Consider the following 140,863-nt stretch of genomic DNA (forward strand, 5'->3'; position numbering starts at 1 on the left):
ACTCCTACATTGTGGAGAGAGGCTTGGGAAAATGGCAGAGTAGGAGGACCCTAAGCTCACTTTCTCCCATGGTGCCAATTAGATACCAGTCACATCTGAGTAAATAAACCGGAGAACGATCTGAAGACTGGCAGAACAATTGCCACAACTAAATGTAGAGAAGAAGCTGCATCAGAGAGTTTAGAAAGGCCAGAAAGAGTGGTTGGGAGCTGCCTGCAGGAGGGAAGGACCTGCAGGGGTGGAGATGGGAAAGCACCCACATGCAGAAAATGAATCCCCGTAACATCTGGCCTTGAAAAACCAAAGGGGCTAAATTTTGTGAGTTTGTCTATCCAGTAGGATTTGGAGCCTGGAGCTTCATAAGTCAGCTGACATAGTCCTGGGTGAGCCGGGAGGGTGATAACCAGGTCCTGCCCATAAAGAGACAACACCCTGAGGAGAAGCAACATGGAAACTACAGTTTGTACAACATGAGAGATGTTGATACTGATTTTGGAGCAAGGTGGGGAGCTTCTCTAGGAACAAAGGAGCTGGCAGACACCATTTTCCTCCCCTACCTCCCAGCATAAACACAGAGCCATCTGTGGGAGGTAGCACTGCACAGACACTAGCTAGGAACCTGCAAGCAGTGTGCCCCACCCATGAGTTCTTCTGAGGACTTGCCCACTCCAAGTCTGCTGGCCTTGGCCCTGGGTTTGACACAAATTTGTTAACACTGTATATGCCCCACCAAGCTAATGCCTCCACATCACACCCCTGGTGGCCACCTTGCTTCAGGGGATCCTGCATAGGACCAGAAGTTCAGCACAATTTTTTCTAGTGTGCTGCATGCACCTGGCTCAGCCACTTGGTGTACAGACACTGCACACATACCTGCCACAGTGGCCCTGACTGCCAACACTGCTGCTACACACTGCACCCCTGGCAGCCACCAGGCTGTGGGGGACCTGACCTAGGACTAGCAGCTCAGTGCAAATTTTTGTTGCACTGCCACTCTGCCCCTGGGCCCTTCTGCTGTCACACTCCCTCAGAGCTGGCCTGCCTGGGTCTCACTAACAACACAGAAAGCAAGCACAGGGCACAGCGGCAGATGTCTGGACTGAAAGGAAAAGTGACTCAGACACAATAGTGGACACAAGTAACACACATTCAGACTCCCCTGAAGTTCCAGGTTCTGGTGAACAGGGAACACTACACTGAAGCGCACTATAGGAACTCTTCTTTATAAAGCCTCTACTTTCAAGAGCAGAATATGTAGCTGACATTCTTAATGCAGAGAAACAGATACAAAGAGGTAGACAAAATCAGGAGACAGACAACTGTGTCCCAAATGGAAGAATAGGATAAAATCATACCAGGAGATCTAAGCAAAACAGAAATAAGTAATATGCCTTATACAGGATTTAAAGTAATGATCATAAAGATACTCACTGGACTTCAGAAAAGGGAGGAGAATATCAGTGAGATCCTTGACAAAGTGATAAAAAATATCATCTAAGAGATGAAGAACTCAATAAATGAGATTAAAGATACAATAGATGGAATAAATTGTGGGCTACAAGAAGAAGGGGAACATATCAGTGACCTGGAGGATAGAGAAATGGAAAGCAAACAAGCTGGAAAGGTGAGAGACAAACAAATATTGCATAATGAGAATAGCCATAGAGAACTCAGTGACTCCATGAAGGGTAATAACATTTGCATTGAATGGTTCCCAAAAGGAGAAGAGAGAGAAGGCAGGGAAGAAAGTGTATTTGAAGGAATAATAGCTGAAAACTTTCCAAATCTGGGGAGAGAAATAGAGATTCAGATTCAGAAGGAACAGAGATCCCCAAATAAATACAACCCAAGGAGGTCCACACCAAGACACGGAGTAATTAAAATGTCAAAAATTAGTGGTAAAGAATTTTAAAGGTTGCAAGAGAAAAGAAGACAGTTACATAAAAGGGAAACCCCATAGGTCTATCAGCCGATTTTTCAGCAGAAACTTTGCAGGCCAGAAGAGAGTGGCATGATGTATTCAAAGTGCAGAAAGGAAAATATCAGCAACCAAGAATACTTTATCCAGCAAGGCTATCATTCAAAATAGAAGGAAAGATAAAGAGTTTCCCAGACAAACAAAACTTAAAACAATTCATGACCACTAAACCAACTCTACAAGAATGTTAAGGGGGACTCTGTGAGTGGAAAACAAAAAACATAAGTAAAAGTAAGAAAAATAGGGAGCACAAAGGTAACAATGGGGGTTGTCTGGGTGGCTCAGTTGGTTAAATGTCTGCCTTTGGCTCAGGTCATGATCTCAGGGTCCTTGGGATCAAGCCCCAAGTCAGTCTTCCTGTTCATTGGGGAGTCTGCTTGTCCCTCTTCCTCTGGCCCTCCACCCACTTGTGCTTTCTCTCTCACCCTCTCAAATAAATGAAAAATAAAATATTTTTAAAAAGTAACAGCAACAACAAAATAAATATGTCTGTAAAAATATGTCAAGAGAAGCACAAAATGAAAGGATTAAAATATGATGCCAAATATGTGAAATGTGGAGGGTAGAGGAGAAAAGAATGAGCTCAAAATTAAGCAACCATCAGCTTACTATAGACTGCTATATGCACTTATATGCATCATATGCACTATGATGTTATATATAAACTGAAGGGTAACCACAAACCAAAAAATGGTAATAGATATGCACAAAATAAAGAGTAAAGAATCCAAGTATATCACTAAAGAATACCAGCAAACCATGAAAGAGAAAGAGATGAAAGGATCAGAGAAAAACTGATCCCAAACAACCACAAAACAAGTAGCAAAATGGCAATAATACATATCTATCAATAATTACTTTGATTGTAAAGGGACCAAATGCTCCAATCAGAAGACATAGGGTGACAATGGATTAAAAAACAAGACTCATCTATTTGATGCCTACAAGAGACTCATTTCAGACCTAAAGACACCTGCAGATTGAAAGTGAGGGGATGAAGAAATATTTATCATACAAATGGATGTCAAAAGAAAGCTGGAGTAGCAATACTTAACATTGACCAAAACAGACTTTAAAACAAAGGCTGTAAAAAAAGGCAAAGAAGGACACACATAACAATAAAGGGGACAATCCAACAAGAAAATATAATAACTGTAAATATATATGCATCCAACATGGGAGCATCCAAATACATAAAACCGTTACTAACAAACATAAAGGAACTAATCAATAATAATACGATAATAGTAGAGGACATAAACACCCCACTTACATCAATGGGCAGATCATCCACACAGAAAATCAACGAGGAAACAGTGTCTTTGAATGACATGCTGGACCATATGGCTTTAACAGATATATTCAGAGCATTCCATCCTAAAACAGCAGAATACACACTCTTTTCAGGTGCACATGGAACATATTCCAGAATAGATCACATATTAGGCTGCAAAACAAACTAACAAATTCAAAAAGATCAAAGTCATACCATACATCCTTTCTGACCACAACACTATGAAATCACCCACAAGAAAAAATCTGGAAAGGCCATAAATATATGGAGGTTAAATAACATGCTACTAAACAATGAATGGGTGAACCAGGAAATCAAAGAGGAAATCAAAAAGTACATGGAAACAAATGAAAATGAAAACACAATGGTCCAAAACCTTTGTGACACAGCAAAAGCCATTCTAAGAGGTAAGTTTATAGCAATACAGGTTTAACTCAGGAAGCAAGAAAAATCTCAAACAACCTAACCTTACACATACAAGAGCTAGAAAAAGAACAACAACAACAAAAAAAGCCCAAACCATCAGACGGAAGGAAATAAAGATTAGAGCAGAAATAAATGATATAGAAACTAAAACAACAACAACAACAACAAAAACAATAGAACAGATTAATGAAATCAGGAGCTGGTTCTTTGAAAAGATCACAAAATTGATAAACCTCTAGCCAGACTCATAAAGAGAGAGAGGGAACTCAAACAAAATCACCAATGAAAGAGGAGAAATAACAGCCAACACTACAGAAATACAAAATATTGTAATAGAATATTATGAAAAATTATATACCAAAAAATTGGACAACATAGAAGAAATGGATATAAATTCCTAGAAACCTATAATCTACCTAAACTGAAGCAGGAAGAAATAGAAAATTTGAACAGACTGATTACCAGTAATGATATTGAATCAGTAATCAAAAAACTCCCAAAAAACAAAAATCCAAGACCAGATGGTTTCACAGGTGAATTCTACCAAACATGTAAAGAAGAGTTGATACCTATTCTACTCGAACTAACTACAAAAAGTAGAAGAAGAAGGAAAACTTCCAAATTTATTTTATGAGGCAAGTATCACCCTGACACCAAAACCAGATAAAGGTGCCACAAAAAAAAAAAAAAAAAGAGAACTACAGGTCAATATCTCTGATGAACATAGATGTGAAAATCCTCAACAAAATACTAGCAAACAGAATCCAACAATATGTTTAAAAAAATCATTCACCAGGATACAAGTGTGGTTCAATATTTGCAAATTAACCAAGGTGCTACATCACATCAATTAAAGAAGAGATAAAAACTACATGATCATCTTAACATCTGCAGAAAAAAACATTTGACAAAATACAACATCATTCATGATAAAAGCCCTCAACAAAGTAGGTTTAGAGGGGGTATAGCTCAAAATAAGGCCTCATATGAAAAAACAACAGTGAACATCATATTCAATGGGGAAAAACTGAAGAGATTTCCCCTAAGGTCAGAAATAAGACAAGGATGTCCACTTTTGTTGAACATAGTACCAGAAGTGCTAGCCCAGCAATCAGACAACAAAAAGAAATAAAGTGCATCCAAATTGGTAAGGAAGAAGCAAAACTTTCACTTTGCAAAAGACATGATGCTATATACAGAAAACCCGAAGGACTCCACCAAAAAACTCCTAGAATTGGTAAATGAATTCAGTAAATTCACAAGATACAAAATCAATATGCAGAAATCTGTTGCATCTCTATACACTAATAATGAAGCACCAGAAATTAAGAAAACAATACCATTTGCAATTGCACCAAAAATAGCCAGATACCTGGGAATAAACCTAGCCAAAGAAGTGAAAGACTTGCGCTCTGAAAATAATAAAACATTGATGAAAGAAAATGAAAATGACAAAAAGAAATGGAAAGATATTCCATAGTCCAGGATTAGAACAAATATTATTTAAATGTCTATACTACCCAAAGCAATCTACACATTTACTGCAATCCCTATCAATATACCAACAGCATTTTTCACAGAACTAGAACAAAAAATCCTAAAATCTATGTGGAACCACAAAAGACCCTAAGGAAGCAAAGCAACTTAGAAAAAGAAAAGCAAAGCTGGAGGCACCACAATTCCAGACTTCAAGTTATATTACAAGGGTATAGTCATCAAAACAGTATGGTACTGGCATAATTGACACATAGGTCAATAAAAGAGAATAGAAAACCCAGAAATAAACCCACAGTTATATGGTTAATTAATCTTCAACAAAGGAGGAAAGAATATGCAATGGGAAAAAGACGGTCTCTTCAACAAATGGTGTTGGGAAAACTGGACAGCTACATGCAAAAGAAGGATAAAGGACCACTTTCTCACAGCATACACAAAAATAAATTCAAAATAGATTAAAGACCTAAATATGAGACCTGAAACTACAAAAATCCTAGAAGAGAACAGACAGTAATTTCTGACATTGGCCATAGCAACTTTTTTCTAGAAAGGTCTCCTGAGGCAAGGGAAATAAAAACAAAAATAAACTATTGGGACTACATCAAAATAAAAAGCTTCTGCACAGCAAAGGAAAAAGTCAACAAAACTAAAAGGTAACCTACAGAATGGGAAAAGATATTTGAAAATGACATATCCAATAAAGGATTAGTGTCCAGGGGCACCTGGGTGGCTCAGTTGTTAAGCGTCTGCCTTTGGCTCAGTGTGTGATCCCAACGTTCTGGGATCGAGCCCCACATCAGGCTCCCTGCTCAGCGGGAAGCCTGCTTCTCCCTCTCCCACTAGCCCTGCTTGTGTTCCCTCTCTCACCGCCTCTCCCTCTCTCTCTCTCTGTCAAATAAATAAATAAATAACATCTTTAAAAAAAAAAAAGGATTAGTGTCCAAAATATATAAAGAACTTATACATCTCGACACCCAAAAAACAATCTAATTTAAAAATAGGCAGAAGACATGAACAGACATTTCTCCAAAGAAGATACCCAAATGGCCAACAGACACATGAAGATGCTCAATATCATTCATCATCAGGAAAATGTGAATCAAAACTACAATGAGGTATCATCTCACATGTGTCAGAATGGACTCAAGAGACAGGTGTTGGCGAGCATGTGAAGAAAAAGGAACCCACTTGCACTGTTGGTGGGAATGTGAAGTGGTGTAGCCACTATGGAAAACAAATATGGAAGTTCTTTAAAAAGTTAAAAATGAACTGCCCTATAGTCTAGTAATTGCACTACTGGGTATTTACTCAAAAAGTACAAAAACACTAATTTGAAGGTATACATGCATCTCTATGTTTATAGCAGCATTATTTACAATAGCCAAAGTATGGAAGCATTCCAAGTGTCCATTGATAAATGAATGGATAGAGAAGATGTGTGTGCATGTGTGTGTGTGTGTGTGTATTTGCGAGGACATGGATGGAGCTAGAGTATTATGCTAAGTGAAATAAGTCAGTTAGAGCAAGACAAATACCATATAAATTCACTTATATGTGGAATTTAAGTAACAAAATAAATGAACAAAGGGGAAAAAAAAGAGAAGCAAACCAAGAAACAGACTCTTAATTGTAGAGAACAAACTGATGGTTACCAGAGGAAATGTGGGTGGGGGAATGAGTAAAATAGGTGATAGGGATCAAGGAGTGCACTTATGATGAGCACTGAGTGATATATGGAATTATTGACTCACTATATTGTGAGTGAGTCACTCACTATATTGTCACCTGAAATTAATATTACACTGGGGCGCCTGGGTGGCTCAGTCGCTAAGCGTCTGCCTTCGGCTCAGGGCATGATCCCGGCGTTCTGGGATCGAGCCCCACATCAGGCTCCTCCACTATGAGCCTGCTTCTTCTTCTCCCACTCCCCCTGCTTGTGTTCCCTCTCTCACTGGCTATCTCTGTCAAATAAATAAATAAAATCTTAAAAAAAAAAAACTATACTGGAATTAAAATTTAAAAATAACAACAACAAAAACAGCAAAAAAACCTCCTACATTGTGAACATCACTCTAATGACTTCATTATTTTAATAGCTGCATAATATTTAATTAAATTTATAATGTATTTAGTCATTATCTGATTATTTGATTCTTTCCACATTTTTGCATTATAAAAATATTATTATGGATATTCTTGTGTATAGATTGTTGTGTTCCTGCTTGATTATGTTTCAGGGATTTATTTCTAAAAGCTGAATTATTATGTTAAAGCATACAATTTTTTTAATACAATTTGCCAGAATACCCTTTAGAAAATTGGACTTTTCTTGTACCTTTTTTGGCTTAACTCTAAAGCAATTTTGGCAAATCAAAAAAAAAAGTAATTTTTGTTGGGACTACATTAAATTTATTGGTTAATTTAGGACTAATCGACATTTTTACCATATTGAGGTGGTTTCATCTGGGGATGTGTTATATTTCACTTCAAAACAAGTCTCCTTTGATGTCCTTCACGAGCAGTTTATAGTTTGCCTTTTGTAAGCCCTATACATTTCTTTTTCATTTTATCCTTAGGTATTTGACATTTTATTACCATTATGATTAGGGTATTTTATTTAACATTGTATGTTATATCTGACTATATTTGTTGGTTTTAATATTTATTTACTTATTTTAGAAAGAGAGAGAGCACAAGCGGGAGGGGCAGAGGGAGAGGGAAAGAAAAATCTCAAGCAGACTTCCCACTGATCATGAATCCATACATGGGGCTCCATCCCGCGACCCTTGAGATCATGACGTGAGCTGAAATCGAGTTCGATGGCTAACTGACTGCAGCACGCAGGCACCCCTGACTATATCTGAGATGTAGGAAAACTATGGAACTTTTAATACTTAATTTCTAACTGGCTACATTATTGAACTCATTGATTCTAAGGGTTTTTTTTTTTTTCCTGTTGATTTTCTCAGGCTATTCAAGTGAACAATCATATCATTTTGTAACATTTGATAAATTTGCTTCCTCTTTCCAATATTGTTAAACCATTACATAGTTTTCTTATTTAATTGTGTTAGCCGGCATTTCCTGGACAGTCTTACACAATCTTTGTGATCATAGACTCTTTTCGTTATTCCTGACTTTGGTGGGAATATCTGTAGGGTTACAACATGAGGCATGATATTGTTCAGTTATTTTAAGCGGTGCATCTTATGTTAAAAAGTTACTCTCTATTCCTATTTTTTAAAGCTTTATTGAGAATAGATGCTAAATTTTATTAAATGCCTCTTCAGTATCTCTTCTGATGCTTTTCTTTTGAAGAAGAATGGTAATACATATCCTAATATCAAACCATTCCATTCTTTGAACAAATCCTGCTTAGTCATTATAGTTTAGTCTTTTGAGAAATATTTTAGGTGGTTTCGTTAATATTTTATTTAGGAAATTGATGTGTCCTTTGGTTTTTGTGCTCTCTGTAAAATTTTGGTATCAGAGTTTTGTTAGCTATCAATATAAAAAAAAATTGGAAGCATTCCCTCTTTCTCTATGTTCTGGAATAATTTAAATAGCCCAGAATTATTTGTTCCCTGCATGTTTGGATGTGTGTACCCACAAAATTACTTGGCTCCAGTGTCTTTTGAAGGGACAATTATTTAATAAATTTCTTTATTTATTCCATGAATTTTTTTAAAAGATTTTATTTATTTATTCGACAGAGATAGAGACAGCCAGTGAGGGAGGGAACACAAGCAGGGGGAGTGGGAGAGGAAGAAGCAGGCTCCCAGTGGAGGAGCCTGACTTGGGGCTCGATCCCAGTTCGCCGGATCACGCCCTGAGCCGAAGGCAGACGTTTAACCGCTGTGCCACCCAGGCGCCCCTATTCCATGAATTTTGACCTAGTAAATATTTCTACCTCTTCTAGGGTTGATATATTTTGTGTTTATTTTCCTAAAACATTGCTTATTTACTTTCTAGTTATTTACATAGAATTATAGGATGAATTCTCTTATAATTTTTTTACATTTTTTAATCAATTATTATAAATTCCTTCTGTTCTCTTTTTTCTTAAATAAATTATATAATTGGTATTATATACACCTGGTGCATAGGATGTGTTCTTTAGTAATAATATACCTATTATTATTACTACTTTATTAAATAGTATATTTATTATTTTTTTACTTTTTCTTATTTTTTGGCAAAAAAATAAAACATGAAGTTGAAGTTCTCTCTATTTCTTGTTCCATGATACTTTTTCTCCTTCCTTTCATAGAGGCAACCATCATAGAGGCAAAGTTCATCATGAACTTGATGTGACTCTACACTTTTAAATCTTACAAATCTACAAACTCATGAACAATATAAAGTATTATTTTATGTTTTTAAAGCACTTATTGAATTAGTCATAATACTACCATACTGATAGATACTTCTGCATATTTTATATTCAATTTTCAAAAAGCTTGCTAATGGACCTATAGATAGAGTGATATATTTGTACAACTTGATATGGAGAGATCATTTGTTTTTAGCTGCTGTATGATATTTTGTCATGTGACTAAACCAGATTTTATTTAATCCCTTCCCTTATTAATATTTCCATCCTCTTATTTTTTAGTCATCAGTTATAATTTGCTCTTTGTTAAACTGAGATATAATTGACACAAAACACTGTATTAGTTTTAGAAATAAAACATAATAATTTGATATAGGTATATTCTGTGAAATGATTAAACTAAATTTAATTAACATCCATCACTACACTTAGTTACAATTTTTTTCTCTTGATGAGAACTTTTAAAATTTATTCTTCAGCAACTTTCAAATATAAAATATAATATTGTTAGCTATAGACACCATGCTACATTACATCCTCAGGACTTATTTATCTTGTTGGTATAATTTACTTTAAGTGTATCTTTTGTTGGTATCATATTTCTGGAGTTTTCCTTTAAATATTGCCTGACCAATTCTGACTTTCAATAATTAATTGAAATCTGTTTGTAATATTTTGAGTACTACATACTTGGTTTTCTATTTTCTATTTGCCATGCTTCTCTATACTTTCTTGTTAGTTTTTTTCATTGGTTTTTTTTTTGTTTGTTTGTTAGTTTTGTTTTTTTGTTTTTTTTTGTTTTTTGCTTTCTTTTGATTTTATTGAATTTTCTTAATTCTTTATTTTCCTCTTGTGGTTTTAGAATTATACATCTATTTATATTCTTTTAGTGGTTAACCTTAGCTTTGTAACATATAAACTCAATTTAGCTAAATTTAGCAGTTTAAAATTAATGATTGTCTATATCTTCCTACCAAACAGTGCAAAAGCCTTAGAATGATTTAACTCCACGCTCTGACTTTCCAGGTAATTTTTGTCTAGATTTTTGGCCAAGCTTGATTTTTAATTACAACAATTTAGTGATTAATTTTGTATTTACTCATAATAACATCACAAACATTAAAAATGAGCAAACCTACTATGCAGTAGGCACCGAGTACATAAATGGGAAAATTTTTTTTACCATAAAGATAATAAAGCAATCTAAGGGAAATTAATGTTCAGAGTATTTAAAAAAATAAAAGAGGTGGTAGCAATCATTAGGCAAGAACAGGAGAGAGTGAGAAAGAATCAATTAACATAGTCATTGAAATAAAGTAACTCAGCAGATAGGTTGAATGACAGACCAGATCCTGCTGAAGAAAGAACTCATAAAGTGGAAAATAGATCTGAGGAAGTCAAGTCACTCAAAACACAATACAGAGAGATAGATACAATATAGGATAGAGAAGTTAGGAACATGATGGATGTAATCACCAATTTCAATAAATGTTTTTAAAAAATTCCAGACAGAGAGCACATAGAGAATGGGAGAAAGACTATGGTAGAGATAATAACTAAAAATTTTCCAGAACTGAAAAAAGACATGAAAAGGAACATATCAAATCCTTAGCAGGTGCATAAAACAACCCCACATTTATTCAAACAGTAGTGAAATTAAGAAAATTTACAACAAAGAGAGGATCAAAGCTCCAGAGGAAAACAGTGCAACTTATTTTTCATGGGACCTCCTTTTAGGCTCAAGCCTTCCTTTTCCTTGGTTTGGGGTTTGCCTGCTTAGCCTGCCACATTTACCAGAAGTCAATATAACTTTGTAAACATTTTGTAATTTTAGTTTTAATTATGCTTAGGTTCATGTATTTTTATAGATTTAAAATGTTAATTTTCCATTAGTTGTAGTTTATTTTCATACTTTTTAAAAAGGTAATTTTTAATCTTGTTGTCTTATTGTCAGAAAAGATCTGGGTGTTTTTTTTTTTTTTTTCTGCTTTTCTGCGGCTCTCTCTTTGGCATAAACTATAGTAATAAGTGAGGCCTGATTGTGATAACCACAACTAGTCTACCTCTTGTTTGTTCAACCAATGACAGAAGTCAATGGAATATTCTTCGGCCTTCTAAGACTTGTCTGTCTTCTGTTAATAGAATCCTCCAGGCTTATTAACTAGTTTATTCTTGCCTGAAATACAGAGGCAACTAAACTAAAAAAAAATATATAACATCAGGCAACATCGTGTCTGCCTACAGAGTGTCTGTACGTTTCAGAAATGTTGTCTATCTTTTGGATACTCAAGGTTTTATCACTAGCATCAAAGAGAATTGGGACTTGTAACCTGACTCTACTCGTGCAACAATGTTTAACCATCTAACTTTATAGTCAAACTTCTAGAGGGCAGTGTGGTTGAATCGCTCTTCACACCTGAAAAGGGAGAACAGTGTCAGCTGGGCATAGGATGAGATGTATAGGCTATCAATGACCGAATGGATCACCAGGCCCTACCTGAAATACCAGCCTGTAATCCTTCTTCCCCAGGCCTTTTACCAGTGTGTGTGCATGCACACACAGACATGCTTCCAAATATATCCCAAAATATCCAATGTTAATAATACTATGTGATTTTTGTTGACTTTACAGATGAGAAAGCAACTTTGCCCCATAGCCACTAAAGGCTCTTCATTAATTAAATTAAATTGCATTTACATCCCTATCTGGTTTTCCTTCAGTTTGAATGGCTTATTAGAATAGACTCTACACTTTAGACATTGTCCGTGGAAACCCTGTGTTCTATCAATGAAAATACTGAGAGATAATAATAGCAAGAAACTTAATTGTATCTCTTGTTCTAGTTTCCTAAAAGAAAACCAATTCTATCAATTTAATTAATTCTCTTTCTGTTTCTTTTACCTTAATCATCTATATAGTTTGTGTTCCTTCTTGGTATTTCCATTGTAGCTTATGCATTTAAAATGGAGATAATATATTTTAAAATGTTATATAATAGCATAGATTGTAAAACTACAAATATGTAATCTATTTCAAATGCCAGAATATATAATATACATAATGTATAATAAATATATAATAAATATTAAAATGTAAATCTTTCTTTTATATTCCCATGAATGTAACTTTCTAGTTATTTAGAAATATCCATCTGTCAGAGATGGCGAATAGGAAAAGAAAAGAAAGTAGATGATATTCAACCATTGGCTACCAAAAATGGGATTTTATGACAGTATTCTTAGAAGCCAAGCATTGTGGAGAGAGCAAAATAAGTCTCTAATTTTTCTACTCTTAAAATATCAAGAGCCAGGACAGGCTGGCCTGAGCATCAAATTGCCATGGGTAGAGAGAATTCAGAAGACATATGTCCTTTGCATTTAGGAAAGTGAAACATCCCACCTTCTGGAGTAAGAGATTGTGGGAAGAAAAGGAAAAAAAGAGATTAGAAGAGTTAAATGGTCAGAATTGGTTTCCCAGGCATTCTCCCATAGAGCACGCCCCACCACCATATCCCCCAACTCCAAGTACTTTTCCCTCTATTTCTGATTTAGAACTCCAGAAAGAGATGACCTCATAGAGTTTTAACCTATATCAAGAAAAAACAGGGGTGCCTGGGTGGCTCAGTTGGTTGGGTGTTTGACTCTTGATTTAGGTTCAGGTCATGATCTCAGGGTTGTAGGATCCAGCCCCGAGATGGGCTCCATGCTCAGTGGGGAGTCTACTTGAGATTCTCTCTCTCCCTCACTCTCTCCCTCTCAAATAAATAAATAAATAAACAAATCTTAAAAAATAAAATAAAAGATGGAAAAGCTTGGTTTGCTTATGAGGCCTGAGTTAGCCCTCTGAAGACTCCGTCCTCTCCCTCAGTGTATAGAAGAGATCTAGAAATTCATATCCCCCATGGTGTGAGAGGTAGTAGGTAAGGAAAGTAATCGAGTTGAACCATTGGACCTGTATGGTATTGCTGTGGCAAGGGGTAAGGAGACTTATAAAAAGGATCCCAGTGCTGGGGAGCTGAACCCAGGCGGCTGAAACCGAGAGGAGTATACTGCATAGATTTCGTAGGGAACCAGGGTGAACATTAACCCAACCATCTAAGAGAAAGAAAACATACCTTCATTAATAATACCTGCAAAAGGGAGGGCAGAAATTGGTCACAACCAGAAGCCTTATCACAGAGGACCCAGAAATCAAAACAGGACTAATTTATGGATTATGGATCCTATTTGTGGATCTTAGACTCTCTCTCCCTAGTCTCTCTGAGACTTGAAACCCCTCCCTGATGTGCTTAGATGCTATCCTAGAGGAAAGCCAGGGGGATGAAAAGCAAGTGGAAAGAGGAGCCCCAGAATCCCCAAAGAGACTGAGTTATCTTGGAGAGACTATTTGGTCCCCAGGAGTCTGAGATACCATTAAATATTGAATCTGAGTTTTTCTTGGCCCTGCTAGATGAAAGGCTGGGGAATAGATCAATTTTAGAAATTAAAGAAATTACTTTTTTTTATTTGAAAAATATAATGTTCAATCATCAACTCTGCCAAATCATTTTCTAAATTTCAGTTTATCTTCCCTCTTAGACAGTGAGCACACCGTGAGCAGACCTGGTTTTTTTGTTTGTTTGATTGCTTGCTTGCTTGCTCACTTGTTTTAATTCTCAGGGTCAATAGGCACTCACCCCATGTTGAGTGAGTAAGTGAATGAATGAGTATCCAACGCAGAAAGGCCTGAGAGATAAAAAGTACATATTTTGTTGGTTAAGACTGCGATAGACAGGCATGAAAAATACAATGAAGAGAGACATCTTGTTGAGAAGTGAAGTTCTGGGTGAAGAGGTGAATAGTTGGAATCTACAAATACAGAAGATTAAGCCTTACAAGGTCACTGTGTTGAATTCTATTGAACCTTTAATCTCAAATACCATTAAAAGCAATACGAGCAAAAAAGAATGCTGGAATCTTCACTGCTGCCTGACTCACTATTTATACTTTTTATTTGATCTTCAATAAAGCTCTCTTTGTTCTTATACATGAGTAATGGGTTCAAGGTTTTTATTAGTCTTCTCGCTACAGCAGGGTGCAGTAGCTGAAATTCTTCTTCAACCTGTGGAAGTATAGATTCATTTTGCAATGAGACTGTTATCTTCAGAAAGAACATATTTCACCAACACAGTCCAAGGTCATGATAATAAGTCTTTGCTATGGTCTAAGAACAAGAGTCTGACTCCTAGTGACTGAGGAACTTGCTTATGATAATACTTACGCCAATGTGATACGGCAAAGGAATCTTTCATTACAAACAAAAAAGTTGGAACCTTTCAAACAAGAGCTGACTAAAAAGATAGAAAGAAAAAAAATAATCTAAGTACAAGTCTGCTTTGATTTATAGGATATTTAACCCTACCTTTTCTAATTCTTTTCCATTGTTCCACCAAGAAAAATAGTAAGTCTGGATGCTACTGTACAACTTTTCTCTTTACTCTATTCCTAGGGGAAGAAAGCAAAGACAGGGTCCAAAATACTCAATGGTAACCCTATTTTAGGATATGGACCCTTTGGTGAGATAAGCAAAGGGATTGGTGTTCTCTTCCTCCTCATGATATTTCTAGTTTTTTAATTGCTGCTACACTATACTCAACAGGATCAAGTGAGAGTCAAGTAGAGGCCAAGGGAAGGTAAACAGGAACTCTTGGGGCTAAATTTGTACTAAAACTTACAATTACAGTTTCAGAGTGTTGCCTTGGCATTTCTGTAAATCACTGATGCACACCAGCATGATAGACCATTTGTCAAGGTCGTTGACAGCACATCGCCTAATCGTGTCAGAGAGAACCAGATTCTAATCATGACTGAGTGCCCTCTCCTACCCTGGGAAAATTACTTAACCTTGGTTTCCTTATTGGCAAAAGGGGATAGTAAAACCTACTTTCTGGGATTATTGTAAAGATTAAATGAGGTAATGGATATTAAACACTTAACACACAGTATTTGGCACATAGTAAATACTCATCAAATGTTAGCAATTATTGCTATTACGGCAATTCCAAAGTTATGACATTGAGGTTAACGTGAACAGCTGTATAGCTAGGAGAAAATTTCATGGCCTGTGTATTTTAGACATCTGTTTTCAGTGCTATATATTTAGTATATCACTTCATCAAACACACAAAAGTATAGTTAAGATCCTGCTACATATCAGAAGGCAATTTGTAAGAGTATTTGGTACTTGTTAGACCAAGTAATATTCTGTTTTAAGTTTTGTTGTTGTTTTTTTTTTTTACATGTTCCTACTCATCCTTACAGAAATTCTCTGTGGAAGACAAGTGGTAGATAAATGGCAAGAACTGGGCCTCCAATTTCTTGCGTGAATTATAGTTTCTGTAAAAAATATAATCTGGGATATCTTCAGCTTGGGAAGTAGAATATGAAGGGAACTGACTTTTTTAAAAATAAAAGAAACAAGCAAAATGTGTTCTTTGTGCCTGACATTTTTCTATCAACATTATCTCTGTGAGTCTCAATCATATTATTGCCCGTTAGCAGCAGGTAATGTTCAATTATATCAACATAATGCTATTTATTCATAATATTGTTGAATATTTGGGTTATTTGCAGTTTAAGTCTGTTACAAACCGAATTGCTTATTGAAAAGTCTGTTGTTTAATTTGTGAATTTTCGAGTTTTACTTCTGTTGTTGATTGGTAATTTCATCCTGTTGTGGTTGGAGAAAATGATTTGTATGATATCTGTCTTTTCAATCTACTGAGACTTAATGCATGGCTAACATACAGTCTAACCCGAAAAATGCCCAGTGTGCACTTGAGAAGAATGTGAGCTGTTGTCATCAGGGAGAGTGTTCTGTGATGTCTGTTAGATCTAGGTGCTCTATGATGTTAAGACCTCTGTTTCCTTATCTTCTGTCTACTCTTGAGAGTGAAGTATTGAAGTCTCCTGCTGTCGAAGAGCTGTTTACGCCTCCCCTTAATAATGTCAGTTGTTGCTTCCTGTAGTTTGCTGTGGGTATATAAATATTTATAATTGTTATTTGTTCTTGCTGTGTTGAAACTTTTATTAATATACAGTGTTCTTCATCTCTTTTAACCTATGTTGATCTAAAGCCTATTTTGTCTAGGATTCCTATAGCCACTTTAGCTCTTTTTTGGTTACTCTTTGATGAAATATTTTTTCCATCTTTTCACTTTCAGTCTGTGTCTTTGGATTTAAAGTGAGTCTTTTGCAGGCGGCATATGATCTGATCATGCTTCATATCTCTTCCACCAACCTCTGTCTTTTGATTGGAGAGTTTAATCCATTTACTGATAAGGAGGGACTTACCTGTGTCATTTTGCTGGTTTTTTCTATAGGCCTACAGCTTTTTCATCCCTCATTTCTTGCATTACTATCTTCTTTTGTGTTTAATTTTTTTTTTGTAGTGAAACCTTTAAGTTTACTTCTCATTTCCTTTTGTATATATTCTGTAGCTATTTTCTTTGTGGTGACCATGGGAATCACAATTGACATTCTAGTTATAACACTCTAATTTGAATTTATAGCAGCTTAACTTCAGTAAAATACACAAACTCTGCTCCTTTATAGTTCTGTCACTACCTCTCCTGGTGGTGGATGTCACAAAATTACATCCTTTACATTGTGTGTCCCAAAAGCTAAACTAATAATTCTTTTGAATGCATTAGTCTTATAAATTATATATAAAACAACATGTAGAGTTTACAAACCAAAGTTAGAGTGATACTAGCTTTTAGATAATAACTTAAAAAAATACATTAGTCTCTTAAATAATGTGGAACAGGAATAGTAAAATTACAAACCACCATTACAATAATACTAGCTTTTAGAACTGCCTTTGTATTTCACTTTATATTTATATTTATTTCTGCAAATGGCTTCAATTTACTGTCTAGTTTCCTCTCATTTCACCTTACAGGATTCCTGTGAGCACTTTTTATAAGGCAGTTCTAGTTGTAATGAACTCCCTCAGCTTTAACTTACTTGGAAATGTCTTAATTTCTCCCTCACTTTCAAAGGACAGTTTTGCTGGATATAAGATCCGTGGTTGATGGTGTTTTCTTTTGATCTGTGCTCTAATTACTGGTTTTTAATTACTTTTGAGCACTTCAAATATACTGAACCCCTGGCTTCTGACCTCCAAAATTTCTGATGGAAAAATCTGCTGATCCTTGTATTGGGGACCCCTTGTACGTGATTAACTGCTTCTCTTATGCTGCTTCAAGATTATCGTTTTATCTTTGGCTTTTGGAAGTTTGATTATAATGTGTCCCGGTGTGAGTCTCTTTGAGTTCATCTTATTTGGAGATTGTTGAGCTTCTTAGATATTTATCTTCATTGTCTTTCCTCAAATTTGGGAAGTTTTTGGCCATTATTTCTTCAGATATTCTCTCTGCCCCTTTCTCTTTCTCTCCTCCTAGAACTCTCACAACGTGTAAATGGCCTGCTTGATAGTGACCCACGGGTCACTTAGGCTGTTTTTCTTTGATCTTTTTTCTTTCTGTTCTTCAGATTTGATAATTTCCACCATCCTACCTTCAAGTTTGTGGATTCTTTCCTCTGCCTGCTCAAATATGCCTCCGAATTCCTCTAGTGAATTAATCACTTTAGTTACTATACTTTTCAGCTCCAGAATTTCTTTTTGGCTCCTTTTTATGTTTTCTATCTCTTTGTTCATAATGTCCATTGTGTTCATACATCATTTTTTTACTTTCTCCACATCTTCCTGTAGTTCTTTGAACATCTTTATGACAATGATGATTTTAATGCCTTTTCTAGTAGATCTTCTATCAGATCTTTTCCAGGAACATTTTATGTTTATATATTTTTTACTTGGAATAGGCCTTACTTTCTTGTTTCTTTGTATGGCTTGTGATTTTTTGTTGAAAGCCAAACATTGGAATCTGATAATGTGGTAACCTGGAAATCAGACTTTTCCCCTTTCCCAAGGTTTCAGTTATTGGGGCAGGGGGAGAAGGAGAGACAGAATCTTAAGCAGGCCCCACACCCAGCACGGAGCCTGATGTGGGGCTCAATCCCAGGATCCTGAGATCATGACCTAAGCTGAAATCAAGAGTCAGACACTTAATTGACTGAGCTACCCAGGTTCCCCTGAATGTCATAATCTTTAATGTCTATCTCCCAAATGGGGAAAAGAGAAAAATGAAGGGGGAGGATGGGCACTGGCCACCTAAAACCCCTAAAAATCACTTTAGCTTGAGGGGAGGGTCTTGCAACAATGGGGGAGTATAACAATAATTGTCACCCTCCTGTTTGTCTGCACCTCTGTGATCAGAAGCAGCAACCAGTAATTAGAGCACAGATCCCTGATGTTGGAGGATAGGGTCCTTTTTGCCCACTCCATGTCCAGTAAGTTCCTAGCTGCTCTAAGAGCATGTGCTCAGCTGCCTGCCATGGAGCTGAGTAACTGACTGAAATTAACCTCAATTTACCATCCAAGCCTTCCTGCTGGAAGTTGCAAGTCTCCAATGGACTACAGAGTTTTAAGTTAATTATATTAGACAGATTCTGCCAGTGTAATTGCTGCCCAGTGGGGAGACAATTTCTGGTGCTTCCTACTCCTTCAGCTTCCCAGAATCCTTTCTACTTCCCAGTATTTATTTACCTCCATGCTTCAGTCTGGATATTTTCTTCTGGTCTCTTTTTCAGCTCACCAATTCTCTCTTGAACTGTGTCAAATATCCATTTAAACTTATCTACTGGGCTCTCAAGTTCAATTGTATTTTTCAGTTCTAGAAATTCCATTTGATTTTTAAAATTCCCAGTGATGAAATTCTCATCTTATGATACATTACTTTGGTTATATTAATTATTTTTTTTTAAGATTTTATTTATTTATTCGACAGGATAGAGACAGCCAGCTAGAGAGGGAATACAAGCAGGGGGAGTGGGAGAGGAAGAGGCAGGCTCATAGCGGAGGAGCCTGATGTGGGGCTCGATCCCATAACGCCGGGATCACGCCCTGAGCCGAAGGCAGACGCTTAACCGCTGTGCCACCCAGGTGCCCCAGGTTATATTAATTATTAATTTTTCAAGCCCATGTCTGCTTTCTCTGATCTGGGCTACCTACTTCTGTTGTATATTGTTTCTCTTGGTCTTATTTCTTAATACATTTTTTTTTTTTTTAAGAATCAAACGCTAGACATTTTGTATGAAAATTATAGTGACTCTGGATGTTATGTTCCTTCATAGAGAATTCAGCCTATCTTTGAAGGCAACAGAGACACAAATTAGCTCAATTCAATCTGACACCGAACTCAATTTTGGTAAGACTCGGTCTACATCTAATTTGTTTTCATTCTTAGAATACAGTTTTCCAGATCTCCTAACAGAGAGCCTGAAGTGTTTCTTGTGGATTCTCCTCCTCCATATGCCATGAACTTTACTTTTGATCTTCTTGCCCTTTGTCATGTTGCCAAAATCTCCGATCTGCTTTTTATTCACATTATGCTATGCCTCTTAGCCTTTTGCCTTGTTCAGCTCATTTGGTAAATACCCGGAGGGGAAAAACTTGTGAATATTGGTTCCATTTATCTCAGCCTCCCTCCTTTATGAAATCTCAGCAATCCCAAACTCAAATTTATCTTCCTTTAATGCCATACAATTGATAAAGCTCTGCTGGATTCTCTGCTTCTTAGCAGGTACTTTGTTCTTGTTGTTTAATGCCAAAATGTGGCAGATAACCCAAGGATAAAGGGGAGATGGACAAAGTTTGGTTTGCCTCAAAAAGCATTCTTCTCTGGAACATGATTATTTGAGTTCTGGTTGCCTTAGAAGACCTCTGATATTTGGGGTGAGGAGGATATAAATATTTCAGATTTTTCCAGTTGCTCTCAGTGGGAACATTGTTGGTCTGCTACAAGCTACTGCATCGTAGCCCAAAGTGGAAATTCTGAACTATCATTGAGTATTTACTCTTCGCCAGGTACTCTGATGGATCCTTACCTATGTTATCTTACATTTTTTCAGCAGTTCTTTGAAATGCTGAAATTCAGAGGGACTAAGTAACTGACTTAAAATTTTTAAGAGGTAGAACCAGGAAATCTACCTCCACAGCTCTAAACCTCTACTCTCTCTGTCATGCTAGGCTTAAAGGGAGACATAATAGCCTGTCTGGTAATGGTTAAAGATTAATGGTCATTTGGTCCAAAATAACATAAAATTGGATATCTGAGATCCTGTATAATAATTTTTAATGGAGAAACTGAGACACCTGACAAATTAGAGAGATCAATAAATCACACCCTTCAAATTTTGAAGGAAATAATTCAGACTTCTGGCTTAAAGGACCAGAAGATACTCAAAAGAAAAATTCCAGAAAGAGAGAAGGATTAAAATAGGTGAGAGGCAAAAGGAATTTAAAAAAAAAATGCATGTTGGGAGGGATGGTTCAAGTGTTTTAAATGTGAAGCTGGACACCAAGTTCATGGAAAGCAAAGGTATATATTGTATAAAATAGGTGAATGGTGACTTAAAGTGTTGAAGTTAATAGTTCATGAGCTGCAAAGTGTGGAAATAATACATTATTTCAGACTTCAAAAATTCAAAAATGCATAAATCCCGTTACATCAACTCTTCCTTCTTCTTCTGTAGTGATAAAAAAGTGAGAAAAGAACTGGTCTTATTTGGAGTCATGATTTTTATACTAAGTTCCTCATATACATGGTATCTCACAGCATCCTTTTGAGGTGAGCAAGAAAATAACGGCCCTGAAATTTCTTACCACTGTTTGCTGCAGAGAAAAACTTAAAATAAGACAAATCTGGGTGGGTTTAAGATGATAAAAATAGAAAAAAGGGCGAATAATATACACATATAGCTAGCAAGTATAACTGGCCCATAGAAGATGCAGCCAGCCTGTTTGTTTACCTACAAGCTGGTCTTAGAGGCAAAGGGGGAGAACTGGGAGAAGAGAAGAGCAAGCCCTGTTTGGAATTAGAGATTTGCGCAAGGACTCTGGAGAAGAAAGCAGGTGGAAACTGGGCTGCGCTTGGCTCCAGATTTATGAAAGCAGCAAGCCAAAGAAGGCTATCCAAAGCGGCACACCCATTGGGTAAGCTATAAATAAGCACTAGAGTCAGCTGAAGGACCTTAGGGGTTTCAAATCAGCCAGAATTACCCAGGCCCAAAGCATTTTGTACCTATCCTATAAGATTCCACCCACTTTCGCTTGGCTTAGGAACGGAGCTCCAGGGCCCAAAAGTTGGGGAGCCTGCAGAGGCAGAAAGCCAGCCTGGGACCTCAGCTCAGATGTCTTGTGCAGGGCCAAGAATCTAGTGAGCCTGCAGGTTCTCTAATTCTCAGAGTGTGATACAAAAAACCACCAGGCTTTGGCCGTTCTGGCGCAGGAGTGAAGGGTCAGCAATGGTTTCCCTGGCAGCTCTGTGTGCCGCTGCTGCTTACCTAGAACCAGTCCCAGTTTTAAGCTTCTTCGCTACACTCATATGCCTATCTTTAAAGGGCTTTTCTAAAATAGGAAGATGGCAAGAATTTAAACTCCTGTTTCTCTGTAGTGCCCGGAGGAACCTGAGCCAGGACCACCTGATCCTAAGGGAAAGAACAGAGGAAGGAAATTAACATTTGTTGAGTAACGACTATGGTAAGACACCTTTCTTTTGTCTTCTTAATCCTCCCAACAGCCATTTGTGGTACATCTGAATTTTCCTGGTGGAGAAAGGCTTGAGCTCCTCAGGAGAAAGAAGGTGTCGTACCTGCACATTCATATGTCCTCTGAGGGCATCTGGCAAGGCATCTTGACTAACTGTTATGTTTTCTATAATGTGAACATACCACAGTATCATAGCTATGCAGTCATATGTCATATCGCCTGTTCACTTGCTCCAGTATTACTTAATCTTCAGTACCAACTCAACCATCACTTAATGTCTATTTAGGGACAGCTTTGATTCCAGCTAGGTAATGTAGGCAGACCTTAGTAATAACCTGGATAAGCTGGAGTTGGTGTCAGAGAGGGAGGCATTTGGGGTAACTCCTAGGTTTCCTACTGGGGAAAGAGGAGGAGCATGAAGAGATTAGGTGAGTTTAGTTTTGGACATATTGAGTTTAAGGTTCCTTGATGAATGAAAGAATGTCAGCAAGAAGAGAGCTATTTTTTTTTCTTTCAGGGCTTACTATATGCTAAGCCCTGTGTTAAAGGGTTTTCATACATTCTCATTTAATTCTCATAAATATATGTTGGTAGGGGCCATGATTTGCCCTATTGGGAAGATAAGTAAGCTGAGACTTTGCCCAACGTGTCAGTAGGTGACAAAGCTTAAGCTTTAGACGCTAGACTCATTGTTAAACAAGTGGTAGTTAACCCATGAAAATCTATGAGATCTTATAGTAACAACCTGTTAAATGGAAAGGATGGGGAGGATGAAAGAACCATGGAGAAATAGCAATATATAAGAAGTAGGCCAGAGAAAAGGAATATTCTATGAAGACCAAGAGGAAGTGCTCAGAGCAATAGAGGACCAGGAGAAGAAATTTCAAAAAAAGAATGTTCAGTACTGTCAATAACAGCTGAGGCATTTAGCGAAATAAGGTCTAAGAGTATTCATTGCTTTTGCCAATGTGCTGATTACAGATGTCTTTAGCTGAAGCTGGTCTGGTAGTGTATGCAAAGTTAGTGTCTAGTGGTTTGAGGAGCAAATAGCCCCTATGAAACTGCAGTGGGTCCCAAATGAATATGTTGGGCCTCCCAGTCTATAATGGGATGGACACATTACCAGCATACTACTTGGAAATGTGTTTTTAGTTCTACTTTATTTCATTCTTGAAAAACTTCAATATAATTCAATAGGGCTATTGGATGGAGGTGGGGGTCAGTGGAGAGCAGTCACCAATGCATGGGAGGAATGTTCCTAAAACCCCGCTTATGATTACAAGAACCAGAATTGAAAGGGCAAAAGAGAGTTTCTTTCAAGTCTGGCATACAGTCTCCTTCTCAGAAATACTACAATATGGCAACCCTGCAGAGTCTATCTTGCATTTCTCTCTTTTCCCCTGTTTCATCATTAATGAATGTATGTTAGATTGTCAACCATGAGCAGGAAAGCATTTCTACCCCCAAAGCATATTATTTGCATGAGGGTGGTATTGTCTTGTTTATGTGTCATGGAACCTGTGACCTGTCACATGTGATTATCATGTCAGCTTATTAACATGTCAGGGAGTGCAACTCCTGGTTTCCACCTCAGAGGGGAAGCTGCTTAGGGTGGGGGACATTCTGCTAGCCAGATGAGGCAGAGTTCTGCCAGCTTCCAGTGCCAGGGAAACCCTGGACAGTAATCAATACCAAACCTAACTATGAATAGGACCACCCAAGGGCACATGGCTGGAAACCAAACCTCCTTCCTACCTTGGTCTGATCTCTTGGCAAGTTTCCTTGCTAGTCCCAGCTTTGCTCCCACTTACTTGTGGAGGAATCCAAAAACAGGAGTTATTTTTTAAAAGGGTAGGGCAGAAAGAAGGATTGGAAAGGCACTCTCAGATGCTGGAAGGATCATGAGGAAGAGGGTTCTGGTTAGTTACATCACCCAGAGCTTCAGATTTTTAATAAATATTGATTGATGGATGGAAGTCAAAGTGAAAGCCAAGGAAAGATCTACACATGTTCAGAGATTTTGAGTTAGAAATGCTCTCTTTCCAGCTCTTCCCAAAAGGAAATCACATGGGGAATGCAAAGTAGTGATTAAGGAACTAAACAGGCCACAGCGTTCTCTGGGGCCTTCTAAGTTCCCAGGCCAGACCTGCTGCCTGCTTGCTGAGATGAGCACATGCTCCCAGCCACAGCTTCCCTTCTCCTGACATCTTTCTGCCAGATGGTCCTTCTTGAATTCTAGAGGTGCTTGGCCCTCCTGGTTCCTGCAACCTGAGCCGAGAGAACTTTGATCCACCAATTTCCCCCTCCCTCCACCCCTCTAGGGAGCAAGGCCTGGCGCCTGGACAGCAAGGAGAAGCTAGGCGATGACCTTGGGCACTCTAAGAAGGCCTCCCCTGCCCGCCTCTGTGTGCTTGAAGTAGAGCATGAGTGCTAGTGCTGAGGGTCCCGGAGAGCCTTCTCTCGCCTGGCCAGCTAGCAGGCACAAACCCATGTTTTTCACCATTTACTGGGTGAACAGAGCTCCCCAGTGGATCTTGAATCTCCCTGTAGGGTTATCCCCAGTAGCTTTTAATTCTAATCCAGCAAATCCAGAATCTCAGCAAATTACAAACGTTGTGTAAACATAATCAGGGTGTGGATCCAATCCACTAGTAATTGTTAATAGAAAGAAAAAAGGAAAAGAAAAAAAACTAAAAAGGTCTAAAAAAGAAAAAAAATCAATTCTGCAGGGCCTATGCCTCCGGGATTTGCTTTCTTGGGGACCCTCCCAGCGCGTTCCTCCAGCCCACCCTGCCGCCCCGCTCCCGGCGGTGATTTTGTCTGAGGCCTGGGGACTCTGGGACTTGGCCGCTGCAGCTGAGGCCTACGGGGTGCCTGCCTGCCAGAGTGCCGAAGGGCCTTGCGAGCCTTCCTTCCGCTCTTCCGCGGCCTCCGCAGGATTCCAGAAAAAGCGCTCCGGGTCGGCGAAAGGGGGCCCTGCCGCCTGCCTCCAAACTCTGTCCCAACACTGGCGTCTCCCTTTCCCTGGACGCCCTGTTAGTCTGACCCTGAGTTCCAGTTTGGGGCTTGGAAGACATTCTGCCCGCCCCTCTCGCCATGGTCCTCAAAGGACACCCCAATTCCAGGAGCAGGACTCCCAGCCTAGGGCCTCTGGAGCGGCGGCGGGAGCTGCGCTGCCAGGGCTGAACCAGCCCCGCAGAGTCGAGGTATTTGAACTCAGTCCCAGCGGCGTTTTGGGGAAGTGTGCATAGAAAATTTTATATAATATAATCTATATACACACATATACATATTTGGTCGACAAATGTTAAGCAAATGTGTCTGATGTTTTTGTTGAAACCGTTAGCATCCTAGTTAGTATTGGTAGGACTGGTTGACATCATTACACGAATGACAAGTGGATAATGTTAAGGGAGTGCCTGATCCCACCCGAGAACACGGCACAATGTAAGCGGAGACGTCCGATTGCGTCTCCGAGGAGAGCCCATCTCTGATCTCTCTTCCCTGTCGCTACCTACTGGTCACTAACCAGACGGACTGACGGCACCCCAGGGACAAGATCCCAAAGGCGATCTTCCTCGACTGACTGGAATCGCTGGTTCTCCAGGGGAAGCAGCATGTCCTGGGGGTGTCAGAAGCCCCTGGCCTCTTACCCAGACCTTTGTCGCGAAGGGCAGTTCGGTCAGTGTCCGGACGAAAAGAAACGTTAGATTCAACTGTAAATGAGGGTAGAGAATGAGGGAGAGGCTAGGGTCTGGTCCAGGTCTGAGCAGGCTCGGGGAGATTGGAGGAGGCTGACCCGGCTGCGGGGACAAACCCAGCGGTGCCTCGCTCGGCGTGCAGGGAAGGGAGGGCCCCTCGGCCCTTTTACCCCAGCTCATCCAGCAGGACGTCTGGGGAAGACCTCTCTGTGCGGTGAAGTCGCGTCCATTCGAGCGAGCGGGTGGCACTGCCACGTGTGGCGCTCAGCTGGGGCTCGCGGAGGCTGCGGTGTTGGAAATCCCCGCGGAAGGCATCCGTTTCAGAGCTCGCACTCGGTGCGGGCTCACCCGGGTGCGCCTCCGCCTCTCACCAGCATCCCGCTAGCCCTGCCGCGCGGCTCGCACCGGCCCAGACGCGGACAGATGTTTACTGCTTAGAGCCCCGACCGCGGGGGAGACGGAGCGACCCGCGCGGCACACCGCGCGGCGCTGGCGGGGCTTTGGGCTCCCGGTCGGGGGTGCTAGCGGGCAGGGGGGGGGGAGGGCGAGGGGATGGAAATAGGGGGGGAGTGGGTGGACTAATGATGAAAAAGTCTCCTCCATCCCGGCTCCTTAATTAAATGCATGGAAAGAACCGAGGCGAGCACATCTGGTTTCAATCTGCAGCCCTTTGATGGCATCAAATGTTCTTTTCCCAGATCAGGGCTGGGAGTTCTGGGCTAACTATGGCCGTTTGGAGCCCAGAAACCATTTACACACACTCGGACCCTTCTTTCTCTCCAGTCGAGCCTCTCGGCTATAGAAGGGGAAAAAAGGAAAAAAGTCTAATAATCAAGCCAGTGGGAAAGTATGTATATGTGTGTATATATGTTTGAAGAACATAAAATGCCACAAATAAGCACTTAATATTTTACTTACTCGTCATATAGTAACTCATTTCTAATGAGACTATTAAAGCTGTTACCAAATTCCAGCAGGTCATGAAAAAAATCCCTCAGCACCTCTCTGTTCCTTGTCAAGTTAGGGCTCAGCAGACGGACGGCAGAGCATTGTCCGTAGACTGGGGGGTTCCTCTATCCTTCCCTGTCCTTCCTCCTACGCCCCCTCCCCCGCCCGCCCAGGTACCCGGGTAAGACCCTGAACTGCGCAGGACCCTAGCCCGGCCACTCGCTCCAGGAATGCCCCTGCCTCCTGCGCATCTGGGCAACGCGACCCTCCAGGCTTAGCGTTGTCGCCTGGGGAAGCGACCTTGGCCGCACCGAAGAGGTTACGAAATTGGCCAGGGTGGGGGGAGGAGGGAGCAATTATGCTACACTCCTCGAGTCCTTTCCTCCAGCTAAATAAATATGTAAATTTCCTACTGCCCTGGCCCCGGGATTCCTAGCGGCTCGAGACTCGAATCGATTCGGCGCCTTCTAGATCTCCCCTACCCTGCCTTTGGTTCGCAGAAGAAGCGTGGGAGAGCCTCCCATTATTATCGCTCCTGTTATTTTATTACATTATTTAATAGGCTGTCTCTACGGAGCAAAACGTAGCCTTAATTTGCTTGCTCTCTCCTTCGTTCTCTCTCAGACACTCCCCCACCCCCACCCCCCAAAACTGTTAGAACTGAAGGAAACGCTTAAAAAAAAAAAGGCGGAGAGAGAAGAAAATTTGATTGAGATAGTTGTGGATTTTTTCCAACAAGTTTCCCCGCAGCTGTTATCAAAACATGCAAATGAGATTTTCCAACAGGATCTTAAACAAATCTGGAGGAGTTAATGCCCAAGCAAAATAATCAGCCCGTTTGAAGTGACTGTGGGTTTCAGTTTGTCTTTTCTCCCCGTGATACTATTGCAGGGGAATGATAATTAGACCTTTACTTTAAAAATCCAAAGGGGCTCTCTTTAGCTCTCTCTTCCCTCCCTTTTTGCTCCCTCCTCCCTCTCTCGCTCCCTCCCTCTCTCTTTCTCTCTGGCTCAGATGTTGGCAAAGGGGGTTTTCTTAATCAGACTGTTTTTTGGTCCGAGGGAAAGGAGGAAGAAGGAGATTGTGATGGAGAAAGGGGGTCTGTAAAACGTCAGGCACCGCACAAAGGCTTTGCCACGTAATTACAGGCTCCTATTAAGTCGAGATCTGCCCTCCCAGGGGTCTCCAATTTTCTTGTATTCCCTACAAAGCCTCCTCTGCATGCCAGTTTGTGCCTTTTGAAGTGCCAGAGAGCTTCTTGATCCAACTGAGAAGGAAAAAGGAGCTCAGCAAGAAGAGGGGGAGAGAGAGAAGGGAAAGGGGGGAAACCCACCACCACCCTCCTTCGGACTCTTGAAGCCCTTTTTTTTCCTTCTTACGAAAAGTAAAGTGAGAATCCTGCTCTCCAATACATCTGCAAGACATCACCCTCTCCTCCTGAAACTTTAGTCACTCCTGAGAATCCACAGGAGTGCGGAGAGGGGGAACACGTTTTCTTGAAGATGTTTTAAAGCTGGAACAAGCCTTCTTCTGTTGGTGCTTGAACTCTTGCCTGGGAATAACTTTTTTAACCTTGAAAAAAAAGAAACCACTTTGATTCTTCTCTCCCACCCCTTCTTCTCTCTTCTTCTGTTTGCCTAACTCCCCCGCCCTGCTGGCCTCCCCTTTCCTTTCTCCCCCTTATTATTATTTTTAGTGTGTGCGTGTGGACGCTTTTGGAGAGCTAGAAGGAATTTTTTTTCTCCTGACTTGAACATAGGGTGACTTTTTAATTTTATTTTTTGGTGTGGATTATCTCCTTGGACCGCGCCGGACTTGGCCTCAGGAAAGCAACCGAGGCTGTCGAAGGCTGTTGGTGCAGAACGCTCTGCTCTGCAGAAGGGGGTCCCCCGCCCTCTTTCCAATTTTTTTTTTTGTCCTTCCCCTCCTTCTCTCTCTCTCCCTCTCTCTCTTTCCACTCCCCCCTCTCTCTTCCCCACTCGGCTCCTCTCCCCCCTCGCGCCCACAGCGTTTGGTGTTGATTCGAGCGGGAAGAGGGGGGTGGGTGGGATCGGAGGGGGAGACCATGACCTCCAGCTACGGGCACGTTCTGGAGCGGCAACCGGCGCTGGGCGGCCGCTTGGACAGCCCGGGCAACCTCGACACCCTGCAGGCGAAAAAGAACTTCTCCGTCAGTCACCTGCTAGACCTGGAGGAAGCGGGGGACATGGTGGCGGCGCAGGCGGACGAGAGCGTGGGCGAGGCCGGCCGAAGCCTACTGGAGTCGCCGGGACTCACCAGCGGCAGCGACACCCCACAGCAGGACAGTGAGTGAGGGACGCATGCCTGCGGGAGTGTGTGTCCGGGACCGGGGGCCAGGGTCCCGGCTGGGCGCCTGGAGCCCGCCCGGACCAGGGGTAGAAAGTCGGGGGCGAGGAGAGGTGGTGGCAGTGGCCGGAGGAAGGGCCAGTCACAGACAGGGAAGGAAGGATGATGAAAGGAGGGATCTGCCGAGGGCGCAGCCCGGGCGGGAGCCGCAGGGAGGCCCCGAGGCCCTGAGGTCGGGGTTGGGGACTCTGCCCGCCGCGGGCTCTCGCCGAAGCCGACTGGGCTGCCCCTCAGTCCCGGGAGAGCACGGCTGCCAGGGCTTCCTGCATGCGGGGCAATCGGGCTGGCTGGGAAAGGGTCCCGGGGGGTGTAAAGTCGGGGAGCCTGCCTTGTTTGGGAAGGCAGCGGATTAACGATGCCGAGTTGGGTCGGGAGGGCTTCTCCCGGGTCGCGAGTGTGGGTTCGGGGGCAGGCGGGGCGGAGAGGCGGAGGGCACAGCACAGCAGCTAGACCGCGCGGCTCCCGCCGCACACCGTGCGCGGGCTCGGAAGGCCGGGGCGTGCGGGAGGCGCCGCGCTGGAGCTCCCAGCCCCAGCAGCCGAGCTGCTTTCTGTCCTCTGCTGTTGCCGCCCTCCACCTGCGGATGGGTTTGAGACCCCCGGCAGAATCAAAGGCCTGTGCCTCGGGAAGACTCGCGCGAAGCAAAGGGAGTGTCCTTTGGGGTGAAACCCGAGCTCCCGCCCCGCTCCGTCCCGCAAGAGAGAGATGCGCAGGGAAGCGCGGGCTCCAATGCCGAGCCTGGTGTCACGTTGGACTAGCTCTCCCTATTGGCCCTAGGACCTACAGAAAAGTCCACGCAGTCTCCCTTTCCCATCCTCTCCGACTGATATCGCGCCCCCATGGAAATCTCTTTTAGGCGTCGTTAACCGTGCCTAAAAGGAGACTCAAGTGTATCCACACGTTCTGGAGTCTGTAACAGACCTGTCACCTGAATCGTCCCAGGTGACACGGGGCTTGATACTTCCTCCTTGAGATTTCAAGAGTCCTCACTTGGCTGGAAGTTTTTTAAATGAGCCAAATTCTTTTCCATTTCATTATTTGTAGACTGTTATTTTGTCTTCAAATGTGGAACCTGTGGAAAGAGGAGACCCCACCGGCATGCCATCACTAAAAAAAAAAAAAAATGCTGATATCAGACTCTCGGGAAATAGATAGACAAAGCAAACAGGACCCAGAAACAGCTGGAAGCACTGCCCTGGCAAAGCTGTGGGAACCCAGCATACCTCAACGAAACAGGCGGCAAGGAGAGCCCCTCTCTGGGGCAGGCCGCCTGCCCCTTGCCCAGCTTCCGTGGTCCAGGCCTAGAATCCCCTCAGGGATTTTTTAGCCAAAATGAAACTGGTGTCAATCCACTTTAGGTATTCCCAGAGGCAGAGGGCCATGGGGAATTTAGACTGAGGGTAATCTGGCCTGGCCTGTCACTAGAGAAAGGCAGCCAGCTCTGAGGAATGAAGACCTGGTGTCCCCAAGTCCTGGGTAATGTCTGGGTACCTACGCAGAGGCCTCCTCGTTGAAGATATTGGTGCTTGGAGGGGGTGGGGGAGAGGGGGAATGTTCGTGCTGCACCCGCCACCGTTCCCAGCATAAGTTAATTGTGTAGACACTTTGAACTCCAGGAAAATGCACGGCAAAATAATGTGATTGTTTTAAACGTTTCACTAGGGAAAATTTAAATATGCAAAGCATAGGGAGAATAGCGTTCCGAATCTCTAAGTGCCTATCACCCAGCCTCACTGATGGCTGCACCTTCTGCCCGTCGTTTTGCCGCGGTTAATTATTAATCGCAACATTTATCACTGTTCAGAGAACTGGAGGCTGGACCCACAACAGAAAACAGGGTCGTAAAGAAACTGCTTCGTAAAAGACCAGGGTGGGGCGGGAGAGACCAGCCAGTGTTGCTTTAAGCCTAGAACAAGCAGAGGGATGTGAAAAGCAGGCCCAAGGCCGGTGGCCACAGCAAGCCCGGCCCGCGCCGGCCCGCATGGGCGCGGGATACTACAGGGCTGGAGGGATGCCAACCATTCCTGCCCTTTGGCTCCGAGGAGACGCCTCGAGAAGGGAGCTCCGGTTCGTGGTGGCCTTCTAGTGTGAATGGAAGGAGACTGGGCTGTGGAGGCCGACTAGGCTTCACCCCCGAATCTGAGGCGGAGGTGGCCCGCAGTGGCGGAGAGGCGGTCTGGGGTTGTCTACTGTGAGACCCAGGCCTGGCCTGGCTAAGGTTGCACCGTGCACATGGAGTCCACTGTGGTGCTCGAGGACACAAAAAGAGCAGGGGTCGAAATTGAGGACCGTGTGTCCCGAGGGAAGGGATGACGAAACCTCCAGGTACCTGCCCGATGCATTCTTGAGCACACATATCTCCAAGTTTCAAGGAGTAAGGAGGTCTGGTGGGGAGTGGGCCCGGAAAGGAAAGTGAGGTTAGGATACCCGCCAGGAAGAGGATGCTTAAGGAAGGATGGTCGACAGACAGTTCAGAAAGAGGTAGCAGAAATGCAGACCGAGGTGATGGGGACAAAGTGACGGACGCTTGGGTTTCTGAAAGTAGCAGAGAAACACAATAGGCCTTGCTTTCTTGAGATGGCTGGGGCCTATTCTTCTAACAAATAGTTGTTGCTTTTAGAAACAATGTTTCCTCAACCTCCTCACTCATCTCTGAGATGAGAATAGGGAGGTCTGGTAAGTGGGGCAATAGTGTCCAGGAAGACCCTTGTCCTTAGTCCTTGGGTCCCCCAACAACGGTTGCCAAGGAAGCTGTTGTGAGCTACTTGAGTGAGGACCAGTGGGCCCTACTAGGCTTCCAGTCTGCAGGGGACAGTGAGGCTCAGACTGAATCAGCGACAGGAGGAGTTTTCAGTCTTCAGAGCTAACCTGGGGCTCCAAGCCCAAAAGGGACAGAGAACCACACCAAGAATCAGGTGCCCCTTGCAGCCTGCTGGGGGTCTACCCCAGAAGGAGAAACTGTAACCTCATTTGGAAGAGATGGGAAACACGTAAAAAACATGGTTTACTCTTCCAGCTATATAGAAACACATCCTCCCTAACTTTTCTTTCCAGTTGAAATTGGTAAAACAGGTTCCATCTACACTAATACTGCGAATTTTCCAGTTACCACCTGGGTGGACCTTAGCATGGTCCGAAGCAAGAGCTTCTCACTGATCTCCCTCACTCCTCACCACAATTCTGTTTCCCCCTTGGTTAATGTTCATTCCACTTTCCTCTCTGTAGAATGATCCCTTTTCCCTTTTACTGATTTTCCCAGCCCAGTAAGTGTCTCAAAATTCTGGATTCAGATGCCTTAAGTGTTTAAAAGAAACGGTTCTCTAACAGTTAGGAATCCGGTGGCTAATGGGGAAGTGTGGAGGGTGAAGGGGGTAGAACAGGGGAAGCCAGGGAAAGAAAAGAGGAACAGGTCATGAAAATAGGCAGACCTGCTCCTAGGACGAAGGTGCATCCCGCTGTCATTTCTTAATCTGAACTTCTGCAAACTCTTAAAAAAAAAAAAAAGCGCCTCCCTTCCACGTTCCCAACCTCTAAATTAGTGAAACCAGATTGTCCTAATAAGACCTTTTGTTGGAAACACATGTAGTCATAAAAAGGTAGACGGAAAGTCAATTAGACACGCGTGCACACACGCACACACTCCCAAGCCGGGGCTAAGTGTGCACCGGGGCGCAGCTGGGCCCCGGGCCTCGGCGGGATGCAAATGCAGAACAGGGGCGCGGGAAATCGATTTGTCACAAAGGGAGAGGTGTAAACGCGGCGCGATGGACTTGCCCGCCCCATGCTCCCGCCACCCTCTGCCGGCGGCCCGAGCTCCGCTAACTGGCCCCCGCCAGAGGTAAGCCCAGGAGAGCAGGAACATTCTCTAGGTGCTCCCAAGTTGGAATACACATCAGAATATCAATTTCCCTGGAGTTTCGGCATGTGTAACACCTAGCGCGCTAGGAATTTCTGCAGCACCAGCCTGGGGCCCTGGAGCCAGTGCTGGCAGTCTGAATTTGGGCCTCAATTATCTGGATTCGAGGGGGAGCCAACAAAATATATCATTTTAAGGGTAGCCTAGAAGTTTTTTCTCTTTATAGGAGGCAGTGAAATCCAGGATCAAGGTAGGTTACTGAGTCCCCACGGTCGCATGTCAAGTTCAGAGAAGAGGTGGTAAATCGTGTTTATCTTACAGGCAGGAGCAGGGCTCTGGATGACCTCCTCTTAATATTTTGGACAAATGGACAGTCTGGTCCCTCCCACACGCCTGGGTAGAAGGGCAGCTTGGAGTGTAAAGGTCAGGGAGCTGGGCCTGTATAGTCTGAGGTCCCAGGCCGCCAGTACTACTGGGGCTCCAGATCGCCCCACTCTAGAAGACAGTAGCCCCTGCCTCCCCCGTTCATTTCTCTGGTGGAGCCCTTTCCAAGACTCCGGAGTGCCTCTTCTGCACCTTAGGTGTCAGGGGCTTTAAGGGTCCCCCACATGCTTAGGTCAGAACACAGCAGCTTCAGGCGGGCAGCCGTGGATCACACGGGGCCCTGCAGTTCCTTCCTCTTCCCAGGGGCATCATTTTAGATTTTACAGCAGGAGAGAATAAATCATCTCCAAGCCAACAAGATGTCACACAGACCCCTCCCCTGCAAAAAAAAAAAAAAACAAAAAAAAACAAAAAAAAAACAGCAACTTCAGAACCAACGATACCTTCCAACCCCACTGGCTCCGATCTGCTCTGATCCAAGTTTTGAACGGTGCTCCCAGCCAGCAGCCACCTCCGAGACCCCTTTTCACTTTTTATGGTATCTGTAGATTTTCAACTAGAGGTCCATTTGATTTTTATTTTAAAAGATGTGTTTCTTTTACAATTCCTCTCCTATAATACCCTGTTTACCTGCTCCCTCCTTCAGCAGGGCCCGCCACCAGCTCCTGGAGAACTCAGCTCCTTCACCAGGGGCGCGGGGACTCGGGGACAGGGATGTTGCAAATCTTTGCGGCCCCTGCGGGCACGGCGATTCCCGTGTGCCTCCTGTTCCTGGGGGTGCCAGCTTTCAACGGTTCCGAGAAAATCTATTTATTTTTTATTCTTTGAGAGATGGAGTTAGAAGAAGCCATAGGAAGTACTTTTTTTTTTTTAATCTGGAGAGTAGTGTTTATAGTGAAGGAGATAAGGCTCGCGTTTTGCTTATTCTATTTTTATTTTTATTTTATTTTTTTCAGGGGGTGGAAGAGTTTCTTGGGGAAGAACTCCACCCCAAAGAAAAAGTAAAACTTGGGTGTTCAGCATCCTCTATTCAAGCCAATTCGTAAGGTCAGTCAAGAGGATTCTTGGGGTATTCCTCTGAGCTAGAGATTATACATTTACAGGAAATACTTGGATAAGGGGCTAACTTCCTGTGCCCACTTGGTGTCCAAACATTTACAGAACGACCTGTGAGTCCATGCCATTGTAATTAGGTGTTCTGCTTCGAATTCTATTTTAATTTGATACAGGGCCCCGTACTACCCCACAGGTTTGGTGTCCTTTAATTCCCTTTTCAACAATTCAAAGGGATGTCTATGTCAACAGCATTAATATTCATCCTAAAGAATTTAGATTCTTGTAAATTCAAGTAGCTTGATAAGCAGGCTAACAACACTCAATTAAAAATGATCTCAAATAGCTAAACAGTATCGACAAACAGCCACAACCTTCTTCTCTCTAAATGCTGTTTCTTATTAAATCAATAAATGCGGAGATACGTTGCCAAGGCATCTGAGGAAAGACAGTTGTTGGTGTTTGGGGGTTAGCGGGTTTGTTTTCCACCTGCAGAAGTTTTTGAGTAAGATGTCTCCACCGTGGTCCGAATATTAGTAGATTCTTGACACGGTCGTTTGTCTAATTTCTTGAGGTAGCCTTACAGAAATAGTTGTACAGAAAATTGTGAACTATCGATTTTAGGTTTAGACTAAAAAAAAATTCCTACATTTCACTTGTCCTGGAACCACTTTTCTCAAAAAAAAAAAAATAGCTGGGAAGCGGAGTACAGGGGCGGTAGTCACTTTAAAGGCAAGGTGGCAGTGGTTGGTGGAGGAAATTTTATGAAAGAAAATAAAGAAAACTTGTCAGAACAAATTAATCGCACTCCCAAGTGACTTCTCCGAAGAGTCCAAGGACAATCAGAATCATAAGGATTCTGCTGCTCTTGCAAGGTCTCAGATATAGGAATAAAGTCATGACCAGAATTCAGTCCTCCGGTATTAGATGTCCCAGCCCCTTTGCTGCAGCACAGAACAAGAGAGCTCTAATTCCCAAGAAATTTGAGGCTTATTTTTGCCGCTATTGATTTCCCCAGATTGAGCTTCAGTTGAGGAATGAATGTGAAAAATGTGTACTAATTTGAATCCCGAAGATTCCAGTTATTAGAAAGCACAAGGACAGGTCCTCCGGTTCCTATTTTGTCTGCTTGGAGCTATTTGCAAGCGATTGGAAATGTTCTTCACGGGCGGGCGAGGAGAGACTATACCGAAACTTCTTTGCAGAAGTGGCGACCGCACTGGGCCTGAATAGCAGGCTCTCCTGCAATCGCACCATTTTTGGGGGGTGGAGGAGTGAGGGCGGAGATGGAGCAAGGAAGAGTTAAAACAGAAATTCAGTGAAGAGTAAAATTTTAACTTTCAAGACAGAACTCGATAGTATCTTAGATTTTAATGTCCTCCGTCCCGGCTGGAACAAAGATGCAAACACCCTCACGCCACCTCGGCCCTCGTCCTCCGAGTTCCAAAGGCGTTGAGGAGCAACTCGGCGGGGTGCAGTGTACCCGCGAGCCTTGCCCGACGGGCCTCGGCTTGCCTTCTCCTGCCGAAAGGGGGCGCATTCCTCCTCGGCCGGGGCGGGACCTACCCTAACTTCAGAAAACCTTGGACTCTGGCAGGAGAGCGACACGCTGGAGGACCTTTCGACACGAGTAGCAAAAGATAGGAAATATCGATGTCGTGAAGACACTCCGTGGACTGCATAAATATATGCTAGACCCGCATTTTAACAGAAGCAGGGAGCTAGCGGGTAGGAGTTCTGCCTTTCTCGCCTTTGAAATGAGGGTGCTCAGGATTCCAGGGTGAACGGGAACCGCGAGGGGCGCTCTCGCAGTACTCCCTAAGGGGACTAGATGACCCTAAGTCAGTGGGTGCTAGGGATGGTGCCTGGAAAGGAGCCGGTTTGTGTCTGTGGAGGTGGGTGAGACGTCTCTGTATAGAAACTCCAGGTGCTTTGGAGAGCTAGAGCGCCGTCGAATTAGGAGCTGCTGCAGACCTGCTACAGACCCCCACTCTCATAGGACCCCAGTCTCCACACAGGGCAGACCTGGCCATCCTACAGTTAGGCCCCGGGGTTAGGGGAACCCTCTTTCTCCCAAAGGAAGGACAATAGCTACCCCAAGTCTTGGTGTGTGCCCCCACATCTAACTCCCGGCTTCCACTCATCCTCCCTTTGTGGACAAGAGTTTCGAGTAATTTACAGGACGTATGAGGAAAATTCTTAACCTCCTTCTGTAAATCTTGGGATTTTCTACTTCTCTCCTTACCACACCCTGAATCTGGAGGTCGGCAAGGCAAGGCCACAGTGGGAGCAACACACTGGCAGAGTGAATACTTTGTCTTCTTAGCAGAGATGGTGGTTAATAAATACATTCCAAGATAATCTGAGCTTGGGTGTCCACTAGAAACAGAGGTGCCAGGCCAGAGCTGCAGGGGAAATTGCACTCCCACAAACGTTTGTCTGAGAGTAAGAACATTCACCCCATTCACTTAATTTCTCATCATCAGTCATGTCATTATATTTTAAAGGACCTCACGGTGCTGGAAGGTGGTGTAGTTATAAATAAGCATAAAAACAGATGGGCTCTCTCCCTGTACTCTAAATATATATGGGGAGGCCAAATCTTTTCAAAGAGGATTCAGATATACAACTTAAAGGCCAAGGGGCCCAACTCAATCAAAATTTGAGCCAGGATATGCTAAGTTTAATCAGCTTGACTATGGGGCAAAGTGAAAGGCCTAGCCAGCACTTCAGATATATATAGACAACCCCATTTGCTCAAGTTTCCATTGTATTTATCCACACAAATTCATGCTAGTGTGCAAAGGGCTTGGAGGATTTGGCCTGGGCCTGGTGGGAGGTGGGGGAATCAATGTCCAGACTCCTGCCTTTGTCAACCATCCTTGTCTTCTTTGCATGCCCTGCGCCCCGACTGGCTGTCCAGAGATGTGTGCTGCCTAGAAAACTGGTGCCTAGAGGCCATGGAAACCTCCTAAATTCTGTTTTCTAGAATCCTCTGAAAAGAAGAGAGCTGTTGAGCTCAATGATAGATAACATAACCAAGCATTTTCATGTATTTTTCCTGTCTGATAATTCATTTTATAATAGCCCACTTAGAGACTTCTTGGGAGTAGAGTTTTGGGGAGCTGGTTACTGCTCTGTTTCTTTTTTAGGTAACTCATGAATGCATATAAGTTGAAAGTTACAGTGGAAATAGGTATTGAATCTAAACGTTTAGACCTGGGCATTGACATATTGTCATTAATTCAGGTTGGGAGATGACACTCAGGAATTATGTACATCCATTTTCCACCAGGCCTACTTCCCTAAATACCCGTCTGGATCACAGTAGTCCTATACCACCGGGATAGCCGCTAAACTGTTGCCTCGGCTCAGTGAATGCTTAAGTGATAGAATGACCTCCCCATCTTCAGTGGATCCCCTTTGGAATCCAGCTGAAGCACTGGGCCCCCTCCATTCCCCTTCCCACTTTATACCTTTTGCCTAGGAGATCTCCTCCAGGCTCACCATTTCAGCAACCATCCGCATACTGAAGACTCCCCAGGTTACAGCTTCACGGCCCCCCTTGGAACTGCAGGTCCCCAAATGAAGCTACCTACTCAACATTTCCACCTGAACATCACAGAAGTGCTTCAAACTCAAAAACAACAAAACATGGCACCAATGAGCTCCCTTTCCCCAATCTGATCCTCTTGCAGCTTTTCCTGTTTTTCCGTATCACAACATGGGGATGCAAAACTCAGAAATTTCAGACTCATCCTGACTCCTTCCTTTCCGCCTCTGTGCAGTCCATGTCCAAATCTCAACAAGTTTACCTTCCAAAATCACCTGAATCCATCTCCTCTTAAAAATCTATGATCTCTTACCTGCACTGCTGTACCAGCCTCCTAACCGGGTCTCCTTGCTTGTCCTCCTGTCTGTAGGTGGTGTACAGGGTGGATAGAATAGATCCCCAAGGAAAATTTGCTGAATGAATAAAAGGCATGCTAGTGCGTTCTTTTACAAACACGTTTTTAAAAAATCATGGTTCTCTCCTTTAGAATTCACAATTGCTTTCTAGTCTTTAAAAAAAATTTTATTAAAATTTAATTTAATTAACATATACTATATTATTAGTTTTGGTGGTAGAATTTAATGATTTATCAGTTGCATACAACACCCAATGCTCATTTCATCAAGTGCCCTCCTTAATGCCCATCAGGCAGGTACCCCCCCCCCCAGCAGCCCTCAGTTTGTTCCCTATAGTTAAGAGTCTGTTTTGACTTGCCTTCCTCTCTGTTTTCGTCTCATTTTATTATACATCAGAACCAAATTATTTGTCCTGTTTGCCTTTTTTTTTTAAATCACCTTTTATAGTCTACATTTCCATTCATGTCCCAGCAACCTGCCCATTCACACAGAAACCAGAACTGTTCTCCTACTTTTCCCTAGTATGCAACTTAGGCTAGGACATTTCCCCATGTCCTCTAGTCCCTTTTCTGCTTCTGACTTCTCATAGGAAATGTCCTTGCTCTGTACCTCTTTTTTGCAAACCCACCCATGCTACCTTTCAGGGGTCTGCTTTTTGTGACACCTTTCTTGACGGCTTCATTTTAGACAAAGCAAACCCCTTCCCTTGATGCTTTACTATAGAAATAATCAGAGCTTTTACAAGCATTGCTTAATTATTTTCTAAATATTTTGTGGTTGTTAATATAGCTTGAGGATTTTCTTAAGATTAGAGATTTGGGGGAGTGTGGTAGGGAAGAGGCATATTCCACAGCGTATATAGTAAAGCTGCAGTAAGCAAATTAAATAAATTTTCTTTTTTTCTTTTTCCTTTTCTTTCTTTCTTTCTTTCTTTCTTTCTTTCTTTCTTTCTTTCTTTCTTTCGTATAGTGTGGTTCTGCTATTTTTGCAATTTCTAGCTTGTGAGTAATTTTTTAAAAAAATACAAGCGTAATGCCAAAGTGTAATACATGCTAATTTTAGAAAATGTATTATTTTACATTAAAAAGTTTAATTGGGAAAGTAAAGTCACCCATATTTCACCACCCTGATATAGAGGCAGTTCATAGTTTGGTGTTAAAATATTTCCTTCTTAATTTTTACACAATTTTTATATCAACATTCTCCATTACTGATTTTTCTTAAATCAATTGAGGAATTTTTCACCCCATTTTCAAAGATTGAGGTGTCACCCCAAATTAAGAAAATACACAAACATGTAACCCACTTGCTCTCATCAGAAAAATTAAACACACAAACAACAAACAACAGCTCCCCAAGGATTGTGGGAGATGTGATGTCACGGCTGTTTCCCAGAGTTCTCAGGTTCCGGTGGGTCCATTCCCAGCAGTAAAGACCTTCAGGGTAAACAGTTTCTTTTTCTTTGCTGCTTGTTCTAGCTGGGAACCTTCCCTAGACATGAGCACATGTCTCCTTTTGAAATTGGAAAAGCCTGCATAATACTTAAAGGACATTCCGGGACCACAGTTGGAGAGCTACTGCTCAAAAAATTAGTTTTTACATGGTTTAGTAAGGAAGAGCTCCATAAAACTGTTGAGGAGAAAATGTCCTAAGGGACTGTACATTTTCTGTTATTGTAGATCTCTGGGTCTTGACTTGTCGTTTTAAAAGTGTTTTTTTCTTTTTTTTTTTTAATGTTTTTAAAACTCATACAATGCTTTTGTAAAAAAAAGGAGGAGGAAAACGACATTTATTTCTCTATACCTTGTAGAATGATGATCACATAGGCTAGTGAGAGCACACAGTAGTGTATTTTGACAGGAGAAGCACTTATAAAAATAAAAAAAAAATGCATTTATCCATATATGAAAATCTATGGTGCCACAGCCCTTATTTAAAGTGATAATTGCAAAGAAAATATAAATTGTTATAATGAAGTGTATTTAAAAATCGTTCCCAGGCAAGTTGATGTTAAAACATTTGCCCGATGAATGCCAATATTTTCTTTAGGGAAAATATTATCAAGTGATGTAAAATCGTGTAGAACAAAACTTTTAAATTATGAATTAGATATATCTTAGAAATTAATCTCCCTCTCATGGGAAAGGGGGAACAGAGAGAGTAATCACGATTTTCGAGGATTAAAAAACCACACTTGCCCAATAAAAGTTTCTGCAGTTCCCCACATTGCCTATTTCTGAGGGAAGAAAGAAGGAGAACCACCCAGAGAGCTCTTTGCCTATAACCAGATGTGCTGTTCAGCAGCTCTACTCAAGTTTGAGGGAAGACCACAGGATGAATCCTCAACACATTTAAGAAATAAAACGTAATTTAGTTCATTAATCATGAAACTGAAATCTGCAGTTTTGCTACACATATTTCAAAGGCTGAATCCCTTCTGACAAGAGAAACAGAACATAATATCTCTGCACACTTGACTGTTATGAGTCTGTTCTTAGTTTCCCTCAGGGAAGAAGAGATTTTTCTGGGTGTGATCATTTTTACTCAGAATATATGGAGCACTATTTAAATTTATGCCTTTTTTTTTTTTAAAGATTTCATTTATTTAATTGACAGAGAGACAGCCAGAGAGAGGGAACACAAGCAGGGGGAGTGGGAGAGGAAGAAGCAGGCTCATAGCAGAGGAGCCTGATGTGGGGCTCGATCCCAGAACGCCAGGATCACGCCCTGAGCCGAAGGCAGATGCTTAACGACTGAGCCACCCAGGAGTCCCTAAATTTATGCCTTTCTTATCCCCCTTTACCCCAACATTCTCCTTCCTCAGGGTGGTAAGGTTGTTTTTTTTCTTTTCTTTTTTTTTTTTCTTTTCTTTTTTTTTTTTTTTGCTCTGTTTTGGAGAATCAGGGCTACCTTGAACAGCCAGGAAATTCCAGCTGTATCTGGGTAGGCCTTAAAGTCAATCATTTTAACTGACTTACTGTATGTACTCAGATTGCTGGAGGATTTAATTCTTTTCCCTGATTGCTTGTATAAATTAATGTCTTACTTTGTCTTAAAGAATTAATAACATTAATAATATGAATAATAAAGTGCCATAAAATATGAAACTGCTGCACAAACTCCAAGAACATATACCAATGTTATTATGTTTTATAAAACCAGTTCTAAGAAGTAGGTGGGGGTAGCATAATTATTTTCATTTTACAGAGAAGAAAATTGGCTTGGAGAGTTTTAGGGAGCTACTGTTAAGTGACTTGAATATTTCCTTCCTGATCCCATTGTACTTATTTATTTTTTTTCATTCTATCCCATTATCTTTGATGTCAACCAAATTCTTGTGGATGTGTTATAGTCTAGTGAAACAATTTTGAGTGAGGACTAGAGAGACCAGCACGCCACTTCACAACACATTACCGTGCTCCACAAATCTCTTTTGTCTCCTTTGGTTCATAATCATTGTTATAAAGTGGACATGTAACTGCTGTTACCTGTCTTCCTCGTGGGAACGCAGCAGGCCTAAAAGGTACAGCAGTTGCAAAAATACTTGAGGAATAAAGGGCCAAATTTATTATTATACCATAGAAATCAAGCGGAGACTTTTCTAAATTATGTTATCGAGCAAAAATTTAAAGCTAAGAATGTGTTTCAATAAATTGATCCCCAGCCTTCAAAAAGCAAGAATCTTTCATTTAGATTTAAGGGCATCAGGGGTTTCAAAGCATTTTACTCTGTATTTAGAGAATTCTGTGCTAAGTTATGATTCTACTATTTCCTTACTGGTTGACTTTAGATAAATCTCTGGGTCTCAATTTCCTCACCTAAAAACCTGGCACGTTAATAGCTATTACACGGGTTTAATGAGATAATGTGAACAAAGACTGCAACCCCCTATTTCCCGTCCCACTGAAGGCATGCAAGAAAATGTTTGCTCTTTTCCTGCTCCCACTTCCGTACCATCTCTGACAAATGTCAGTTACTCCAGGCTCGGATATAAATTCAATGTGGTTTCCCAGTCGATGTTGGAAGCCATTTTAATGTCACTAAAACTAGGGATATTCCCATACTCCAAAAGTCACGCTCTTACAGAATGTCACTTACCAAGTGACTAAGGAGACGGCTGTTTTTGTTCTCCAGTCAGGAACTGATGCCTTATGATTTCTAGTGATGCGCGAAGTCACACCCTGAGTGCTTGGCAGAGCTGGGAGTCTGGCTCAGAAGTTTTCGACTGTGGTCCCCTCCTTCAGGCCACCCTTCTCCTCATTAGCATGAACCAGTAATCTGAATCTTCTTCGACTCTGAAATGGCACCGACCTTTCATATTTCCACGTGTTCATCCATCACCACGGACTGTGCAGTGACTAAAGAAGACAAATGCCCTTCTCCAGTTTGGACACTGAATTTAATGGAGAATATATGACATGGGCTTAGGACATCAGGTGTCAAGACTTCTTATCCCAGACCTCACACAGCCACTAAGTTTCCTGGAGACCAACCATGTTGAATTTTCTCTGTAGTGTAATGTCTCTGACATGGCACCGTCTTACCGTTCCTCTGAGACTTCTTTGGGGTTTATTTAATTTTTTAGACATGAATAATACTCGCCATGCTAACTGTGATCATACGTAAAGTTGCTGCTCTTGTGTCAACTTGGGTTTCCTAACCAGTTGAAGAAGATAAACGTTCTGTTCCCCAGTTTGATATGTGACCTGCTTTCCTATGTATTGCTTTGAAATCTGATAAACCTAGAAGACACACAGACTGCATTTCTATATCATAAAGCATCCGGGACTCTTTATTTTGTTGCCAAGCAATTGACAATTAGATTTCCTCGGCATTCTTTGGTAACAGATGAACATCACCTGTGGTACATGTGGAGAAAATGGGTCACTGTGGGTGAGGCGATTGGACGAGTTTGTTGCATGACTTCTGTGCTGGTCTAGAGAAGCAGTTTACCATGTGCTTTATGCAAAAGAGAGGCAAAACATCTCCTAAGTATGCCTAGTGGGTATTACTGAGATTAGGAACACAGATCTGTCCGCAGTACCAGTTCTGACATATGGAGAAGTATGTGTGTAAGTTTGCTGAAATGACTGTGTGTGCTTTACGGGATCATGTAGTCTTGAACTGCGGTGCGGAGAGCTGCATTACTGTTCTCCTTTAGAGAGCGTGGAATCCTTCCTCATGTGGGAAAACTTTCCCTTGGTCCTTGATTACTTCATTTCCTCCTTCTATGTGTCTCCTATGTGCAGGTCATTTCTGATGATTCAGAGGCAAGAGATAAAGAGAAATAACAGATCATATGATTCTTTCTCTCCTATGCTTACAGTCGAATCCTGTATATCTTACAGTGTGATGCCTGGTTTGTCTTCATCAGGATGAACTGAAATGTCTTGAAATGCAGATCCCAGGACCCCATTCATACCCAGTGAATCAGAATCTCTCAAACACGTGCATTTTTATCCCAGATGATTTTCATATACCGTCAAGTTTGCAAACGTGTATGTAGACCATGTTCTTTCATAGTGATTGGCATTGAAGGATGTATTTTTGCGTGCCATCCACGGGGTCCTGTGTGGTCCATTATTATTAAACTCTCCCCTTATAAGCATTAGTTTTGGCTTTTCAACCAGGTGTATAAAGTTTTGAAGACAAGGGGAGACAGGCAGATATTTTATATTCGGAGCACTCATGGTGCTTTTCATATTGTAAATGACCTAATAAGCAGTTATTGAGTAAAGAATCCATGAAGCATTCGCTAGGCGCCTGGCACTGTTTTAAGTGCTTCATGTGGAAAAAAAAAAAAAAAAAGGAAAAAACATTTAAGGTGATTACTGAAGGTTGTAAAAATCCTCACTATGACTAATTTTAGGTGATTGTTATCTTGGCTCTTATTCTGGAAGAAAAAAACACGTGCCAAAGAGAGAGCAATCTATCACACAGATACTATGATTTGCAATTTAACTTCAGTTTTAAGTACATTTTCAGATGAAAAATATGCCACGTTTAGGAAGTTAGAGTTCAGTATTTTGTGTGTGTCTCTCTCTTTTTCTTACAAAGTCCTTCCTTCCTATCTGATGGTTGATAAAGCAGTTTTTCTATTTATGCGATTTTGCTTACTTATTTTATACACAGTTTGAAAAGGCCAATTTTTTTTTTTTGCCAGCGTATAGAATTTTATTAAAAAACCATTCAATGAGTGGGATGGATCTCAATGTTTTCTAAACAAAACCCTGAAGCATGAGTTTATAAGGTTCTGCATAACTTCATCGACTCATACTACAGAGGAAAAACATTGTTGGATGTCACATGGTAACTGAATAGACTATTCATCATCACGAGGGAGGCACCCCCTGAGGGCCTGCAGAAACTCTTGGGGTGGAATTTTCAGATGGATAAGGTCCTGAATTACCAAGGGGAAGCCAAGTCCAGACTCCACCTTGGGTTGCGTTAGTTCTAGACAAGCAGTTCTCAAACATTAGCACACATCAGAATCACCTGGAGGGATGTAAAAACACAGATTGCTGGACTCCACTCCCAGAATTTTAATTCAGGAGCTTTTGGGTGGGGCCACCAAGTTTTCGTTTACCGTCTTTTTCAGATCCTGGCTGTGAAAAGGTTTCATTTGAAATCTCAGCGTAACTTTTCCAACTTTGCCATGTTTAAACAGAATTTTATCCCATTAGTGGGGTACTAGGCTTGGCACATACTCAAGTTACATCTGAAATTGCTCCGTTTAAGGTAGGCTCCAAAGCTTTTGTCCTAAATGGATTTTCTATTAAATATTAAGCTTTCTTCCCCCTAATGAAGTGTATTCAATTCATAGATTGTTGTCTAAAGAGTGTTGGGGGGAAGGATGGAAATAGCTTCTTTTTTTTTTTTTTAAGATTTTATTTATTTATTCGACAGAGATAGAGACAGCCAGCGAGAGAGGGAACACGAGCAGGGGGAGTGGGAGAGGAAGAAGCAGGCTCATAGCAGAGGAGCCTGATGTGGGGCTCGATCCCAGAACGCCGGGATCACGCCCTGAGCCTTAACCGCTGTGCCACCCAGGCGCCCTGGAAATAGCTTCTTAAATGACAGACCATTTAACTCATTAAACATCATTTGGAAAAGCAGGGTTAGTGGACTTTAGAAAGCTCAGAGGAAGAGAACTAGAATGGAGGGCCCTTGCAGAGATGAGAAGGGCCAAAAACCAAGGGGAAAGGCTTTTCTGGAGCCGTATCTGCAGCAGAGACCACTGCTGAGTAACAGGCCTCGAAGCCCATCTGGGATCCTTTGGTGACAACTTTGCTCTAGTGGTTTATGACATCACTGGAACCCCCTTGGTGGAATTACAACTTCATAATTCACAGTTAGCTGTTGTTTATTTTATATTTAATCATTTGCGGAGCACACTGGCAGCATACCCAGGGGAACGATGTGGTTATGCTCCTGCAAATCTTGTTGTTGCATAATTAAGTACGTCAGAAGTAATTCACCAAGTGTCATAACATCCCATATTTCAGACTTGCAGAGGCTGGCCTTGGTTGTGATTGTCCTGAAAGTTATCCCATCTGACTCACCTTCTCAATGAGTTTTCCTTTTGGAGGAACAGTTACCAAAGACAGCTGGGCTTCCGAGTTTAAATGCAGTTTTCTGAGTAGCAAGCACAATGCTTCCATAGAAAGACAATCCCGAATGTGAAACTGACTTCTATAATGTAACTGTAAAAATGCCGTTTTATTTCTATTATCCCATAAGGATATAAAATGAATCAATCAAACAACAAAGAAGGTTTCTGGGTTAGCCTAGGGAATGGGGATTAGTTCCTGTGTTTCTTTGTGTTTGGCCCTTGGCTGCTCAGAAATGAGCCCACTTATCTAGTGCCTTTGGGTGTTTCAGGGGGAGAAGGGAGAAAGGGAAGAAATTAAAATTTCCTTAATCTTTCCTAAAGGAAAGAAATTAAGATTTATGGAGCACCCAACATGACCAGGTCATGTGCTGGGTGATTTACACTACTTCTGTTGTTCAAATTCTCACAGTAACATTGAGTGGTAGATATCGTCACCCTCCAATTTACCAATAAGGCTTTGAGACTCCGAGGAGGCTTAACAACTTGCCTGAAGCCTCAAAATTGGTCTTGATGAAACCAGCACTTGTCTCAATGCCTCTGGAACTCCGTATCCCATTATCCTCTCATTTACCTTCCAGTGGCTAGAAAATTGGAAGGAGATGGTTGAGCCGAATGGTTTTTCTGCCACATTTATTCAGTGGAACACAGAACTCCAGTAACTGTAGTCCTGGACTATGTATGGGGATTGCAAATGAAAAAATGCAAATAATCCATCAGGAAATCATATCTTTGTAAAGAAAACGCCCTGATGGCCCTGGATACTTAAGTGACAGTCAAGCGGCAAAATGGAGGTTAATTATGGGGCTCAGTGAACTCGAATGAAAGAGTGAGTCGGAAGATAGTGTTAGAGAAGAAACTAGGTGAGCCAGAGAGCTTTACTGAAGGTGAAGATTGATTTTGGTCATGGTTCTGACCTTGAACATGCCAACAAGGCCCTCTACTCTATAATCTTATGAGACTGGAAGAACAGCAATGTATTTCTGAAAAGTCTGTTGAAGATTAAATCAGGTATATGCGGCTCTTCCTTACCTTTCCTCACAGGTGTACAAAGCTTCTCAACTTCGTCAGTTCTAATACCAGATGAGAATATTGAGGGAAAAAAGGTCCAAAATTTTTGCTGAAATTCCCTCCCTCTATGGGAATGAGTTGTGTTTGCTTGTTTGTTTGTTTTTTAAGTAAAGAAAAGGATTTTATTTGAAAGATTCAGACAGTCTGATTTGGTTGTTTGGGGCTGGAAATTCATTTTCCAGATGCAATGTCATAAGGGGTGATTGGGTTTTCTGGAAACGTCCAAAAGGCTGGTAAATGTATGAGACAGATGAACTATAGTGATGGTGGAGGCAGCTAGAGTGTTGCTTCTGGAAGGAAGTGGCTTAGTCTCTCAATGGTAAGGAGGAAGGGAATGTCTTGGCCCCTTTATTAGTGTAGGACCAGTGCTGGGCCAAATCGAGAACTAGATGAATTTGATCTCTGGGCAGCCTCTGCACCACCCATGCCTGGCCACCAGGGTCTGAATTTGGTGTTCCTCCTGTGTGCTCTCATGTCACACTGCACGGCTTCTTTCAGAATGCCACTGAGGTCTGGGTGCCTCTGTCTTCCTACCCACCCCTCTTCTCTAGAGTTCCCAGTGAGGACGATAAACACATAGAGAAATAAGGTGCTGAATTGTCATCATCTGGGCCTACAGGCAATAAGCCCTGGGCACTCCAAGGCCCCATCTTCTGGGATTTGCTGGTAAAACAAAGTGGGAGAGTTAGGTTTAAATCTGTAACCATTGCAGAACAAACTCCCACTCTTTCTTTCTCTCACTCACTTTCTCGTACATTCAGCGAATCTGTATTGAGTACTTGCTGTGCACCAGTCACTATTCTAGGTGCTGGGGATTCAGCAGTGAAAACCACCACTTGCTTCTCCTCACCGACCTTACTTTCTCCTGGGAAGAAAAGGCAATAAACAAGTAAATAAACAAACAACTAGGTAAATAATGAAAAGTCCTATAAAGGAAATGAACCAGCCTCATTCGGGCAGAGGTAGGAATGAAACAAACGTGTTAACTAGGTGGAGATCAGAGTAAAGACTATCAGAGCATTTTACCTACCAGGTAAAATCAGGCAGCAGAAGAGAACATGTGCGACGGCCAGTAGGCATGAAGAAACTGGGGAAGTCCGAGGAACAGAATGAAGGACAGTGTGGGGAGAGGATAGCAAGTGATGGGGGCTGGTAGGTGAGGGGTCAGGTGATAGGGACCCTGTAGACCATAGTGAGGAGTTGGGCTTTCAGCCTAAGAATGATGGCAGTGGGAAGCCATGGGACAGATTTACACCGGGGAGTCTTGTGATCTGACTCACCTAATGGAAAGAACAGTCTGCTCTATTGAGAACGTACGTAGATTGGAAGAGAAAGAAGATGTGGTTAAGAGGTTCTTGCAATGGGCCAAGTGAGGGATTATGATGTTTTGAACGGCCTTATGGTTGAGGCGCTGAGCAGCGGTGGTGGGCACCCAGCTGGGCTCGCTAGAGGGCCCAGGTGGCCATGAGCCAGCTCGCTCTGTACATGCAACGGGCCTTGCCTGGCGGACTCACCCAGGGCATGCACTTCTCTTAGCCTCGTCTTTTCTGCATTTCTGTACCCAGGTTTTCTCTCAAACTTGCAAGCCTTTCCACGGCAGGCTCCCTGGAAGCAGCTGACAAAGGACAGGGAGTGGTGGGGTGCAGTGGGGTGTGAAATGGGAGCAAGTTTTCCTTGAGTGTGTTATTTGAAAAGCTAGAGCCTGTAATTCACGTACGGCCTATAATTTTCCCAGAAAGGAAGGGTTCTGTTTTAAGTTCTGCAAAAGCAGCCCCTTTGTCATTTAGCAAAACATCAGAAGGCAGCAGCATTGCTAACAACTGCAATCCAGAGATGTGAAGGCTTGTGTAGCTGAAATGCCTCAAGAAGTGATTTGTGTTTCCTGGGTCAGAGTTCCTCCCCTTCAGTGTGTCTGCATTAATGCCACCAAAGGTCAGAAATCAGTCAGGTCTTTTCTCCAAACAATGGACTAGTAATCGCAGTTCCAATGAGCGCCATCAGAGCGCGTTACCTACCACCAGCCATTCAGCTAACAAATATTTATTGTGTTCAGCACTGTGCCAAGCACTCCGGAGGACGCCGAAGAAGCCTGGGGCGTGGGCTTTTGCCAAAAGAGCCAATCATCTAATTGGTGAGGTGAGTCTAACTAACCCTGACTCGCACATGGCTCACCTCAGAGTAATTTCAACATGTCCAATCCTGAAATCATCAATACTGCAAACTGTTCCTCCTCTTTTTCCTATTATTCAACAGTACCTCAAGCCTTGGGGGGCAGAACCAGCTCAAAGTCTCAACAGCAATGCCACCCCCTTCCTGTCTCTCATTCTACGTGCCTGTTTCTCAGGGCAGACATTTTGTGCTACGGGGGCTGGATGAGATCTTTCCTCATCGTTCCTTACAAATGGAACTTTCTCTGACCCAGAGGAGGAATTTCAAACCTGTAAGAAACCACTCGTTGGAAAACTGTCAGGAGAAATTTTGAACAGATCCATCTTGCTTTTAAAGAAGATTTTGAACCCCCAATAGTTTAAGCGCTCTGCAGCTTGTCGCACCCTGAGAGTTGAGAAATGCCTTCTGGCTCATCTTCCGGAGCGTTCTGTCTGCCAACACTTCTCATGCGATTTCAAGTAATTTGGCAAATGACAAGTTATAGTCAGCATAAACTTATAATTATGCAATTGATTAAGCAGACCAGGAAGAAAAGTTCAGAATTTGAATGGAAAAACTGGTCTTCATATAAACCGAACCTTGGAACAAGACGACAGGCCCCCGACTTCCACACTAGAACACAGAGGCAACCAGTTTAATTTCTTCACACAGGGAATTGAATCACTATTTTTCCCGAGGCTGAAATATTGGCTTTAACGGGGTTTATTTGAGGTTTTATTCGGCTTATCTCTTCTGAGCTTCCTCTAATGTCTTCATCAATGTTCTGAGAAAAAAAAAAAAGAGCAGAGAAACTTGACTCAGGATGGGCTAGTGTATACCGGATATGGTTGAAACCACCAGGCTTGCTCACCTCCTGACACCAGGGGACACACAGGACAGTGCGAGGTGGGGAAGGCCGGTCAGAGTCGGCTCAGGCGTGGGAAGTGCTGTCAAAGGGTGATTCAAGTCTGGACGAGCAGCTGACTGGGGAACAACTCAGCAGCCCTCAAAAGCCTGACTCCCAGCCAGGGGGTTTATGAAGGCAATCTGCAAGACACATTTAGAGGGAAGATGATTTGGGAATTACAGTACTTTCACTCAGACTAGGAAATTTAAAAGATATTTGTTCCAATAGATGAAGAATAAAGAGTTTGGAATCAGAAAATCTAGATTTCAGGTCTGCCTTTATTTCTGCCTATGTGAGCCTCTCTTGGCCTCCGTGATGTGTCTATACAATGAAACGGTAATGCCTGCTTATTTGTGATCGTCGTGGAGTCTTGGGGGTACAGCATGGAAGAAAGGATGCATGGTTCCAGATCTGATCAATACTACTGTAAAGCTTTGCGTAACAAGTGAGTCATACATTGCCAGGGATTCAGAGGGTGGATTTTTCACGTCTAGCAGGGACACGTGCGGAAAGAGTTCACGGAAGAGGAGGCATTCGAACAGGATTTCAGTGTACTAGAAACTTTTTTTTTAAGATTTTATTTATTTATTTGACAGAGAGAGACAGCCAGCGAGAGAGGGAACACAAGCAGGGGGAGTGGGAGAGGAAGAAGCAGGCTCCCAGCGGAGGAGCCCGATGTGGGGCTCGATCCCAGAACGCCGGGATCACGCCCTGAGCCAAGGCAGACACTTAATGACTGAGCCACCCAGGCGCCCCAGAAATTTTTTTTACAAGTCAGAGCATCGTGAGTTAAGAAGAATATAAACACTAAGCAAGCGCGTTTGAAGCGGACATGTACCTCTTCAATCCCACAAGAACCGCTCCGAGCAGAAGGGCGAGGCCTCTGAGTTTCCTTGCCAGTAGCTGACATTGCTTCACTCTGTTAGAGTTAAAAATACCAACTCTCCGCCTCCAGGCTGTCAATCTGGCACCTTTCACTAGCATTAAACTCATTTAAAAAAGATTTGAAACAACATTACAATTTAAAAAAAAAGCCTGGTAGATTTTTAGTCAAAGGTACAAACAACAAGTTACTGTTTGTGTCCCAGAGATTTTTTAAAAACATCATCTTCCAAGTAGAGAATGGCAGCTTAGAAAACATGCTGGCTTAGAGGACCAAAAGCCTAGGAGGGTGGAAGGGGGCAGCTGGCGTTTCATATCCCAGCTTTTCTTTAAAAGAACCTATGGTGGCTTTGGAGAGGAGAGAAGCAGAAGGGGAAGGAAGAGAAGTGGAGAAGAGAATTTCTCATTCAAATAATCCCATGGTTTTCAGCAAGGTCAAAAGTCTGAGAGTTCGGTGGTGCCTTGGGGAGTAGGACTAAGGAAAATGTGATTTGCCAAGGTCAGCAATTTCTGACACTCATTCAAATTCTAGCCTTAGGGGGGTAGCCGTTTGATGAGAGCAGAGGAAGAGGTGGCATGAATAGATGACATTTAACATCGGTAGGAGACAGGCGGCTGCGGCAGCTTGCTCACTCGATTCCATGGGAGGCATTTCTAGAACAAACAGAGTCACCTCTTAATTGCCTGCATATGGATTTCCCAGTTGGTGGGTTCTTTTTAGAACCTGCCGTTGACATTTTAAGGCACACGCTCTGGAGTTACTTCATTCTCAGAGAGACGACACTTTGAGAATCCAAGGTCATCTGGAAACTCAACCTAGGTGAAACTTGTTGGAAGTGTATACCACCTAGGTAAATGAAAGCAAGGAGACCATATAAAAAATTTTCCAAGCATAAATATAAGCTTTCGCACCACCTCTTGTTTTGGGGACCGGAACTAGCATCCATCAATACGTTGTAGATGGTTCTGCCTTGTTTCTTAACGTTAGTTAGAATCATCAAGACTTGATTGGCCACTTCCCCATCTCCACCCCAAATCCAAGTCCTTTAAGTTCCCCTGCTAATGACAGCCTGTTTTAAGAGTAGCACAAAATTAAACAAAAAGCATGATTTCTATGACATTAAGGGCTTTTTTAAAAAAAAGGTCACCTTGACCATTGGGGATTGTGTTTCTGTTTTTGTTTTTACAACTCAGAATATCGAGCGAAGAACAATATCAACACTGAGCAGGCGACTTTCAAACCCCGTATGTGAAAGCTGGTTCTTAAATAAGGAGAAAGTTTTGGCTTCGTACATTCACAGCGCACTGAAGTCAGATTCGGTGAACAGCTCCGCTGGAGGTACCGGCACCACACAAATTCCCTCTGCGGCGTTTTAGAGGAAATTTCTTGGGATGCTTACCAATACCCCATGACTTTCATGAATTCTTTCTGTCCTTTTCTGGTCTAAACTAAACGGGTTTTGCTCTGAGGGAGTGGTGGCACCGCCGGGGCCAAGAACATGGGCTCGTGGAGCAGCTCAGTTCCCTCCCTTGTTTGCTCTGCAGCCTCACCTTTCTTTGCTCCGAAGCGAGGATCACACTACGGGGGTGTCGTGAGCATAGTGTATTGAACGTGGTTAGCCCGGTGCCTGGCATGTAGCAAATACTCACCGAATGGAAGTTATTTTATAATAAGTACTTGGTTCTTATTTTACAATCGAGCAGACACTGCGGAGTCCTTTATCACTCAGCCATAAAAACGGTGTGGATATTTCCTTGAAATATTCGTAAACATCTGGAAACAATTTAGTCTGAGGACACTTTAGGTAACTAAAGGGACTCATTCTTAAAATGAATATATAGTCTCAGGAGACTCTGGGGTCAAAGAGCAAGTGACCAAATACTTTTACTCAACCCAGAAAGCTTTGTGGTGAGAGAAAGGGGGAAAGAAAGAGGGAGAAAGAGAAGAGGTGGGAGAGAAATGCATTTTGCTTAAAGCTAAGCATCAAAATATTCTGAGTGAGAAGCAATGTGTTTACTGTGTCATATCACAGTCAAAGCATCTAGGCTATATTTCCATGTACTTGCTGAGTGACTTCTAAGTCTGTTGTCACGCCTCTCTAAAAATTAGTATTGTTATTATTATTTTACCTATTAACCAAGAGATCTTGGGAGGTAAGACCTAGAACCCCCTACTAACTGTGAACCCAGAAAGCAGTATCAAATAACTTGAGAGAGAACTAGCACTCAAGGTACAACGTGGGTCAGGAAAATGTAATGTTATATAGTGTTAATAGACATCTCTAGAAATGGCCTATACTTTGTGGCAAAATTAAGGTGTCTTATTTTTTTTCTATTTTTCTGAAAAAAATGCTTTTATTTAACCAATCCATTTGAAAAAGCAATTTGATTTTTTAAATTTGATCTCAACAATATGTTGAGGTATGTTACCGGTATGTTTCAGGGTTCCAACTTCCAGGCCTTCAAAATGAATTTCAGATTTATGCTCAGGGTTATCTAGTCTTCAAAAATTTATTCACCCAGTAAAGTTTTATTTTAAAAAATCAGGGTACCCATATTTATTTAGTCAAGTGAGGATATTAAATAAACTTCCTACCATTTTCTGGGTATATTGTTTTAGAAAAGAAAGGACATTATAGCGCCAACATGACAAAATGACTGTAATCTCCAAATAAAACAAATGGATGCATTTAACCTAAGAAGAAACTCACCATGTTGTTCTTATCCCTCCTGCCCATTTTATTTTGGAGTCTTGAAAACTTTGTCTTTTTTCTGAGAATTGTTGGCGGGGAATCTCTGATGGTGGCATTTTTTGCTTCCGATAGTTCACTATATAATTGCTGATTTCACTAATGAAACTCATTTGATGATTTTGTGGTGACCCAAGTTCAAATAAAATTTATATTATTCTTCAGCTATCCATCTTCTGGTTCCTAGCTCCACGACAATCGAATTATCATCCTGTACATTAACAATCAACTGCATGGTTAAAACCAGATAAAAGATAATGTGAGCTAAAAGTAGACATTTGAGACATGAATTATTGATTTAAAGTTGTACTGAATCCATCAGGATATATTTTTTCCTAATCCACTGGTACCCAATCTCGTATTCCCCAATTTCTTAAGGGCAGGGAAAGAAACCTTTACTAATTTTCAATATTTCAAGGCACCTAATAATAAAATACGTTTGTACTCGCTACAAACAATGACAACAACAAAAAAAACTTTAAGATTTTTTTGATTGCATCAATTTGAATTTAGATGATTCTGTGGATCCCCGTAAAGTTCTTAGAACATAGGAGGGAGTCATCCAAGAGCTAAATGAATGCAGGAAAGAATGAAGATATTCTTGGCTGCCACAGGCTAAATTGTACCTCGGACAGACAATTTTAAATTTACTTGATGCAAATGATAAAATATAGTTTACTTGGTAGAAGAAGCTGTAAAACATGGAATCTATGGGGAGAAGACCGTCCATGGAGCTGAAAAGATCGAGAGCCTTTGTATTTTTTTGTGAAGATATGAGTGGCAATAAGACTGCACTCTGAGGGAGGTTTGTGCACTTAATCTTTACGTTTATGACCAGAAGTCTATGCCCAGAGGGACGTGGGTTTTGTTGTTGTTGTTGTTGTTGTTGTTTTGTTAGCTCTCAGTATATAGTTCCAGGGTCCTGATATTTATCAATAAAGAAGCCATTTTCCTTTCTTAGGTATTTTTCTTGCTTTAGGACACCAGGTGGCGATATGGGGTGAAGTGTGGGGAGCTTGGGGCACTGAGATTGGATCCTGTCCTATGAAAGGGGAAGCATGTGGATGGAGATCTGGAGAGCAGACTGATCTGCATGTGTTTGAGAGACGGACAAATAGATCAAAAAAGGGAAAACCTTTTAAAGATTTGGTTACCTTTTGGCTGAAAAAGATGTTGACATTCATCATCTGAATGAAACACTTTTCTCATGAGATTCCAGACAATATTCCACTTGGAAAATTCAGGAGCTACCAGAAAGTCTCTAGCTCCTGCTAGCCATGTTTTTGTTTTGTTTTGCTTTGTTTTTTTAGTTTTTTGTTATATGTAAGATGTTTCCTCCTCTCTTCCCTCCCATTTGTTCAATTGCAGAGCACCTACAATGTTCCATGCACAACACTAGAAATATTGGGTCATATAAGGTCTGGTCCCTGACCCTTATGAGCTCATAGTTTAAAAGAAGCAGACATGTGAATCCTAAATCAGCAGTATGTTTTGGGTTCTAGAATGGAGTCAGGATCAGGACAGGATAAAGAAGGGTTGCAAAGGACAGAGTTGTCATCCAGTAGCCAAGGAAGAACTTTGTGGAAGATATGAGCTTTGAACTGGATAGTGAAAGATGAATAGATGTCCAGAATAGATCAGGAGAGGGAGATTATTATAATAGTCAATTTTGCCACCATGAACAGTTCAAGTATCCATGGCGTGCATGAGAAAAGTTGGTTGGGTCTTAGCATTTATCATAATCGTACTCAAGGGGTGCCTCGGTGTCTCAGTCGGTTAAGTGTCTGCCTTTGGCTCAGGTCATGAACCCAGAACCTTGGGATGGAGACCCACATCGGGCTCCCTGCTCAGCCAGGAGCCTGCTTCTCCCCGTCCCTCTGCCCCTCTCTCTGCCCCTCCCCCTGCTCGTGCTCGTGCTCTTTCTCTTTAGCATGCTATCTTTCTCTCTCTCTCAAATAAATAAAGAAAATCTTTAAAAAATAATCATACTCAAAAGCACAATCAGTAGTTACTACTAGTAGACCAGTTTTTTAATTTGAAAATGGGAGAGAATACATGTTTGGCAACACTTGTCTTCCCCCCAAGCCCTCATACGTGAGAATTTGTGTGATGAGAGTAGTTATAATATAAACTGAGCTTCAAATATTCAAGTGTTTTTATGGATCAGGATGGATATACATGGGCTGCCTAGGTGAGGTGCAAGGGAGGTCTTAGAAGTATGATTCCAAGAAGAGTACAGATAAAATAAAATTTAGAAAACAGATGGAAATTTCAGAAAACGTAAGCGCCTAGGGAGAGAATAGCAAGTTGGTTTGATGCATCCGAACAAAGGATGGCGTGAACTGATCTGAGGCACTGCATTAGAAAAGGCTTGAGTGCAGGGAGAAGGTTTTGTCTAGGCAGACGAAATGAGTCTAGAGATGATAATGTGATAGAAAGGTGTTTGCTTGACCCAATTTGGGGATGGATAATAGCACAAATCTGGGTTTTGCATGCCTGTGGAGGAAGTAGGGTAAGCTTTCAAGTGAGAGACGAGTTTTAGTCGCCACTCTTTCTTCAGTGCCTATCCACACCTGGAAAACTGTTGTTCAAAAAGTGTTTGTTGAATGAATAGTGAAATAAAGCACATGGGTTGGGTGCCAGCGAGCAAGCAAGGACTGGGTCAAGTGTTTGTCAGCCAGCTTTGGCGTGAAATATAAAGTACTGTCCTTTAGTAACTGCTGATGGATTTAATCAGGTCAGACATGTAAATAGTGAGAACCAACTTGTTTTTATTGAGGTGTCCCTCAAATGGATTCTGACATCACTGAGAAGAAATCTCCCTCCCTTCCTTCCTTCCTTCCTTCCTTCCTTCCTTCCTTCCTTCCTTCCTTCCTTCTTCTCATCTTCCCTCTCTCCTTTCTTTTTTTCTTTTTCATGTTTTTGTTTTTATTTCAGGTACGTTGAATTATATTTTCCTCAGCCTCCTTCTTCCTCGTTCTCTCCCTTTCTTTTTCCCTCTCCTTTCTTCTATTCGTCCCCTCACCCCTCCTTTTCTCCTTTCCCCTTCCTCCTCCTCCCTCCCTTCCCTCTCCCTTCCTCCCCCTCTTGTCCCTCCCCTGTTCTTGTGTGAGTGACAAGTATAGTATTGAAAATAAATAAAGTAAAGGATCATAGTCCCAAGGGTTTAATGTAAAGTGGGAAAACTTTAACCCTTGTGCCCTGGGTGGTTCACAGAATTCCAGCAGCAGGTTTCAGGGGACTATGGGACCTTCTGTTGGGGTGGGGGGCACAGTGCCTTATTATAACACTTAAGCCTGCCTTATTGCAACATTTATTCAAGGAATATTTAATGTACAATTATGTGTACATGGTACTATATTAAGCACTCTGAACGGTATAAAGTTCTTTGTTCTTCAAGAAACTTAAGAGTTGGTTGATGGGTCTAGAATCTGGATTCTAGATTAGATATATAAACAAATATATACAATATCAAGTGGAAAGGGATACTATGAGAGAGGAACAGATTATAAGATACAGTAGTTATCTTTACCTTGGCAGTTCAGAACTGGAGTGGGATCTCTTCAGGAAACACATCTCCAGGAAATACATTTCTATACATTTCCAGGAAAGAATACGTGTTTATATTAACAATTGTCCATGATCAGTCCAAAAACTGACATGAATCCTTATGGGGTAAAAACTAATTTAACACTTTTGATTAAATGATTATTTTGCAGGCTTTAACTCAAGAGAAGCTTTAACAACCTCAGTAAGTGAGGGTTAGTAAATGCGTTGGAATATCCTTCCTTGATTCACTCTTGAGCTGCATATTGGAATGTGGCTAACTCTTTAGAATGTAGTTAAAGGATAACCTTGAGTGACTATTGACTAGAACCTTGTATTATAATAAGCATTGTAACCTTGCATTATTATTAAGTTGTTGTATTACATGTATTTGATGAAAAATGAAAACTTTTTAATTTCAGACCACTAGTATTCTCTTATTATTTAATAATCAGATTTGTCCTAGATGCAGAATCATTTTTTTTAAGATAAGAAATGATAGTCCACAATGAGTAATGAGAATTGAAATGGGTCCAGTAGAGAATCTTTGTGGAAATAAGTGAAAGAAACCCTTAACTCCCATTCCCTCCTTCTCTCTCTCTCTCTCTTTCTCTCTCTCTCTCTCTCTCTCTCACACACACACACACACACCTCTACCTCTTACATTTTTCCGCATCTGGGGCTTTTGAAATTTTTATATCATCAAGAAGGCTTACCGTCTGCAGAAAGCCCTTGACCCTGAGGTACCTTGGGAAATTTTAGGAGCTGGCCTAATCCTATATACATTCCAGGCAAATTCTGACAGCCTTATTGCTTTTCATCATTAAGCGATCCTGGAACTTGTCCTAAATAGTCGGGCATATTAACACCGGCATCTTGATTCAGTTCCAACCCAGCCTTCAATTTATTCCGCTTTGGCTCGTCACAGCATTCTTCCCCGCTCCTCCTGTGACTGGAGCCATTCCGGGAGACCGATGTGTGTGTTGTTAATATATGTAGAGTTCTCAGGAGACAGAAGCTACAGAAAAGCCAAATACCATGGTTTTGTTATTATTACTAATCACAGGGCTCTGCCTCAGAGGAATGAAGGTGAGAAGAGATGAATTAGCATTGATAAATGACTTGCAAAATAGAATATGCTGTAGAAAGGTTCTAAATATTACTATAAAGAGTGGAGACAGCATGCAAATGTGATTAAGGAGGTGGGGTCAGAGGGCAAATGCTGGAATATGGGTGCACTTAGGGTCAGTGTGACCGAATTCTGCAGTGATGTAATTTCCTGCACATACCAATCTCCGAGGCAGGCTTTCAGGAAACAGGATATTTGATATGGCAGTACTGCCTTACTTATGAAGGGACCGGGAAAGAATAACAGTTGACTTTCTTGCTGGGCTGCGATCTCCGACATCCCCCACCCCCCACCCCCACTAAACTCAACAATGACGATCGTAAATAATTTGAAAATGTGTGTTGCTGAGTAAAACTTGCTCAGCCAGACTCTTAAAAGGAAAACTTTTAGGAATAAGAAGTTCGATAGGATGGGTAGTGTCATGGAGGATGGGTAATAGGGCCGATGGGTCAATTTATTACTTGCAATCTCTTAGAAACAGAATTAAGAAGTTGAGAAACTCAGATCTTGAATTGGACTAAGTTTCAAGATGAGACAAGGGATCAAGGAAAATGTGTTCTCTCGGAAATCTGATCTTACCGAAGGAGAAATGGTGGTGGCGAAGCAATGTTTCCACATAGTAGTAAACTCGGGTGCGTTTTTGCCCACAAAGCAAAATGGTTGGGAACAATAATTCCATTTATTTACAAATATTTGATTCCTAATTTTCGTGTCTTCTGCTTGTGAGAAGTGGGAATAGTATCGTTTATCGCACAGAGATTCCATGAGGCAAATACAGGGTTTTTTAAAAGATTTTATTTATTTATTTATTCATCAGAGAAAGAGAGCACAGGCAGGGGAAGTAGCAGAGGCAGAGGGAGAAGCAGGCTCCCCTCTGAGCAGGGAGCCCAATGCACATCTCCCTGCAGGGCTTGATCCCAGGACCCCAGGATCGTGACCTGAGCCGAAGGCAGACGCTTAACAGACTGAGACGCCCAGGGGCCCCACAAATACAGTTTTAGTTTTCTAAAGCACTTTGCAGTTTTCTTGGAGGAGGAGGACTACCACAAAGGACTTTATTCCACGAACTTTGGTTTCTGTATGCAGGTGGGTCCAAAATCCAAATTTCAGTACCACAAAGTTTCGATTTCTTACTTGAGTTTGTTATCGTACAGGTCAATGTATGAAATGCAGAAGAAAGATTGGATCAGTTTTTTTAAATGAATTTTGGGAAAAGTAGTGACTTAAGAGAATCCTTGAATTCAAAACTGAAAGAGTTTATAAGTTGTCAAATCAAATCTACTCTGGGATCTGGAATTCCTTCTCTGGCATTCCTGGCAGACAGAATCCAGGCTTGCTTGAAGATCTTCACAGATTGGGAGTACATCATCTCGCAGAACAGCTGTTCTCTTTGTAGGGTGCAAATTATTTTTATAAAGTTTATACGAAAATTTTGTGTCTGTATATGCTTCTGTGCATGTATAATGCACATGCCCTATAAAAGGTATATTTTTTATGTAACTGCGTTTTCTCTTTCAAAAGCTAGTCACGTGGGCTGAGAAGTGTAAGCATACTTGTGGGGAAAATAAGGGAATTGGAATAGTACTTAAAATCTGGGAAGTATGCCCATAGTATTTACCAGTGTTTTAAGAAAGCATATTTATACTTTTAGAAACAAGCACATCTTTTTATTGATTCAGGGACTTCTACTCTTTCACAATGAAAGCAGATTATAAATAAAACTTACGGATTTTCTTTTTTCCTTTTCCTGTAGTAACCGAATGCTTCAGCCACTGGGGTCTAATGAATAACAGCTGTGCTTCAAGTGTTTCTATAGATAAAAATTAAAGTAGGGTAACATCTAAGGATTTCTTGTTGTTGGAGTCACAACAGGTATGAGAATTAAAAGATAGCTAAAGGCATCAGCTCTTCTAATTTGTCCTTCAGGCTCTTCGTGCAATAAATTAGGACACTGGCCGAGCCTGAGAATCCATTGTATTGGGAGAGAGGCTGAGGCGCTCTGACCTGGCATTCAGTTGCAAAAACCTGCCATGGAAGGGTCTAGTTCACCCAACGGGATGTCTCTGGAGGCCTGGGTTTTACAAGATATCTGATATGAGAATGGCTAAATGCATTAACTGCACCCGATGGCCAGGCAGAGCTGAGAAGGGGCCAGAGAGGGTATCCTTTCAAACCTCTTCTTTGCAGAACAAAGAAACTGAGGTGATTTGCAGGAGATTAGCTGGCTCGTTGCAGAACTGGGACAGGAACGTGGGCTCCTGTTCAACGCCCACTCTGTTCCACCGATGGCTTCCCATAGCTGCGTTATGGCTGTAATCACTCGGATGGTGTATCAATGTTACACACCTATACATCCGATCACCTGCCCCCATCCTCTCCCTTCTTTTAGCAAAACCTTTAAGGAATGTATTTGATGCTAGTGTCCTCTGTCTGTCCACATATGATTGGTGGAGGGAGTGAGTGTCCTCAGGTGGAAAGGTCACTCTTTCATGCTGGGAATGTGGACACGCGTGAGAGTCTCAGCCACACTTGGGTAGAGGAGAGTGTTTTCTTTTTCTGAGTCAGGACCAGAAGCTGCGAGTTGTGCCTGAGTTCTTTTCACTTGGACATATCAGCTCCCAACCAATCATAGCTTCTGTTAGTTCACATCACCTCAAACTCATTTCTCCAGTCAACAAGAAATCCATAAAACAAACAAAACAAGAAATCCATCAGAGGTATGAACTTGCATCTTTCCCCCCGAGTATCCTGACCCCATCTTCTCTTTTCACTTCTTTTTCTGGGTACATTCTTTTTCGGTCTATTATCTGGGACCATCGCTGAAACCTCAGTTGCGCCCATCACAGGCTTAGACTAACTTAGGATGATTTTTCTGGGATCGTCTAGAAGTGCAGTGTGGAGAAATGAAACGTAGACATGCTGTCCTCTAGACTTCAGCAGAAAAGGCTTTGGCACCTTAGTGGCTCCGTTAGCAGTGGTGTGCATGTCCAAAATCCAGTGCAAAAGAAAGACAGAGAACATCAACACCTCACACCTGGACCGGTCACTCATTCACAGTACAAGGTAGGCAGGAACAGAGGAGAGAGTGACACATGAAAAGTCCCAGGGCCATATGGCAGTAAGACAAGCCTGGCATGCTTGTCTGTGGCTATTTAGAAACTCAGTGGGTGTTAGTCCCACAATGCGGGCGTGGTGGTAAAGGCATTAGCCATGACCACGAGTGACATGTCCGTATTAGAGAAAAAGAGGCCACCTTGAATCTCAATATCATATTTTAAGCCCTTGGTTGCTCGTCCCCTAGTGTGCTGTTCTCAGAGAGGAATGAACTGCGGTATTCGTCTTTATGAAAAGATAACACGAGGTGCAGCTGGCAGTCCAGAAGGGATGTGGTTAAGATTTGTCAAGCCATTTGAAATTCTTTATAAGTAGAAACACTTTCCCAATGACTCTTAAGAATCCAATTTTCCAGTTTAAAAAAGGGCAAAGAACACATTTTGCCATTTGTGCTAGAGATTACTATCTTTATTTACATGCAAATTACTTGAAAAGCTAGGAAAACCTATAAAATTTTAAATGTCCCACCCCAGAGGGCTTAAACTGAGAGTCTTTGTCAAATAAAATGAATTCTCCAAGATCTGCTTTGAGCTACTTTCTTTGCATCTAAGCACAGCCTCTCTTAGAGGAAGGAAACAGTAAAGTTCTCACAGAGAGAGAAAACGTTTACCACTCAGTAAAAATCCCTGGCTTCCCCCGTATGAAAGCTTTAATTTAGCTCAGCCCACTCCTCCACGAGTTTATTTAGAGCACCAATAAAAGGAGATTATTTTTGGACTGAGAATCTGCCTGGCACATTCTTTGAACCTAATAGAGCTAAATAGAGCTATCCAAACTCCTGTGATTTTTAAAGGAGGTCGCCCACAAGTGATAGCCCTGTGATAGTTTCTACACACACAGCAGAACAAATGTGGAGGAGCACGCTCTGATCTGGAGAGATTAGGAGCTTCAGAGATGAGTAGACCCAGTCCTTAAACACACATTAACTGGAAAAGATACAGCATGTGAACATGCAAGCGTGCATGAGTGCTCAGGTACACACATGTGTACACACACACACACACACACACACTCATCAGTCCAGGAGGCAGCAAGTGGCAAGGAGAAAGGAGAAGTGCATGGGCCCAGAAGTAAAAGAAGCTCGGTCTCCATTTTGGCTGCTGCCCTGGGCAAATCACTTAAGGTCTTAGACCCTCGGTCACTTTATTTTAAAATGGTGACAGTTGTCTCCCTTGAAGGGTTATCATCTTGGATATAAACAAGTGTATACATTCACATTCACCTTACTGGTATAATGTTTAATCTTTATTTTTTCCTTGCCTGTAACTTTTCTATTTTTGTATCTGTTTTTTCCTATTTATTTGTCTCTCGTAGTAAATGTAAGACAAGCTCATCACAGATAGTGAGAGTAGATTATAGAAAAGACAATGAGGGGGAAATAGCCATTACTGCATCACTGAGAGGTGAACACTCTTAACATTTTGATTTATTTCCTTCCAGTCTTTTTTTTTCTTTTGATGAATATAGTTTTATGTAGTTAAGAATATAACATATGTATAACTTGTATTCATGTATATGGACACATGTATACATGCATATTCACAGGCGTTCTTCATGTCATTAAAAAGCCTTTATAAACATAACTTCTCATACTGCATATTCCCCCCTCCTCATCTCCATAAACCACCAAAATCATCTACTGAACACTCTGTACCAAACTGTATATAAGTAGTTTACATATTTTACTTTATTTCATTCCCGTGAAGTATTGATGATTGTATACAGAGGCAAATATAGCCAAAAAAATGAAATATCAAAGAGAATAATAATATTAATTTGTAAGCCTTTGAGAGAAACTCCAAGGACCACTTAAACTAATTTAACTGACAGCAAGGTGACAGTAACACTGGTAATGCCCTTATACTTTGGAAAGTTAAACACATGTATACATGTGTTTCTTAAGAAAGATCTCTTGCCACTTAGGGTCTCCCGGGCGGCTCAGTCGGTTAAACAGCCGACCCTAAAACCCCACATTGGGCTCCACGCTCAGCACAGAGTCTGCTTGAGATTCTCTCTCTCTCTCTCTCTCTCCCTCTGCCCCTCACCCCCCTCCCACTCTCTCTCTAAAACAAATAAATAAAATCTTAAAAAAACAAAAAAGAAAGATCTCTTGCCACTTATATAAGCACTTAAGCATAATTTTTTTTTTTTAATTTTAAAGTCTGGAGAACAAAGTATCTCTTTGTTTTTCTGTTCCTAGGGGATGAAATCATTTAAGGATGGGTTGATGCCTCCGTGAAGCCAAAAGCCTTCTTCTCAGAATACATAGGCACCATTCAGTATTTGGGAGGGTGTTTTAGCGTCACAGTAGAGGCCTTTGGCTTATTAAAATCCACTATTTTTCTGACCATTGAGCCTCTAAACGAAGCAGCTGAGAGGAATAACACCATATTATTTCTTTAGCTTTCAAAACTCAATCTTGTAATTTCCATTTTTATCAACAGAACACATTCAGAGCAGAATTGGAGCAAAGTCGCTGCTGACTTGACTTGGCCAATGATTCTTAAACACTGACTTCCACAACTACCACAGCTTTCTGGGGAAAGCTTGCTGGTCTACCAACCTCTGCTGGCCGAGGTGAAGGGAGAGAGAGTGCTAGAGGTTGGAGAGTTAGCCTGCACAGGGGAGCAGGGTAGGCGAGGAACGGTGGGGGGCGGGGGTCCCTGGAGAAGGGGATCCTGGGCCGTTAACTTTCTAATCCTCCCTTTAGAGAGGCCCTCTGGCCCCCAAGACTGTTGTTCTCCTGTGTGCGGTGTTGATGGTCTGTAATCTTTTTTCAGAGTAATTGACGGTGAAGTCTGCACTTTTGCAGCTAATGATAAATAGGGCTTTTAAAGGTTGTAATTTCTTGTTTAACCAATGCCAGTTGCAAATACTTTGTGCCGAGGAATAATTCCTCTCTGCCAAATAAAATACAGTGGAAGTCTGTGGCGTGTTTTCCAGAGTATTGTTAGTCACAGCTTGCCTGACAGAGCACTTTCTGTGCAGGAGATAAATGTTCAGGCCGTCTGGCTGCCAATTTCAGTACAGAAAGGACTTTTCTTGTGGAAAAAGCTTTTCTGTTTCCCCGGCAAACATTAATAAGGTTTTGTATTTTTTTTTTCACTTTTAATTTTTATTCTTTCACAAAACTCTTTCAGAGCGGTAAATGTTTGGTTCCTTGAAATGAGAAGGATGCTTTGAGTTTTTCAGTGTGTCCTGCTTCTTTCTCTGTCCCATTCCGGAGCTCTGGTTTGCACAAGGTCCTCCAGATAAATGGCAAGGAGGAGACTCTCATCAGTTTGCAGACAACTGTATTAGAAACAGTGCTACTGGGGAAGAGAATCTCAGGGAGTCTGTCCGTCACAAGACCTGAGGGAAAACGACAGTAAAAGGGGCTGGAGAGTGGCAAAAAAGAGAGAAATAAGGGTTCCTGTGGGCTCAAAAGGAGACAGGCTTGCTTAGATTTGAATTGGGATTACTGCCTTTGAAACTGAAGCAAAGTGACCTAAAAACACAATGAAAAATACCAGTTTGCCTCAAAGTACAAATGGATGAGTTTCTGGGGCTTTCATCCATATGTAATTATATTTCAAATGTACCAGTGGAGTTAGCAATTTAAAAACATCCCAAGGCCAATTTTTTGTCATATCTGATACTGTGGTTTTTGAAATATTCCTTTTTATGAATCAAGTGGCTTCAAGTAAGGCTCCTCAGGATCCTGGGAAGTTCAGCAGGTCTCGGGTGGAAGGTTGAAGAGGCACTTCCAAGAGGGATAGAGTCTTTGGTGGGTTGTGTTCTGCAGGTTTCTAACACAGGGAATGCATGGACGTTTCAGATACATATTTGGATTATTTGGAAAGTCCTTCAGAGCGCTCCCATGCGGTAAAAAGTTATACTTCTTCATGTCTTGAATCTGTACTTTGCTTCTTTAGTAATTAGATACGTAGATACTTCATAGGTTGAAAGAAAGATGGGCAGGAGAGTTAAAAACAGGCCCAGGTTGGGGAGATAGTGGGAGAGAAGGACAGAGATATTATGGTGGAAGTTTAAGAATCAGAGAAGCCTCAGGCGTCCTGACCACGAAAAGTAGCAGGTTGAGCCACATTATTTATGCTGACCTTCCGAATCTTTAAAGCACTGATGCTTGTCTCATGCCCAGCCAAAACCAACCTCCATACAGTTACCGGGATGCTGTCTGAAAGGCAAAAAGATTCCTGTCACCCACTCCCTGCTGAAAAATCCATTATGGACTCCCTTGTACTAAAAACTGAAGTCCAAAGGCATGTTGTAAGAGGCCCGCCATCGCCTGGCCCTGCTTCCCCTACAGCTTCATCTTTCTTCTCTCCTCAGAGCTCCCAAATGCTCAGCTGTGGCAATACGGGAGGGTCAAGATCATATCACTTACCAGCCCTACATTCTCGAGACGTCTACTACTGTGAACCTCTAACATTAGGACAATGACACGCTCCTACATGTCGCTGTAGCGAGGAATGAATGAGGTGAAATCCACTATTAGGAATGAGTAATACGGCTTTTATCACTCTGCTCCATCCATTCCAGACTCTCCCCCTGGTCAAAATGTGTATTTTTCCTTCAAAACTCAGTGCAATTACTTCCTCTTTCTTCGGCGATTCTTTTCTGACATATGAAGATACAGTGGAGCCCTCCTTTGTGCCATAACTTTACAGTCTATGCTTCCATTATTTTAGTTCATTTTAAAAACTTACTTGTTTATATATCTGTTTTTCTCACTAAACTGTGAGCTCCTTGTAGGAGTGGAGGCCACTGACCTTTCATCCCCACCAGCCAGTAGGGGTGCAGTGAACATACGTTACATTGAATAGAAAGAAAACACCAGATAGGAAATCTGAATTGATTCTTCATTGCAACTTCATTTCAGTTCCAGGGTTTAAAAGGCTCAAATAAGCCTTGGGCATGAACTCATTTTAATTTGTGACCATCTGATCATTCCATCTCTACTCAGGCCAAATGCTTTGCTTGCTTTGCTCAAGAATTACACATTTGTCAGACTCCCCCCTGTGGAGTTGGCATGTGTGTGAGGTGTGTGTGAGGGAAAAACAGGCCCACATTTCTGCTAACAAATGTAATGTTCATCGCAAACAGACTAAAAAGAGAATTACCCAACTTAATTTCCTAATTTCTTACCTAGTTCCTTAGACTGAGGTGCTTGCCCAGGTTCCCATCAGAAGATACCAAATTTTGATTTGTTTTCTCACGTTCCCAGTGGCTCTATCACAGGAGCACCCTCGGAAGGGGAAACACTCAAATTTTAAATTTTATTTCGATAGCACTTAAGGCAAAGACAGTATAATATGGTTCTTCCATAAATGGCAATCGTAGAGCATTTCAAACGACTTGGGGATTCCAGAAAGCTGAGGTTGTGGCAGCTCAGTGATTTATGATGCCGCGTGTAATGGATGGGTCCTAGATCTATGCAATTATCTTGTTCCCATTGGCCTCGTGCATAATCGGATTTATGCTCCCACGATTCGGGGCGGGATCTGTAACTAGATGATCAGGAGAAGACTAGAAATAGCTTGCAGGCTGTAACTTCAATTCTCCATTTCTTGCCAAATCAAATGCCTAGAAGTGTTTCTCTGAACTAAGCACCTCTTATAAAAATCATATGATTGCAACCCAATCATATCAAGAAGTTGGTCTCTTTATCTAATTCAATTTCTGGGTTAAAATGATACCCAACACATTCTCTCAAATTCCTATCCACTTCTTAAAAGTTCTCCCACTTTTTAGCAGTTTAGGAAGCAGATTTCATAACCTCTGCATCCTTTCAGGACCTCCGATTTTATGAGAAGCAAGCGGAGTGAAGCGTTTCAGAATTGGGCTCCACAGCCAAACCGCCAGGAGTCAAGGAGCCTCTGTCTATGCCCTTGGTCAGGCTTCTCATCCTCTCTTGGCCTCAGCCTCTTCATCAGCAGCATGGGGATAATAATAACATGACCTCTTAGGAGAATGAAATATGAAATATTCCACATGATGCACTTAACAATGGTTCCTGGCAAAGAGCAAGTACTCAGTAGTTGTTGGGAATGTTTACTAAGTACTTACATGGGAAATCATATTCATCCTACATTAGATCGTAGAAAGTATACAAAAGAGGTACAAAATATTGTCTCTGTCTTCACAGAGTTTACAATGGCAATGCCTTACTTATATGCCTAGTATTTTTAGAAAAATCATCTTACTTAATCCTCACTTACAATCCTTTCGGACATTTCAGACTTTTATTTTCTTTCACCTTTAAGTAAAAAAAAAAAAAATAGCAAAAACTGGAGCGTAGGAAGAATGAGGGAATTTGCTGAAAGATAAAAAGTGACAGAGATAGGGCTGGACCTTGGAGCTTTGCCTTCTCGGTGACATTTCCAGGGCACACCAGGGTCTCCGTTGAGTAGCTCTTGAGACTCAAACACATAGAAAGCAAAGAAGACAATATGACAGTGCGTAACAATGTGCTAAATTGTATGAATCAAGCACTTCATGCAATTAGGGTTAAGAAAAGAGAGTATTAATGTGATCTGGAGAAGCTGAGAAAAGTAAAATAAAATTTAAAAATTTCTTTAAAGATTTATTTATTTATTTATTTGAAAGAGAGAGGGTGAGAGGGAGAGAGAGCATGAGTGTGAGGGGCAGAGGGAGAGAGACTCCCAAGCAGAATCCGTGCAGAATGTGGAGCCCAATGTGACCCCACCTAGGCCAAAACCAAGAGTCGGATGCTTGACCGACTGCACCACCCAGGAAGCCCAAAATGTTGATTAAAGCTTAAAAATAATTTACACACCTACGGACCATTTTTTATTCTGAATGTTACTAGATGTTGGTTTCCCCTATATATGAAATTAAATAAAGGTTCCTTTGCTTAGTTTTGCTAACCACTATTAAATTATTAATATGTTTTTTTGTTTAAAGTGTATTGTGCTGTTTTCTTATACCATAAAGAGATTTGAAATACAGGTGAAATAGCATATGTGAGGTGTTTTATGGTCTTTGGAAGAAAGGCACCATATACATGCAACCTTTCAGCTCCAAAGTTATGAACACAATTACATTGTCTCTCTCTAATGGAATTCTGTTCTCTCCAACTGCACTGAAAATAGAGTGGGAGCACAGATTTCTAGTTATTTTCCTGAGGTTCAACAATCTCTAGGCTGTGGTTAACTTTTGGCGTGAGACCACAAAAACACACTCCAAATATTCATCATCTCCAAAGGTTATGTAGGGGGCACGAGATGCAGTCGATTCATTGGTCAGTGGTCTCTGCGGTCATTGTACAGGACTGTATGTAGGCAAACACGCCTTCTCAGCCCTACTGTATTCTTAAAGGAACCTTGAGAGGCAGGACAGACTTCAGAAAGCCAGTGACATACATCTTCCTGTCTTTTGTTTTAAGCTCCCACAAGGGATGATCTTGGAGAAACTCACCTTTATGATAGTCTTTGTTGAAGCAAGTAAAATGGTAAACAGATTTGCATCAACAGATCTTCACCCTGAGTGCAATAGACTATATACCAAAATTTCTTAATCCTAAACGTTGGACTTTCTCACTTAGTCTGGGGAATATATTGTTTTTCTGGATGCTCTCCTTTTGGAAGAGGCATCGACTTGGAATCTAACTAACAGGCCTAGATTCTGTTGTTACTGGATCCTTTGTAACATTATTTTTCCAGCCCTGTCAAAAAACTGCTTTCTACAGGGACCAATAAAACTTACCTAGTAGCTTTGGTCTGGACTTTGAAACATATATCGCAAACGGTTCCAAAGGCGCACATGTTACTTGGGTCCGAGTGGGATGGTGTAAACTCTCAGACTTTCATGGCAGACTATCCTCAGGGATCCACCTTTAATGCACTCTCGCCTTTTTTTTTTTTTTTTTTTTTTGGCCACTTTCCTCCTCCGTGTCTGCATTATGCAGCAATTCACGACTCCATTGCTACAGTACTTGGTTGTACCAACCAGCACAACTTGGCAATTGACCTCACTTGGAACGGTACACACTCTGCCTTGCTTTATTTAAATTTTAAACATCTGAAATATCTATTTAAAACACTGTAGAGGTTTTTTTTGCTTGCAGCTGACTCCAGCTGGCACTGACATCACATGAGCCATTGTCTGGGAGCTTCTACCTAGAAACTGATATGTCAAAGTGAGTTACCAGATAGAGTTGGCATGAGACTAGGGAATGATGATAGGTCTCAGCAGTTTCAGTGGGCTCTACAGAAAGCCCAGGTAAGTAAGATGTTTCACAATGCCACAGGTTTGTCCTTTTCCCTGGGGCAATGGGATCTGCTTCTAGTTCTCATGTTGATAGCACTGTTATAGTTCAACCCAGGATTCTCTGAGCTGAGTCACACATACACCCGTACAGACAGCCGCACATACCACGTACACACACATGCACACTGACATGTTATGAGAAATATGTCCTCCATCTTTTAGTGTAAAATTATTTTAAAATTCCACAACTTTGCAAAACTGTTTTTCATCTTTGCCGCCTTCTCGATTGTTTGCGTAACTGCCAAATCTGGTCATTTTCTTTAAAAATTACTTAAAATAAGCATCCATACAATGTTGAAATAACTCTGATATCCACAAAAATCACCAGTAATGTTATTTAAAACATCAAGAACATTACCTATTTGCCTAGAAATCTGTGGCCAAGGAATTATATAAACTCTAGTTAATCCATTGTTAAATTAATAGATTATAAACATGGAGATAATTAATAAATAAATATATTGTTATGTATTCTGCAAGAGTACAAATTGATCCATTGGTTAAGTATTTGAAGAGGAATTTGTAAGTTAAAACCAGGAAGAGATATTTGAAACAGTCTACTGCAGTGCCCCATTTGACAGCAATAGAAATGGAAACCCATTTGGCAAAGTTACCTTTTTTTAAAAAAAAGATTTATTTATTTCTTTTAGAGAAAGAGAAAGAGCATGAGTGGGAGGGGTAGAGGGAGAGGGAGTGAGAATCTCAAGCCAACTTCATGCTGAGAGCAGAGCCTGACTCAGGGCTCAACGCGGGGCTTGATCTCAAGATCCTGAAATCATGACCTGAGCTGAAACCAAGAGTCACACACTTAACCAAATGCGCCACCCAGGTGCCCCCAGCAAAGTTACATTCTTAAGATTACATGACCTGACCAGGGCGGATCACGTGACTTTTTTAGGATCAGACAGGACGAAAACCCACATTGTCTGACTTCTAATCCACTGAACATCATTATATAAAGTTGTCTTAATGATAAAATTCTATGAAAAAACTTTTTAAAATATTGAATTGTAGAAAATGTGGGAAAGGGTATAAAATCACTGTATAAATCTGGTCTGGGCAATGACTAATTAGAGAAAATCTGTGATATTATAAAAATGGGCTCTCTCCAGTCAAGAAGTTAACTTTCTAATATTACTTGGTGACCACGCATCCACAGTGGCCAGCAAAGCTAGAGCCCTTTTGGCCTTGGGAAGAGAGGGGACTGGTTCTAAAACTGAAGTCTCCAGGAAGGAAAATCGTAATCATAATAAATCACCCCCAGACTAACAGATCTGTAATAAAGGAAGAAGTTTACTGATGCTGTCAAAGGAAATATGACCACTATCCCTAGAAAACCTTAGTATAGAAATAACCAAATGGATAAAGTGAAGGAGCCCAGCAAGGGTCTGCAAAACATGTCTGAATAGCAAAAAAAGGAATAACTTGTAAATAACTCTCTCTTTGGCTAGATAAAACATCGTAAATCTCTAGTTTAGGATGCCCCCACTTCTGCCTAAATCCACTATCCTACATATACTTTCCTTTAACCAGTTTATGGCAAACATTTTGAGTGTAAAATCTGATTTTCCAAAATCTCTTCTCCCACCTACCCTCCCAATTAGTATATGCTTTTTATAGGGATCCCCTGAATTCATAAAATCTTCCAGTTTATCCCTAAGATACTTTATTTTAAAGGTGTTGGCTTCGCAGTAGTTAATCAGGTCATTAAACTCTGTGCCATTTGAATTGGGATTGCAGAGGAATGAAGAATACGAAGAAATCTGGCAAACAAAAGTTCTATCAGTGGTTGGGGAATGGTTCTGTCGTGGAATGACACAGCCTGCCCCTGTCTGTCCTTCCTCTTGCTTCAAGGTATTGCTAGCAAAGTCCTTTAATGAAAGTAATTTACAATTTTGAAAAAATCTAAAACTAGGGGAAATCTGAAAAAAATAAATAAATAAAAAGACTAACGGAGCTGGAAGGAAGAATGCGTTGGCCCTGAAGGCACATTGGAAACAGATGCTAAGGAAGAGAACCATTTAGGTGGAACTAAGAAGCCATTGTTCTCACCCTTGGTTATCCTCCTTTTCTGGTTATGTTTCTTTTTCTTTCTTTTCTTTTCCTCTCATTTCTTTTCTTTTCTTTTCTTTTTTTTTTTTAAAGATTTTATTTATTTATTCGACAGAGATAGAGACAGCCAGCGAGAGAGGGAACACAAGCAGGGGGAGTGGGAGAGGAAGAAGCAGGCTCATAGTGGAGGAGCCTGATGTGGGGCTCGATCCCATAACGCCGGGATCACGCCCTGAGCCGAAGGCAGACGCTTAACCGCTGTGCCACCCAGGCGCCCCTTCTTTTCTTTTTCTTAAGTGGGCTCCAAGTCTAGTGTGGAACCCAACACGGGGCTTGAACTCACACCCCTGAGATCAGACCTGAGCTGAGATCAAGAGTCAGAAGCTCAACCTACTGAACCACCCAGGCGCCCCTGGTTATCTTTTCTTTTAATCAATAAAATTTGTTATTCGGTCTTTCCTCTATCCTGGCTTCTGCCTGTTATGAGTTGAGCAGTATGAATTCTTCCTGCCAACTTTCAGATGATGGGGAGTTGGAAATGGTGGCCATGACATGAGTCACGGTGACACATAGATTACTCATAGGTTTCCACTCCAGGCGGACAGAATCACCTATTGACAAGGAGTTCTTTAGGGCTGTTCAACAACAGAGGACATGATTCAGTGGAATAAGATTATTCCACATGGATTTTTGAGTGTTTTGCCCAAAACCTCTTTTTTTTCCCTCATGTGACCTTAGTGCATCAGCTTCCTTACTAGTTAAAACAGTCACACATCCTTGGAGAGGAAATCACTATATAATTAAGGTTTAGGTGTGGCTGGCAGGCCATGATGTCGCTGTATGGTGGAGAATGAAGTCGCCCGGCTTCTGCCCAAGCTCCTTTGCCAGTGAAAGGGAACAGAAAACACAGTGACTAGAAATGACTAATTAGAAGAAAATACAACCTGAAGCTAAACATAATTTTTGGCACATAGGAATGACCGCGCCAGGACATGTCTAAAATGGTCAGTAATTCCCAATGTGTCATCATTATCAAAGCCAAAGGTTTATTGGGTGCCGCCAAGATGTACAAGGCTCCCTTCTACAGGCTTTGCTCACCTGCCTTCTAGGCTTGCCTTCTAATTTGGGGAGATAATTACTGATGCAAAGTCTTGCACAGAGAAAGTACATGAAAAGCCTGGATAACACATGCTCCTGGAATTTACATGTCTTATAAACAATGCAGTAAACCTTTATTTCAGGAAAATTTGTGTGCCAAGACTTTCCAGAAACTCAGCCCAGAAGGGGCTGTCAGGTTTGGTGGCTGAATGTGAGTTGACCAGCGTGTGCCAAATAGGCATTTTATCTTTTCATTTTTTTTAAATTTTATTTATTTATTAGAGAGAGAGAGAGAGAGAGCAAGCAAGCATGAGCAGGGGGAGGGGAAGAGGCAGAGGGAGAAGCAGACTTCCCCCCGGGCAAGGAGCCTGATGTGGGGCTCAATCCCAGGACCCCGAGATCATGACCTGAGCTGAAGGCTTGACCGACTGAACCCCCAGGAGCCCCCCAAATAGGCATTATCACCAAGCACCGTTAACATATTCATTCCGTCGTCCCAAGAAAAATGCTTCAAATGTGCCAGGCACTAATGCCGGATGCTGGGACATACAGTTAACAAGTCAAAAAAGGTTCCTCATGGAGCTTGTATTCTAGTGCGACCGTCATCAGCAATAATCACATTTGGTCAGAAGTGTTGTTAGAAGGCAGATGCTTCAGATGCTGGACAGAGGATCATGAGGGGAAGGCTGCTTCTCTGGTTGGTGATCAGAGAAGGTCCCCGGGAATTGCGGACAGGTAAACTGAGGCTTGGAAGAGGACAAGGAGCCATCAGTATAAAGAGTCAGTGGCTACAGGTAAGGCCTAGGATGTGTTGTTAGGCAGAACCAAGGCCAAAGAATAGAAATGAAAGACAAGGAAAATGTCACTACCATCCGCATCACAACTAGAGTAGGGTGAATGGAGGGACATGTCACAGTGTGGCTGAGAGAGGGATGCTGGACTTCAATAGGACAGAGAAAGCCTTCTGACCTACCTCCCATGCTGCTGTCTCCGCCTTCCTCCCTGGCCCATTATTGGCTCTGATGGCTGCCGTCCCTACTGGAGTATCTTTTTGTTACTGTCACTTTACTTTTCAAGTACTTGTGGCTCCTTTCCCCACACCAGTTATAAAGTTCCTGAAGGCAGACTACACGTAATATTTCTCTGTATTTCTCAGAGTGCCTACTTGCTGGCATGCAGCACGTGCTAAGTAAGTATTTGTTCAAACGCACGAACAAGGTGATAGGTCAGGATTGAATGTGGCCATTGTTAGTGACGCCATTTTGGGGATTAGCCTGAACTGGTTGATACAGACACTGTTTTCAGCAAGGCAACTGTCAGCTAATCCGTGGTTAGGAGGTCAAGGCTGGTAAAAGAAAGAAAAGAAATAGCAGTTATTCTCATTTCTGTTTGCTACTTTCAAGTCTCTTAGAAACCTTCAGTTTTCCTCTTTCTCTCGACTGTGCTTATAGGTGAGTTTAGTTCTTTTAAAATAGAGTCATATTGATTCCAGCTTGGAGACTGATCTCGGTAGAGTGCTCTGGTCAATCACCTGGGCTTTCTCCAGGCGTGGGTAATGATAGTATAGCCCTCATCCAATATATCACTTAGCCAAAAGTGTTCTAAAACAAAGACAAAACAAAACAAAGCAAAACCAAAAATACAACAACTACGACAACAAAAGGACAAGATTCAGACATTGCCTTAAACAAGCAATTATTGAAAGTTTTCTATTGGGCTAGATATAGGAAATATAAAACAATCCTAAAAACACACAATGCTGGATTTGGAAGAGATCTTAGTCACCTAGTCCAACCTTTGATTTTGCCAGTAAGGACACTGACTCCTAACATCACAGATTTGACCAGTAATCTTCCTGGGTTAGAGTCTGAGCCTCCTGATTGCCCATCCAGAGCCCTTTCTACAATTGTTATATAATAGAATTTAAAACAAAATAGAAGGAAATTTCTATGCCTAATTGTTTACAATTTTAAAAACATGTATTATTTATATCTTTCACTTTGCAACCCATTTTACAGACAAGATGGAAATGAAAACATGTTACACTATGGTGTATTCCTCCAAAAAATATTAAGCTTTAAATCACTGTTTATATTTTGGCTTTTCTATTCCTAAAAGAGAATTTTAAGGGTTTGTGGGTGGCTCAGTCAGTTAAGCGTCCGACTCTTGGTTTTGGCTCAGGTCTTGATCTCAGGGTCATGGGATTGAACCCAGCGTTGGGCTCCATGCTCAGCAGGAAATCTGCTTGAGATTCTCTCTCTCGCTCTCCCTCTGCCCCTCTCCACGCTTGCATGCGTGCTCTCTCTGAAATAAACAATTAAAAAAAAAAAGAGAGAGAAAATTTGAATTTCCTTTAACTTAAACATCATTTAAAAATGCCAAGGTTCTTATGTTGACCATGTTAGCATATTTCAGTCTTTGTAGAGAGGTCTGATGTCAAAGACTGGATCAACAGCTGTGAGGGGCTTTACTTTACTCTTCAGGCCCCTCTTTTACTCTATATGGCGTCATTACAGAATTACCTTGGCTCCGTCTCTTATTGCCTTGAAAGATGAATTCTCTGTTCCCTGTGGCTTTCTGTGCTGTAGGCTTCTTGTCCTACAGTTAAAACTTGAGATGAAAAATAAAATGGAAAAAAAATGAGAAAAAACAACTCGAGATGAAAAGTTAAGGAAATGAAGTCATGCCTCTCTTCTCGGGTATTTAAATGCCTCATAATAGTTCTTAACTGTCTTTTATCCAACGAAGAGTCTTGTTCTGTCCCTGCTGTCCTTCCAAGAGCTGAACTTCCTTATTAACCATGTGCATCCGCTTCATTGCTCTCTGCTTTCAGTTGTGCTTTCTTAAACTTGTTTTTTTCCAGATTTGTCTTTAGAACGTTAAAGTTTATTACCAAAAAAAAAAAAAGAGAGAATCATTAAAAAATACAACTTAGGGTGGTTACCTCCCATGAAGACACCAATTTCTGTGGCTAATGTCAAGATTGATGTTGTGTCTCTTACAAAATGACAACAGTCTCACTACAAAGGAGAAATGCCACCAGCAGAAGGCAGGAGCTTACGGCTCATCTTGAGCTGTTTGTAATCCTACTCGAATACCAGTACTTTCGCGGGGACCACACACCTGGAATATGGCAAGTTTAGAAAGCTTTTAAAATCTCAGTCAGAACTCACCCTTCCCAGAACTTTGCCTTTCTTGGTTTTCTTTTTATCCCTTTGGCATTTACCAAAGTGCTCAGACATTTAGAAAAAAAAAAAAAGTCACTGAATAAATATTGAGTAATATGACCTAAGTTTTGTGTTTTTAGACATGTGGCAACCAAATTAGTCAACCCAAGGCACACAGGCTGGGAAATCATTGAATTTTCATAGCCTGGCTTTAGCCCTTGGGCTTCTTCCTTTTTCCTTTCTTTCTTTCTTTCTTTCTTTCTTTCTTTCTTTCTTTCTTTCTTTCTTTCTTTCTTTTTTCTTTCTTTCTTTCTTTCTTTCTTTCTTTCTTTCTTTCTCTCTCTCTTTCTTTCTTTCTTTCTTTTCAAACTCATTTCTAGTGAGATTACTTGTTAAAGGTGCCAATAGCTTACCTGTCTTTGAGTGTAGAATTTGCCTGCTTTCTGAAAGTTTCCTCAAAATCTGAATTGAGAAAGGACAATTGCCTTGTTAGAAAGCCAGGAGTTGACTAGCAGCAAAAAATGTCCCAAATGGGGCTTTTCAGACAAACGTCTGTGCGTGACTTCTGTGGAACAATGTTGGATCCACCACCACGTCTCAGATCTTGACTTTTAAAGCTTTTGTTCATTTGTCAAACTCCTTAGATCTCAATCCTGAGCTCCATCAAACCAGCGAAACCGTATCACATATGTGAGTGGTTTTCTCACTTTCTCTGCAGTTATGCTGTGATAGAAATCTTGCTGATTAAATACCAACAAACAGTGAACAGAAGGAAAAAAAGAAACAACAGCAGTGGTTTTGAGCAGTCAGTCTGTCTCTGAGGAGAAACGGTAACAGCAGTAGAGGCTGTGAAAACTGCCACTTGCCAAATGCCTACTGTGTGCCAGACTGTATGCCTGCTGTGTGTTCATTACATTGTCAAATGACCATAGGAGGTAGGTCGTCTTACTTCCGTTTTACAACAGTTACCTGAGGCTCAGAGAAGGAAGGTGCCTTACCGGAGGCCACACAGCCAGTAAGTAGCAGGGCCTGGGGAGAGCACAGGTCGTCCTGGTTCCCAAGCCAGTTCACCTTCCGCTCCCCCCTCCGCTGTGCCCACTTCCCAATAGCAGTTTAGATGGGTCTGATGGGAACATTCTCATTTTCCAGGTTTTGTTTTTTGTATTTTTGGTTTTTTGCTATCTAGAAATGATTTGAAAGTAGATAAATAAGTGATTCATCCATAGAGAAATTGGGAGTGGGTTACGTATCTGAAGTCAGAATTTTATTTTATTTTATTTTATCCAAGAGAAGGTATTTGTTCAGCAATTGATCTATAATAAATACTAGTAATACTAGTAATAATAATAATACTAGTAATACTAGTAATAATAATACTAGTAATACTAGTAATAATAATAATAATTCCAATATATGAATAATAATAATAATTCCAATATATGAATATCTTATATCTGATCCCCAATTTGTATTTATTGAACATGAATGCAAACATACACTTTGCACTCTGAGGTTATAGTGGAAAATAGACTCAGAGTCACATGGAAGATGCCAACACGGGGGAAATAGTGCACGTAGAGAGCAAGGGTTCCAGCATGGGACTGCATGGGGAGGCTCACTCTATATTGGTCTCCTCAGGCTGCCGATCAAGAATCCTTTCAGAAAAATGTCTTAAGAGAGTTAAAGGAGATAAGGCTCCCCGGAAAACTATCTCCCCTGGAGAGGTGCGAGGAAATACGTGAGATGAAGGGTCAAAAGCAGTACAGGTCCCATGAGGATCCCTCGAACTCTTTGGGGTTCCGGCTTTCAAAGGAGAGTCAGCTATCCTGAGAGAGCTAAACATTGAGCTCTCTCCACCTCAAGCCACTGGAGCTTTATGCAGAGCTACTGACTCAGCTGTGGGGTCAAAACTATTGCAAATAATATTTTACACTTTTAAGAGCACTTGATTCTCCAAAGGATGTATGTCCCCATAATTACAGTTGAGGTGTTTTCATGCTATTTTCTAAGGCTTAGGACTGATACTTGACTAAAAATAACAATGTTATCTGCAAAGTTCACAGTAAAGAAAAAAACATGCGCGTCAAGGACCATCATGCGAAGTTTAAGGTCCGTTGGCAGAGACCTGGTCAGAAAGACCGTTGCTGGGATGCAGGGGTGAAGGATCCCGGGTATGCTGTTGAGAAGGTGTGGGTGTGCTGCTAAACTTGGCTTTGGTCGTTGTGATGCAGTAGGCTCTGTCTACACTGCAACAGTCACCCCAGTTCAATGACCCATGTGCCATTTATCGGGGCACATATTAAAAGGATGCTGTCCTAATTGCAATTGGAGCTTAGTGTAACCAAAGGAACTCAAATGAATGCCACAGCTGTATCTTGCTGCTTTTCATAGGTCTTGCAATAAAAGCTAAACAGTTTTTAGTGGCTTTTGCAATTACACTTCCCTTCAATTTTCCAAAGGTTGCAGGGCCCGAACCACACAAATCCCATTAAAGTAAGTAGTTGTTGTGCAATGTAAGTTCCTTTGAAAACATTCTTCAATGCCCATAAAATGATCAGCGGGCTGCTCTTTAGATCCGCTCGCCTGCCATGTTTTCAACCAAAAGGAAGAAGGCAAGCTTTGATGTGGTTGGTCTCGGCTACTGAAGCTGGCTTTTTATCTTCTTGCATCAGATTTCGTTCCAAATTGATGTGATTCAGGCATACGAAACACATTTTTCTTTAGATTATATTTCTAAAATATGTTTTTGCTGTACCTTTAAATTACATTTGGCTGACCTATTTGGAATCCCCAAGGCTTCTCCCACCAGAAGCAGAGCAGAAGAGGGCTGGGGTCTCTGGGAGTTAACTGAAGCCTGCCTGGCGACTGTGAGGCCGTAGTGAGCTGGGGTCGCTGTGTGCTACCTGGTCCTGTTTTTTGAGGATGGCCCTCCTCACATTGTCATCTCCACCCATCCTTCAGTGCAGCTCTGCAGCCAGATGTGGCGTCCACGGTGATTCCAGCCCAGAGCCAAGGACAGAGCTATTGTTCCCTTTAACTGGTATTTGAATGCACAAGGGGCGTCCCACCTAGGACCTGAGCTTTCTTTCCTGAAGCAATGCTCCTATGTGTTCTCCTCCCGATCCATTACAAATACCATTCTCTTTAGCATCTCTTTCTCTCCTGTGTTTCTGCTTCTTTAAACCCTTCCTGTATCTTGGAGCTGCTTTTCTACTAAGGAATAAAAAGGAAGGACTAACTTCTGCATTTACAAAGGACTCAGAACCACACAGCTTCTCCCATCTCTACATCCGATGACTAACCTATTTAAAAAAGAAACGGTGAAAGTTCTTCTCTCCACAGGTAAAGTAATCCAGAAACAAAAGATACTGTTAACTTAATTATTTGCTATGGTCTGTTAAAAAGAATAATTGGAATTCAGAAATTATTCAGCCCTTTAAAACTTCAGATGAATCACCGAAGTTCTAATTTTCTGGGACTGCTTCTATGCCACAATACTACCATGACTGTTCCAAGATTTTATTGCCATGTATTTTATCAAGAGACCCTAAATCATTTCTACAGGAATATAGGAGTGCATCGAGGTGACAAAACACTGATGCAGGTAGAACTGAACCATAATTTTTTAAAAGTATTTGATTACATACTAAAATATATGTAGGGATTAAGAGAATGCAGACATCAGTATGGATGGAAGTCATCCGCAAAGTCTTAGACACATTGGGATGTGTCATAGAAAACAGAGATTTTGAACTGTGTCCTAAAATGAAAGAAAGTGAAGGGCTCAATATGGATGTGGAGAGAAGATGGAAGATGGGTTTTGCTACTGTGCAAAAATCATCCTGCATATATTTAATTGATGAAGCAGAGACTTAGGGAGGCCATTGAGAAACTTCAAGAACATCGGGATCAAAGTAGCTCTTCTAGATGAGAATGTTTACATTTTTAATAACCCTTCTGGTAGGAATGACAAGATGGGATACACATGGACCCTCTATCTTAGACCCTCTTTATGTAATTCATATGGAAAACACTGCATTTCCCAGAAGATTTCCCCAGGGTCATGGTTTTTTATTTGTATCTCCAACGCTTCATACGCATGACTGTTGTCATTTGCGCTTGAGACTGGAGTGGAATTAGGAGCGCTGGCTTCCCGCTCTGGCTCAGGCACAGCTGGTATTGTGATCTGGGGGAAGTCACTTCGTTCTTCAAGGCTTCGTTTGCCTCATCTATAAAACAAGAGGGTGGAATTAGACGATTTCTTTGGCTTCATTTGGTGCCAGTGTTTTATGACTCATGATTCCAAGTGAAAATACACCTGCCCACAAGGCCATTTTGCTGGTTTGTATCAGAAATTGTGACCATAACTGTACACTTGCAATTTATCCGCAATCATACATAAAATCAATCATCCGCAACATACAGAAAAATACAGTCATTCACACGAATCCATAAACACCTTGGATTAGAAATAGTACGATTTTGATAAAAAATGCATCCGTGTCCTCTGTGGTTATTTTGCAGCTTGGTGACTCCTACCCACTTCAGAATTCCAGAACATGAGATGCTTCCCGATGTCCAGTTGGACATCAGTATCGTTGGGCAGCATGTGTCAAAACCAACCTTCTCCATAACCGGTTTTCCAAAAAAGGTGACCCCCCTGCAATGATTAAAACACACTGCCTTCTCTCGCCTCTCTTCAACCAGTGGCCAGAATCTGCTAAAAAGTGCTTATCACAGGCCCTTCAGATGGCCCACATTTGTAAACCTCCGCGACGTTTACGTCTCTTCTCACGCTGCCCTGGAGACTGTGTTAGGTCCCGTGTTCTGTGTTCTTGGAGGAAAACAGGGAGCGCGCTGTTTGTGGTTAGTGAGCAAAGACAGCTGAGCCCAAGGGCTGCCGCTCAAGCTCTCTCTGTTGTCCACTCATTGTCTCGTTCCATTATACTTGCACTTGGGAGGACATTTGCCAGATCCAGGCTCCTTGGACCCCTCTTATTTGTGTGTCTTTTCTCACCTTCAACATGATCTGGACTGGTGTTTTCATTTGTTAAAAACAACAAGAACATTCACTGGGAAACTTTTGCTGGCCTCGTTTCAGGTCATCATAGCTATTTATTCTGTGTCATAAACTATAATTCTCCATTTCCCTTACTCCCACGGCAGGGGAGCTGGCGGTTTATGGTGGACAGTCGGTGGAATTTGAGTGAATGGTGGAAGATTTCAAAGAACTACCAAGAGATCATGTAGCAGGTTGTAGGACTAAGAACAAAACACAACATACTCTTGTTTTTGATCACAGTTTGGCAGTACAAAAAGAAGAGGCTCATAAAACAGCATAAAGGATTTAGAATTTGTGGCTATACCTGAGAAAGACTTTTCCTTGAGGGAAGAAAACAAATCACAGGGTTGGCTTAGTAAGGGATTTCCTTTATGTGAATAAACATACTAGCCTAGGGTCTGTCTAATTGGTCTCAGTCCTGGGCAGGTATGGAAGCTACAGATTTTTTCCAGAGCTCTGTTTAATAGGAGCATGAAATGAGGATTGTGGTGCTGTCAAAAAGGCCTGGATGACCTGGAGAGACCTGAAGTACAAGACAGATAAAACTGTAGACAAAAAGATTGGGGAAAGAGGATGAAAACAACAGGAAACCCTCCAAATATTTAAATAGGAAGGAGAACACAGATGTGAGGCCACTGCTGAGCGCTGTTTGACCCCAGGTGTTTGGATTCCAGCGTGGATATAAGTGTAAATGAATTTTGCTGATAAGTGACTAGTGGTATAATCAGGATGTTGGCTGGAATATTCCAGGCTTTGATCGATCCCAGAAATCACAATAGTTAAATTGGCTCCATTCTCAGGATGGCACAGACCTGACATTCTTATTGGAAGTATCACAGCAGCTTTTTCAATCTAAGGCTCCTGCTGGCGATACCACAAATGGAAAAAAACCCAGGGAGGTGGTCACCTGTGAACACGACCCTAAAACTGAAAGAATAAGTATCAGCACCTTCTTAGCAGGAGGAATGGGATTGGGATTATATAGGCTTTTTAAACAAAAACAGTTTTTTAAAGACAAGAAAATTTCACATTCAACAAACACTTTCTACAGCTCGGTGCTTTAACTATCCAGAGGGAATGTACAGTTTCTTTTCTAGGCTTCTGCTCTGGGAAGGCAGCATTCATGCAGAAGGGATCTCTGATCAAAATCACTTGGAGGCCTCAGCTGTCAGGCACTGGGAGATCCGGGCCAGGAGCTCCTGGATATAAGCTCCACTTTGAATCCACACCCAAATTTAGAACATGCCTCAATTTGTGATTAGCTCAGGTAGGTAGCGTTAGGACATCATGAGTCATGCTCGTTGCTTTTTTTTTTTTTTTTTTTTTAAGTAGGCTCCAGGCCCTGCATGGAGCCCAATGCAGGGTTTGAACTCAGGACCCCAAGATTAAAGCCTGAGCTGAAATCAAGAGTCAGACACTTAACCGATGGAGCCACCCAGGCACCCCTGGTTGCTTTCTTGAGTGTGTTGTGTGTTTATAGTCAGAGAGGATCAGGAGACCTCACATGTTGCAAAAGACGGCTGAGAGCTCCTCTCTTTGCACGTGGAACAAGTGGCCAAGCCCCGATTTCCCTCTGTCCTCCTGTTTTTCTTTGGGCTGAGGGCAGGGCCCTTGGAAGTGTAAGTCCAGGTCATCAGGCCGAGCATGTGTCTCGGGCCTCTGCACCTCTGCGCTATAAAGCTCTGGGTGCTGCGTGGCCTCTGCAGTGGCCGGGACCTCACGGGGACGGCCTGATGGTGGTAGTGGCCCCGCTGGTGTTCCGGGTCAGCGTCACACGTCCGTCATTCCTGCCTGCGCAGGACTGGAGCTCTCTACCCTCTTACTTCCATGGGCAGGCTGGATGAGCAGCTTGCCACGGTGTCTTTGAGGGAACTGAGAGGAAAACAAGGAGGGGATCTTGACAGGTGAAAACGTGGGCTCACAATTCCCCAAAGGTTCTGGGTGAAACTGTTTCAGAGATCTCTCAGTACTGCTCCCTGTCCTTGTGTTCTCATCGGTCGAGTCCCAGGCCAAAGCTGGCTTGGGTGGCTGGTGTGGGAGCACCATCCCTGATCTAGGCTGAGGCCTCAGAAGCTGGCCCTAGCAAGAGCATGGAGCCTTGAGCAAACGCAGTTAGGAATGATTCGGTGTTTCCGGGAGAACGCGCTGGTAAAACAGGAATCCCTCTCATCGGTTTGACTAACTCTGAACTTGTGTTTATGTGGGTATGTTGAGGAGAAGGGACCAGGGAAGAGTTGGTTTCCTTGGTTATGAAACTGTACAAAAGAACATAATAGAAGACAAATAAGGTCCAAGGCAATGTACTCTTCTTCCCCCATCTCTCCAGAAGTCCAGAGAACATGGGTAGGCGTCAGATTTTCCTTTAGCCATCTTTAACAAAACAGGCTTCAAGGAGCATGCAAGAAATGTCTCCCTGTCCGCTCAGGTCTGGTCCCAGCAGCCACACATCAGAACTGCCGGGGGTCCTCGGCCCGTGACCTCATGGGCACCGACGCCCGCACCTGCATCGCGAAAGTGACATTTGGCTCTAGCACTTTAGTAAGAATGTGAGCCAAGGCAACAGTCCCTTACTGTAGATATTCGGCCGGAGAGGGTAAACGGGAACCCGACAGGACCTTATCTCCTTAGTATCGATTTCTTCTGCTTCAGATGATCAGCTGAATTCCGAGGAAAAGAAGAAGAGAAAGCAGCGGAGGAACAGGACGACGTTCAACAGCAGCCAGCTGCAGGCTCTGGAGCGCGTCTTTGAGCGGACACACTACCCAGACGCCTTCGTGCGAGAGGACCTGGCCCGCCGGGTGAACCTCACCGAGGCCCGAGTGCAGGTAACCAAAGTACTGGCTCAGGGGCACCTGTCGCGGACTGCTCCACAGCGCCGCCCCTTGGTGTCAGACAGGTGCCGCTACTAAGAAACAGCACCAAGGGGCAGCATGAGGACAGAATCGGATCCTAACTGTTTCTTTGGGCAGCATAGTATTTTTATTTTTATTTTTTTTAAAAGATTTTATTTATTGGTTGATTGATTGATTGATTGATTGATTTATGTATGTGAGAGAGAGAGTGAACACAAACCGGGGGAGCGGCAGGCAGAGGGGGAAGCAGGCGGGGGAGTGGCAGGCAGAGGGGAAAGCGGGCTCCCTGCGGAGCAAGGCGCCTGATGAGGGAGTCCATCCCAGGACCCTGGGATCATGACCTGAGCCCAAGGCAGATGCTTCACCGACTGAGCCACCCAGGTGCCCCAGCACAGTATTTTTACAAATCAACTTTAAGCCCTTAGGTGGGCAGAATACACCCCACTGTGGGGCTCACTCCTCATTGCTGCTTGCCCTTGCAGATTTCTGATATAGATACTGATGTCTGAGCGTTTGACTCTGCAGCCCCCACCCCGGCTTTTGTTTGAGCTTTAGGGTGGCCACAGAGATGAATTCTCTGCTCCCCACCTCAGATTTCCTTCCCCGTTTTGGGGAGCATCCAAACCTGCTGGAGACTTATTATAAAGACACATGATTGCGGACCCTGGTGGGAGTGGAAATGAGCACATCAAAGACCTTGCATTTAGGAACTGGGTTAAGAGCATGTGCAAGTGGATGATTTTGTGTTTCTGTGAAGTGATGGAGGGCAACGGCAGGGCATGCAGGACAGTGTAGTGAGAGAACAGCACTTCTTTCTAGCATTAATGCCATGACACGTCAACTGCAATCCAGACGTCTCGAAATAATACAACCTGGGACTAGCAGCAATGATGATAATCACTTAAGAACTAGCACTTCTTGAACCCTTCTATGCCAGTGCTGTTCTAAGTCCTTTATACGAACGAATCTGTTTCATTGTCATGCCAGTTCGGTGAGCAGGGTGGTATTCTTCACCTTGCAGATGTGGAAACTGAGGCACAGAGAGTTTCCAGTATTTCGCCCAGTGTCACACAGCCGGCAAGCAGCTCCACTGGGATTTGAACGCAGATATACAAAGGTCTTGCTTTTAAGCCCTAGAGAGTCTCCTGGCTCAGTGCTTCCTCACGGGTGCCTTGCTCTCTCTGCTGAGAGTAAAGACCTCATTGTCTTCCGTAGAGCTGGTGGTGGGCTGCCATTTTGATAAGGGTGGGGGCGGATTAGGCCAAACCGTCTTGTCTTCTTGAGCAAATTATTGTTTGTATATTTGTGCTCAGTCTGGGCTTGAGGGATCTCTTTCTGCAAGCGACAGATCTCTTGACCGACAGGGACTTGAGCTAGACCCGAAGGGCATTGAGGTGAGAGCTGTCTGTGCCACAAGGTGCGGTACACTATGAGGGACACTTGTTGAGTTGATGGGGAGGGTCCTGGGGGTCCCTTCAGCCTGATGAGAAAGCTTGCCGGAGTTCTCCCCATAGGGAAGCAGTGAACCCCCCCGCCCCGCCCAAAGGGCTCTCCCCAGGAGAAAAACGAGGTCAACAACAAAAGGCAAGATTGCCTAGACTCCTACCCCACGTGGGTTAGGAGAAAGCGTGAGGCTCTCGGCACTGCTTGGCAACCCCTCACGCCTCAGGTGACAGTGGCCGCGGATCTGCAGGGACATGGCTCAGTTGTGCTGTCTCGATTCCACCATCAAAGCACAACCCTGAGGTTTGCCTTCCCACATCCTCTTCCCCCATGCTGCTAACCACAGCTCTCCAAACATGCTCTGTATTTCCACTCTTAAATCCTTTCCTCTCCCTTCAAAACCCCCATATCTTCTATGCCCCAGGCTTGGCCTGCTGCAGTGTAATGACTAACTTTAGACCAATAACCCACAGCACCGTGAAGCACCACTTTTGGTGATCTGAATTGTAAATAAGGACACCTGGATGGGGCAATGCTGGACATTTTTTTTTTTTAATGTGAAAGAGCAGTTTGTGAGCTAGTCTTACCCCCCTACAACAATAAACAAATGCTTTCTTGTACATTGAAACTACTTTCTCCTCCTCCTTTCTCACCCTACTGTGTTCTGGTCCCTCTTGGAGCTGTGGACATTTTGTATGTGAGCGGACAGAACTCTCCCTCTCCACGTTATTCCTCCTCCCTGAAGTTCACCCTTCCCGAGTCTGCACCGCTCCCTTCTGACCCTGGCCTTCTTTATGGCATTTATCACAACATGACACCTATTATTACTGAGTTGTATGTGAGCCAACTTCCCCAACTAGTCTGTGAGTCCTCTTGGATGGAGGCCACATCTTATCAGTTTGCAAAATTCATTTTTCCCCCTCTTTCTTTTTCTTTTTCTTCCCCCACCCCAACATCTGTCAAGCACCTATTACACTCTTGGAACTGTTTCGGTTTGCTGGGGATGAGTAAGACACTGGCCCTCTCCTTAAGGGTGTTGTCGACTGGAGGCAGAGAAGATAGATGTACATGCCATACTGTTATGACATAGTGAGATGATTCCTACACTCAAGGAATATACGAGAATTCGTGATAGACCAGAGGAAGGAATGATCAAATCTGCCCGGTGAAAGGAGGTGAAAATACACATATATTAAGCACCCATTCTGTGCCAACTCTCATGACAGCCCTGTGAGTATTATTGTCTCTGTGTGATTCAGAGACAAAGGATCAGAGGCATTAAATAACTATTCAATGATAAATTTTTAAAGTAGTGGAGCCAGTATTTTGATCCAACTTCATTAGACTTTAAAGTCATGGTCTTTCCACAACAACGCTTTACAAAGAAAGTGATATTAAAGTTAAATCCTGAAAAGAAGTCTTTGGATGCCTGGATGAAGAGGGGGAGACTGTCACAGGCAGAGGGAGCCTTTGGTGTGAATATACAGAAGTGGGAAATAACAATGCATCTGGTAGTCTCGAGCCCAGGGTAGGCGCTGGAATGGTGGAGGGCCAGTGCGTGAGGTCCAAGTGATGCAGGATGTGGCCAGGTTGGTGGACCAGGAGCTAATTCCCGAACAGCCTTTGTTCTATGGTAAGAAGTTTTGATTTTATACTGTGAGCAATGGAGAGCCAGTGGATGATAGAAAGCAGGGCACCGTTATGATTCCATTTGCATTTAAAATGACCAAGGTAATAGGAATGCCAAGGACAAGTGAGAAGCAGAAAGGCCGGACGTGTGCGAGGCCAGAAAGCGAGGGCAGGGCCGATTCTCCTTTCCTGATTTCTGCCTGGCCCTTCCACTGGCACAACCCCACGGGGTACCGGCCACGTGGTATTTTATACCAACCTTGCTCCCAGGAGCTGTGCAACTGTCCCACTCCACACCACACAAAGTCTTTCTCCCATGCCTTGTCCTGTGTTTCTGTCATTGTACCTAAAACCCTTGTTTTGCAGTTTTTCAAATTTACTTGCCTCTCTTCTTTTAACAGACTGTGAGCTGCTTCTGAGCAGAGAATAAGTCTCATCTCTTTAATCCCGGTAATTAGCACAGAGTCTGGAACACAGCAGGGACCCCATAAAGATTTCCTGAATGAGTAAACGGTTGAATACAATTCCGTGGGGCTCTGGAGACTTGTGTGGTCATGAGCCACATGTCCCCGAGCACAGAAACCCAGCCACTTATTATCCGAGTGAATTTCAACAAATCACTTACTCTCATCGAACCTGTTTCCTCAACTCTGAGACAGAAAAATGAAAACCTAATATACGGAATGGGCACGACAAGTAGAAGTAATGCAGCGTGCTTGCAGAAGTTTCTAGCCCTAGCAGCTCTTGACAAATGTGTTACGAGCTGTAGCGGATGCTGTCCCTGGCTGCCTCTTGCTGTAACTTCCTCCCTCTTCCCCTGGTGCTCCTCGCACCTTCCAAATAAACCACTTGCTCCGTAAATTCTTGCCTCAGGCACCATTGGTGACATGGAGAATTTTCTTTAAATGTCCAATAAGTATTTCGAAAGCAGATGATAGTTGCATATTTTGGGAAATTCTGAAAACAACTTTTAAAAATGTCATTGGCAGAAGTCTCATGAGGTTTTTTTCTTTTCCTTGATTACAAAACAACAGGGATTATAACCCACATTTTGCTGCCTCGTCATCTGGTCGTGGGTCTCAACTCCCTCCGGGTCCCGTGGTGATAGCCCTCTCTGGTGATAGGTTAGGTCTGTAACCTGGCCCACCAGGGAAGGACTGTGGCATCTTTGTGGTGTTCTGGGAAGAAATCGGTACCTGTGCTGTTTCTTCCTCGGGGAGGCGTTATATGGAACCTCGGCCAGGACATTATTCGTGTAACCTCTTCTTTGTTTCCCTCTCCCTCCTTGCGCCCCGCTCTCCTCCCAACACTCTTCCAGGTGTGGTTTCAGAACCGAAGAGCCAAATTCCGCAGGAATGAGAGAGCCATGCTGGCCAATAAAAACGCTTCCCTCCTCAAATCCTACTCAGGGGACATGACTGCTGTGGAGCAGCCCATCGTACCTCGTCCTGCTCCACGACCCACCGATTATCTCTCCTGGGGGACGGCCTCTCCGTACAGGTGAATGACTGGCCCACCCCCCCTTGCTCCATCTCCACATGTTGATTCTCAGCGGTCGGTCACGTTCAGAGCTGCTGGTGCGGCTGGCTGACATTTCTTACTGAGTTAACCTCTTCAGAGACATTCAACTTGCTGACACCCCCAGATTTTCACGGGAGATTTCTAGTTGCCCCAGGAGCAGGGTTTGGGGCAGAAGAGAGAGGGGCAGGCCATCAGCAATCTTCTCTTGGACTCAGGAACTCTTGAAAAGGTTTCAAAGATGGGGAAGAATCTAAAAGAAAAGATCATTAAGCTATGCCCAGAGTCCCTCTTGGCAACCATTCAGGAACAAAACTTGACTCCATTTCCAAATTTAAGATAGATGTGTTTCATTAAAGTCAAGTAGAAATTTAACTCGTAAGGCTCCAACTGTAGGCTCAAAGGCAAACTTTATGGTAAAACTGATTTTGAATTAAAAGAAGAGAAGGAAGGAATGGAAAAGGAAGGGAGGAAGGAAGGAGAGAGACAGAGAGAGGCAGAGACAGAGAGGGAAGGAGGGGAAATCCACTCCCATTCTGATCACGCTCATGGCCACAGTCCCTTGTTAGCAGGTGGGGATGTCTTATGATCCAATATACCTTCCTGTCCTACTGCGAATTCTCATCTCCATATCTGAAGTTCTTTGGGGGTCCGTTGGTCTGTGTGGGGCTTTTAAAATATAAAAACAATGTATAATTTACACTAAACTTTTATATTAAAAAGGTGAAAATTTTTCAAGAAGCAAATAACAGAGTACTATTTCAATTTCTTGGAGAGGCTTTTAACCTCCATTTATTATGCTGTTCAGATAATGCAGGTTAACGCCGAAGGAAAGCTGAGACCCAAGTGCCTAAAGCATCGTCATTGCTCCAAAGTGCCTTTCATTGAGCATAAACCTGACTACTCTTAGAAACCGGGTCAAGGCTGTATGCTCTCTCTGGCCAATTGCAGTGGAGGAAGTATTCGCAAATTCATTTATGATGCTTTTATTTCCTTTTTATTGTGAAGGTTAATTAGTGCTTTAAGGAGAGGTCTTAAACTAATGATAGGAGATTATTTCCCAGCTAAAGCTGAACTCCTGATGTGAAATGCCAAGTTTGTGAAATGCAAATACTTTTTAAAAGTTGATGGTTTTAATCAAAGCATAAGGCCTCACCTACATGGTCTTTCTGTTCCAAATCAGTTCCTTGAAAGAAGTGCCATAAACGTATTTGGAATTTTTTTTTTTAAATCCCCATTGTGAAATGAGCCTGAAATACATTGGTCTTAGAACTTAGAGACCCCATACATGGGAAATTGGAAATTTCTTCAGCTCTCAGATGTAGTAAGCCTTACTGATTTCAAAAGATTCGTCCTTTCTGTATGTCTGATTTAAAATTTAGACTCTTTTCCCATAGGAAAAATACATTTTGAAGACCATTGGAAATCACATATTCTTTAATATTTTAAATAAGTAGAAGACTGCTTTGTTTCTCTGATAAGTATTGGTAGCTCACAGACTCATTAAATGGCTTGGGAAATGGATATGGTTCAAAGCTTGATGTTTCAAGGTCTCTGGTTTGAATTTGGTCACGACCAGAAAGTATTGCTCCTTTTCCTGCCTGGGTCCCAGTTAGGAATGTTTCACACCAGCTCTAACCCACCCCGATGGCTGCCATGTAGTCCTTACCAGTGAGAGTCTGAGGGCAGTGCACTGCGTGGGGAGGGCTGAAATCCTTCCTGAATTAATATTGGATCAGATTGCCTACACCTCAGCCAAGGGTCAGACCCCAGGGCCTGCATCATACATATTTTGTTTATGGGCATCTAACTGAAATTAACATGCAATTGATCTGTGCCTTTTCGGGAAATGTTCTATTTTATTTTGAAAGATTATGTAGAAACGCTAGATACATTTTTAAAAAACATTCATAATTCCACCATCTTGACATACCTAGTTTGTTTATTTTTGCAATTAGAGTTCAGTATTTTATATAGTGTAGTCTCAGTGTACATATTCTGTATTCTGCTGTTTTCATTTAAAAATCATATAAGCGACTGCTTTTTACTCATTTCGTGGTATACTTTTATATAATTTTTTCTCTTAGATACAGAGTTTGTAAAAAAAATAGTTAAAAATCGCATAGAATCTGATTGTTCATATTCTGTATGAAGAATAAATTAATCTCCAGGTAGAAGTAGAAGAATGCTGGTTTAAAACAGTAATTTAATCAATATCAATGTTTTTGACCCAATGTTGACTGAAGTGTTTATATTTTGGTTAATTTCGAAAAGTGGTAAAGCTATTCTGTTACTAGGAGATTTTTCTGCTATGTTTAGAACCAAAATTATGGTTTCACATTTTGAAGCTTGGTAGGAAACATGTCTTGTTTAGGAAACATGAAAGAGAAACAAGTGACACAAAGCAAAGGAAATGACAGACCTTTTGTGTTATAAAAAATTAACTGGCTATTTCTGTTGGTACATTTATGTCAAGTTAGTTATCTCACATGTGACATTCATTAAAAGGCATTTCTTTTGGTTAATCCTTGGAACGCTCCTGTGTGCTAGCTCTGTCCTTGCTCTGGTTCCAAAGAAGAAACTGAACACTTGCCCAAGTTTAAGCCTTCAGCAAGCAGAATAAGACCCAGTGCTCGTGATCCATGTGTCTGTCCAGCATATTAGGCCACATCACCGTATTTTCAATCAAATTAAACCTTATATTATATTGAAAGTAGTAAAAAGGGTGAGACCGGGGAACTGTGTAAACATACCCCTTTGATTCAGTGTCTATCTCAGATCAGTGAAGCGTGCCTGCAGCCAAAAGCCACCTTCTGGGCTGTGTGAGCATCCCCTTGGGATGACTGATGTGGCTTGGTCATGCAGCCCAGGGACGGTGAGCAGACAGTTTTGCCAGAGAGGACGGCTTGCTGACTTCCACAGCTCTCCCCTGGAAGAGGAGAGGAGGAAACCAAGACTCAAAGCAATTGTTTGCATATGGTCAGAATTATGGGATGGGATAGAGCCAACACATTTTTTTCTGGGTGTCTTTTATATCCAGAGTGGCGGCTGTATAATTTATCATCCAAGCTGGGACACTTTTGAGAGTGAAAGGGGAGTGCTATTAATAATGACACCAGAACAACATGCGTAACGAGGACATACAGTTCACCCTATTTGTAGCATGACATGGCCCCGTCCGTTCCCTTGAGCATGTTACAGGTGATGACGTCAGGTAGGCAACTGAGTCATCAGGAGAAGCAAAGCATTCTGTCACACAGACACTACCGTCCTGGCAGGTGTCTTCGTTATCTACCCATCGCCAGTTGAGGGAAGCTTGTTTTTGGCACATACGCCCACTGCTTAGTTTTCCGTAGGCAAAGGAGAGTGCACACGGCACCAGAGGTATAAAAGATTATTTAAAAGACTAACGAATCTTGTGGGGCTTTGCCTCTTGGGGAGCAGCGATCAACCAAATCTCAGACTTTTAACTGTTTTGGCACATACGCCCACTGCTTAGTTTTCCGAAGGCAAAGGAGAGTGCACACGGCACCAGAGGTATAAAAAGATTCGTTAAAAGACTAACGAATCTTGTGGGGCTTTGCCTCTTGGGGAGCAGCGATCAACCAAATCTCAGACTTTTAACTGTTATTCTAGATGAAGTAGTCAAGAAGCCTCTCCCCAGAGACATCCTTTCCTATGGGAGCTAGAGAATGGCCTGGATCTGCAGTGTTGGTCTGCAGTGCCAATTCCAAAGGGAGGACTGGGCTTCAAAGAGAACTAGTGACAGGCGAGAGAGTGGCCAGCTGTCCCTGTCCACGGCTCCCTCCCCCTTCCTTCTCCTCCTCCCCCATTTGATCGTGGTCACGGTGCTGCCTGACATCCGCTGAACGCATTTGGCTCATTTCTCCCTTTCACGCTTTCAAAAATAGATCCTCGTCCCTCCCAAGATGTTGTTTACACGAGGGGCTTCATAACGGATTCTAACGGAAGACACTGAAAAGGTAACTTGTCAGAGGGGGAAGAGGGTGGCTGCTGGGGGCAGGGTTTAAGCGGGAATGAAGTATGTTCAAGAAAGCGGGTCTTGCAGGTTGAGCAATGCCACGAGCGCAGTCCTCAAGTGGGGAGCACTATGGGAAACCAGAGCCGCAGGCGTGTGTGTCCATAAAGTTACGGGTAGCCCGTCTGATAGCCTAGAGCAGGGTTCCTCCAAGATTACTGAGCATGTGACTCACCCAGGATCAGGCTGCAATGCAGACTCATTCTGTAAGTCTGCAGCAGGACTGGGGTCTGCATCTCTAACTTGTGTCCCTGTGATGCTGAGGCTACTGACACTCAGTATGAGGTGACCGTAGGATACGGGGCGGGGGTCGGAAGAACTGTGTTCTTGTCTTGGCTCCTGCTGCTCCCCAGACCAGTTGGATTATGAAGCTCTTACGTAGTCTTGCATCTAAGGTCGAGCTAGCAACGTTTCCCTACTGCACATCTCACAGGGGCGTTTGATTCCAGGTAGTCGATGTGCATTGCAAAAAAGAGATACAAAAGTCCTTAGACAAGAGAAAGATGCAAGGCTCCATGTATAAAAACCTTTCTAGAAAGAAAAGTCGAATATGGCAGAAGGATCCCTGAAACTGCAGTGCAAACTGAAGGCTTAACGTGGGAAACGTGGTCCAAGTTGGGTCTACTTTAAGAGCTAAATATGCATTTAAAAAATCAACTTCTGAATTTCAGAAACAGAAGTTAGAAAAGCTTATTTAAATCACAAAAGATCACTTCCAAAAGGATTTATGGGGTCTCTCTTTAAAAGTAAATTTCCGTAGGAAAGCTGGTGTGGAGTTGTCTTAGATGAAGCAGGTATACCTCTGTTCTCGCACTGACAAAAGCACAAGCCAGAAAGATGGTCTCCAACCTCCATACATCACAGACAGAGTCACAAAAGCCTCATGCTCTACAGCCTTTGGAAAAATCCCAAGCTGGTGAAACCTTAGGATCTCAGGATGACACACAGACTTCTCGGGCTGACAGATTTGTCTTTGGGGGGAAATTTTCAACAGCTTGTCATCATTTGTCCAACAGGGCCAAAGAGAAAACAAAGTTAGAGTTGAAAACTGAGGCGGGCATTATTTTTCCCCCAGAGCTCCTCAATTGTTTGGTGATTTGTGGGGCATACACCACGGGGGATTCAAAAGCAGAGGGGCAGGTGCCCGTAAGTTTCCTGGCTTTAGAATCATTCCGTATATAGAATTTTCCATGCTTCCTTGGTGTTTGGCAGTCATCTGAACATGTTCCTCCTCCTGACAAGCTTTCGGGGTAGGTTGAAATGATCAAAAATGATTTGTCCCCCGTGCAAATGGAACTCGAACCCTGCCGTGGTTAGCATTCTGCTGTCTGTGGCTGAGCTCCATCTGTTAGGAATCTCCAAATAAGGAGATGGAAAAATTTCAAGCTTACTTAAATGTGTCGGCTCTGTACAAGTCCCGGCGCAGAGCTGCTGAGTCAACAGATGGGACACAAGCATTTCTTTTTCATCTCCGATTCCTCAATGCACTTTATTTGGCAATGTAGTTTCTCGGTCACAGACACAAAGAACTGACATTCTTAAAAACTCGAGAGAGATGACGCTTTTGCCAAATCCTATAAACCCAGTCCCTGTACTCGGCTCGTGTCTGCATCCTGTTAGAGGAGCAGGTGGTCCCTAGAAGGTAGGACCAGTGGGCGGGATCTCTTAGTGTTGATAAGCAGGCCCTTGGTGTTATCATGTGCTTAATCGATTCAAATCACTTCGTTTCTCTCGTACTTTCTGATCCTGGGAAGCTTGATCCTGTGTAGGAATGAGTGGTCATTTTACATTTTTGAATGGCCCTATAAAATTGGTTGAAAACAGCTAATTAACCCTCCTTGGTTTCATCTTGTGAGAAAACGTTTCACGGTTCACTCTCTTCTCCTAACATTGACCTTCCTAAGTTTTGGCGGCATTGAAAACAGGTGGTCACGAACAATCTTTCACACTGGCAGCCAGTCAGGGCTCTCTTGCATCTGTTGTCACTCTGGGAAGTGGGTCCTCTCCAACTTACTTTTCATGCTGTTTTTAAAGCATGACTAAGCCGCTCTGGAGTACCCACTCATTAGTTCTGTCTTCTCTGACCTGTCGCAAGTCTTGCTTGTCACTGGTATGTCAACGGACTGCCCACTGCATGCCTCCATGGCTCTTTTAGTGCAAGTGGAGAAACTAGACCCATGTCAAACTACCGGAGGGAGCACAGACTTGTAATTCTTTAGTACGTGCACAAAATATCAGTGTGGTCTCTACTTGCAGGGTTATATATTCTAAACACTGGTTAAGAGGCTATGGAGTAAGACTGGCTCTGTTCTTTTATCCTATTTCTTAGAGTTACACAATGTGCTGGGGTAAGTTGGATTCATTTTCGAAGGTTTATAAGTTTCCTAAACGTTTCTCAAGGGCAAATGTTATCATTTATTAAGCTCCTAGGGAATTGCAAAGCTCATTCATTAATATCAGCTGCTTTTTTAATCTTCATGTCCCACTAACTTGAGGGCTGCCTACAAGGCATTGTCACAGTGTCGCTAATGCAGTGGTGTCCTTGTAACGGCACCACGGTACCATTGGACAAGGGTACTTTCTCGACTCTAGAAACTCAGGCTTCCATTGAAGGGAAAATGTCCTAGTGAAAATCCGATTTCCTGTGCAATGTATAACTCTAATTTGCATTGATTTGGTTTTGAGTTGGAAAATGGATTATTTTCTGGCCTGCATTAGAGAGAGAATCTCAGTATTTCCAAGAGTTGTGTTACCATATAAAGTCTTCAGACTAGATATCAGACGAAGTTAGTAAATTATGAAGCAACCATAGCAAAAGTGGCTGTAAAATAGGTAATGCTGAAGTCACAGCTATAGTAGACATTTCTAGAAAACAGTAATAACGTCTTCAGTAAACAAAAATAATCCCCCAAGTTTCCGGTCCCCTTTGTCTACTATAGAAAATGGACTACAAATCTCTATTAAATAGGATTTTGCTTGCCTAGTGCCTCAAAGGCTGGAAAACAGACCCCTTAGAAAATTAGGTCAAATACTTGAAAGAGCAATACTCCATGACAATCCACAATTTACCGTCAGAGAATTTTTTTCTTTATGCTTTCTCATAAAGTTTTAGCCTTCTGTTTCCAGAAGCCATTCAATTTTATTCTCACTGTTTAACAAATAACACAGATATCTCACCACTTCAGCTCCTCTTTTGTGTACTTTAAATGGTACTATGTACCATCTTCAGGATTTAATTCTCTTACAGAAACCTGGTCGAGAAAGGCTGATTTGGTTCATTTCATGATCCATAACTTAGGACTATTTCCCAAACCCGATTGTCTCTTTTCTCAACTGCTTACATCTTTGATTTCATTGAAACCTTAGGCTTCATTATATCCTAGCAATTTCTTGAGTGTAGGATTTACGGGTTTGCATATATTTCTGGTAGTGTCTTGAATGGAAGCAAGTAATTCATATAGAAATTAAATGAGGATATGTACATGGGTTTGGTAAATAAATGAAAATTGTTGGTATATTACTAAAAACAAAACAAAACAAACAAACAAAACTTGTCTCATTTTAACAAGTTGTTTCTGATCATTTATCTCACTCCTAATTGAAACGTGTATCAACCGGGGACTCTTTTTCTGCCCTTTTGGTAGACAGAGGTAAAAGTGATAGTCTGTTGTATAATTCTAACCTGTACTTATATTTGCTCATTTTTTACTATTAAAAGGTATTTTTGCTGGATCAAGAATATGTAGTCATCAGCTCCTGCTTCTGTCCCGTCCCTTCGATTTTGCTCATTCTATTAAGAGAGCAAAATTAATAGGAAGGACTACTTCCTAATGATAAAAGCATATTGGTAAAACATTTTTTAAAGATTTTATTTATTTATTTGAGAGAAAGAGTGATTGAGAAAGAGGGAGAGCTCAAATGGGGGGGAGGAACAGAGGGAGACAGAGAAGCAGACTCCCCGCTGAGCAGGGACCCAGACATGGGGCTCAATCCCAGGACCCTGAGATCATGACCTGAGCCAAAGGCAGAGGCTTAACTGACTGAGCCACCCAGGTGCTCCTGGTAAAACATTTTGAAAAAAATCATTCACAGCAGGATGACAGAGATCATTGACATTGAGCAGGAATCCGTTTAATCATACTAGATATTTCTCAGTTATCTATTCGTTAAATACTTTCTTGAGTGTCAGATACGTGCCAGACACGATGTTTGCTCTACCTGGGGATATAGTGGCGAACGAGGTCAGATGTGGTGTCTCATCTATGGGCTTAGAGTTGAGGAATTGAAATAAGTGCTAAAAGGGAAATTACAGGATGCTCTAGGAGAACTAGCTTTGTGTAGACGGTTAAGAACATCTGCCCAGAAATGGGTAAGACTGAAGCAGGTAAAAACGAAGTGGAAGAATGTAGGATTCTTTTGGAACCCTACTGAGTCTTCCTCCTTCTGCCTTAAGACACACACACACACACACACCCCAGTGCTATAAGTATTTCAAATTAAGGATGTGTGTTTCTGGAGAGACCTAGTGATCTGGGACTAATTATATTTCATTAACCTAATTTTCCTGGGTTAATTGCTAGTAAGTGAGCTGAAATAGGCTATTGTGAGTCTTGACTATAAGTTTCGACTATATGGCCTCCAAAATAAGGATTCATGACACAGTGTCTCTATTTGTAGAGTAGCTTTAGTTTTCTCTCATTCTGGTCTGTCACTGGATCCCCAGAACCACAAATTCCTGTGTGGCTGGTAAAATTGCACTGGAATGCAGGCGACAGCGGAGCGCATGTCATTCCGTTTATACGTCTGTCTCATTTCAGGCTTCAGTTGAAAGGGATTTTGCTAATCTTAGAAACAACTAGAAACATTTTCATTTAATTAAAATGAGTTCCCTTTTAACTGTTTAGTAGACAGTAATGAATAATTTGCCTCCAAGTCTAAGAGACCCTTACTTTTTCCTTTAAAAGAAATTCATGGATTCGATTAACAGAAAACCACCAAATGCACATTTCTGTCCAGCTGCATTTCTAGGTCTTAATTACCATCTCTGACAATGAAAAACAACTTCAGGATTTTCTCAGGAATAAGGACAAAAAAAACCAGTTATCTCTGAGGACAGCAATCCTGAAACTGGCTGGAGTCCTTGCTTGTTTATCAAGGGGATTTAAACATTTCCCAAATAACTGACCCAAGAGGCATCCTGAGCTCCTCAAGTCCGTTTGAGAAGAAGCTACAATAAAATCAAGGCCAGTTGGGATAGGAAGCTCTGGATTTAGCAATACTTAGTGCTACCAGCCATTGAATCAGGAACGGGTTGCTCAACGGGTCTCAAGTACACTATTTAGCATGGTCTCCATTGATGACCCAAAATATGTCAGACTTCAAGTCAACTACTTAGAGTGCAGAGGGCAAAATGCCCTTTCCTTTTCAAATGCCTGCTTTTCTTGCTCGCTGCTCCCACAGGCTGGTGATGGAGGCAGGAAGAGAGATTGAATACTGTTTCAGTTGGTCGGCCGATGAAACATCGTGCTATTCAACATAAGCAGCTTTCTCCTCTCACCCCAGAAATAAATCATTACTCACCGTGGCCAACACGGCGAATACCTCTCCCCGCCCTCTTCCACTCTCCTCTGCTTTCCCTTGCCCTTCCGAACACTGCCATCCTTTCCCAAGTGCCTTAGACCCATGGAAATCTGGGGCTGAAAGGGACCTCAGAGGTCATCCATCCAGCCCACCCGGCCCCACCTGCCCCGTGCTGAGACTTGCATCCATCTGGGGCACAGACTTGCAGCTTCGTGAAACTAATGCCTGTTATTCTCCCCGCTCTCTCCTTTGTCCCTACAGCGCCATGGCTACTTACTCTGCCACATGTGCCAACAATAGCCCTGCACAGGGCATCAACATGGCCAACAGCATTGCCAACCTGAGACTGAAGGCCAAGGAATATAGTTTACAGAGGAACCAGGTGCCAACAGTCAACTGAGGAAAAAAAATAATTAAACAGGCCTAAGAAGAAATCAAAAACCATAAGACACCTATCCTGCTCTGTCATTCTTCATCCGCTGGAAAAAATAAATAAATAAAAACAAACATACAAAAAAAAACCTGAACTAAAATATTGGGACCATGGCAGAGAAAAGCAGGAGAGGAGCAAAATGAAAATTAGTTAACCAATGTTTCTCCTCCCTCTGGGATACCACCACCACTGGTTTCTGCGTGTGTTAATTTTGTTTTTCCTTCTACTCATGCGCTTTGCTTTAATATACTCCAAGCTTCTTCAGTTAGGTTCAGCCCACCCACCCCCATGATCTATGGGTTAAAACAAAACAAAACAAAACAAAACAAAACAAAACAAAACAAAACAAAAAAAACCTACAGCAGCCAAAGAAACCGTATCTATATTCAGAATCATTGTCTAGCGTCTCCTCAGTGACCTGTTTGAACCTCAGTGCCTTGCCCTATCCTTCGTCCCAGTTCTCTGTATAGAAGCTCTAGGAACTTCTGAAAAGCCAAAGTCTTTCTGAAGAATCTGTGCCAGACACGATTTCCTGTCTCATTGTCTCCAGGTCTGTTGGTCATGGTAAGGCTTTTCCATCAGCTACTGTTAAAAAAGCAAGTATAGACATCTGGTCACTGGCTTGTTTGATCCAATGTGATTGGTTGTGTCTGGCTGATTCAGAGCTCTAAGCTGTAGATCTAAGCTCTTCATATAAGCTATAGATTTAAGCTCTAAGCTGTAGATGATAATATCACCATCACCACCACCCCTCACCCCCATCCAGGCAATCAGCTCTCTTAAATTAAAGATATTTGTTGTTTCTCAATAATTTGCTGTCACAGGCTTGACACTCGAGAGAGGGAGAGAAATTTCTTTAGGAAAACAAAGACTGAGTTGTGACAGGCATGGCCTACATCTCTTTAGTGCCTTAAGGATAGTCAGATGCACACTTATATATATACTGTATATATTTATATATTTTATATATATATATATAAAATATTCTTGCAAGCTTGAGTTTGCAGTTTCTCAAACACTACCAAAAGCAAATTTCACACCCTCACCACTGTCCTTAATCTCTACAGTGATGAGGGGTTTTTAGGGACCTTGTTTCCTTTCTTTCTTGACACAAAATTCTCATTAAGGCCACAGAGCAATTAATAGGGCATCTGTTTGAGAACAGGTCTCATTTTCACATTAAGGCTTTAAATAAATTAGACCCTATTTGAGGCTATAAAAATGTTCTTGGGTTTGGAGCCTGAGCTCTGGTGGAATGGTAATGTATCCTGATACACCTTGGGAATTACGCTTAGAGGAGGGAAAGCCATGTCATCATCTGCCCCTTCTCCGCTCAACAGGAATCTGAAAGACACGTGTTTAAATGGAATCCTTAAAGTCTTGTCTAAATTCGAAAAATTTAAAAGGCAACTGTGGGCTATTCTTTTACTAATACTTTGAAATAAAGTTTAGTGCCTAGGGCTGTGAGCCAGGACTGACCTGTCTTTGTTTCTTTCTTTTTGTCTCCAGCTGTGCTTTTGTAACTTGTCAGGTGGACTAGACCAAACCACACCACCATGCTGTGCCTCAGTTTACCTTTTTGTAAAATGGGTTTAACAATACTTACCTACCTCACAGGGGTGTTGTGAGGCTCTATTCATTTGCTCCTTCATTCTTTCCTGTATTCTCTGTTTGTGCAGCACTTTGTAGCCATGGGAGGAAAGGGACTATAAAAGTATACAATGTTAATGGAAGGATACGGTACCTGGAAGCCTTGTTTTCTAGCAAGGAAATGCTACCTTGCTGTAAATACTTATAGCCTTGTATTTGGAAATGAGAAATAGGTTTATATTTACAGACCTCTCAAAAATCACATCACTTGACCAAAGAATAATTTAAGATACACAGAACAGACATATTTTTGACATATTTTTATCCTGACCAGGTTGGTTCTAATAACTTCGGTTATCAGTAATTAAAAAGCTTTAGATTGGTTTTGGCCAAATATGCCAACTCTGAGTGACAGGCATGGACTGTTGAGTTTAAGATGCACTTTCAGCACACATTTGTTCCCCCCTCGGCCTATCAAGTTGAGCTAATGGTGGTATTTTTTCAGCCAAACAGCCACCAATCTGAAAATGTATTTTAAATGTTGAATCTGTACTACTTTTAATAACAAGAAGAAAGCCCATCTTCTTGCATTTTGCTTTCATCCACTGATTCCCTCTTCTTTTAGCATACTATTAGAATATTTCTTACTGATGTTTCATGTAGGCTGGCTGAACACCACATATTACTTGCTTCCTAAGGAGTCCCTCGACTAATTCTTTTGTCCCACTAGTCGCTACGGATTATCAAGATCCAAAGGAACAGTGTAGTCTAACAGATGAAAATGTTCTTTGTGAAATGAGTGAGATCCAAGAAATTGGTGAATTTTTGGAGTTTGGACTTTGGGGAGAATAGCTAAAAGTGAGTTTGGGTTATAGTGCAGAGAACAGAAGTGATACATGACTAGATGTTGCTAGGAAAGGGGAATTTCCAAAGAGGGAGGAAAGGAGTAGAAGATCATGTGAAACAAAGTCATTCGAAGCTTTCATCCTGACATCCGTTTTCAGTGGTGAACAGAAAAGCCTGAACCCAAAACCCAAACACTATGTGAAACTGGGCAGTTTTACCACCAATGCCTGGGAAGCGATGTCTGGGAAAATCAGAGGGTAGCCAGAGCTGGTCAGCCATAGGAATTTTCATCGCTAGCGAATCAACACCACCGACATTTATTATCTAAACACCTGATCAAGAAGTATACACACGAGACAAGCACTCAGTATTGTCCATTTATTATTGATTTTTTTAAAGTAGAAGTTTGATATATGATTTAGAGGAGTAAACTTTTGGCTTCCAAGCCAGGTCTCAACAGAGGGCCTCAGGCCAACAAAGTTCCAAGGCACACCCCCTGTTCCTCGCCATCATTATACCCAGATGCAAACTATCTGTCTGTGTCCCCAATCCCTCCCCAAACAAGATGCTGATTTGTAGGATACTTGGCAGGTTAAGTCAAACCAAAAGAGGTGATTGAATAAAAAAGGGAATGACACTTAGGGCATAAAGATCTCATAAGAAATGTAATATGTAAATTATATCTTGCTTTATGATGTAAAATATACATTGTTTGCGCTAGAATAGAAATGATTCCTTTTCAATAAAAAGAAGAAGGACACTACTCTGCGGTCTTTTATTATATATATTTGAGTCTACTGATTCTTTTCTCTTTGAACTTCAAAAATAGATCTGCTAGGACCTAAGGGTACGTGCAGGAAAGGGTGAAGATGAGAGGGATTTATGAATAGATCTTTTATTGAAGTGTGATGGTATTTCCTAAAAATGAAAATGATCAATTCCTCAAAAGCAAAGACAATGGTGGGAGGGAGAGGGGGCACTTATTGGTATAACGGATAAAGTGAAACTTTTATGAAAATTTAGTTATTTTTTACCCACTTCTTTAGAATCCACAATACCAGCTATGTATGACAAAACAGACAAAATATAAAGCACAGACTTTTATTTTAGAATAAAGAAGTAACAGAGTAAAATGTAAGCACCTATTGTGTTTAGTGCTGAGTGTGTGGTAATGGGGGAGGAAATAGTAAACCAAATTGGGAGAGTTGGGTTCTGTTTTCATACAGATTAAGATCTGATTTAAAAGGGAACTCTATGAGGAACCAATGTATGCAACAGTTCAAGACAATGAATGAATGTGTCAAACAAATAGAGTAGACAGGAGTCCAGAAGAGGAAGAAAGAAACACTGAGCTGAAGTGGGAGAGGATTTCACGGAAGAACTGGGACTGTTTAATCAGCTGGGACTGGGAGGAGAGGAGGTGCTGCTTTCAAGTCGGAGGGCATAAGAGGGATAAAGGTGGGAACACAGGAAGGAGGAATTTGTGTTCAGGGACCATGGCAATATGGGCCCAGACGGGATGGAGGGTTTATTTTGAAGCCGTGTGGAAGAAAACACTGGAGATTGAAATTGAGCCTTCATCTTGCAGAGTATGGTGTGTCAGGACAAAGGAGTTTGGAATTTTGCTCAGGCCATAGAAATCCATTGAAAGTTATTAAACAGGAAAAAAAAAAAGAGGTCATGCAAAAATACTACTTTATAGCATTATTGTAGTAAAGAATGAAGATAAACCAGAGCAGAACAAGAACTAGAAGCAGAAGAACAGTTACAAAGGGGACAAAAAGCAAAGGTTGAATAGGAAATATCTTGCAAGGAAAGAATCAACAAGACAGGAGTAAGAGAATAGCGTCTAAGATAATACTGGTTTGAAACCTGGAAACTAGGAGAACGAATCACAGACAAAACTGACAAAAATCAACAGAAACCGTGCAGACCCAGGGACAAAAGGCAGTAATTGTAGTTTTAGGTGTGTTAACTGAATTTGAAAACCGAAATGTAAGATAAGATATGAAAGTTTGGCTTGAGACCAAGGTCAAGGATGGATATAGAATTTTGGGATTCATCTCTAAGGAGGTGATACCTTGAGGTGCAAGAACGAATGAGTTCTTCAAGAGGAGAGAGCATCATTGTGCTTCCATTGGAAATCTAGTGGACCCCTGAACAACACACTTTTGAAATGTGCAGATTCACTTATATGTGGATTTTTTACAGCACAGTACTGTAAATATATTTTCTTTTCCTTACGATTTTCTTTTTTTTTTTAAGACTTTATTTGAGAGACAGAGAGAGAGGGAGGACAAGCGGGGCAGAAGGAGATGCAGACTCCCCGCTGAGCAGGGAGCCTGATGAGGGGCTCGATCCCAGGACCCTGAAATCATGACCTGAGCCAAAGGCAGACGCTTCATCAACTGAGCCCCTTTATGATATTCTTAATAACATTTTCCTTTGTCTAGCTTACTAATTTATTGTAAAGATACAGAATATAATACATATACAAAATTTGTGTCAGTAGACTTTTTCTGTCCTTGGTAAGACTTCTGGTCAAGGGTAGGCTATTCGTAGTTAAGTTTTAGGGGAGTTGAATGTTTTACATGGATTTTTTACTGCACCGGGGGCAGTGCTCCTCCTAATCCCATGTTGCTCCGAGGGTCAACTGTAGTTTCAGCCCAGGGAGGAAGATTAGACTTTGCAGAACATCTACACTGGAAGAGAGAGCTACAGAAGGCAATTTACAAGGAGCTGTTTGAGAAATAGGAGGAAGATCAGCTTGTTTGTTATCCCAGAGTTAAGAAAAGAGAGTCTCAAAGAGAAGGGGATGTTTAGCATACTCAACTGCTGTAGAGCAGACCAGCCTAACTGGGGATGTAAGAAGGGCCATTGGAGGCCATTTTCTTGAGTACAGTTTACTACGTACAGTGCTGGAGGAAGAAGGTACATTTTGACAAATCATGGTGAGAATGAATGCTTTAAAAAATGGAAATGGAAGCAGTGGTTTATAGACCACTTCCTTGAGACACTTCAACAGTGAAAGTTTATTAATAAGGATTCTTTTAGCTGCAGGTGGCAGAGACCTACCAACTGGTTCAAATCACAAGGGATTTTATGTAAAACCCACTAGGGTTACCCACTGAACCCAAAGAAGTATTGCTGGAGCCAGAGCAGCTCCTGGGATCCCAGACGCTGGAATGAGGCCTTTACCCTTAGACCAGGCAAGGTCCATACACCCTCCCCGGAGCCCAGCAGCACTCTTCCGACTGTGTTCCCCCTCTGGGCAACAAATTTGCAGGGCCAGCTGGATGTGCTCACCTGGAACCTGCAGTCGTAATTGTAGACCATCTTTCAGGCACTTGGGATTTAGAATTTCCTGTCCCAATAGTCTGGAGACCACTTTCAGGACCCCCATGGGCCTCTCTTCCCGGGACCACTGTTTGTGGGCATCAGGGTGTGTAAATGGATCTCGGATATACACAATGCTGTTGCCTCAAACCTTTGTATGTGGAGATCTGTTTTTTGGTGCAGGATGGGCTGATGTGAAAAGAGAAGTGGGCAGGCCACAGGCTGGGGTTCTAGGGTCTGACCATCTCCACACTGCCATATTCTGGAAAGGAACTCCAAAGAACTTGAGAATTCTACAGATCAACCTGAATTTTCCAGGTTATTATGAAAGTATATTCATTACGATAAGAGGTAGGGCATAATTTGTTGAATAGTTTGTTAGTTTGATTGATAATAGAAATGTATGGATGTAAACACGTGGACTTTGATTTGTACGCTTACCCAGACACTGCTGAGTGGGTGAGTGCCATACACCTCTTTTAAGATCTGGCTTGGCTACCTTTTGGTTCACTTTCTGGAGATTCCATTAAACAGAAACCAATACCAGCAATCTTGTCGAGACATAATTCCTGAATATGGATCCATCCTGGCCCCACTTTTGTTTTTTCTCTCAGAAATAGGACTCAGAGCTCTGACCACCCCTAAGACTTCAGTTTAAAGCCTTCGTTTAGTCTTCTTCCTTGGGACAAGCTGACAGAAGAGTCTTGAAGAGTTTACCTGCCCCCTCTCCTCAGCAGCATCTCGTATATGGTGCTTTACAACGGATGGAGGCTTGACACTTTGCATCAGGCTTGTGGGGAGAAGGGACAGCAGAGAGTTTTGGGAAGGGGCTGAGAAAGAAGACTTCCAGTCATTTCTCTAGCTCTTTTTAAGCCCCTGTACTTTCCACTGTGTCTCAAACCTTCTGACTCTGCTTGAAAAGGGGGAAATCTTACATTTTGCAGAGTTTGCTACTGTCTGACCCTTAGGAGTCTTGGAGGTCTGGCATTAAGTAGAGATCTTCCCTGTTCTACCAAGCACCTCATGTTATGTGGTTCTAAATTTCAAGGCCTGTAATAAACAATGCTCCAGTTTTACCTGTCAGTTTCTCTATTGTCAGGTACATTTCAGTTGCAAGTGGCAGAAACCCAACTCAAATTAGGCGGAGATGATTTAATTAGATTTGTTTGGTGGATGGGGGGTAAGTGAAAGAATGAAAGGAGGAGCTATAGGAACTAGGTTAGCTCCGAAAACCTCAGGCACTAGACCTGAGACTTGACATCATCAGAATTCTCTGTCTGCCTCTCATCTCTGCAGGCAAGTTTTCTCCATGTAGCAGGGAAAGTGGTTACTGACAGATGCAGACCTCATCCATTTCACTCTGGAAAAAAGATCAGAGAAACAAGCTCTTGTTACAAAAATCCTAGGGGAGGACTCTATTGTCCTGATTTGTTTTGTGGTCACCCATGACCTAGACACTGTGTCCTGTGGGTGGAGGGGTACTGAGCATCCAGAGCAAGGTGCCTGTCTGTATCAGGCACCACTTGGGCACCAACAAAATTCCTCTTGTCCCTATCTCTAGTTCTACGCACTACTGCAGCACTCAGTCCCCAGGATATTTCAACTTTGGAGGCCATATTTTAAAAATGGTAAAGCAACAGTCAATCATGGACCCTGAAAAGTGACTGCAGGAAGCAAAACTACAACTCTTGTTGACCAGGAAAATTCTTGGAGCGTTACATGACAGAGAAATAAAGTTCTCTTATGTTTAACCATTACACAACAAGGTCCATTTGTTACTGCAACCTAGATCAACCTAACTAATACACCTCCTTCCTCTTTCTTCTCTCTTTCTTCTTTTTCTTCCTTCCCCTCCCTCCCTCCCTCCTTCCTTCCTTCTATACTACCTGCATTTCAAGATGCTTGTTACATCTCATAGACTTACAGCTGTCAACGACCACATATTCTAATTCTCCCACACTGGACATTATATGGTTATCAATATAATGGATCTTCTGCCTTTTGGATTACTCCTAATAAAGTAATTGAATGTAATAGTAAATTAATACAATAAATAACACTTTCAGTAAAGTAATGCCTAACACTCTGGACTTCCTGGAAAACATCTCTCAAAATGTTATTCTAGTTATAAAAAAAGCAGCATTCCTGAAAGGAAGATAACCAGGTCATCTAGAAATTGAAGGCATCTGAAAACTATTTCTTGGAGTCATGTATTTATTTGCTTAGTGTCACTCGGTTAAGAAGAGGTAAATTAAGGCTAGCAAAACTGGACAGCTAGAGAAACTCACACATGTGCACGGGAAGACATGAACCAAAATGTTCATTGCAGAATGATTTGTAATAACAAAATACTGGAAACAAACGAAATGTCCATCAATGGGAGAATAAATAAACTGTGGTATATTCATATAATGGAATACTATTCGGAAGTAAAAAATGGATGAATGAACCATGGCTACACATATCCACTTGGATACCTCTCAGAAACATAACTTTAAGGGGAAAAAAATAAGTCACAGAAGCCTGTATGACACTATTTATATGAAGCTTAACAATGCACTCTAAAATATATATTGTTTGTGAACATGAGTGTATGTGGTAAAAATATAAAAAGATGCATAGGAATGAAAAACAATTTCAGAATAATAATTTCAGAAAAAGCAACTTCTGAGTAAGGAGGTCGGGGATTGGAAAGGGTACCCTGGGCGCTTCAAACACATCTGAAATATCTTATTTCTTAAAAAAAATATGAGAAGCAAGTATGACAAGTATTAACATTTGACAAAAGCTGTTGTGGTAAATACAGCATGTTCATGACATTGATTTCTCTACTTTTCTGTGCATATTATATTTCAAAATTAGTTAAATGTGGGGAGAAAAGAATGTGTATGTATATCTTACCACCTCAGCAGGGGGAGACAGGAGATTGGGTGGGTGTGCTTGTGTAATCCTAGATTTTGCTGTACCCAAGTGGAGAGGAAAGAGGTTATAATACATTTTTTAGAAGACTAAAAAAAAAAAAAAAGAATCCTGCATATAACTTAACTCACCTAATCAAGCTTCTAGACATAGAAGCGTCAGTATCTCTGAAAGATTTCTACCAAAAATATCTCCCTTGGCTTACTATTGTATCTAAATTTGTACCTTCAGAGGAGAAGTTTCCAGGAGTTTCCCATGATCTGGGCTGGATGAGGTGACCCATGCCTTGAAGTTACTATTAGCCATTGTCATTCCTGCATGGTCTTGAAAGAATAGGACATAGTTTTGAGACATGGAATGGAGGGAAAGAGAAGTATGTGTGTGAGGTGTGAGAGTCCTGCTGTGGAACAGCAAACTGACAAGAACTCTACAGAGGGGGATTTAAGGGGATAACATGATGTAATGAGACAAGCATGGACCTTGTTTCCAGTCCCTGCTTAGTTACTTATTTGCAATGTAATCTCAGGAAGTTGCTTATGCCATATGTGTATTTTTTCTTCTTTTGTAAAATGATAACCTACCCCATAGATTGGTGGGGGGATTAAATAAGACAACATACATAAGGCATTAACATCCCACTTGAGTCACGTCGTGGATTTCCTTTTCCTTCTATACTATCAAGGAACAACTCAGATACGGTGAAAATAGTGCTGGGATGTAGGTCAGGAGGCCCAGGCTCTCTGGTGGCATCACAGCAGAAGGAATTCAAAGATGAGGGAAGTGCGGCAGCAAGAGAAGGAGGAGAGAAAATGCATAAAGGAAAAGAGGAAGCAGGCAGTATAGAATGTGTGTGATTGCCCAGCTCTTCCCAGAAGTATACACAAGACGTTTCTCTCTTTGCTTACGTACTCTTAAAATTGAGGTGTCTTTATCGGCGGTAACTTCTTTCTAGATATGTCTCCTGAGGCAAGAGAAACAAAACCAAAAATAAGCTATTGGGACTATATCAAAATAAAAAGCTTCTGCACAACAAGGGAAAACAATCAATAAAACTAAAAGGCAACCTACGGAAGGGGAGAAGATATTTGCAAAGGGCATCTCTGATAAAGGGCTAGTGTCCAAAATATAAAAAGAACTTACACAACTCAAAACCCAAGAAATAAATAACCCAATTTAAAAATGGGCAGAAGACATGAATAGACGTGTCTCCAAAGACATACAGATGGCCAACAGACACATGAAAAGATGCTCAACATCACTGATCATCTCACACCTGTCAGAATAGCTAAAATCAACACAAGAAACAACAGGTGTTAGCAGGGATGTGGAGAAAGGGAAACCCTCTTGCATTGTTGATGGGAATGCAAACTTGTGCAGCCGCTCTGGAAAACAGTATGGAGCTTCCACAGAAAGTTAAATATAGAACTACCCTACAATCCAGCAATTGTACTACTAGGTATTTACTCAAAGAATACAAAAATACTAATACAAAGGGATACATGTACCCTGATATTTATATGTTTATAGCAACACTATCTACAACAGCCAACTTATGGAAACAGCCCAGGTGTCCATCAACTGAAGAGTGGATGAAGAAGATGTGGGGGGTGTGTGTGTGTATTTTTGTATATAAAATATTTTATAATTACAATTATATATATAATATTCCATTGTGTGTATATATATGTATACAATGGAATATACATGTAAATATGTATATATATAATGGAATATTACTCAGCCATAAAAAGAATGAAATTTTGCCATTTGCAATGACATGAATAGAGCTAGAGAGTATTATGCTAAGTGAAATATCAGTCGGAGAAAGACAAATACTATATGATTTCACTAATAATGGAATTTAAGAAATAAAATGCACAAAGGGGGAAAAAAGGAGAAAGAGAGGCAAACCAAGAGACGGACTCTTAATTATAGAGAGCAAACTGATGGTTACCAGAAGGGAGGTGAGTGGGGGGGATGGGTTAGATAGGTGGTAGGGATTAAGCTATGCACTTATAGTAATGAGCACCTGGTGATATAAGGAAGTGTTGAATCACTATATTGTGCACCTGAAATTCATATTACATTGCATGTTAACTAACTGAAATTTAAATAAAAACTTCTTAAAAATTGAGGGTTTTTTGTGTCTGGTTTCTTGGTTTTGTTTTTTGGGTTGTGGTTTTGTTTTTCATTTTTGTTTTTGTTTTGTTTTGTTTTGTTTGTTTTGTTTTGTTTTGCCTTGAATACAAAAATGGCACCCAAAGGTTTAGAAACCCTTTCCCCCATCCCAATGAAAATTCTACAGAACATGACTGAGGAGTTTCAATGAATTCCTCTTTTCTCTTTGGTTACACAAAAGACCTCAGACACAAAGCAGTAGGGCACAGAGCTAAATTTTGAGTGAAGACAAAGCCCTCTGTTTTCCTTCAGTTCCTTCTCCCTACTGTTTCTTGACTGTGAAATGCCCCTTCTCATCAGGGATGAGGTGTTTGATGCCAGTCTGCCAGAGAACTTCCTTCAGCCTAGACGGCACTCTGTATTTCTCCTGATTCCCAACTTCTCCCTTCCTGGCTCCAAGTGAGTTTCAAAGAGTCTTTTTGGAATTTACTGCTTTTGGGTCAGTGAGGGGAAAAGCAGTCGCCATGGAGGCCTAGGAATGATTGCAGAATGTCCAAGCCTCAAAAAACTAAGGTCTGGGATGGTTCCCATATGACCTGCTGTCTCTATCACTGGGTACCTAACTCAGGCCTTACCCTCCCATGGAGAGAATGTGCCTCTTTCCCCAGCTCACCTCAACACCAAATAAATTGCTAATGGTCAGATGGGATTGAATATCCTACAAATATATATTATTGGCAGGAGATGCATAAAACACAAGGATATTTTGAAGAGGATATCAATCAGATGAATATTGCACCAAAGAGACTTGGCTTTTCCATATTAATAAGAGAACACAGTCATAAGGCAAAGAGCACCATTAGGGATAAGGAGGATCATTACAAAATGATAGAACAATTCAACATGAAACCATAACAATTTTAAATAACACTTAACAACATTTAATGACATAGCCTTAAAATTTATAGAATATAAAATGACAGAACTACAAAAAGAAATTTAAAAATCCACAATCACAATGGGAAATTTTAACATACTTCTCTCAGTAAATGATCAGATTAAAAACTAGAAAGCTCATAGAAGAGTTGAACAAGATAGCTAACAAGCTTGCTCTTTATGAATATTGATAATATAATTTTTAAATATCAAAGAACTCATTATATAGTCTACCTTTTTATCAGAAACTGATTAAATTGATTAAACAACATCATTAACCAGAGAAATATGATGGGGAAACATCATGGACCATGTATTAAAGTCATGTATAAAAGTTTTAAGGAAGGGAGATCACAGATATTATACCTATATGTGTATAGGGGATAAAACCCTATAGACACTCTAGGATCCTGTTGGTCTGGCTCTTGGAGACGTCAGAGCAAATGACCCTTATCTTTATTCCACTGTATTGAGCTCTGGAACATACCTGGACTGAACTCATGTTGACCTGTGGAGGCTGAAGGAGATGTTTGAATGTACTATGTGGAACTGTACCTAGTAATAATATAGCATATTGTATAATAAGTTTGATGATCTCAGGCATATATTCAGACTAACCTATGCTCAGGCCTGCTCTGGCATATATAGACCAAGAGAGCAGAGCAGCTGGGCTTCATGAAGGCTGATGTGACTCTCATTTACTAAGACGTTCTCATCCATAATTGCACAGGATCTTAAGGTGTGGAAATTTGTCTTCCCATCTGTCCTGGAAAACGTGCTATGTATCCTGACAACACTAACTTCCTTGAGGAACCTTTCAAAGAGGATCCTTTTCAAAAAGTGAATCCAGCTTGATTTACTGAACCAATGTCTGTGTTGGTCTTTCAGTCAATCCAAACCTCCTGCTAGAGTTTATTGTTTTACTTTGCTTCCCAGAAAACTACTGAATGGGATGCTTTTTAAGAAAAAGAATAAAGTGACTATGGCCACAAGAGGATAGGAGGTGTTGATTATGTTCCTTTAAATTTGTAGGATTAGTAAACTGATAGATTAGAATATTCTAAGTACTTGTTCACTTTCCTTTTTGAAGACCTTTTCAAATTCAAGAAACTTATTAGGGCAGGGCTTCTGTGCTCTTCTAATGGATTGCTTTATCCTCAGACTGACACCCAGAAGGTTGAAGATGTCCAAAAGGATTTTTGAGAAATAAGTTTCTCATTTCTCAACAACAACAAAACAGAGAAATCTGAGATAGATAATGATATAGTACAGTTGGATATGATTTTTGAGGGGCCGAATAACCATATCTAAAGATTATCTTTCTTTATTAGCTTACCTCAGAACTTGGTAGTAGGCCCACTTTTACTTAATATATTTTTTTTAAGATTTTATTTATTTATTTATTTGACACAGAGAGAGAGAGCACAAGCAGGCAGAGCAGCAGACAAAGGGAGAGGGAGAAGCAGGATCCTCACTGAGCAGAGAGCCTGACATGGGGCTCGATCCCAGGACCCTGGGATCATGACCTGAGCCAAAGGCAAACACTTAACTGATTGAGCCACCCAGACATCCCAGCTTAATATTTTAGTCAGTTACTTGTACAAAGGTAAAAAATGCTATGCTTGTCATAAACTCAAATGACCCCAATCTTGAAAGAATAGCTAATGCACTTGAATCACAGAATTAACTTCCAAGTGGTCTCCATTTTATATATATTTTAAATAATAGGTCAGTGGGCTCCTAATTCCAATGGAATAAAATCTATGTAAAGGAACATCTTTAACCAGTCTAGTTTTCACTGCACACCCCTCAGAACGGCTAAAATGAAAGAGATTGTCAATACCAATTGTTGGTGAGGATGTGGAGCAACTGGAAATCTTATACATTGCTGGTGGACATGAAAAATGATATAATCATTTGTAGGACAGTGTGTTAGTTCCTTAACAAGCTGAAAATACAGTATTATGTGACCAAGAAATTCCACTCCTAGATATTTATCCAAGAGAAAAGAAAACTTTTGTGTACGTAAAAACCTATACCCAAATGTTCATGGCCATTTGATTCATAATAGCCCCAAATGGAAACAACTTAAATGCCCACACCAAGTGAATGAATAAACATACGTGTGGTATATTCATACAATTGAATACTACTCAGCAGGGAGAAGGACAGACTATTGATTCATGCAACAGCATGGATGAGTCTTAAAAACATGTTGAGGGTAAGAAGAAATACAATAGTATGCACATTTGCTTGCATCACACGAAATTCTAGAAAAGACAAATCCAATCTGTAGGAGTGTAAGTTCAGTAGGTTGCCTGGGGATGGTGTTGGGAGGATTGGCTGCAAAGGTTATGAGGGATCTTTCCTGAGGTGATGGAACTGTTGTCACTATTTTGACTGGGATGGTAGCTACATGACAGCACATATTTCTTAAAGCTTATCAAATCACAAGCATAAAATATGTATATTTTCTTGTATCTGAACTATGCTTCAATAAAGTTGATTTAAAAATAGTATGGTTGTAGAACTCTAAGAAAAAGTTGGAGACACCAGTAAAGTATGTAGTAGTAGAAACAGAAGTTCCTTGAATAACCGTGACGAAGGGTTTGAGTTGTAAGAAGTGGGATCTAGGAACAGTTGTCAATCAATGATAGCCTGAGCTGCAAAGTAATGAACAAATTTTGGTGTGTGTTGATTAATTGATTGAACATCCATACCCAAAACAAACTTCCCACTATTACTTCAGAGAATATTATATGATAAGATTTGCCCTCAATGGGGAGCCAGGGTGGCTTAGTCGTTAAGCGTCTGCCTTCGGCTCAGGGCATGATCCCGGTGTTCTGGGATCGAGCCCCACATCAGGCTCTTCCGCTATGAGCCTGCTTCTTCCTCTCCCACTCCCCCTGCTTGTGTTCCCTCTCTCGTTGGCTGTCTCTATCTCTGTCAAATAAATAAATAAAATCTTAAAAAAAAAAAAAAAAGAATTGCCCTCAAGACCTAAAGAATTAGGATCTGCAAATAAGCGATGATAACCATTATTACAATCTTTATTATTTATTATTATATTTACACTTCTCTTGATGAATAATATATCTTTTGTTCACATTGAAATTTCCTGAAATTTCATTGGTATTAGTTGTGATCTCTCCCCTTTCATTCATAATTTTATTAATTTGGGACTTTGCTCTTTTCTTTTGGATAAGTCTGGCCAGTGGTTTATCAATCTTATTAATTCTTTCAAAGAACCAGCTTCTAGTTTCATTGATCTGCTCTTACTGTATTTCTGGTTTCTAATTCATTGATCTCTGTCCTAATCTTAACTATTTCTCTGCTTGTGTGAGGCTTGGGTCTCCTTTGTTGTCCCTTCTCCAGTTGTTTAAGGTGTAAATATGGAGTGTGTATTCTGGGTTTTTCTATTCTTGAGTAAGGCTTGGATGGCTATGAAATTTCCTGAAATTTAAGCACAATATTATTGGAAGACAGTAATGCTGGTACCAAATACAAACCGAATATGATTTTCAGTATGAGATAATATGCTTGTATTTCGCATGAATATGAACCATCTTATCAAATAAGGTCTCATTTTATATCACAGAATGACAATTACAAGGAAAATCTACTGTCTCTCTTTAAAAAATTAGAATTCAAAAGGTAGATGTCATACAATGGAATATGAAAGCCAGGAGACACTTTAGGTAAAACCACTGACTGATACCTACTGATTCTGCTAAAATTTTCTCTGCTAAGAGACAGATTGGTTCTAGGAGCAAGCCTAAAACAAGAAGCGTTCTCTTATACTATCTCCAGATGGAACGTCACCAATCTGAGTGATGTTTATTGTTGTAAGTGATTTCTACATTTCATTCTGAGTTTGAGTTAGATAGCTACATGAGGATAATTTTTAAATATAGCTTTTACACCACTCTGTTGTATTTTCACTGCTTGAGTGGCATGGCACCAAAATAAGCAAGGTGCCAGCTTCTGGTAGCTAGCTGTTCCTTGGGTACACCAGGGGGGGCAGACCAGCTCTCAAGTTTCTTTGAGTTTCCAAACCTTTTATGGCAAAATGAAACTCAGAAAAGAAAAAGAAACCAGCATATTTTGCTGGCTGGGCAGTCCTATCACACAGATTTCAGGATAAAGCCATTAGTGTTGATGAATTTCCCTAATTATGCTTCAGATCCTGACACACCATTTTGAGAGTGGCTCCATGTTGTGCTGGCCGGTTTGAACTCTAAAAATTGTCCAATTGCTAAACCAAACATGCTCCAGGCTTTCCAAGGAAAATAATCTATTTTCCGATTTCCTGTGCTCCATCAGGGTACAAAACATAAAATACGCCAAAATTCCTCCACAGTGGGCTTGCAGTCTTAAGAAGACCATTATTTTCTACACAGAAAGTCAAATATATTTTCCAGAACCAATTTTCTTGCTGACCGCATTGAGTATTGAGAAATCAGGGAGAGCCTTCTTGGGAAAGACTGAACCGAAGGAGGAATTTGGCTTTAGAAAACAGGAAGTGGGTTTCTATTGCTATGCATGGCCAAAAGAGAATAGGACTTCTAGACCACATTGTCAAAGGTGTGTGAATAATCTCTAAAGACAGTGACTACTCCTTCTGATTCTTATCTAAACCAAGGCAAGTTGTATCCATTACTCCTCCTTTAAGGACAAAGCTCTAGGATAATACTGATGGACTTCCTTGCATTTTCTCTCTTTTCAAGGAAAAGGAGATCAAGTTGGGAAAGATCAGTTCAACACTTCTAAGAAGTCTTTAGTACAAACATATTTCATCCATTAGGGTAATGTTTTCCTCAGGCTTGTCCAGGAATAAATCCCAACCTTCTCCCCTTCAGATCCCAAAGACACAGCTGATTTGTTTTCAGTTGGGGCAACGAAATGTTGAAATGGGAAACACATGTCCATTTGGTCTGGAGAGGACAGGCTAGGAAGCTTCTTGTTTATGAGGCCCCCACTCAGCAATAATCTGACGGCCACAGAAAGACTGAACAAGTAACTAGCAATTAACTTCTAAATAATAGCTCTTCCCGGGAAGACAGTGGATTTTAAGGCCATGTAGAACCCTCATTATCTAATATAAGGCTTAAAGGGTTCATTATTTAAAAACAGGAAGTGCTTTTAAAAACCTTACTTAATTGTTGCCCTTCTCCTTCTTGGAACATAAACAATTTGACTAAGTGCTCCACCCAGATGCTTGTGATCCTGGATCCCCGCCTATCACAGGTAGTGTTCCACACGGAAATTTCTTCCAGTGTATCATTTACCTTTAGAGTCTTTCCTAAATGCATCCTAAGGAAAATCAGCTTTGAGAAGTTGGGAAAATGGAAAGAAAAGTATTATCTCCCAAGAGAATTAAACTTAATAAGCAACACAGAGAAGTTGCTGAGTCCAAGGAATCACAGGAAATGGGGACCTGTGGAGGGGAAGTGTAAGGGCAGCAACCTCAGTACCAGGACAGGAGCACGTGGGAAAGATCACAGTCTGATCAGCCTTCCTTGTGGCTAGTACACCGGATCAGTGTGCTTGTGGCCCCATGTGCCGCTAACAGAGACGCATCCTGTAAGTAAAACAAGGATCAGTAAGTATAATCACGTGGAATATTTTATACAAATTCTATGAATAGTGTTCCTAGAAATAACAAGCTGGAGGTGAAATGGTGAAATAAGTCCTTTAACTGATAATACTGACATATGATTCTACATACCGCTGTTGTCCTTGTTAGAAGAGCTAAAATTTACATTATTTAAATACTACCCAATAATGTTTTCTGGTGTTTCCTACTGTTTGACTATTTGCTATAGACTATAGTTCTTTCTAGTACTACCAAACTTAATATCTCCTATTTGTTAACAATAAACATTGGTAAATTAATAATCAATAATAAATATAATTATGAAACAAACACTTTTTAGATATCCACAATGAGTAAACAGTGTAAAGAATGTTGGAAGTATTTTAAGAATAACGATGACTATCAGAATTCCCAGGAATTCTGATTTCTTGTTCCCAAATCCCTAAGATTAATAATACCTGTTGGGAACTTAGACCACTAGCCTTGGATAAATTTAGGGAGAAATCTCATTCTAGAATGGAATACTGGGACTCTGGTGTTCAATGCCTTAGCAAAGAATGATGAAAATGTTATGAATTTGGGAACTGGAAAAGCTGGATATAAGCCATTCTGCAGAGACTTGCCTTCCAGGAAGTCCAGGGTAAGCCACTTGGCAATACAGATATACTAATACTTTACTGGAATGTCGCGATAAGATCAAATAAAATTAAGAATTTCACTTTGGACTTTAAAAAGAACTTTAGATAAATAAAGGGTGTAAATTTGGGCAATTGTCTCCAATGATCTTGGCTAAAATTTTGCATGCACACACGTGTATAAAGCTGGGAAGAGCAAAAATGGGTGGAAAGCTGACTGGAAATTGGTAGAAAAAGCTTTGTGGCTAGTTCCAAGTTTTCTGCCCCTAGTACAGAGTCTTCTCCATCTGTAAAATACAGTCAGGAAAGGATGTGGTGAAGGGCTGACAGACTCAGAGATCCTGGGGATTTCTGGGGACTGCCTCCAACCAGGCTCCAGATCCAGCAGAGTTTCTTTTTCGGTACTGGAAAATCTTGTACCAGATGAATGGGAAAACACAAAAAGGGGATCAGCCAGAACAGAAAATCAAAGGTCAGATGTGGCCCCAAGAATGCTATCCAAATAGTTAAGGGCATTAGGACACCTTAACCATCCAGTTTTCCACTGCTTCTAAACTTCCATCACATAAACACCATTTTATGCTTTCTACAACATCTGCATACCATCCGTACTCTTATTTACTTAATATTTTTCTTTAATTCGATCCATTTTTTAACTTAGCCTTGTCCCAAACAATAATAAACATGAAGTTATTGATTGATGTGCAAATTGTATTTCCCTAAAGCATATTTGCATAACTATTACATATATCCTAACACATTGGTACATAACCATTACACTAAACAAATGTCCATCTGTGCACCATCTAAAATCAGCTTGTCTACCACTCAACCACACTTTGGGAAAGAGTTATAAAGACTCTTTTCCCTGAGTTTACTAACAAAGCCTGGAGAAAAGCATCTTATCTTAAATGAGTAAAGAGAACTTACCTGTGCTGTCATGCAGGACCCCAAGCTCAGAAGGGCCCCACGCTTGGCTTAATGCTCTGCTATCACCTTCTTGGAATTCTTAATTTTTAAACAAGAAGCCCCACATTTTCATTTTGCACTGTGTGTTGCAAATCATATAGCCAGTCCCAAAGGGATAGGGGCATATGAAAGGGTTGGCATAAGAATATGGCTCAGTTGTGACCCTGAAATTTGCTTTTCATCAACATTTTTTTTGCAATGAATCATTAAGTAGTTACTAGAAAAATCACCACCCTAAAACTATGCAAGACATCCATGGAAGATAAAAAAAGAAACGTTAGATATTTATTATCTTGCATTAGAGATTATAGTCAGATAGGGGATTTAAGATGATATTCATTAATCAATTTGATAATCTATGATTAAGAGCTAAACTCTATGTTGTGGATAATAATCACAATAGTATTTTGGAAAAGAAAGGCATCTCTGAGGGCAGGAGCAGTTGGAGAAGATGTGAAAGGGAAAGGTTTGACATCTCACAAATCTATTTTTAGAAATGTCTATGCTAAGCCTGTCATATAAAACCCTTCACAGTCCAGACTTGGCCTTTCTCTCCAGTTTCTTCTCTGACCAGTTTCCCAAGATACAGACTTGTCTCTAAAATTTATAAAACCCAGGTCAAGAGTGTCAATGGAGGCTCGCATCGCATGCACTTAGATATTTAAAAGTTATAACGTAAGGTAACAGGCTGTTCAATAGTACATGTTGTACTATGCTACTTTGAGTATCCTACCTTTATAACAATCTGGCAGGCTAGCTTCTAAATTACAGTTCCTGGACTCTTGTGAGTCCCACTCTTAAGCGTGGTGGGGTAAAGAGACCTGGCCCCCAGCCCCAGGTTGCAGCCTGCTCCCCTTCTGTTACTACATCCAGCTCCAGCCACAGTGTGAAGGACCTCACATGCACCGTGTGGACTCCAGCACGTGCATCCACGCTTGTCCACATGCTCACCAAGAGCGTGGTCTTGGTCTCATCTCAGTGTAGGGGCGCTTGCATTAATAGCATGTCTTGCCTTTGGAAGGAAAGGATTTGGGGAAAGGAGCTTACAAGCTCTCCAGTAGGTTTGGGGGCCATTTAGACAGGGGATTTTGAACCCTGGGAAAGCAGACTGTGGTCTGCAAAGGATAATGGTAGAGTGTTGGGGAGGGGGTAAGCGTGGGCTCTGGGTGAGCATGTCCTCTTGCCCACGGACTTCTTGGTTCATGGAAGGTCTGGAGGTGCAAGGTGCACAGGACCTCAGGAAGGTACAGCCAATGTACCTTATGTTCTACGCCCTCCTAACGTGTCATTTGCCCTAAAAAGGATTTTCAAGTATCTCTTTGTCTTGATATATGTCACACTCTCTGCCTTTCTTTTTCACCTGGAGCATCTATTCGCTCAAATGCCATCTCATTTTTGAAGCTTTGCAAACTCTTTTAGGCAGAGATAGGTCATTTCCACTTTGCATTCCCTTGGCATTTTGTTTATGTCTCTATGATAGATTTTATTACCTTGCATTATAATTACTGTCTTCCCCTGTTAGACTGTAAGTACATTGTATTTGTTTGGTCCTTTGTACCAAAACAGTGCTTGGTGACACAAAGTTCTCCCTCTTGTACTTATTTACTGAGGGAATGAATGAATGAAAGATACTCTTGTGGCCCCAAATGTGCCGTGCTACCTCAAAGTTTATTTATCTGGGAGCATTCCCGGGTTCGACGAGTCAGTGTAAGCTCTACATGGCACCAACCTGGTGAAAACTGGAAACACTCAGTCATCCAAATGTTTGGTGCCACGTGGATAAATCCTCAGATGATTGACTGAATTTTTCAGTTTTCATCGGAATGATTGGCATTGTGCGTATATGACCTTGTGTTCTCAGTCCTTGTACCCCCACCGCGGTGTGTTCTGAAAGTTGCCATTACAGACTCAGATGGTCAGCAAGCTGGTAATGGGATGCAGCATTCCTCATCACATGCTGCTCTCGTGAAAGCTGACAAGTTCAGTGCCAAAGGTGATTCCAGTCCATCAGTCCTCATTGTCATTAGTAAGTAGCATTTATTAGGCACTCACATGTGCAAAGCACATTTGCAAATGAAAGACATCATGACAAACATTAGCTGATGAGATTTTTTTTAAGCCATGGAATCAACTTTCCAGCCGCCTACCAAGCTATTTTATGAGAATTCTGCCGAAAGGGAGTTCAAAGCATATACTATATTTTGGTTATTGAAATCTCATTCACTTCATGGAAGTCCTTTGTTTCCCCAGTTTCCTGCCCCTTGTTATGCCTTTTCCTTGCCGTTTATCCCAAACTCCGCTTACTGAGCATGCATGTGTTTGTTATATTTTGCCGCTTAGCGTGGGCAGCTGAGATACAGTGGAAACACAACGTACTGAGAATCCGCAGCCCGAGGTCCACCTTGCCTCTATCATTGGGTGGTTTGAAGAAAATCACTGAACTTCAATACCTGCCTTACAGAGTTGCTGTGAGAATGAATGAGATAATGCATGAGAAAAACACTTTGAAAACTCTTCAGGAATACAAAAGTAGTAGGGTTGTATTGTTATTTGCCTTAAGTGCATCTTTCCATTTGATTTGAGGTGTTGTTTCTCTTCCAAAACAATCTTACATGGTGTCTGAGCAATTGTGCTTCAGGGTGTCCAGATGTGACAACAGAATAATGTCAAGTCAATAAGAGCTTAATAAACATCATTGATGGTGATCGTAAGGGTAGAAAACAGGATAATCTTTCAAACACAGATGGGAAGTTTGAGACCCAACATTTGCCATAGCTTTTCAAGGAGATTCCAGGACTTCCGATGCAAGTTCCAAAGCTCAGTGTAGTGTGCTCCTTCCACAGATTCTAGCAGCATGCACTGCCTTCCCCCAGTGATAGCTTTCCCTTAGGGGGTTTATAACATGAGACCCAATTTTTCATGTGCTTTTATGTGGCTTTCATGATGGAAGAGCTGCAGACCATCAAAGAACCAGCTCAAGCCAGTGCCTCTGAGTGGTGCTATCCCACACACTGGCCATGGGGTCTCTCCGATGGGGTGTAGGCCAAGCACTGCTATCCTGTGTGGTGCTGTGATAAAATGTGGCCAGCCAGCAAATATAGAATTGTTCTTCTTTGGGGGCGCCTGGGTAGCGCAGTCATTAAGCATCTGCCTTCAGCTCAGGGCGTGATCCCGGCGTTCTGGGATCGAGTCCCACATCGGGCTCCTCCGCTATGAGCCTGCTTCTTCCTCTCCCACTCCCCCTGCTTGTGTTCCCTCTCTCGTTGGCTGTCTCTCTCTCTGTGTCAAATAAATAAATAAAATCTTAAAAAAAAAAAAAAAAGAATTGTTCTTCTTTGAAGCAGTGACATGGGTACATGTGTTAGTAACTTTTTCTGAACAAGCATATTTGGCCAGCTGTTTTCCTCAGCTTCCAGAGAAATTTGAGAGCACAGACATTTATAAAGCCCTATGTGAGGGGAAGGATATAAGCACCTATAACAGAATTGACAGGTAAGATTCCGAAAAGATAGTCTTAGATTTGAACTGGTCAATGGAAGGCCAGGTTGCTGAAAGACACCGCTGTTTTAATTGCACAACAATACCACACGGTGGCTCCAGAAAGAACTGCACAAGCGGACGAAGGGTCTAAAACCAGCTTCCTTCCTGCAGCGCCTTTCTCCAAGGCGTTGTGAGAACTTCACAAGAGCAAGTGCAGTTAGAGACAGAAAATGTGCTGAATTTTTGAAACAGCTTCTTAAATATTTCAAAGAAATATTTTAAACTGTTCTATTTTATGAAGTCTCCTCTGATAGTCCCCAGGTGGATAGGAGCCTCACAGCCCCCCAGTGAGTCTGGTAATTGCCCACTCTACCTGTCCTGCTGGCCCAGTAGGACTTATTAGACTCGGTTTCCCAATCAGAAAAGTGGGGATCAAAATAACTACTTCAGAGAGTCATTGCCAGGAAGTTAAGTTCAAGGGGTAAACATTGCCTAGTAGAAAGCAGGTACTTAATCACCATTCGTTGAAAGAGTAGAAGATATGTCTGCAGAGCATCTGCATTTTTTTTTCATCTTGAAACCTGTGACTGCAGGATTTTTTCAAAAATGCAATTTAAAGAGGGGCATTAGGATAACATTCTTTCATTTTATACCCTTTTTGTCCTTTCTTTTGCTCTTCTAACACCTCTTCAGGAAGAATCTCCTTATACTGCACTTACGTAATTTTTCTAACCTGTGTTTTTGCTCTTTCTTCTTACTACATATATCATATTCTCATAGATTTATGACTTAAAAACATTCTCGTGACCTGCAACTCCATCTACCTGATCTTTTACCTTTCTCCATTTTACTATCAAAATTCTCAAATTAACTTTCTTCTTCCATCGTTTTACTGTGAAGACATACTACAAGCTTCAAAACTGCTTTATTACTCACTATATACAGAAAATATGCAGATTTCATGGACTTTCAAAATCTTATTATTATTGGTAGGAATAAAAGTTCTATGCTCTAGATCCAGAGTCACAGCTTATTGGTTTTATGATATCAAGTGAGTCCACTAAAGGTCTTTAGACCTAAATTCCTAATACATATATATTTTACCAACTTGTGAAAATAAGGTGAGATAAGGGTATAGGAACATTCTTTGAAAATTGTGAAGTATTGTGCCCATATTAAGAATTATTCACAAGAAAAAATCTGGAAAGTACAAAAATACAAGGAGGTTAAATAACATGCTACAAGACAATTAATGAATCAACCAAGAAATCAAAGAGGAAATCAAAACATACATGAAGACAAATGAAAATGAAGACACAATGGTCCAAAATCTTTGGGATGCAGTAAGATCTGTTCTAAGAGGGGAGTTTATTTTATTTTTATTTAAAATTTTTTTTCTTATTTATTTGTCAGAAAGAGAGAGAGAGCACAAGCAGGGAGAGTGCCAGGCAGAGAGAGAAGCAGGCTCCCCACTGAGCAGGGAGCCTGATGCAGGACTCAATCCCAGGACCCTGGGATCATGACCTGACCCAAAGGCAGGTGCTTAACTGACTGAGCCTCCCAGGCATCCCAAGAGGGGAGTTTAGAGCAATGCATGCCTACATCAGGAAGCAAGAAAAATCTCAAACAACCTAGCCTTACACCTAAAAGAGCCAGAGACAAAGAGAAAGGACTCAAATAAACAAAATCAGAAATGAACGAGGAGAAATAACAACTGACACCACAGAAATACAAAGGATTGTAAGAGAATATTATGAACAAGTATATGTCAACAAATTAAACAACCCACAAGAAATGGATAAATTCCTAGACACATATAACCTTCCAAACCAAATCAGGAAGTAATAAAAAATTTGAACACACTGATTACCAGTAATGAATTTGAATGAGCAATCAAAAAACTCCCAACAAACAAAAGTCCTGGACCAGAGGGCTTCACAGGTGAATTCTATCAAACATGTAAAGAAGAGTTAATACCTATTCTACTCAAACTATTCCAAAAAATAGGAGAGGAAGGAAAGCTTCCAAATTCATTCTATGAAGCCAGCATTACTCTGATACAAAATCAGATAAAGACATTACCAAAAAAGAGAACTATAGGCCAATATCTCTGATGAACAGAGATGCAAAAATCCTCAACGAAATATTAGCAAACCAAATCTAACAATACATTAAGAAATCATTCACCATGATCAACTGGGATTCATTCCAGTGGATACAAGGGTGGTTCAATATTTTCAAATCAATCAGCATGATACATCACATCAATAAGAGAAACAATAAAAACCATATGATCATCTCAACAGATGCAGAAAAGCATTTCGCAAAATGCAACATCCATTCATGATAAAAGTCCTCAACAAAGTAGGTTTAAAGGGAACATACCTCAACATAATAAAGGCCATATATGAAAAACCCACAATGAACATCATAGTCCATAAGGAAAAACTGAGAGCTTTTCCCCTAAGGTCAGAACAAAACCAGGATGACCACTCTGACCACTTTTATTCAACATAGCACTGAAAGTCCTGGCCACAGCAATCAAACAACAAAAAGAAATAAAGTGCATCCAAATTGGTAAGGAAGAAGTAAAACTTTCACTATTTGCAGATGACATGATACTATATATAGAAAACCCTAAAGATTCCACCAAAAGACTACTAGGATTAATAAATGAATTCATTAAGGTTGCAGAATACAAAATCAAAACACAAAAATCCATTGCATTTCTATACAATAATAATGAAGCAGCAGAAAGAGAAATTAAGAAAATAATCCAACTTACAATTGCACCAAAAATAATAAAATACCTAGGAATAAACTTAACCAAGGAGGTGAAAGACCCGTACTCTGAAAAGTATAAAACATTAATGAAAGAAATTGAAGACAACACAAACAAATGGAAAGATATACTGTGCTCATGGATTGGAAGACTCAATATTGTTAAAATGTCCATAATACCCAAAGAATCTATAGATTCAATGCAATCTCTATCAAAACACCAACAACATTCTTCACAGAGCTAGAACAAAAATGTTAACATGTGTATAGAACCACAAAAGATCCTCAGAAGCCAAAGCAATCTTGAAAGAAGAACAAAGCTGAAGGAGCACCTGGGTTGCTCAGTCAGTTGAACAGCTGACTCTGGATTTTGGCTCAGGTCATGAACTCAGGAGCCCATCTTGGGCTCCATGCTTCTCTCCATCTCTCTCCCTTTCCCTGTGCCCCTCCCCTTCGGTTCATGCATGCTCTCTCTCTAAAATAAATAAATGAATCTTTAAAAAAGAAGAAGAACAAAGCTGGATGTATCAGCCTGATATCCTAGATATCAGGATATACTTCAAAGCTGTAATAACCAAAACAGTATGGTACTGGTGCAAAATAGACACATTGATCAAAAGAAGAGAATAGAGAGCCCAAAAATAAACCCATGATTACATGGCCAATTAATCTTTAGCAAATGAGGCAAGAATATGCAATGAGAAAAAGACAGCCTCTTTAGCAGATGGTGTTGGGAAAACTAGACAGCTACATGAAAAAGAATGAAACTGGAACACTTTCTTACACCATACACAAATATAAACTCAAAATGGATTAAAAATCTAAATGTGAGACCTGAAACCATAAAATTCCTAGAATAAAGCACAGGCAGTAATTTCTTTGACATCAGCCATAGCAACATTTTTCTAGATATGTCTTCTTAGGCAAGGGAAATAAAAGGAAAAACTAACTTTTGGGACTACATCAAAATAAAAAGCTTCTGCACAGCCAAGGAAACAATCAACAAAACTAAAAGGCAACCTACTGAATGGAAGAAGTGTCCATCAATAGATGAATGAATAAAGAAGATACGATGTATACACACACACAAATACACACACAAATGGAATATTATTAGCCATAAAAAAGAATAAAATCTTGCCATTTGCAACAACACGGATGGATATAGGGGGTATAATGCTAAGTGAAATAAGTCCATCAGAGAAAGACAAATATCACAGGATCTCGCTCATAAACCAAAACAAATGAACAAAGGAAAAGAGAAACAAACCAAAAAACAGACTCTTAACTATAGAGAACAAACTGATGGTTACCAGAGGGGAGGTGGGTGGGGGATGGGTGAAATAGGTGAAGGGGATTAAGCTTCCTTGTCATGATGAGCATTGGGTGTTGCATAGAAGTGTTGAATCACTATATTGTACACCTGAAACTAATATTACACTGTTAACTATACTGGAATTAAAATAAAAATTAGAAAAGAATTATTGCTCCTATTACTATTGTCAGGGACACCAGATTAATTAGAAAGAGATCCTGCTCTAGAATATTCTATTGTCTACTGGTGAAGAAAGATCTATGCAAGATAATTTAGAAGCAGACAGATGGGTCCCGAAAGAGCCAGTATAAAAGTTTTTTGGAAAACCAAGGATGTAGCATAAGTGTGACTTTTTTATGGGACATTAGCATATTTAAGAAAAAGAAAGCATTTTCTGATTTACTAAATAGAAAATTGAAGAGAAACTTCAGTAGTTTGTTATAGTTTAACACAAGAGACTTGACCCCAAGGTAAGGCTCTCTGGAAGAGAGTTGACACCTGAACTCTTCTACTTCTGTTTTGTAGCTGTCATGGCTGTTTGTCACCCAGCCGGAATGGAATCCCTAATGTCAGAGATATGCTGGCCACTGAGAAGAGGGGAGTATCTGGTGCTCTGGAAAGCTGCTTCATGCTGAGGCTCGGAGACCCGCCCATCCTCCACACAGCTCTGATGGCTATAAATATACATGGGTGGGGCCGTGTCCTAATCTGGGAAATGAGTACATGTTCCTGGCCTGCTCAGAGACAAGGGATACACGAGTACTTCCACATACCTAATACATGTACACACATAAATAAATGCCTATCTGCTAGATTAGAAAGGTGGATCATAGCTTGTGGAAATGTTTTGGAATTTAAGAGAGAAAACAGTTTTCGGCTACAATAAAAAGCATACTTACAGATTAAAAATATGTTATTTATGTATTTATAGACTGTGTTCATAAATTAGAAATACACATTAGCAACAGTGTGCTAATTAAAATAGACCACTGAAACATCAATATTTAACAAAACTTTAAGCTTAGATTTGTTATCACATGATTTTGAAAATCATCTGTCAAATATCGTTTATTATTCTGAGTAGTCATCTCCTTCGCCCTTGAGTTAAATCAAATTATTCAAATTTTTGTGTCTTCTCACAGTGGCCGATTTTATTTTGCAAAGCAGCTCTACTTTCTACAGAAAGACGAAGGAGATATGATCAAAAGGGCACTGGAGAGAGCAGGATGTCCAAGTTTCCATCCTGGTGCTTGCCATGTCAGGGCTATTTTTGAACTGGATTAAATTGTCCTGCCCCCTGGACTTTAGCATTCTCATGTATTGAATGAGGACTGCTCAACCTCTAGGTTCCTGCCAGCTCTGTGATTCTCTGAGAACACTTTAGTTTCCCTCTCGCTCTTTTTTTTCTTCTACTCTCATTGCCTTGATTCTTTCAGATAAGAATTTTGTCAACCTTGTTTATTAGCTTGTTCTTTTTTTCTGCACATATATGATGCTCAGCTTTCTGAGGAGTAGAAATCATATAAGATTTCCCCCCTCTACCCATATTATTGAGGTGCAGTTTAATACCATTTAAAGAACAGAGTATTTGGAGTTAAATAGACCAGGGTTGGAAGCCTGCTCCCTATTTACTAGCTGCATGACTTTGGGCAAGTCACAGACTTCTTATTTACCTGAAGAATAGGATTGAGAATGTGTTCCTTTTAGATTTGTTCTGAAAATGACTTGATCTATCTACTTGTGCCGACACACTCCAGCTTTCTCCTGTTGAGCTTTTTGCCTTCAAGCAACCTTCCTTCAATCAAAAAATATTGAGTTCTTCCTATACGCAAGCATGCTTCTAGATCGTTGGGTACGCTGTTGGAGTTTATGTTCCAGAGACAGACAGTAACCAACATACATAACAAAGTACGGTATAGTACATTAGAAAGTAATAATTGCTATGGAAAATAGAAAACAGAGTAAGGAGAGTCAGAAATGGCAGGGGAGGAAGCAGGTTGTAATGCTAACTAGTAAGACTAGGTGAGATTTGGAGGAGATGAAAGACTTACTGAAATACCTGGGGGAAGTGCATCCTGACCAGAGTGAATGATTAAACCAGAGGTCTGCGGTGGCAGCATAACCAGCATGTTTGAGGAGCACTAGGAAGCAGTACCTCCAGAAGAGAATAAACATGATAGAGAGTGCTAGAAAATGACGTTAGGGGCCCGATCTTATAAGGCCTCATGGGTTATTGGAGAAACTGTAATTTTACTTTAGTGACATGGAGAAATTTAGAGTTTTTAACAGAGGACTGCCCACATTTAATTTTATTTTTAAAAAAAGGATCACTCTAACATTTGTGATGAGGATAAACAAGGGTTTCTCAACCTCAGCACTGACATTTCCAGTCAGATGATTCTTTGTCGTGGGTGCTGTCCTGTGCATTGGTAGTGTTTAGAGAATCCCTTATCTCTACCCATTAGATGCTAGTAGCGTCACCTTCCCCGGTTGTGACAATCCGAAATAGTCTGCAAATATTACCAAATGTCCCTAAGGGGCTCGAAATTGCCACCCAGTTGAGAGACACTTGGATAGTTAATTGAGGGGCACGAACAGAAATAGGGAGACCTTTCAAAAGGCTGCTGCAATAATCCAGCCTAGGGATCATGGAGGCTCGGACTAGAATGGTAGCAGGACACATAATGAGTCGTAGTTTGATTCTGGATAGATTTTGAAAATAGAGACAAACAATTACTGATGGATTAGATATAAGATGTGGGAAAAAGAGACAAGTCAAGAATGATTCAAAAGTTTTGGCCTACACAAACGGCAGGATGGAATTGCCATTAACAGAGACATACAATGCTATGGGGGAAACAGATTTGGGGAGAGCAGCGAAGAAAATCAAGATTTTAGTTTATGACAGGATGGCTTAGTAGACATTCAAATAAGGATGTCAGGTTAAGTGAGTAAACACACAAACCTGCAGTCTGGGGGAGAATTCTGGGCTGAAGATATAAATGTGGGAGTCACTGGCCTACAAATTATATGTGAAGTCATGTGACTGTGTGAGATCACCAAAAAAATGAGTGTAGTTAAAGAAAAGAAGACAAAGGACTGAACTCTAGGGCTCTGCAACGTTGAGTAAGGAAGACGAGGAGAAACCAACCAAAAGAAGTTCAAAGGAGCAATTACAGGAGAAAATACAGAAAAGTCAATGTTGTGAAAGATGGATAAAGAAAATATGTCAAGGAGAAGTGATCAATAGTGTCTAATGTTGTTGATGGTGCAAGGAAGATGAAGCCTGAGAATGGACCACTGAGCTTAGCAATAGGGAAGCCATTAGTGACCTTGTTTTTAATAGGGGGGTGGTAATAGCTTGATTAAAACGAGTTTCAGACCTGAGAGAAATCAGAAGCACCAGGTATAGACAACATGGTGCTGCAGAGGGAAGCAAAGATACGGTACTAGTGTCGAAAGATGAAGCAGTATTTCTGATTTTGGTCTTAAGATGGATGAAACAACAAGGTATTTGTACGCTGATAGTAATTGTTCTGTACAAAGGGGAAAATTGATGCTGTGGGAGTGAGAGTGGAGAATTCCTTAAAGTAACGTCCTTAGGCAGGTGAGAGGGGATGGAATTTACTCTGCGTGCATGGATAGCTTGGCTTATGTAGGAGCAAGGAGAGAGTGTATGGTTAGTAATGGGCAGAAGGCAGAGTACGTGCTCGCTTATGCTGATAGGTAAGTTGATGTGATGATGGGAGTCTAAAATTTCTTTTCTATTTGCTTCATTTTTCTCAGAAAAGCAGGACACAAAGTCGTCAGCTGAGAATGGGGATTAGGGAGGAGGTGTTAGGCATCTGAGGAGAGAAGAGGTGTTTAGATAGTCATCTACAACAGTAGAGCAGTAAATGGATGAGGTGTGGCCACCTTGATTTTCTTTTTTTTTTTTTTAAGATTTTATTTATTTATGTGACAGAGAGACAGCCAGCGAGAGAGGGAACACAAGCAGGGGGAGTGGGAGAGGAAGAAGCAGGCTTCTAGTGGAGAAGCCTGATGTGGGTCTCGATCCCAGAACGCCGGGATCACGCCCTGAGCTGAAGGCGGACGCTTAACGACTGCGCCACCCAGGCACCCTGACACCTTGATTTTCTGACAGCATTCAGGCCTACATGAGGTTTGTGGTCATGAACTTAAAAGTCAGAGCAGACAGAGGGGCTGGTGTCTTTTTTCCAGCCGTGTTCAGCTGCATGAGTACAGGCATGGAATAAATGCAGGCATGGAGTAGATGGAATAATTTGGCTTATGGGCTGTGGCTTTGACACAGTGAGAAGGCAAGGTTATTAAGAATATATTTAATGGAGAGAATCTAATGATTAGCTATAAGTTGACGCTGTGTAAGGGAAGGGATGAGACATCAAAGGCATGAGATTCAGTGAGAAAAGGGTGGGGTTATTAATTGTAGTGAGGTTGAAAGATTACTCAGGTTGGATTGACAATGAGAGTAAGTGGAAAAAATAGGATAAGAATGAAAAAAAGATGGAGATGTTGCAGTTATTGGTAGCAACAAAGTCCAGGGAATGACCATGGGAGGATGTGGCTGAGGTCAGGGAGGACAATATCATTGGAGAAGAGAAGTCAAGGACCTGGGAAGTCATTGCCATTGACTAGATGGGTGAGCTTAGAGAAGGGGCGGATTGGAGTAGCATGGATAATAGGCCCTCAGTAAGTTGATCTTAGTCTTTCTGAGCCTTTATTTTATCATCTATAAAATGAAGATATTAACCTCTTCCTGCCTACAATTGTGAGGATCAAGTGGGACAATGTATTAGAAAGCATCTTGTAAATAACGCACCAATGGACAGACATAATGATTTTATTACATTTGTTTTTGTTCATGGTGTGGGATAGGAATCTGGTGAAGAGCTGAAGACTTTAGATTTTAAAAGATTAATAACAGGAGCTATTTTGGGATCCTAAACGAGAAAGTGACATAATCAAACACAATCAGTGGGATTATCTAATTTACACTGAGTGGAGATAAATTTGTAATTATTTACTAATTATCTCTCTTCTCTTGGTTTTCTAGGACAGCATATACACTATCTCCAAACATGCAGATTGGATCATCTTAGTTCCCTCATGATAGTATTCCCATTGTTTACATGGTAACATCTACATTCCTATGTCTATTGTCCAATAGCCACCAAGAGCTGATGTAATTTTGCCTTTATACCTCCCTATCCTGCTCATAAGCTGTGTAACCTATCCCCCCATGAGTTCAGAAAAATCACATGACCTTTCATGCTTCGTGCCTTTGTCCATACTCTTTTTTCAGCCTAAGTGCTATTCCTCACATTGGATTCTATTGATAACATTATTCGATTCCATATGCTACCTACTCAATAAGGATTTTTGTAAAAGTTCATCTAGTGTTTTTATTCTGCCTTTGTCTTTGAATATATTTTTGCTTGTAATTATTAATTAAATAATTATTAATTGTTCATATATATGTCCTACTGGACTGTAAGCTCTTTTAGGGCAGGAATCATCTCGTATTTATCTTAGTAGAAATGAACAATGAATTCCATCTTCATAAGCATTCATTATTTGTTTGCACTCAATATATATTTGTTGACTGAATAAATGGATTGAAGAATGATTGAAGGCTCCACATGTACAAGGCACCATGCTGAATACTGTGTTAAATATATTTTTTAAAAAACCAGTAAGTATACGCTCAATAAAACTTGATTTGTTTCAATGTTCCTATTTCAAAGTACTTCCCTGTTGAATTGGAAACTGCTGGCAGAGTAAGAGCAAATGAAGTTTGACATGTCAACTAAGTAAAAGGAGGCAGCTGTAGAGTAATGGAAAGAGAACTAAACTGGGACCAGAAGCTCTGATTTCCAGGACCAGCTCATATGCTAGCTTTATGACTTTAGCCACCTTGAGACATCTCTGAACATCAATGTCCTCATCTGTAAAGTGAGGTATTTGGATTATGTGATCTCCAAAGTCCTTTCCAATGTTAACACTTCATGATTCTAAAATGCTATGAAATCATCAGAATTGCTGTCAAACCCAAAATCAGATTTTGCCAAGGAGAACCACTTGCGAATTTCTGGATGGCTAATACCCTGACTGGATAATGTAACTGTTCACAAGAGAGAAAAACAAATTATAATCCTTTTTTCCATTGTCTAAGACAAGATGATTGGTTCTGCAAATTATGCACTGTCCTGAGCTCAAAGTCCCAACAAGCATTATGCCTCAGCTCTGGTTTAGAGGGCATAAATAAATGCACATCTTCAATCTAGATGGAAAATGTGTGCCCCAGCTCTGTTTTAGAAGGCATGAATAAATGCACATCTTCTTCAATCTAGAAGGAAAATATGACATACTTCAGCTTAAACTCCAAACACTGTTCAGAGAATCACTTCTGGAACCATGAGAAACTGAAAAAAAAAAAAGAAAAAAAAAACCCAAAAACTCTGCACAACTTCAACCAAATTGGAATTGATATTTGTTGCAGAGCCTGGAGACTTGCCTCTTGGCAGAAGGAGATTTTTCCCAGTTGGTTTCAAAAGCCTAATGATATAAAACAACAGCTGGCCTTGTAATTCCTAATAGACTGCATCTGCCCCTGATATTTGAGAGTGACCATGACAGCAGTCTTGGTAGGGATCTCACCAAACCTCAGAAGATAGCCTTGTTCTTTTTAAAAATCATATATTGTCTTGTTCACACATGCCTATGATTGAAGAATCTGGGATAAACAGGGGACACATACAGAGAAAACAAGAGTAAGGTTTTATTTGCTTAGGGCAAAAACTAAATGTCTCACAATCCAACTCTTTAGTCCATGACTTTGTGTTTTTTTCCATTGCCACAAAAAAAGTAGCATGGTATAATGGAAAAACTGTAGGCTTTGGAGGCAGGTTGCCCTGAGCTCCTAAAATTTATTCATAAGTGATCTTATGGAAGTTACTTAATCTCTTTCCATCTCTTTATTCATCTGCAAAATAGGAGCCCTTATTTCTATCACACAGAGTTGTGAAGGTGTTTTGCTGGGTATAATGCAGTGATACTTTATATGTACGAGATTCCCGATTTGATTATAAAAGTTCTGCAATGTGATAATGGTAGTGAGAATTACTATTTTAAAGTTTATTTATTTTTTTAGTAATCTCTACACCCAACAAGGGGCTGGACCCCGAGATCAAGATTCACGTGTTCTACCGACTGAGCCAGCCAGGCGCCCCTGATATTTCAAACAACTTAAAGGTGTTGTTTTAACATTGAGGGTAGAATTTTCAGTCTTATATACAGAAAAACTAAGCAGTATTGTTGTCAAGTGATTGTCAAGTGTAGGTAAGGGATTAGTTTCCATCACCTCTTAGAAAGGAGAGTTAGCAGGGCTGGCTTCATGGGTGAGTTTCCTGTGCAGTTGCAAAGGGCCTTGTACTTAGAAAAGCCCCATGCTTGGTTTAATGCTCTGCTGTCGACACCTTAAAATTCTCAGTAATTTTTAAACAAGGCGTCCTGCATTTTCATTTTACACTGGTCCCTGCAAATTACATGGTCAGTCCTGAGACTTAGGAAGGAAATTCAGTGCTATATACATGCATGCTCAAATTTATGGAAAAGAATGTGCACACGTGGAGGCAGTACTCTACCTTATAATAGCAATAAGTATTAGCATTCGTGCTTTGGTTTCAAAAGATGAAATTAATTCTGATTTTGTTGTGAAGAGTCTAGATGGGAAAGATCCACATTTACATATGTTATAGCAATGATTGGAAAATAAATCAAAGGGAGGCAAGAAAGTTCATATACAAAAGATTGAAATCTCAGCTCTGCTTATTAACTGTGTAACCTTGGGGAAGTTATTAGATCTAACTATGCCTCAGATTATCATCTATAAAATGGGATAGTAGCAATTTTATTGGGTTTTTGTGAGGATTCAATAATTTATTACATTAAATTAGTAAGAACACTGGCACAGGGTGTTTAGTAAGTAAGTATTACCTTTTATTATCATCTACAAAATAGAACTTAACAAAATTCCACTTTCCTTTGGAAAGAATATGTCCCTGATACTTCAAGTGACTTAAAAATCTTTTGGGCTAAAATAATAAAGTTAACTTTGAATTTTATTAACATCGCGAGTTTTACAGGTCATACCCACCTGAGAAGGACGTTCACATATTTTTTTAATAAATGAAGGGAAGTATCAGTAAATAGCTTAACAACTTGGGAATAAATGTTTAAATGTAAGTAATTCATTTGTATATATCTGCATGCAATTACCTATTTGTTTAGCAGTTATTCATTGAGTGTTTGTCATATGCCAGGTTCTGTGCAAGTGCTAGTGATAAGTTGGTGAAGATGTATTCTCTCTCAAAAAAAAACTCATCATCTAATAGAGGATAAAAACCAGTAATCATATTATAATTACAGTATGAAAAGCTCTATGATATGGTTAAGAACCAGGTGTAATGGAATCAGAAGGAAGTGCCCCTAATTCATTCTTGAGGCAGTAGGGGATGAGAAAGGCCTTCAGAGATGAGGGAAGATCTAAGATAAGTCCTAAAAGGTCTTGGGGAGTGAACTATGTGAGAAGATGATGGGAAACATGAGCAAAGTCCCAGAATTATTTATAAAAATTTACAAATTTCAATATTACTAGAATGTAGAGTGTAACATGAAAGAATAGTGAGATAAAATAATAAATTAGAGAGGGACTAAATTACTGACTTTGTAAGCCATCTTAAGGAGTGTAGACCTTATCCTGAGAACATGTTGAGTCATTAAAATTTTAAGCAGTGAAGGATGTGATTTAGTTATATTTTAGAAAATTTACTTGGACTACAGTATGCGTAACAGATTGGAAGGAGAAAATTGTTGTAGGCAGATAGAAGGTTGTGATTTAATCCAGGTGAAAGATGATAAAGACTTGAACTAAGGTAAAGGCAATAGTAATTTTAATAAGTGGACTGAGTCAGCAGATAGCAAAGAAGTGGAATCATCAGGACACTGAGGAATAGAGAGGGCAAAGAAGCAGGAATGATCACCATGTTTNNNGGACTTGGCTAATTATATGGTTGGTAATAAATCATTGATAGCAGTGCTTAAGAGGATGGGTAGGATTACAAAGAAAGAAAGCTTGGAAGTAATGAATTAATGAATTTAAGTTGGGATTCATGAGTTTGAGGTGTCTTTGGAACATAAAATAGAAATGTTCAAATTGGCAGTTAGGTACATAATTTGAGATTTGGGTAAAAGATCTTGGTTTAGGACACGATTTGAGAATCATTAGCATAGAGATGAAAAGTGAAGCTATTAGAGGAAGAGAACATGTTTAAAGTGAGAAAGAATTCAAATTTAGAAAAGAACTCTCTAGAGTAGATGGAAGAAAGAGTTCACAACACCAAGATGCAGGCAACAAGATAAAAGCAAAACCAGGAGGTACTCTGTCAAAGAATATAAAGAAAGAGTTTTAAGAACTGGAGAGTATCTGAAAATTTCTCTAACTTGAGGGGGAAAAAATATGCACCCAGATCTAGGAAGCTATATAGAATAGCTTCCTATGTAGAATACTATATAAGATTAATTCAAAGAGACTCACAGTAAGACACATTGCAATTATTGTCAAAAGTTAAAGACAAGGAGAGGATCTTAAAAATAGCAATAGAAAAGCAACTTGTTACATACAAGGGAATTCCTAATACATTCAGCAGATTTTTCAGCAGAAGTTTTGCAAGACAGAGGAGTGGGATGATATTTTCAAAATGCTGAAAGAAAAAAACTGTCAATGGCTTGGCAAAATTGTTCAGAATTGAAGGAGAGATAGAGTTCTGTAGATAAAACCTAAAGAAAAACATCACCACTGGACTGGCCTTACAAGAAATGTTAAGGAGAGTTTTTCAAGCAGAAACAAAAGGACACTAATTAACAATATAAAAACATCAAAAGCATAAAACTCACTGGTAAAAATAAATATATAATTAAATTCAGAACACTCTACTATTGTAGATGGGTAAATAATTTATAACTCTAGTATTATTAAACACTAGTATTAGTTATTAAAAATAATTATGGCTACAGTAATGGATACACAGTGTAAACTCTGACATCAAAACATAAAATGTTGGGAGTGGTGTAAAACTGTAGTGCTTTTGTATACATTTGAAGTTATTATCAACTTTAAAAAGGCTGTAGTAAATATGCTTTATGTAAGACTTATCGTAACCACGAAGCAAAAAAACATATAGTAGACATACAAAAGATCAAGAGAGAGGAGTCAAAGCATACACTACAGAAAATTATCAAGTCACAGAAGAAAGCAAGAGAAAAACAAAGGAACAGGGAATTACAAAACAGAGAAAATAATAAAAAGGTAAGAGTAAATCCATATCTATCAACAGATAATTAAATTGTGAATGGACCAAATTCTCCAATCCAAAGATGTAGAGAGCCTGAGTGGATTAAAAAAAAAAAGAAAAAAAAAGACCCAACTCGATGCTGCCCGCAAAAGGCTCACTTCGACTTTAAGGAAACACGTAGGCTGAAAATGAAGAGATGGAAAAAGATATTGCATGTAAATGAAAATCAAAAGAAAGCAGGGGTAGCTATACTTACATCAGATGTACTTGTATCAGACAAAATAGACTTTAAGCGAGAAATTGTAGCAAGAGACAAATAAGGTCAAATTTAGTAGAAAGAAGGAAATAAATAAGGTCAGAGTAGAAACAAATGAGATAGAAATTAAAAAGACAAGAGAAGAGGGGCGCCTGGGTGGCACAGCGGTTAAGCGTCTGCCTTCGGCTCAGGGCGTGATCCCGGCGTTATGGGATCGAGCCCCGCATCAGGCTCCTCCGCTATGAGCCTGCTTCTTCCTCTCCCACTCCCCCTGCGTGTGTTCCCTCTCTCACTGCTGTCTCTATCTCTGTAGAATAAGTAAATAAAATCTTTAAAAAAATAAAAAAAAGTAAAAAGACAAGAGAAGAGATCAATGACACTAAGTGTTAGTTTTTAAAAAGCTGAACAGAATTGACAAACTGTTAACTAGACTAAGAAAGGAGAGAAGATGCAAATCAATAAAATTAGAAATGAAAAAGGAGACAAGTGATATTATGAGTGACACCACACAAATACAAAGGGTCATGAGATACTACTAGAAACAATTATACACAAGCAAATAGATAACCTAGAAGAAATGGATAAATTCCTGGAAACATACAACCTACAAAGACTGAATCATGAAGAAACAGAAAAACTGAATAGACCAACTACTTTTAAGGAAATTGAATCAGGAATGAAAAACCTCCCAGCAAAGAAAAGTCCAGGACTAGATGGCTTCCTGGTGAATTCTACCAAACATTTAAAGAAGATTAAGTATCAGTCTTTCTCAAATTCTTAAAAAAAAAAAAAAAATAGAAGGAACACTTCCAAACTCATTTTATGAGTCCAGCATTACCCTGATACCAAAACCAGACAAGGACATTTTCAAGATAAGAAAATTATAAGCCAATATTCCTCATGAACATAGTTGTAAAGATCCTCAACAAAATATTAGTGAACTGAATTCAATAGTACATTGAAAGGATCATACACCATGATCAAGTGGGATTTATTCTAGGGATGCAAGGATGGTTCAACATTCACAAATCAATAAATGTTGTACACTCCATTAATAGAATGAAAGATAATATAATTTGGTATCGGCATAAAAACAGGCACATGGATCAATGGAACAGAAATAAATCCATGATCAACTATTATAAAATATATAATATAATAAAAAAAAGTTGAACTCATAAAACCAGAGAGTAGAAGGGTTATTGCTAGTAGAGGGGTTGTGGTCAGGGGTGGGAGATATAGAGAGAGCCTGGTTAAAGGGTATAAACTTGGAATTTTAAGATGAATCAAGTCTGAGGATCTAATAATGTATAACATGGTGACTAGAGTTGATAATACTGTGTTGTTTAATTGAAATTTGCTAAGAGTAGAACCTGTGCTCGCTCACTCTCTCTCTCTCTCTCTCACACACACACACACACACGTAAATATGTGAAGTAATGGATGTGTTAAGTGACTTGATGGCGGAAATCCTTTCACAATGTATATGTAAACATATATGTAAATCACCATGTTGTACACTTGAGTACCTTATAATTTTATTTCGTAATTACACCTCCATAAAGTTGAAAAAAGGATATATTCACATGAAGCCAAACTACCTCCTCACATTTAACTTGCTAACTGCAAGGATGAAAACATACATGACTTTACAATGGAAAGATCTAACACTCTCTTAATCAAGTGCTCAAATTTGACATCACCAATACTAAGACAACTTGATTTTATATGCCACCTGACGTAACATAATATGAAGTGAATAGCATTCCCTATAAAGTTCTCTTATTGAACGTTTGACCTGAAGCTAATTATTCCTTTAAACCAGACTTCCAGTTTATAGCAATATAGGAGATAAAAGAAGTAAGCTAATTGACATCCAGATGGAAGCAATCAGTCCGGCAAATCCAGATTGTAGAAGTTCTACGAGACAACTGGCCCAGTCTTTTCAAAATTTGATGTTGTTTAAAAAAAAAGGAGGTATTGAGACCGTTCTCGAGAGAGACTAAAAAGATACATAACCGAATATGATGGGTTAACTTTAATAGGATTTTTTCATTAAAAAACCCAGCTCATTAAGCTACTTTGTGGACAACTGGAGGATATTTATTTATTTTATTTTTTATTTTATTTTATTTTATTTTATTTTATTTTATTTTATTTTATATTTTATTTTATTTTATTTTATTTTATTTTATTTTATTTTATTTTATTTTATTTTATTTTATTTTATTTTATTTTATTTTATTTTATTTTATTTTATTTTATTTTATTTTATTTTATTTTATTTTATTTTATTTTATTTTATTTTATTTTATTTTATTTTATTTTATTTTATTTTATTTTATTTTATTTTATTTTATTCAATACGGACTGATACTATGTTATATTAGAGGTTTATGGTTCATTTTATCTCAGGTAATAATAGTATTATGGTTATAAAGAAAAATTTCCGTTTTTTTAAGAGATGTAGGGATATCTTAATTTTTAGGAGTGTTGCAAAGTCTGCATCTTTGAAATGGCAGAATGTTAATAGCTGTTCTATCTGGATGTTTGATACACTAATGTATTTTATTACTCTTTCAACCTATTTCGTACATTAAAAATTTTTTTTTATAACACAATGTTTGGTGAGGGAGAGAACATAATCTACTCCACAGCTTGCTATCTGGAAAATTGTCCTAAGGAATTAGTGAAAAATTTATGATCAATAGTGATAGAATAGTCCCAATAAAATAAGTGTATAACAATTACAGATAAACAGGCTGTGTATTCTCAAAGAACAAAATTAATCCCAACAGGATTTTCTGTCAGGTTGATTTTTAAATTTATGTAGAGCAGCAAAAGGCACTAGCTAATATAAATGAACAGCTAATTCATTTCTGAAAAGGGAAAAGAGGAGAAGAGATTTCTGGCTCTAAATATAAAGATTAGAAAGCTATTTTAAAGTTAAAAAGATATGGTGTAGGGATGGACACATGGAGAGAGAGCACAAATTAGCTCACAGACTAGTATATGAAATTTTGATATATGATGGAGGTGGCATGACAAAGTACACAGGAAATGAGAAATTATCTAATAAATGGAGCTGGAATGCTGTAATTCATAAAAGAGAAAAGTGAAACTGTAGCCTTATCTCAAACCAAATCGAGACTCACTTTCAAATACAGTGAGAACCCAAAGTTGAAAAATACTACGAAGGGTAAGAAAGAGAAAGGTCACTAGCTGGAGGAGAACATTAGGTTGAGGGATTTGTTTTTGTTTTTAAGATAGGAGAACCTTGAACTTTAGAAAAGCATCCAGCAGAGAGAGAGATACAGAAAAGGGGAGTATTCCTAAGAAAGCAGATGACAATTGGATAAGCAGCAAGGTGGCTCACAGACAGCAGGTGTCATTATTGAATGACTGGATCAACTAAGACTAGAGAATGGATTAGCTTAGCTGGGAGGTGCAGAAATTGGTTCAGGTAAGAATAGGCTTTTTTTGTTCACTGACAGGTATGAGAGTGGAGTTAACAGATGCAGCCAGTACCAAGTGTGCTTCGCTTTATGACTTCTCACTTCAGCCTTCAGCAGCAGGAGGAAAGGACCCACTGTGGCTCAAAATCAAACATAAACTTCTTAAACTCAAAAGGCATGGGAAACAGTGTGTCGATATGAAAATACGTGCTACAACCAGACGGACAGAGTTTTCTACATGCTATCATTTCTTCCTTGCTTGTTATTGTTTTTCTAACCCTGGCACCAGGGCACTTTCCTAAAGCGTAAGGGGAGCTTCCTAAAGCCGGGATCTCAAAAGATCAAAAATGGCATGTGTGGCAAGAGCCAGTGGCAGAAGGAAGCTAATTCTAAAATTAAACTGTCTAGGGTCATATCCTGGAACGAACACATACTCACTCTGAAAACCTCCTACAAGTTCCTTAGCTTCTGAAGCTTCGGCTTCCCCTTTCATCGAGTAAGGATTCTATTAGTTCAGGTTCTTTGTTGCAAGTTATAGAAATGGACTCTGGCTAACTTGAACTCATGGGGAGCATATAGGGTAGTCCACGAACCAAAGGCAAAGCTGCAGAACCAGGCTTAGGAAGATCAGAAACCAGGGTAGCTCCAGACATCATCCATGGAGCAGGAAAGGATGGTTGGTTCTCCCAGTATCCTGGACCCTCAGTGCTTAATATTCAGTTTTCAGCCTTCGTCAGTGTGCTTAAAATTAAACTCGAGACAATTTAGATCCAAGTAGCCTAATTTATTAATATAACACTGTATGTTGACTAATAAAATAAAATAAATAAATAATAAATAATAAAGTAAATAAATAATAAATAAAATAAAATAATAAATAATAAATAATAAAGTAAATAAATAATAAAATAAAATAAAGTAAAATAAATAAAATAAAATAGCCTGATTTAGATTCATTGCTTATCTTCCAGCTAGAGGAGCACAGAGCATTTTTTGCATGGTTCCATCAGACTGTGGAAGAGTACTGTTAGAAAAAGGATGGAGTTACTATATGAAAACAAAAATAAAAAAAAATTTATATATACTCCATGCCTTTGGCTATCCAGATAACCTACATCTTCATTTCTATACATTAACTTTCGATAACGCTTTGGTCAACGTACTGTAAATATTCCACAGTGAAAATATATTCATCTTCTTTCCAAAGTTGAATAACCCCAAACTGCATCCATCTCCAAGTCCAGGATTTCTGAGTAAGATGTATTTATTCTCTAACTCTGTTGTCAACTATCTCAGGAGTCTGCGGCCTGTAGATAAAGCAAAATCACACACACACACACACACACACACCAATCATGGCTTTCTATTACAAAGCAGTGCATCTACATTAGTGCTAATATTCTTATGTCTCAGGGTCCCCCACTAGAGAGATATGGAAAACGAGATCCAGAGTGGCCACGTTACTTGTCCAAAGCCACCAATGATTAGGTAATTAAGCAACATCTGAATCCAGCTTTGTCCAACTCCAAAGCCATCTCT

At 40.9% G+C, this 140,863-nt stretch overlaps 1 protein-coding gene across 2 annotated transcripts; it reads left to right on the forward strand.

Annotated features, from left to right (window-relative positions):
- Window positions 1–27,871: 27,871 nt before the first annotated feature.
- On the forward strand, window positions 27,872–101,918 carry PRRX1 (paired related homeobox 1). 2 transcript variants are annotated; one of them, XM_008696032.2, is made up of 5 exons: window positions 27,874–29,135; window positions 83,875–84,050; window positions 88,468–88,649; window positions 92,579–92,650; window positions 98,548–98,634. In XM_008696032.2, the coding sequence occupies exons 1-4, from the start codon at window positions 28,895–28,897 to the stop codon at window positions 92,631–92,633; spliced, it is 654 nt and encodes a 217-aa protein (XP_008694254.1). In that variant the 5' UTR covers window positions 27,874–28,894; the 3' UTR covers window positions 92,634–92,650; window positions 98,548–98,634. The 2 variants fall into 2 exon arrangements, with proteins under 2 accessions (XP_008694247.1, XP_008694254.1); XM_008696025.2 differs by lacking the exon at window positions 92,579–92,650 and having other exon boundaries at window positions 27,872–29,135; window positions 98,548–101,918.
- Window positions 101,919–140,863: the final 38,945 nt, after the last annotated feature.

Source organism: Ursus maritimus, unplaced genomic scaffold, assembly GCF_017311325.1.
Source record: "Ursus maritimus isolate PB19 unplaced genomic scaffold, ASM1731132v1 scaffold_2, whole genome shotgun sequence".
NCBI lineage: Eukaryota > Metazoa > Chordata > Mammalia > Carnivora > Ursidae > Ursus > Ursus maritimus.

Excerpts from the sequence above, each read along its gene's own strand:
- PRRX1 (XM_008696025.2), top strand. The coding sequence starts at position 28,895 with ATGACCTCCAGCTACGGGCACGTTCTGGAGCGGCAACCGGCGCTGGGC. Across the intron at positions 84,051-88,467 it reads TCACCGAGGCCCGAGTGCAG|GTGTGGTTTCAGAACCGAAG; the intron begins GTAACCAAAGTA and ends ACACTCTTCCAG. Across the intron at positions 88,650-98,547 it reads GGGACGGCCTCTCCGTACAG|CGCCATGGCTACTTACTCTG; the intron begins GTGAATGACTGG and ends TTGTCCCTACAG.